This window comes from Gavia stellata, chromosome 37 (assembly GCF_030936135.1).
Source record: "Gavia stellata isolate bGavSte3 chromosome 37, bGavSte3.hap2, whole genome shotgun sequence".
Taxonomy (NCBI): domain Eukaryota; kingdom Metazoa; phylum Chordata; class Aves; order Gaviiformes; family Gaviidae; genus Gavia; species Gavia stellata.
Window position 1 is genome coordinate 520,491 of NC_082630.1, and position 142,929 is coordinate 663,419.

The 142,929-nt window shown below is 49.2% G+C and overlaps 1 protein-coding gene across 1 annotated transcript; it reads left to right on the top strand.

The window, feature by feature from the left end:
- Positions 1 to 32,721: 32,721 nt before the first annotated feature.
- Positions 32,722 to 98,460, top strand: SYNDIG1 (synapse differentiation inducing 1). The gene is made up of 3 exons (XM_059832971.1): positions 32,722 to 33,207; positions 44,611 to 44,748; positions 98,302 to 98,460. The coding sequence occupies exons 1-3, from the start codon at positions 32,728 to 32,730 to the stop codon at positions 98,458 to 98,460; spliced, it is 777 nt and encodes a 258-aa protein (XP_059688954.1). The 5' UTR covers positions 32,722 to 32,727.
- The last annotated feature ends 44,469 nt before the right edge of the window (positions 98,461 to 142,929 follow it).

Here is a 142,929-nt window from a genome sequence, read left to right on the forward strand (position 1 = left end):
GTGGTAATGGGATCGTGCAGGAGGGAGCTTCTCTTGGTCTCCTGGCGACAGTAAGGCAGAACAGACTCATCATCTGCCTCAAATCCTGATACAGCAAGGCTGAAAAGGGGCCCAGAAGCACTCTTTGGCTAGCTGCGCTATTCACGAGAGAGTTGGGGAGTTCACGTCGACATACTTAGATCACGTCCAGTCATCAAGCCTTCCCATTGCAATCACAAGCCACGTCTCAGTATATGCAAGAAGCAGAAGCTCCCATTTTTGTTTCTAGGCAGATTCACTATTCCAGCCTAGCTCATCTTCTCCCCTTTTGTAAGAGATTTGGTGGCATACAGAGCTGAGATTGGTCCCCTTAAGCATGCAGCCGGCAGCAGTGTCAATTACTGAAATGAGCTAATGAGAAAAGTTTAAGAAGCCTCCTTATGTTCCACAGCATCTCCCAAACAGCCAAACCTCTCTCATGAAGAGAAAAGTTGGCCCTTCCTCTTCTCCCTGTAGCTAGTGTCATCAGACTGCAACTCCCCAGTTAGTCTCCCCTTAGAGATAATTACAAATGGGAAGTGTGCCAGGGAACTTCAAACTCCAGCCCTGATACATGGCACAACTTAAAGGCAATCTCACATCACCAGCAGGAAACATTTATTCTTTGAGGTGACCCTCAGCATACAGGCAGACTAATAATGGCAAAAGGTAGACGGGCAGGTCAGCAGCAAAACTTCCTCTGCCTTCAGTAGCTCCAGGCTTCTACCTACCACAAACGTGACCTCCCGGAGATAGAAACATGAAAGGATTGCACAGACAGTGCTGTAGGATGCAGGGGCTGGGGAAGCTGGGGGGGGTTCCTCCTTGCAGCTGTGCAAAGGGGTGAAGCCTGCCAACACCTCTGTCCGGCCAGGGCACTTCTCCTGGTGGGATGCTGAGAAGGGAGAACGTCTGTTCCCCAAGGCCTGACTGACGGACTCTGCCATCCACACTGGCACGCGCTGTTGGGTGTAATGGTTGGTCCTTCACATTTTGAATGGACTGTGAAGAAGTACAATAAAAAGCACATTATTTTCCGGAAGAAATGAGCTCTTCCCATCTCACACAACAAAGCTGCTGTTTGCAACTCAGTCATGTTTGCTATGCCATCCTTTCTCCTTTCTGAGGCTCCTCAGAGGTTGCTTCTGAAAACCTGGCAAGACAACAACCAAGCTCATCGTGGTTATGTAGTTTTATTTCTCTCCTTCCCTTTCCAATTAAAAAAGTATGTGTAACCATTGTAGATAACTACGCCAAATTTACTGCCAGTTGCATGGTATTGACAAGGAATGTTTGTTTTTTCTTCTCCACCTGGACTTTTTTCCCAGCTGAACATCATCTTGAGTACACACAGGTTTGAAACACTCCTCAGCATATGTGAAGATGATTTTGAAGACTCCTGCAACAGTGGGTCTCTTCCATCCCAAGAGGAGTCCGGCGATGCTTTTTCCCACCCAGTCATGGTCCTAGTGGACTAGAGCACCTGACACTTGAAAAGCAAGTGGGCACCAGCTCCCTGAAGTGGGGCAATACCTGAGAAGACATTAAGAGGCCACTAACATAAACACATGTAACATGGATGTCCCTTCCCCATACCTGCCAAGCCAGCCTTGGAGGGGAAGGACGGCATCTGAACAGTTGAGACTTGGCCACTGCGCACCGCGGTCATTTACTGCTGTGGGCAGCGTGCACCACACCGCCGTCCCATCACGGGCCATGGGGATGGAGAGGCAGAGCTGGCGGTGTGTGGGGCAAATGCTGCTGCAGCTCCAGTTTTAAATACAAGCTTGTAAGCCGTTACAGGCGCACAACAGGTTTGCAAGCCACAGTGCCGCATTAGGAAAAATCATCTCTAAGCTTATGTAACAAGTCCTGAGAGGCGTGTTGCCAAGTAAGCACAGTTTAAAAGCAATCAGGCAATAGCATAAAACATTTAGCACTTGGCTGCATGTTTCCACTTGCCCCTGCTCGTCAGCCATCCTGGGACAGACACGGGACCTGTGGGAAGGGCGAGGAAGAGCAAGCCACCGCTTTGACACAGCCTCCCATCCTCAGCCAGGACTGTCCCGACTCCAGGGACCAACTGGACTTTTAACCTCAGCATTCAGCTTGGCTTCGTCCAGCAGTGAGGACAAGTCCATACCCATGCCGAACTGCTGCGACTGCTGTTAAACGTTGTAACCGCTGCTCCTCTGTGTCCCTGTGTGCTTGCTGGGCCCAAATATAGGGTTGCTCAGGAGCTACAGCTCTCAGTGTCTCAGTGGAAACCATCTTTCAGCCTGGAGCAGACTGGTGCCAGCACCCTACAGTCTGCTCAGGCGCCAAATTAATTCCTGGAGTAATACCTTCCCTCCTGTTGTTCATTGTCAGGGTGCAGCAACATCTCAGCTGGACCTGGGGCTCCTGCAAAGCCCACCTGCACACATCAGGTCTGTGTTAGCACTGAGGTGATTTTTATACTTCCTTCCTGAGGAAATACAAAGCTCTGAAGAAATCTCTCCTAAAAGAGGGTAGATTCAGAGTAGATATAAGGAAGAATTTTTTTCCGATGAGGGTGGTGAAACACTGGCACAGGTTGCCCAGAGAGGTGGCAGATGCCCCATCCCTGGAAACACTCCAGGTCAGGTTGGACGGGGCTCTGAGCAACCTGGTCTAGTTGAAGATGCTCCTGCTCATTGCAGGGGGAGGTTGGACTAGATGACCTTTAAAGGTCCCTTCCCACCCAAACCATTCTATGATTCTATGATTCTTTGAAATACTGACTTCAGCCAAGGGCTGGAAAGATTGGAACATACAGTTGTAAATTATCTTACCTCCCTTGATGAAGTTTGCATTAACTTCTGCCCTTTAACCAGTATGATTCACGTTTACCTCCCATGCAGGGGTCCCCATTGTTGCAAACTCCAGTAACACCAGTGGCAAGCTGCAGGCTGAGGAGGCAGCTCGGGGCTGCCATCGCTTCCTTTTGGCTCCACAGCTGAGGTCTGGGGGAAGCACAGAGGGGTCGTGGAAAAGGCAAAATGCCTGGCAAACAGGCAGGGTCGGTGGGATCGGATATTGCCTCTTACTTACACATTTATTCACTGTTGCACTACGTGCCTAGTTCATGTTTTCCTCACAGAGCTGGTGGAAGCACATACAGCTTTTATAACATAACTGAGGCCATGGCTCATCCTGGACAACCCTGCTCTGAGCTGCTACCCAGGAGGTGGAATTTCTGGTCCATGTTTGCCTCGCTGTACAAGCATTGGGCAACAGCTTGAAGAAGGAGCGTCAACTGCACGGAGCATCTGCTCTCCTTCTGCATTTCCTGCACAGGTTTCCTACCACATGTTCCTGGCTCAGAAAGGTAGACGTGCCCTGGTGGAGGTAGTTGCTGAATTACAGCCCGATGGAGAAGGATCATGTGGGACAGTGATCACCAGTGGGACAACAACAAAACTTGTATCTTTCATGTCCTGGCATTTTAAATAGATCTTCTTGAAGCAAACATTGATATAAATTCCTGCTCACCTTGAGGGGTCAGCAGACGTAAGAGCTATCCCATTCAGGGGGTGTGTACTGGCCCTTGTACTTCATGCTGTGACCTTCAAGAATGCAATGCCATGTCCTAATGTTAACTTCTGCAGATGAACTCACGAGGCGCCAAAAGCCCATGAAATAGCTATGGTTGACCATTAGAACAAAAACCCACAATGACAAAGATAGGGCTGAAATCAAGGTCCCACAAAGACTGTAAAGCAAAAGCTAAGTGAAGCACAGAAGTTTTCTACAAAAGGCTGCTTGATAGGATTCATGTTCATCATGTCTTTCAGATGACTTGTAGACAATCGCTACCTCTGTCATTTGTTGGCAGTGGCTCCATATCAGTCCACAGGCCAGATGGTTATCTCCACTCTCGTGTTGAAGTGGCACCTGAAGACGGACTGAGTACATTTTGCACATAACAAATCTCCTTTTCTGCAGAAGTGACTGAGATATATCCACCGGTGGGAAAGGTTGTGTTACAGAACCTTCAGCTTTGTTGAACAATGGAGTGTGACTCTGTTTCAGCAGAGCTACAAGCCTACGCTGTTGAATCAGCCACAGTCACACTTTGTGAGCTGCTTTGGAGAGGCAAGAGATCTGGCAAGACCCCAGCAGAGTGGAAGGGGGGTGCTATGAGATCGCTGCCAAAGGCAGAGGTCTGCCCCCAGACTGCAGCAGCTGTCCTCCAATTGCAGCCGTGTCTGCTCCCGGGAAAGCAATGCCCAGTTTCTCCTGGCCAAAATTCAGCTGCTGCTGACTTGTAAAAACCACTCAGAAAAATCCAGTTTCAATGCTAGTTGATCAGCCATGGGTGCTGTATGTCCTACAGCTACTGGCAGAGAGACACCAGCGACTCAGCTGCCCTTTACATGCTGCCTTCACAGATAGTAAACTTGCTTTTGATTCCACAGGCGGAGAGGCAGTGCACAAGGCAGCAGCAGCTTCAATAACCTGCTGCATGTGATGTATGACCTTCATGTGGATACAACAGCAAGATGGGAAGAAGAATTCCCTTTGGGTTCATCATGACAACAGGAACACCGGCAGGGTGCATCCTTGACTTGGGGATACTCTTAACGGCCGTGGCCTGGGTTTTAGAACAGGTATCAAGTAGCCCAAGAATTGTCAGTGTCAGTATGGTCTCATAAAAGATGCAAATGATGTAGATTTCTCTGGCAGGTTGGTGCAGCATCTGGAATACGCACACAAATGCTTTGTGACCATAGCTGTGTCTCCCTTGGTCTCTTTCTTGAACTCAGACCAAGGTTCAAAAGTTGGTGTACGAGACAAATTCCTGCAGAACTTGCTGAGGTTCCCTTTGGGAAAATACTTGTATTAACCTTGAGCAGTGTTTCCCGGGCAAATGTCTGCCAGACAGGCTCTGAACGATTGCTATGGCCAGACTCCCAGTGAAAGGTATGCAGAGCATACATTGCAGCTGGGCATCACACATGAAGGTCTATCAGATGTTATCCTCCCAGCATGATTATGTGGATCAAAGACTCTGAAATGCCAGAGGAGCAACTGGATTAGGGTGGAGACACACCACGGAAGCTACTAATAGTATTTGCCGGTTATAAAGCAGCATGACTGTACTTAACCCAGATTGCAAACCACACAGCAAGATTTGAGGAGTTTGAAGAGTCGATCAGAGAGCAGCTCACGTTTCTGGATGATGCACATTTATGTGCATCCAGCCCTGCTTTCAAATCTCTCAAGCTCACCAGCAGCACCAGCCCAAAAAGGTGTTCTAACCAGTGGCAGAGGCCTCGTGGTTACCTCTCTCTATCTTGGTTCTATCAGGCAGCCAAAGATTTGTCTCCCCTGATGATTACATTCGGAACAAAACTATACTCAAGGGTTGTTGTGGAGCAAACTGCAGACCCAGGTCCAAGGCAAGCAAAGAAATTAATGATTCTGCTCTACCACTGCCCTCAATGGGAGAAGGACTGTGTCCTTACCAGCAAGAAGTACTAGTGAGTGATTTTTGGAGACTACTCCAGCTGGTACTTGAGACACTTGGAAAATCTGTGTTTGAAGAAGCCAAGGCGTGACATTCTCTAGCAGCAAAGCAGTAGTGGGAGGAGAAAGGCCCTCTCACATACACCAAAGGCACACACTCCATCAAAGTGTGAACGCCTCAGCGTTTTTTAAATTTGCCTTTTCAGTGAACATTTTCCTTGAAGCTCCAGATGTTCACAGGATGAAAGATGAGGATTTCCTCAGGATTTTTGCAAGATGTTTGAGTACCTTCTCATCGCACCTTTTTAACTGGGCCTAAAACCGAGCCAGTTTGGTTTTCAGTGCATCCAGAGAATTATCCCACTGAAATTCCTCAGGTGCCTCCAGAAAGACACAAAGTCATGGTAATGACGGGAGAGGGGGTGTTCAGACAGAGGAGAAAGATGGGCAAAAGATAAACCGCCTGAAATCACAGCCTCTGCAGTCTGCATCCCAGTCTTTTGGCATATGGAACAATGAGAATGTAGTCATACATCTGTTTTCTGTGTAAATGTCAAGCCAATTGTTCTTATGTTTTATGCTTTTTGAAAAGTAGTGTTAGGATAAGGTCACGGGCCATAGGATCCTTAGGGTATTGCCTGATGAAAATCAGTCTAATCTCATCAGCCATGCCAATTGACCCCAGCTGAAGCTGTTCTACATGAAATGCAAATGTCTTCTTCCTTGACTTACCTGTAGGTGTGTTGTAGTTGGAAATCACAATAGCACCAGCACACCCCAGGAAGCTTCGACTGACCAGCTCTGAGGTTAGAGCTGCGGTTGTATATACACCAACGTGGATTCAGTAACTCTGCTTTGTCAACTGCCTTGAGCAGACTGTGCTGATTTCTGCATTTTGTATGCTCAGCATTGTCTGCTATAAGTTTTCCTCTTGCTGATCAGTAGAAAATTTCCCTATGGGACTCTGCTCTGCATTTCCCTGGTGTAAAGGAGATTTTTCAGGCTAAAAAAAAAAAATTTGTATATTATTATGATCCATTATTTATGAAGCAATGACTGCTATAAATCCCAAAGCTTAAACTCTCTCTGCTTCCCTTCTGGTAAGCGTTACACAGAAATATAAGAAAGAGGAGTGGTACTGTCCAGTGATTCCAGTAATTTATAGCACAGGTAGATTACAAGAGGTGGATAAAGCTGGCAGACTAACTGCTTGCAGGCAAAAGGCATTTAATGGAGTTATTTTGTATGTAAGAATCTGCACTAATCAAGCAAAGAAAAATTTACAGGACACCCATAAAAACTGGTATAATGTATAGGTATTTTGTCAGTGGAAGAAGAAAGAGAAAGAAAAAAATCGCCAGTGATCTAGCACCAAAGAGCCAGACTTTTGGAGTTCAAAAGTATTGGGTTATCCATCCAAAGTATCTTTAATTGGTCAGCCCCATGAATGTGGGAAGAAGTTGCTGCTTCGAAGCAGATGCATGTAAGGCAAATCCAGGGCAAATTTTTCCTAGTACATTACAGAGCAATAAGATTAAGAGACTTCTGTTGTTTTATTTAGGCCAAAATGCCTGGGAATGAATTTCAAAGCTGTCTAAGAGATTTGGGCACCAGCGCCACCCAGATCAACAGGAAACCTGGTACAAACATCCAAGGCAGAATCTTTTTTTTTTTTAAATGAGAAAAAAACCTACCTGGAACGCCTCTTTAAATTGAATAAAGCTTTTTTCCATTGGCATCAGTATCTCATTGTACATAATATTCAGAACAGAAGAGCCCTGAAAGATGGGATGGTTCTTCATCAGAAGTTGTGATATTTCTTCCAAAAATATCCCCCAAACCTTGAACACTGCAGTTTTCCATTAATGAAGATGTGAAAAGTTGGAACACCTAAACATTGTGGAGAGGGGTTCAATTTTCCTTTTAAAAGCAAAAGTTCTCCAGGAAAACAAACACCTGCTGAAAAGAAAAAAAAAAAAAAAAAAAAAAGCAAACACAAAAGCCCAAAACCCTCAAACAATTTCTGCTGAAAAGCAATTTTAATGGAAACTTTTACCATTTTTAATTAAGGGCCAGATGGTGCCTGTAAAACTCAGCCTTGACTAAAGAAGGGTATATAACCCTCAGAAAATTCTACATTAGAAATGCAAAAAAGCCCAAAAAAGTAATCTGGAAGAGGTGGCTGTTGAACATGCATACACATTTTTTGCAACCATACAGTAAGATGATGCATGTCTAGTAACTCCAGCAGTTTGGGATTCCACAGAAACTTAAGAACGCTCACCCTGGATCAGACCAAAGGTCTGTCTTTCTTCAACAGTGGCCAAAAGCACGTGCTGAAGGAAAGCTACAAGAACATGGCAAACATGGTGACTCTTCTAAATCCTGTCCTAGCCCCCAGCACTTTGCAGGCTTCAGGCTTTTCCAAACCAGAATCACAGAACCACAGAATCGCTAAGGTTGGAAAAGACCTGTAAGATCATCAAGTCCAACCATCAACTAACACCACCATGCCCATTAAATCATGTCCCACAATGCCTCGTCCACATGTTCCTTGAAAAACCAGATATAATCTTTATCTATTCAATATCCCTCACTGAACCTCTTACAGAACCATAGAATCATTTAGGTTGGAAAAGACCTTTAAGATCATCAAGTCCAACCATAAACCTAACACTGCCCAGTCCACCACTAAACCATATCCCAAAGCATCACATCTATATGTCTTTTAAAGACCTCCAGGGATGGTGACTCAACCACCTCCCTGGGCAGCTCTTCCATAAACCTGTCCCGTGTCCTCCTGCACCCATGTAAGCTGTCCTATCTGCAGTGTCTTTCAGCAAGATGTTTCACAGATCTGCAACCTGTTGTACAGAGAACCCATTCCCTCTGTTTGTTTGGAGCCTTGGCACATCTTACCTTCTTTTGATGTCAGCTATGGTAGTTAGAAATCAGCCTAATTATATGCCAAAACTCACCTTCTGCTCCACTTTTGCCTGGGGAGCTTAATCAGCATGACTCCCCTTTCTTCCATGTGCCCACACAAAGGCATATTTAATTCCCTTAGTATACAAGAAGGGCAGACACAGTCTACATACTAGAAATGTGGTCCTTTTCCCAGTAAACTCCTTTCTTCAGCTTCAGTGGATTTTTCAAACAGGCTTTAGATTGTCCAGCTGAGATTCTGGCTTTCCCCAAATCTCTTCTGCTCTGCAAGGTGCCACCCACTGAATGCGTCTGGCATGAGGACACCCGCAATTCGAAAGGGCCATGCTATCACTGCAGTCATCCACTTGACCGCTTTTCCTGTCCATGGGCCAGACCTGCCCTTTGGGGTGATGATGTGAAAGGTGCTGTGGATGCAGGTGGAGTTGTCCTGCTGTCAGGGAGGTACGAGCACGTTGGGAGCCAGGCTGGGAGGTGGGAAAAAGACAGCTGTGGGTAGAGGGCTTGAAAGGGGTGGGCAAGGTGATGAACTCTACATCAGCTCTTTTCCTGCACACATAATATAGCTTTTCTGTCAAAACAGATCTGTGAATATTTCTGATGAGTTTGGTTATAACAGGAATAGGATATAGCAGCGACTAAGTGTGCCCGTTTGGAAGAAATGACTAGCATGTTATTAAATATTTAACCTCCCAAATGCAATTTGTTAAATCTGCTGGGAGGAGTTTCCAGATTGCTTGCAGTGTGCTTTGGGAGCTGTTCCAGGTCAGCAGGGACTTTAGCCCTGCTTACCCTTACTCTGGGGCAGAAAGAACAACATACAGTGATGATGGTTTTGACTTCATTTTCAGCTTTCCCTTTTTAGAAACAATGGCTCAGCTCCCCAGCCGGTTGTAAATCCAAGTCTCTGCAGTGGAGCTATTCTGATTTACACCAGCTGAAGGCCTGGCCTCTAGTTCAGAAGAAATGGGCTGCCAGTTTAATTACTTCATCCCAGGTATGGCATTAATAATACGGGAATAAATTTAATGCTGCTAAGTAACAGCAAAACAGAGGATTTTGTCACATGCATGACAATTAATGTGTGGTGCACGGTATTTCTGCTTCTCCCGAGTTCCCTTTTAAATGATGCTCCTTGTGATTTGAATTTCAAAGAGTACTTCTCCTAGTATTTCTTATTATTGATGGTGACTGTTCGCAGGAGCAGCTCAGTGCTGCTTTGTTGGCTCATCACTTTTGATTCCATGCCCAGATGCTAAGGACAGAAGCATGCAATTAATTTGGAAGCACAACCCTTCATTGATTTCAGCTGGGAGATTTTCCTTGAACACCAAAGGCCTGATCTGTCCCTGACTACCTTTAATATTGTCTTTATATGGAAAATGTCTTCCTTTTCCACTATAGGTCTCTTTTGAGAGAAAGGCTCTCAAAACTCTGCTTGCCTATAAGAATATACAAAGAGATCAGCAGAGAACCATAAGCTATAGGTGATCCCCTCACTGTCATGGGGAGAGGAAATGGCCTCAAGTTGCGCCAGGGGCGGTTTAGGCTGGATATTAGGAAAAATCTATTTACGGAGAGAGTGGTGAGGCACTGGCACAGGCTGCCCAGTGAGGTGGTGGAGTCACCATCACTGGAGGTGTTCAAGGAACGTGTGGACGTGGCACTGAGGGACATGGTTTAGTGGGCATGGTGGGGTGGGGTTGACGGTTGGACTTGATGATCTTACAGGTCTTTTCCAACCTTAATGATTCTGTGATTCTGTGAAAAAAAGATCTGATTTTGGCAACGCTGATGAGCAAGATGAAAAGGACAAGCAGTTTGGGACTCAGACCTCTTCCCACAGACAGAAAGGACAGGAGACAAAAAGTTGCCCTTTTTTCAAGATCGTGCCTTTTTCCCCTGGAACGAGAAGGGTCTTTGAGGGTCCAGACTTCCTGAGCAGCTTCCTCGTACACATCCCAACCCACCCCCAGATGCTTGGAGCCTGAAAGCACCGGCTAGCTTAGGACAAGCAGAGTATGCCCGCCTCAAAAGCAGCTCCACAGTCAGAGCAGGATGCCACACGAGCCAGGCAGTGAGCTACGGCACTCTGAACACAGCATGAGGATGAGTCCCTCCTAGGCTTCCCGCACCACACGGGGCAAGCAGGGAATTGCTGGAGCACCTCTAGGGTATTTGGTAGGACATTTTCTTTGTGAAAAACCTGTCCCCTCTCTTTAACAGCTGCTCCAGGGGGGAAAAACCCCTCATCATATATAAAAGGCAGGTAAGCACATGGAATTTAATAAGAAAGATAAATGTGTGTTCCCCTCTGCATTTTAAGGTGGCATCAGTTAATTCAATGAGCGTTCCTGGCAACTAGGTATTTATGAGTCGGACGGACTAATTCCTTTAACGAATCTAGTGAAATGTTTGTGGGACCATTCATTAAGGAGTATTCAAGCCATCACTCCTCAGCTACACTACTTACTAACCATAATGTCCTCTCATTGTGCCCTGTCTCCTCAAGTTTGCCCTTCCACAAGTTTTTGTATCAGCGTCGTTCTCCTCCCCACCTGTGAAACCTGATCATTTCTCATGGAGCTATCCATAACTTTCATCAACTTCTCACTCAGTTATTTCTCATGTTCAGCATCTTCTCTCGTCACGTCCAGCAGTTTCCCTGGTCTGTCCCAGTAGCCAAACCTGAGGCCAGGTCCTGTCATCTGCCTGCATGCCTTAACAGGTCTCATCCTCAGCAAGCTCCTGGCAGGCATCCTGGGGAGCAGTGGGACTGCATCCTTGCCACGGCGGAGCTGCAGCAGGAGACTGGAGGTGGGAATGTGAACTTCTCTGTATTTTGATGGCCTGTTGGTGCAGAAAGGAAAAGGCTTTTTCATTTGTTTCTCGCCAGCCCCAAAGCACTTTCCTAATATTACAGAACAGGCACTGACTCGTTTAAATCTGCAGGATGATGGAGAATTTGGAAACCATCATATCCTTAATGCACATCTGCCGTTGAGGATACTAAGCTATGAGGTTTGATCCACACTATGAAGGCTGCAAGCAGCAAGAAAAGGGCCTGTTACTCTCCTTAAAACACAATTGCCAAGGTGGAAATCAGGCCCACAGGGCTCAGCTCAGCTCCCTAACTGTTGGGGCATCCTCCTGCCTCCAGCCACTGCTCCAGAGAGGTACAGCTCTCCCAGATGTCCCACGCTGAGTCCATCAACCTGGCCTGGATGACACAGGGCTTCTCCACAGGCCTGGGCATCTCTCTTTAATGGGCTGAACCAACCCAATGTGACAATCTGCAACTCATTTCATTTAACTTAATGTCTGCCCAGTTAGGCATGCCCGTATAAATTTAGGTCCAACACCTCTGGTGGGTACCCCCACCCCCTACCTGGCCCTTTTCCTGTTACGGTTACTTGAAGTACCAGATCTTTGAGGAAAGGACTTTTTCTTACCATGTTCATACACATGCCACAAAATCATGGTATCATAGAATCATTTAGGTTGGAAAAGACCTTTAAGATCATCAAGTCCAACCGTAAACCTAACCCTGCCAAGTCCACCACTAAACCATGTCCCGAAGCACCTCATCCACAGGTCTTTTAAAGACCTCCAGGGATGGTGACTCCACCACGTCCCTGGGCAGCCTGTTCCAGTGTCTGACAACCCTTTCCATGAAGAATTTTTTCCTAATATCCAATCTAAACCATACCGGGAGGCTGAGCAATACTGTAAGACAAATAATAGGTCAATTTTCATGGCACTCAGCTCCAAAGAAGTGTCAGACTTAAGTAAAGCAGTTATGCTGCTCTTCCACAGTGGATGAAAAGGCATTTAATGTAGGATGCTGAACAACTCAGAACATCCCTAATCATATCCAAGGGGAGCCTTTGTCATCTCAGGTATCTGTCTGACTCTGTTCAAGGTCTGTAGCACCTAAATATTGTCACCAATGACCAGCTCCTTCCCTCATAAGAAATCAAAAGGTGGCCTTGGCATGTTTCCTGCCTGACAGATGGCCACATCTCAATTAGCACTAACCTATGCCTTTCCCAGCTACCTTGGAAGGCCAGCAATGCAAGAAGGCACAGAAATGGAGCAGTCCCCTGGAGCCATCCGCACTGGTCAAGGAGCTGCCTTGTGAATAGGGAAGCGTTGGTGCCAGCGCTTGCCGTAAGGCTTCCTGGAAGAATCCCAAAAAGTTCAAACATGAGAACTGCAGGCAGTGAGATGAGGCACAGATGGCAAAATAAAAGCAATGCGATTTTTTTTCCAAGCTTCTGAGTCTCTCAGCTCCTGGACATATGAGAAACTGGGCCACTTCAGCTGAATTCATGTAACTCATCTAGAGCAAAGGAGATACAGATAACCCCTTCCAGAGACTGGGCTGAGGACTTGTGTGTGTAAAAAGATAGTCCTGTCTCACAGCTCCTTCCAAATTAATTTAGCACCAGATGTAAAGTCCTACACCCTGTTTAATTCATCCTCCTAGTAGATGACAGCTAGCAGCCACACCTTCTTGGTGCAGGTTAGGCAAAGAATGGCAGTGATTGCATTTAGATTCTTCTTCTGTTGCAAGTAAGCATACATATCCAGTGTATAAGAGTAAAGATGAGTTCAAAGCAATGAAACATTTGATTTTGAGCTAAGCTACATGGTTCACTCAGCCAAAAATTTATATATTTTACTTTTCCACTTGCCATAAATACAGAACAAGGAAAAAAATGCTCAGCTTGGGTTAACCCAAGCTTTCATTTTTATTCTGGTTTCAGAACTACCAGCAAACAAATCAACACAAACTTCAGCACCCACACAGCTCAGCCATCTCAGCTAATCCTTTTTTCTTTCTCAGAAAGTTAAAAGCACTCCTGTCTACGCCTTTGGGGTCTGATCCAATTAAATGGAAAGATTCTTCTTGCCTTTGGCAGGCAGAGATTACAGATTTTGGGCTATTTCCCGATTGCTCTGTACCATCACACTGAATTATAATCAGTCAAAAAGTGGTTCAGACCACACCAGTACCTATGGTGCCAGGGTTTTCGACAGACAGAACCCTTATGTGCCAACCTGCAAGCCAAAAGCCCTGCACACTTTGGAGCACAGGGTCCGAGAGTCCAGTTGTGTCCTCTAAATGATGAACAATTCTTGCAGTCTTGTAGACCTGTTTGGTTTTTATTTTTTTCTGGCTCACTGTCACTGTAAATACCAGGTCTCAGCCCTTCTCTCTCAAAACCTTCTCCTTTCCACCCCCTCCATCTCCCTCTGCTAGCTCTGCACCGCAGCAAGATCACTCCACAACTGCACCCTCAAGTTGTTAAGGCAGAGCTCGTCAACAGGGCTACCTCACTGAGGCCAAGAAGCATTGCCACGTTAACTGGGTTCTGTTCCTGTTGAGCTTGAGGTGACCTCAGGGGACAGTCTACCACCCAGCTGTTGCTTTAGAGGCATTAAGTGATGTTTTGTTTCCTCTGCAGTGAAAGGTGCTAGATCACAGACAAATAAGGAGCCATCCACAGAGCCAGCAGGAGCCTTTAGCAGAAAGTTTGCCTGGAAAGATTTAAGCCAGGTTCTTCTGCTGGAAAAAGGAAGTTTCTCTTTGGTCATCTAGAAGGTGTGGGCTCCAATCTTGTACTGGGAACAGAGAAGGAGCAGCACTTTGGCTGTCCTCCCTCCTTCTTCCTTCTCTGGTGGTAGGTGGTGCTGCTGCTCTTCCTAGAGCCCAGGGATGCACTTTGTCTTTTCACTTTCCTACTCAGGGTGTCCTGGGCCTGCGAGAGCATACACCGCACCAGAGACCCTCAGACTTTGTTTGGACAGCTGAGGACCACAGCCTAACATTTCTCCCACCAGCTCCCATGAGCATTTTAGCACCTCAACAGATGTACCAGCTAACGATGCTCCCCAAATCCAAAGACTCGTCCTTCACTTCCTGCAGCACTCAGCATGTGGTTTCCAGACAGGGACTCTCTCCTGCTCCCACACTGTGATGCCTCCCAGGTGGTTTTGGCCAGGAGGCTTTCAGAGCAGCTCTGTCTCCAAGGGCTCTAACAGAGTGACTGCTAATAGTGGTTCAGAGCATCCAGAGGAGCAAAGAGCAGGCAGTCGATCAGGACTGTGTGACTCTCCAGCCAGATGCTGTTATTCAGAGTGCTTCCACTGAATCATAGAATCATAGAACCGTTTAGGTTGGAGAAGACTTTCAAGATCATCAAGTCCAACCGTAAACCTAACCCTGCTAAGTCCACCACTACACCATGTCCTGAAGGGCTTCAACCACAGGTCTTTTAAAGACCTCCAGGGATGGTGACTCCACCACCTCCCTGGGCAGCCCGTTCCAATGCCTGACAACCCTTTCAGTGAAGAAGTTTTTCCTAATATCCAATCTAAACTCCCCTGATGCAACTTGAGGCCATTCCCTCTTGTCCTGTCGCTTGTCACTTGGGAGAAGAGACCAACACCCACCTCACCACAACCCCCTTTCAGGTAGCTGTAGAGAGTGATAAGGTCTCCCCTCAGCCTCCTCTTCTCCAGACTGAACAACCCCAGTTCCCTCAGCTGTTCCTCATCAGACTTGTGCTCCAGACCCCCCACCAGCTCCGTCGCCCTTCTCTGGACATGCTCCAGCACCACTATGTCTTTCTTCTAGTGAGGGGCCCAAAACTGAAGTCAGTGGTCAAATGCATGGTCAGTGTAAGTCCTTGTAACAGCCCTGATCAGAGCAACAAGTGGCGAAATGATTTCCCTGGAGCTGTAAAGATGTATGCCTACCACGTCTCATCCCTTCCTTACCTTCTGCAAAACTCCATGTTGCAGGAAAAGCTGTTTGTACGTCTCTGGTAATTTCTGCTTCCAGGTGGGCTTTCCTCTTTCCATCCTGCCTTGATGGCTCCCAAATCCCTAGCTGCTCACAGGCAGCAGACCACAGGACCCATGGAGGTTCCCAGGGCAGCCTGGGCTGCCCTGCATCCCTCCCACCTCTCCCTCTGCTCTAGGTGGCCTTGCTTCCACTTTTCCTCTTTGCAAGGATTATTCTCGTTCTTATTATTCATCAGGTCTTTGAACGGTAGCTTCTCAGGAGTTCAGGCCACAGCTGAGCCCTGCTGAGAGGCCCTGGGGAGCAATTACTCAGTTCCCTGTTCTCAAAGCAAGACGGGGTCCCCGCTGCTGTGTAGTGTGTCCTAGCAGGTTGCTGGCATAAACTTAGAAGAGCAAGCAGCTGGAGTAAGCCTCCAACAGTCATCAGACCCAAGGGAGGTGGACTTTTCTTCCTCTGCTGCCTTGCCGCTTTCAAACATCTCTTCATGCTGCTCTCTGTCACTACAGTGGTTTGCGCTTCTGTCTACACAGAAGCTTTTCTGCTGCGGTGCAGCTGCATCAGCCCTGGAGGGATGAAAAGTGCCTTTAGAATCAGAAAGAAATGGTTAGTTACCATTGCTAGACACATAGCATGAATCTTTCCAATTCCTTCCCACCCACAGCTCTTACCAAGAAGCCGTGAAATGTGTTGGCACAACATTGTGCATGTCTACCCAGTGTTGAGGGGGACTCTCAGCGATGCTGCCAGACCTGAAGGGAAACCCCCAAATCACAAACCAGTCTGCTGCAATTCACCTGACTATAAACCCCTTTCTATCAGTCTTTGAAAACCCTTCTCCAAAGGTGGCAAGGCCAATGCAAGATGCATTGCCTATCTGCTGCAAAACTCAAGTAAACCAAATTAGGCCCAATTTCCTCATGGACACAAACGCCGTGGGCTTCCCGGACTGAATGAAGAATGTGCTGAGTTTGGTGCAGTGAGAACGGGAAAGGCGGAGGAGCAGTGTTAGAGAAAATGATCACTTCCCTCATGTACCGAACCTCACCTTGATAACAGCATGGAAAACACTTCATGTTGGAAGTGTCAGAAGGAAACAAATGGGATCATAGGATGTGGCTGCCTGGAAGCCAGTAAATTTGATTCCATGACACAGAAATCCCTTCCCCTCTCCATTCTGTATAAACGCCATTTTTTTCTTCCAAGGAAAAATCTAACAAATCCTTTTGGAAATCTTCCCACATTTCCTCCTATTTCGCAAATACCTGTGGTCACTGAGAAACTGTATTTCACCAGGAATTCGCCATCCATCCAAGCCAGCTGATATCTCCAATCAGTAGCAGTAACGCCTGACAATAAGAATTTGCACTGCAGCAGCTAGAAGTCATTTGGTTGCAAGCCAGCCGCTGCCCTACCGTTCTGTTCCTGTACAAGCAGAACAGAAAGAGAGTCTTTTTCCTAAAAGTCTTGCTCGGTAGTGGCGTAATGAGTGTGGTTTACAGGCTTCTATTCCCAAGAAAGAAAAGGTGAAAAGCACTTTGGAGAATCCGGGTCATCATAATTTGGGGCTATTTTTTCTGCTGATTAGATATTTATTCTCTCCCAGTGCCTATTACATTAAGGAAGAAACTGTTTTCTGTAAGATGCAAAACCTCCCTGAAGTCTGGAGCAAGTCAGGAATGAACACGGGACAAGATATTTAGATGGTGAGAAAAATCTTTTGTGAGTACCACTAGGATATACTGAAAACAAAATCAGAGCTTGGAAGAGAACTAAAATGTTGTGAAAGAGGGGAAAATAGGTCCAGAGGGATTTTTCTGCTGAAAATCCCTAAGACAGGCTCAAGTTAGTTACTATGTGTTTTAAACCTCGAACGTTCCCCTTCAGCAAAGATTCGGCGTGGGTTATTTTGGGAGTATGAAAAACAACAAGCAATAAGCAGAGAGAGAAAACAACCTTAACCCAGGGAGGGAGGTGAAGGCAACCAAAATGCACCGGGGCTATAAGGCCTCGTCTCTCTCTCCCTGCAGGGGCAAAGGAAAGCAGTGATCTAAACCGGGCGTGTGATCTTCCAACAGCATTTTGAGCCATAGATGTTGAAGCATCTAGAAAGAAGTGGTGACGGAGAAGCTTTTAGGCAAATGACTTGGCTAGCAGGCCTGCTGGGCATGGGAAGAGGAATGAATGAACCCTGCTTACCCGTATTATGTACAGTTATTAGGAAAGCGGAGAACACCCCCTCAACGCTGCAGCACGCAGCCCGGCGGCGTGCTCGTCGCTACGCTAAAAACCAAACCACACAAATCAAATAAAGTTCTTCAGACCTGCTGGAGCTTCCCCATCGCCTTGGGGAGCTGGGGCGTCAAGCTCCGTGCTCGCAGGTGCCTGTGCGGCTGGGGGAGCAGTACGGGGGTCCCTGTGCGGCAGGGCAAGGTGTGGGGGCAGCCCGGGGGGAGGCGGCGGCGAGAGGAGCCGGTGCCCCGTGGAGGGTCGCTGAGCTCCGGTGGGTGGGGAGCAGCGGAGACCCCCTAGCTGGGACGAAGGCCCAGGGAGGAGGAGGAGGAGATGGGGGCAGAGAGGGGAGGATTTTGCCCTGCCCCCCGCCCCGGGGCGGGGTACAGACCAGGGGATGTGAGGCTGCTCCTGCTGCAGGAGGAAAGTTGGCTGCGCTGCCACGCAGGGCTGGTTCTCCTGCCTCCCTCCCTCCCCCCCCTCCCTCCTCCTCTTCCTCCTCCTCCTCCTCCTCCTCCTCCTCCTCCTCCTCCTCCTCCCCGCGAGTTGAGCGCGCAGTGCAGCCGGGCGGTGCAGGCGGCGCAGCCCCGCCGGCCGCTCGCCCTGCCCGGCCCCCGGCCCCGGTCCCCCGCCGCCCCCCGCCGCCTCCCCCGCCGCCGGGATGCTGCCGGGAGCCGCCCCCGGGCGCTGAGCCGCCGCCGGCCCGGGAGCGCCGCCGCCCCTCCTGCAGCCCCCGGCGGGAGCATCGCGCTGCGGGTCACCTTGCAGGGAGGTGAGTGACCCCCCCCCGTTGCCCCATCCCGTCCCCTCCGGGACGGACGCAGCAAATCCTCCCCCCCGTCCCCATCCTCCGGAGCGGGGCCGCCGGGCACGGAGCCGGGGGGCACCGCGGCTCCCGCAGCCGCCGCGGCGGAGAGTCTCCGGGGGGAGCCCGGGGGAGCGCAGGGACCCGGGGCCGCCCCCGGACCGGGCCGGGCGGGCTCCGGCCCCCGGCGGGCAGCGGGGGGACGCCCGCGGCGGTGCTTCCCCGCTGCCCCGCGGAGAGCCGAAATCAGCATTCCCCGTCTTGCACGGCGCGCCCGGCGGGGGTCAGGGGAGGGAGCAGGCTTTTCCAGTGCCGTGGCAGGGTTTGGATTGGGAGCGCTGGAAGGGAGACTGTGCCTGGGGTCCTCCTTTTCCCCTCCCTTCCCTCCCCCGGGGGGATCCCCTCCCGCTCGCGGTGGCAGAGCATCCTTCCCTCCCCGCAGCCGGCCGCCCTGCCAGTCCGGGGCAGCCGCTGCCCCGGGAGGGGGGAGAGGGCTGTGCGGGGGTGCGCGGCCCCGGGCAGGCTGCGGGGCAGAGCCCGAGCCGGGGGGCAGGCGGCAGGGGGGCCGGGCTCCCTCTCCCCTCCCCACCCTGCTCGAGAGGCGCCGGGTTGAGTTTCTTTTCCTTCCCATCCCTTAGTTTGCGGGCAGCGACAGCTAAGTTGGAGCGAGGGATGGGTAAGGCGAGGAGACAGGAGTGGTCCCTGCTATTCCCTGGCAGAGAGGTGACCTTGGGTAAGTCCCCCGTGCCTGCCCCATCCTTCTGGGTCGGGCATCACTAAAAGCATCCCGCGAGGGATCAAGGAGAACCCTTCCGTAGGAAGAGGCTGGCGAATGCGTTGAGACCTTTCTGGAATTGGCACTGCAGGAGTGTGAGCCTTCCTGGAACAGGACTGGTAGCGCTCGCCGGTCCGGAGCGCGCTGCAGGAGGAGAGGTGCAAGGGACCGGCGGTGGTAGTGGGGTTTGTCCCCCCCGTAAGAACACGGAGCTATATCTAGTGGCAGGAGTTGCTCTGGAGGGCAATCTGTTGAACTGTGTCTTCGAAAGAACCGGAGGGGAGGCTGCAGCCTCGGTGTGTCATGAGAGAGCGAGAAGCCAAAAAAAAAGATCTAAACTTTCCGGGGAGATTAAATATTCAAACCACAAATAATTAGGCATTAATCCCTCATAAACAGGGCATTAACAACAATTAAAAGATGCTTTGATATTCTTAAACCCGAGAAGATGAGTTAACTGGTACTTTCAGGGGGATTATTGTGTATTACAAAATGCAGTCAGAGCAGAGAATGCACTTTTCTACATTAGTATTTAAATGACTTGCTCTTAATTATAGTTAATGAGCTATCATCTCCAAAGTAGCTCCATTTAGATGCTCTCCGTGTTAGTTTCAAATTGCCTCGCTCCAAAGAATAAGCCACTTCTGATTTTACTGGCCAAGGTGACATTTTATTGACAGTTTGGTAACTGCAGGTCATGCCAGGGTGTACGTAGGATAAATGCATTTGTAGGAATTAAATGGAGTTTCCTTTTTATTCAGTGGGCAAGCAGACATCTCACACCACTGGTGCCATACGCTCTGGAATAGATCTCACACGCACAGGAAGGCTCTTCGTTATACAAATGCAGATGTAATGCAGTACTGGTGTATATAGGCACCACCACAACACATTTAACTTGATGAAGGCTGCTTTCTGGATGTACAACGCTTTCGCTTCTGAGGATAGTATTAGAGAAAAGGTGCAACATAGTTGGATAAGGTTTTTTGTCTTTCTCTCTGCTGTAAATTCCTATCTGCAGACAGCTATAAATGCCTCTGCCCAGGAGAGTTTTTAATACTGCCTATGTGGTTAGTAAGATTGCAGATTACATACTGGGACTTCCAAATGTTGTTTTCTTCACATTGAAGACTCGACTTTTTACAGGTTGTTGTTTGTACAGTGCCATGGGGAAAAAATGGCAAAGAATTGTGGAGGTTTAAACAGGAGGAAAATACTCCGCGTGTTCAGTGACTTTGCTTGGACAAACGTGAATAGTGTCTGTCTGTAAGTGCGTGAGCGTCTATCTGCTCATGTCTGAATACACATCCTCTGGCTAGCAAATCAAATGTTTCCGAATACTCTTTCTCTAGTAAAAGTTGGAGACTACTTTGAGCAATGAGACGACTGCAAAATGCTCCTCTTCAGACGCAAATGTCTGTGACCCTGAGGGTTCAGGTGGAGCTGGTCCAACTTGTAGCGCCTAAGAATCGAAAGATTTCGTGCTTTGAATTTGGCATCATACTATCAGAAGAGTGACAACCTCTGGTTATTTTCATTGCACCAGCAAAGACTGCATTTTAAAATAGTGGTGCAGTACATGAGAGGTGTGAGTCCCTGCATGCCTTTAGCACTCCCAGTTTTATACATGGCATCCCTGTAGCTGTGTATCTGTGTATACGTATCTATATAAAACCTCAATGTGTAAAGTTCCCTCATTAACCATCCATCCAAATCCGTGCTGTTAAGTATTTCTATCCTTAAGCTCTGAGACTTTAGTTCACTGAGGCACGGGAAGAATGAACTGACTGTTCACATCAAGTTGGTGTAATTCAAGCAGAGGTTTAATAGGGTTTATGTTCTTTGATTGAGTGCTCAGACCCCTTAAAAATCCCCAGGGAGAACGAAGAGCTCTGAAATGGTGCTTGCAAATGGGTAATCTGCTTGGAAGACAATCAGGGCATAATCAAAGAGTTCGGCTCCTTGAGGGGGGACCTGCCCATCCTAGGTCCCACGAGACATCCAGCCTGGTGTCAGGTCCTGCAGGACAGCTGTGCTCAGCTTGCTCCTTCAGGACATCTCCCACGGCAGCTGCCTGCTACATGCAACGGCTGATCCAGTCCTCTCCCAGTTGCCTGATGTCCCCACGCCACCCACCCACCTTCCAGCTCCTATTCTTGGGCTCTCTGCAACAAAACCATCTCCCTTCTCCCCACTCTGTGTGGCTTGCAAGATCACGGAGGCAACATCGAGTTGATACGCTGCCAGCCAAATGCCTGTGCCTCCCATATAGAAATCTCCTAGGTCCTACATTCCTTCTCCTCCCAGAGGGAAGAGGGTATAGAATTTTTCTGCAGGCTCTGGCAATGCCCTGAGTCTAATGGGCCCCGTTGTTCATTTCAGCTCTGATTTCTCCAGGGAGGGATGAGTATGGGGTTAAGAAAGGTCTGTAAAGGTCAATCTACGACCACTGATGCTGCTTTTCAGTGGTTTCATTTTCATTCATACTTTTCACTGCCTGCCCTATCTGCCTCCAGCTACCAGTCTTGCTATGTCTAAATCACTTATTCTGTAAAGCTCTTGTCCCACAGCGTATCCCTGGCTCTGCAATTCTTCTAGAGCCTGATGAAGCAAAGCTGATTTTATTGCCCCAGCAGTGGCTGCTTAATCTAATCATCCTCGCCCTGATGAACTGGCACTAGCAATTTTACGGTATCACAGAAGCGTTTTTCTAGCAAAGTGACTTACAACCCTGGGGTGCTTTGCTTTGGGGCAGGAGGTACGGAAACCTTCATTTTGCACCAAGTCTGCACCACCAGGCTGTCTTCCTGTTGTGTCCTCTCTGTATTTATCATTCCTGCTGCAGGAATATCTCAAATCCCAGCCTAGGGCATAGCGTTGGTGTGTTACACGCAGAACAAGTGCGAGGCGGGTGTCTTGTCCTGCTTTGCTTCCTGCGTGCAATGTGGAAACAGGAGCAGAGCCAGATGAGCAGGGTGTATGCGAGAACCGGGCTCTGTGGGGGCTTGGCTGCCCATCAGGAATGGAACTTGAGTGAGTTAGTAGGGCCAGTCCTGGAGCCACATCTGGGTGTGATAAAGAGGGATTTTAGGTCAAAGGGAGGCACTGGAGTAAGCCTGCAGGCAGACCAAGAGGGCCAGCTGACGCTGTGATGTTGATATTCCTGGGTGAGCCTCTCGGGGTTCATTTAGGTGCTCTGTTGTGTGTGGCAGGGACTTTGCCTTGCTGCACGTTTCTACAGGGCAGAGCATCAGGTAGCTTCTTCTGTTGCCACACAAAGCATGACTAAAATTAGGCAGAGGGTTTTGGTGGTAACTTAGTTCTTCCCAGACCAGGCTGACTCTCAGAAACTATCCAGACTCAGTGGCATAGGGACCAAGAAGGCTGGGGCATCTCATCTTTTCACCTGAGAACACCTTGTCTATCAAGTAAACACGCAGTGAAACAAGCAGTTCATCTGTGCATAAGTTCTCACTCTGCAAAACATGGGTCACGCTTAAATCCACGAGCCCCAAACTTGGCACGTGTGGGTCTGAGTCAAATTTTCCCCAGAAGCTGGAGCAGCTCTTGGGCAGAGGCTAGAAGTGCTCTCCACTCCATGCAGGAGAGTCGTGGGACTCACTTTGGAAGAAGTTTTTCTCAGTGAGGGCACTCTGAACAATTAAGGATGCAATTATACACCTCAGAGAACAGCTGTATTCACTTGCTTCAAAAGTGAAAGGCAGCACAATTTTCTGCTCTTCGAGTTGGCAAGTAGATCCTTTAGCCTGACCACACTGCTGAAGGCAGTGACCTGAGCTATTTCATTATGTGTCTCTCTATTTATTATGTCATGAAAGGTAGTTTTATTGCACTGGACATAATCAAAGAGTGTTACAGAACAGCTTTTTGGGATGGAGGGAGGGAGAAGAAATGTCAGCTTAGCCTTCTGTTGGGAGAGATAACGTCTTTTAAAGCAAGAATCACTCCTCATGACTCAATCTGCCCGGTTTGAAATGGAGGCGGAGGGCTCAGAGGGGTATGATGAGGCTGGATACATTTGGGGGTGTCAAATGGCCCTGTTCTGCGGTATCGGGGACCTTCTGAACAGCAGTGTTGCAAAGGGCCCGGTGGTACAAGCTGGTGCAAAAGCATCCTCTGCCATGCGTGCTACTGGATAGCCAGGCTCAGATTGGAGGGTACATATTTGCAGCCAGGAGAGAAGGAGAAGGCATGAGAGAAACATGTGTCAGGCATGTGCACAAAAATCTTTGCTCATGTGGTGATGCAGAGTTAGGGCAGGATGCAGGTGTTTTACAGGTTTGCCCTGAGCTCACCAGCCATTTGATCAAGGCTGATTCATAGCATTCATGTGTCCAGATGCAGTTATGTAGCTGATAATAGCTTTCCAACACCGAGCGTTCCTCGATCACGTTGATGAAATGAATTTCTCACTTAAGAAGGCACGGAGCCTGCTTTTTGACTCCTTTCACTTTGCAAAGTAATTGCCATAAGTTGTGCAGATGGCAAGGTGTTTTTATCATAGAATCATAGAATGGTTTGGGTTAGAAGGGACCTTAAAGACCACCTAGTTCCAAACCCCCTGCCATGGGCAGGGACACCTTCCACTAGACCAGGTTGCTCAAAGCCCCGTCCAACCTGGCCTTGAACACTGCCAGGGATGGGGCATCCACAACTTCTCTGGGCAACCTGTTCCAGTGCCTCACCACCCTCATTGTGAAGAATTTCTTCCTTATATCTAATCTAAATCTACGTTCTTTCAGCTTAAAGCCATTACCCCTTCTCCTATCCCTACATGCCCTTGTAGAAAGTCCCTCTCCAGCTTTCTTGTCGGCCCCTTTCAGGTACTGGAAGGCCACAATAAGGTCTCCCCAGAGCCTTCTCTTCTCCAGGCTGAACAACCCCACCTTGCTCAGCCTGGTCACGCTTCTTTTGATGCAGCCTGGGATGCAGTTGGCTTCCTGGGCTATCAGCGCACATTGCCAGGTCATGCTGAGCTTCTCATCAACCAACACCCCCAAGTCCTTCTCCTCAGGGCTGCTCTCAATCCATTCTCCACCCAGCCTGTATTTGTGCTTGGGATTGCCCCAACCCATGTGCAGGACCTTGCACTTGGCCTTGTTGAACTTCATGAGGTTCACATGGGGCCACCTCTCCTTCTCAGCCTCCCTGATGGTACGCAGCCTTCTCACCGCCTCCCACAGCTCAGCACCTGCTGCAGGAGGTCCTCCACCTGGGCACACCTTCTGCAGGCATCTCTGCCTCCTCTCCCTGCCCCAGGAGAAAGGTCTAGGCTCTTTCTGCAGTCGGAGGTCTGCACTGCAGCCTCTCCCTTCAGCAGCTCCGTCTGGGTGAAGGCATCGGCCACCGCTGGGGTAGACGGTGCAGACCCCCCAGCCGGAGCTGCAGCCTTTGCTCTCGGAAGAGTGCCCACCATTCCGCCTTGAGGGTGAGCGCCCTTGACCTGTGCAGATGGTCACAGGATGGTACCCCGTTGCTGGGTCATGTGTACTTCAAGTCTCCCACTCATCCAGTGGAACGCCCCTCCTTCAATGAGGCGCCCTCCCTGCGCGCCCTCCCCTCCCTGCGCGTACTGCCGCCCAAACCACTGCCTTCCACAACGGGCAGGGTTATTTACCCGACAGCCGGGTGCTGTTATTCAGGTCGGTTATTTATTACCTGGGAAGTGCAGTTTTGTCATCAGATGAAAAAAGTTGTGAATTTGGACTGAACTCAACAAAGAGTTGAGGCTGTCAAAATTAGTCGGGAAGGAGGATTGCTAGAAAAGCCTGAACGTGCCATCTTTTTTATTGGAGGCAACTTGCGGCAAATTGAACTAAAAGCCGGTTCGTTCAGTTAAAAATAAATAAATGAAACATTAGCTTTCATTTTGGCTCAGGCAAGATGCGTCCATCTGCACAAAAGGAAATATTTCGTTGCAGGGATAACATTTTATGTTTTAGGTCAACACAAGGTAATTCCTCCTTTCCCCCCCGCCCAGTTCTTTGGTTCAGCTACTGAATCAAGCAATCAATTATTCAGGCAGATCTAATATGCATACGATAATTGTTTCCACATTTAAATATACCTCTGGACAGGCAATCAAGAGACCTGGATTTTATTTCCAGCTCTGCTACTGTGTCTGACATGACCTTGGGCATTTCACTGTACTCTGAGTCCCTCCTTTTCAGGGCAGGACAGGCCCATGTCTCACAGTGGATTTGCTGCATATTGGTAATACCAAAATAGCATGGAGGTCTTTTTACTTCCACTGTCAGCAATTAAACATTTAGCTATCACTAATGCATGCGTTCCTAATTCTCCCAGTATGAGTTAGTTGCATTGCCTTATGAAACTCCCTGTAGTTTACTTAATAGGTCAAAAGGAATTTCAGCTGCTGAAATAGCAGCATTCCCTTAAAACAAAGCCGATTTTAATGAGCCCAGCTAAATCAAAGAAGAAAAATACAAGTGGGAAAGGTTTTTTCCTTCCTTTCCTTAAATATTTCACTTCGTAATCAGCTGTCCAGATCCATGCATTGCCTGTGATTTCTCTCAAGCAAAAGGTCTGTATGTGTTGTTGCAATTTCTAGATATACCTTGAACCATGTTGAAATCTATTGCGTTATGCATTAAAACCTCCCTCATACCTGCAAGCTTGCAAAACTCTCCAAAACTCTCACAATGTGTTTTTTATCAGGCTGCAGCTCTCACCATTTGGCTTGCCTGCTCTTCAAGAAAGTTTTTTCCCCTCTGCTTTCTGTGTGCTGGCAGTGGGGGAACCAGCATCAATCCCAGCGGCACTTTGTTGAATCTGTTAGTTGTGAGGCTGCCTCGGTTTCTGCTGGTGGCACAGCCCTGCAAAGGGTGGTTATTGTCCCTTCTTGCCATGCTAGCGTTACGTTTAGAGTCACTGAGGGGTTGGCAGAAGGATGTGGGAGCAGTGAATGTCTTGTTGGGAGCATGGGAGACAGGTGGGAACCTGTTAGGAACAGAGAGATTTGAATCATAGGGTAACTCAAGTTGAAGGAACCTCAGGAGGTCTCTAGTCCAATCTCATCCTCAAAGCAGGGTCAACTATGGGGTCACACCAGGTTGCTCAGAGCTTCATCCAGTTGGGTCTTAAAAACCTCCAAGGATGGAGACTTCACAACCTCCCTGGGCAACCTTTTCCAATGCGTGACTGTCTTCATGGGGAAAAGATTTCCCCTTGTATCCAAGACCCCCACGCAGAGGCGCATGAGCTCTTTCAGCCCTTTCTCCTGGCTGACGCTCTGCAAGATCCGCAGGGAATGGCAGCGGGTACGGTCATAAGCCTTGAGAGTGGATGGGGACTCTGCCTTCATCCTCACCATGGCTTGACTTCATCTCCAAGTTTTCCTGCCAATAAACCGGGCCTTTGGGCTGGTGATGTCTGGTCCGCCTGGATGAATGTCTTTCTGATCTGTTGTGAGGAAAGGGCTGGGGCTTTTCAGTTGTAGCCTGGTGTTTCAGAGGTAACTGAATTGCTTGTTCACACAGGACTTTTGGTATCTGGCAGGGCTCTGCAGAAGGCTGAAACACCCTGAGGCTGTGCTAGAGCTGTGCAAAGGGGAGAGCCCCACGGAGGCAAGAGGACAACAGCGTCCTGCCGCATCACAGAAGAGTGAAGGAGTTTCGGGATGGTGGGCCATAGCAGGGCTGGCTTCCGCTCCTTGTCTACCAGAGCCTGGGGCACAGCATTTAGCTGTTGTCTCCTTGCCCTCTCTACAGCTTGCGTTCCTCTGTCTCACACCCTTTGCTTAATTAGTTTGTCAGCCACTGTCATCATAGCAGGAGTCTGCAGAACACCCAGCAGAGCGTAGCTCTCATTGCAGCTACCGTAGCTGGGCTCTGCTGTAAGACAAGTGATAGCTTAATAAACCACAGCATTGCAGACTAAATATCTTGGCACTGGTTGCAGCTTCTTATTAAAGTAAGAAAGAGAGAGAAAAAAAGAAATGCAAGAAATTGGAAAGAATGAAGGTTATAATAATTAATGGCTTCACTTTTAATACCAAAGACCTGGGTAAAAATGTCTAATTCTCAAGGTAAAAATTCGATTGAAGTTTGATCTACTATTTGTCAATAGCTTGAACTTGGTTTTCCCTTCTGGTTCCAGCCTCGAGTCTGAAAATGCAGAATTATCTCTGGTCAGTCTGAGTACCAGTGAGTGATTTGTGGGGAGAAATTCAAACTGTGCGAAGACAAATGAAACCTGAATCAAACCAGTTAAATTAACTCTGCATCTTGAAAGAGACTGAACAGCTCTTTTATTTAAAGGGCTCTGACGAGTTTCATTTTCCTGTCAGCATCATTCTGAAGCCTCACTGCGGTCCTAGGTAATGAGAGTGGATCTTTTTTGCTTTGAGTGTTGGCTCCCTGCAGAGAAGACATCCTCCAGTTACCTCAGGTGGTCTATCAGAGGTTATCTGCTCAGTCGTGCTACCATCCAGGATCCATTGGGCTGCAGTTTGGCCTGGAAACTGGGGCAATCTTAATTTTAGGACCTGCCTGTGAGTTGCAGACATGTGAGCCTGGCCTGGGTCAGGTCAGTGAAAGCACTTAATGAAAGGATGGTGGCTGAACCCACCTCCAAGGAGTCCCTGCAGGCAGGATACAGGCTCTGAGTCATTGCAAAAGCATCTGCCACCTTTTCAGAATAACAGAATCACAGAATCGTTAAGGTTGGAAAAGACCTGTAAGATCATCAAGTCCAACCATCAACCCAACACCACCATGCCCACCAAGCATCGCTCCCTAAGCATCACTCGTGGCCATGTGCCACTGTCCGTTGTTCCTCCATCTGAACCTGGGGGACTCATTTCTCCTGCTTCACTCATCTGAAGATTAGTATTAAGCTGAGAGGGTCTCCCCTGTATTTTACCGGGGTATTGTTACTCCAAAGGGAGGCTGAGCCCACCGGTCCTGTGCACCTTGCAGAACTGCAATTAATTTCTCCCAAGAAACATCCTCGGGTGTCTGCAGTAGGTGAAATGAAGTCCAGCCTTTGAGTCTAATTCTCCCACCAACAGGTAGCAGCAGGTTACAAAGGCCTTGGAAATCTGATTTAACTCTCTTCAGCCAGTGGCTGGGAAGAGAAAAGCCCAGGGGAGGGTCTCTTTTATCCATGAGGATGTGAAATTTCATTTGTAGCTGACAACGCTCTTAATCCTGCCTTTTTGTTGATGAAGAATCTCTGGGTACCTCAACTGTTTCTCAGTTTCCCTAGACAGCAATTGACCTTCTTTCAGCTATGCATCAAAATGCGCTGGCAATCAAGGTGCGATTGATTTAAACCTAACGGCCAGCCGCTGAGGAATTTCATCCAGAAAAGAAAAATCAATGCCACATTATTATTATTATTATTATTGTTGTTGTTGTTGTTATTATTATTATTATTATTATTATTATTATTATTCTGTTAAGATATTACAATGAAAAGGCGCAAGAGTCTCGCCAGCTCCTTACCGTTAATCGATAGACTTGCAGGGCCGAGAACATCGGGTCACGCTCTGGTAAGGTAGCCAGCCGGCTACAGATTGAAATGACTCTAGGGTTAAACAATTTTCCTTGATTGCATGCTGCCGTCCGCGTCTCTCTCTGCTGACCTTCCCCGAGGCATGCGAGCTGCGCTGCCATGTGGGACTCGGGAGAGGATGTCTTGAGCAATGCATTAGCCCTATTACTGGAGGAGCTCTGTGTGGGAGGGATGCTCCCTGACTTGTCCTGGCTTCATTTTGGATGTTTTCTTCCCCCCCTCCCCTATCCCAAGGGGAAAGTGTCACTCAGAATCTGCAAGATTAGTTTACAAGACTGGTTTAAATGCACGGCAGGTAAGCACCGGCCAGATAGATATTTAGATCCATGGTAGGACTGAGCAACACCACAGGCTCCCTCCTGTCTAAGTAAGCGAGGCATACCAGGATCCATCCTGTCGCCCATAGGCTGAGTGGTCCAACATGGACTGTGTTGATGCTGCTAAACTCTCTTACCTGCCAAAATAAGGTGGTTTTCCCCTTTGGGCTTCTCAGGAGCATGAATGGCCCTTATTTACTGCAGTGTAGGTATTGTCTGGGAGAGGGCACAGGCTGAAGCCAGGCTGTGGGGTGTGCTAACACTTTGCTGTTATGGGTGCTTAGGGAGGATGCTTGAGCCTGTAACATAGTTGTTCTCAGTTCCTCGGGATGGTAGAGGTATCAGCCATAGAGTACCAAAGCCGTCATGAGCAGTCCTGGTTTAGGTCTTCTGCAGAATCTTATCTGTCAGCACTCCAAACGCTTTGGAGCCACATCACCTTTTGAAATGATGTTGAGTCTTGGCCCTCCTTTTAATCAGCCAAAGGGACTTGGCTCCTGCATCACATAAGCTGAGGAACATTGAGGAGCAAGGGATGGTGTGGGGCAGTCCTGACTCCTGACGACACCGACGTCCCAGTAACGTTCTGAAGTGCTCCTGGGTCTCAGGTCACGTAGGCATACTAAAGCATTTCCCCTGTGGCCTCTGCTTACTTTTCTCCTCTTGATGCTGAGGAGTGTGAGAAGAACTGAAGGATGGTTTTCATTTCCCATGATTTTGGAGTGTCCCCATGCAAATCAACTTCAAAGAGATGGGAGTGACCCTTCCTCATAATCCATCCCTTTCAAGACGACCACCTGAAACTGCACAAGGAATATGTACCGGTCTGCATACCAGCTACCTCTGGTGTCATGGTGCCTGTACAGCCTCGTTTGCACCCATTCAGAGTGAGCATTTACCATGAAGACAGTACCGCTGTCAGAGGAACGCCTGGAGTGAGACCTGCGTTTCCAGAGCCAAGCGTTATCTGGATGATAGGGGAGTGCAGAGACAACGTGAAGGGAATCTGACAGCGCAGCTCGAAGGCATGCAATAAAACTGCCTTAAAATGGCATTTTCTCGAGTGCTGCTCAAGCCAGACAATACCCATTTGTTGGAACGATGTGACCCCATGGAGGTGTGAGGCCTGACCCAAGCTTTGCTGCAGCTGTTGATGCAGTGACCAACTATTGACCTCTTCATCCATCTTTCTGGGAGGGGACCTGTTTGATTTGTGCATCTTCTTCCAATTTCTACTAGATCCGTGGCATATTTCTGCTGACCATTTCAGTTTGCTTGGGCAGGGCTAACGGCAGGGCTAAGAACACTTGTGAGATGGTTTACGGATTTGGGTGAAATCTCTCAGTGGGGTTGATGGTTGGTATCACACGTCAGGGAGCCTTGCATGTTTTTCAAGCCAGCTCAGGGGCAACTGAGCAAAGTCTCCTGACAGCTTACTCTTCAATTACTGAGTTTTTCTCAGCTTCTGCCCATGGTGATGTGTTTGTTTCTTTGGGAGGGCTGGGAGGAAGAAAGGGAAGGTTTGTGGGCAAGCTGTTGGAGGCACAGCAGAATGATCTCCTAAGCAAGTGGTCCCACCCAACCTGGGTAAAGCAGCGGGTGGTTCCCAACTGAGGTTGTGACTGGATCCCACCCAGCCTCTGAAGCCTCCTAAACAGCAAAAATGGGACAGCTTAGCAGCCCACAGGAGGTCTTGCAAGTTGCCAGTGCTCAGTGGGGAGCGGAGGATGGAAGATTGTTGTTCTGCAAGCACCAGTCCTAAGGCAAATGTCAACACATTGGCCTCCCCGCCCACTCTCGCCTGTTGAATTTCGCTTGCTTCCTCCAAAAGCAGCTCCACCTCACACCAATACATCTGTGCTGACACAGGATGATGTTACCCTGCCCAGAGCAGGAAGAGGGCATGGTCCTCTGTTCATTTAGCACAGGCATGGTTGCATATGGAAATGAGTTTTCCTTGGAAAGGCAAGGCACCTGCCCCCAGTCTTATCTCCTGCAAAGGGATTGAGTGCTTTGGGACTAATCCGTTGGTGAAACTGAGTCCAAGCTTCCAAGCTAATCTGCAAATTGTTTTAATTTTGCCAGCAGGTTCCCTGGGTTTGGGGCTGAGAGCCGTGTAGTGTAAATGGGATCCCACCGTGGTGTATTTTCACTTGTGTAGCTTTCCTGACAGTTCACTTAGGGCAAGCACTGAACTATTTGACAACACAATAAAATGGGTTTTCTATGTGTTAAACCAAGTGCCATGAATGCAACATCGCAGCATACTTCGTTAAGCTCTCTTGTATGTTAAACAAGTTTCTTGCTTCATTCGTAGTGTCAGAACAGAAGACCAGCTCTTAGCAATGGTTTAAATATCTTGTGCAAGCCAAAAGGGAGACTGCGGGTGTTTGAAGGCTGGAGTTATTTAGAGGAAATAAAATTAGGCTTTTGCTAGCCATTGTTCTGTTAGAGGATCTCTGATATACAAGGGAAATAGAGAGAAAGCATCAAGTAAAAATAGTATGTATGTATGTGCATTTGTATGTGTAATTCTTGTTTTCCTCCAGGCAGCCCACTGGGGACAGGTAATCCTAGCTTAAGAATTTGGCCTTAGAGGATCTAATACGAAGCTCTTTGAAGCCAGGAGCATTTCTGCGATTTCCATGGTCAGGACCAGAAACAAAACCCTGAGCTCGTTGTTGCTGCGGTGGATACATCCGTATTTCAAAAAGCGTTTTCCTTTGGCTGCACCTGAGCAAAACTGGTGTCCTGGTGAGAAAGTGTTTGGGCTGGAAAAAAAGTACTTTTACCCTTCTGACTGTCCCTTTGGTTTCTCACGCCTTAGTGTAACCCACACAAAACAGAGCCAGGGCGGTGGTCTGGTGAGGCGGAGGACGGCTGTTGTTCCTGTGCAAAAGGAGACAACCAGCTCAAGCGACTGTGCCTCCACGTCTTCCAGGTGAATCTGGACAGGCATGGTCATGCTGACAAGCCCCATCCCAGCCCTTCAGCCTGTCGCCCTGGGGCAGCCTCGGAGGCTTCGGAAGAAGTAGGGCACCCAGAGCAACACAGGGGATTTGAGACCCCGTCCAGAGGAGTTTTAATTCCTCTGGGTCAGATCTGATCTCGCCTTCAGGTGGTGTGTTTTCAGTCGATTTGAAGAGCGCTGCCTGCTTCTTTTCCTTCAGCTGGGTTTTTAAAGGGTAGTAAAGCACTTGCCAAGGGTGAAGTGTGGTGGCAGAGACTGACAGCTGAACGCACCAGCTGCCTGCCCTTCGCAATTGCAGATTTCTGAGAGCTGAAAACGGTTCTTCTATCTTTTATCTTTGGGTTTTTTTCCCATCTCTCTTATCAGAGTGTTTAGAGGAAAGGGATAGTGTCCCCAGAATGACAGTGGCGTACCTGTGGGAGGATGGAAGAGGCATCATAGCCCTTCTCTGAGGGGGCCCACCATTACCAAGACAGCTCAGGAAGTCCTCTCTCACCACACATTGTCACGCACTCCTGTTCACCCCATGGATTTGGGGTGGGGTTTTTTGCCTCTCCAAGTGGGGATATATTTGGAGAGCTGGGGCAGGGTGTGCGCATATGTGGGGCTGTGTTTCCTCATGAGGCGATACCGAAGACAAGCTGATTTAGGTGCCTTGATATGTTATTCATTGCCTTTGTCCTCACCTTGGTATCTGTTTCCTTTCTCCATCAGGAAAATGGGAGCCACTGCCCCAGTGTGACCCGCCTCTAAGGTACGAGAAAACAAAGACCACCCGTCCCACTCCCTCAGACACCTCCCAGTATGGATGGCTTGGTGGAGCAGAACAGCGTGCTAATGCACAATAAGATCACTGAAGCTGGGAAAAGGAATGGTTTAATTAATACAAGGAACTTAGTGGCGGACAGCCGAGATGGTCTGGTCTCTGTGTACCCGACCCCCCAGTACCAGAGCCACCGAGTGGGCAGCGGTTCCTCTCCCAGCCGCCTGGAGAACGGCAGGAATGACCCCGTGCAGCAGCTCCTGGACCCCAACATGCTGCAGCAGACGGTGGAGTCTCACTACCGGCCCAACATCATCCTCTACTCGGAGAATGTGCTGCGCTCGTGGGGCGAGAGCATCGGCTCGGAGTGCTGTGAAACTACCTTCATCGAGGACCGCTCTCCCACCAAAGACAGCCTGGAGTACCCGGACAGCAAGTTCATCGATCTCTCAGCAGATGACATCAAGATTCACACCCTCTCCTATGATGTGGAGGAAGAGGAGGAGTTCCAGGAGCTAGAGGTCAGATGTCGTTTGGGATATGTGGGGAAGGCTGGCGGGAGGAGGGTGTATTTGGGGTTAAGCGTACAGCCTCCAAGAGCTGGTCTGCAGGGGATCAGCTGCTTTGGAAGCGGGTCTGCATGGGATCAGCTGTATCACTCTCTCCTCTGTCCAGGGTAGTGAACAATTGCTCATCTTTATTTCTTGAGTAGAGTCCCAATTCTGTGGACACGGGCAAAATTCCCACTGCCCCTAACAGAGATCAGCAATTCCCTCCTGCCTCCGAATGGGCTGGTCAGAAACTGAAGAAGACCCATGTGCTTAAAAGTAAGGTTGGGGCCAGGAGCATCTGTCCACGTACATGGAGCTTGTCTTACTCAGCAGGCCAACATCATTTCTTACTTTCTCCTGACTTGAGCTGGGCGTAAAGCAGATTGTTTTGCATAGTGGCTCAAACACGAAACATTTCTGTCTGTGAATGAACAGAAAGTCAGAAGTCTTTGGGTTTCAAGCTGCAATGAATCCCCGGTCTCTGAAATAAAAGTTTTTTTTCTGATTGAGTGAAACACTTCATTAGATCCCAAATGCAATGTTTTCTTTTAGGTTCCCGTGCTTCATTGATTGCTCACAGTAAAATAAGATACATTTTGTTCCCCAGATGGGGCAGACTATGGAAATCAACTTCATTCTTTCTTAAATGATGCATTTTTTACTTAAAAAAATCGTTCTGGCTTTGACTGAAACCAGCTGCCCAAGCGCAGCACAGATTTGTGTTTGCCAGTGTGTGGGGGAATGGAGGGTGTGCATAATGCTGCCGATCCCAAAACTTTCCCCAGCCTTGGTCACAGACTCCTGACCAAGCAAAGACCATTTGGATGTCTGGAACAAAGCCATAGCTTCAACTCGAATCTCCAAGTTGAGATCGAGAGACTATTTGCTCGTGTTTCTCTGTTGCGGGGGTTTTCTCCACTGAGACCTAACAAGTCCTAAAACTTCTATTTTCACCTCCTGTAATACCAGTGTCTCACCCTGTGATCAGCACAGGGGCAACCCAACAAGAGCCTGACTTCTCTTTTATTCTTTTTTCTCTCTGTATTGATCAGGTAGGAAGAGAGAGGTGTTTTTCCCAGCACGTGCCAGTAACGCAGTATTCAATGCCTCCGCGGGGAGACAGAAAGTTTCTCTCTGAGGCATGTGAGGGTGTTAGCTCAAATCACACCCTTCTACAGCATTTCAAAATTGGCTGTGGGAAGTCTCGTTTTCTTAATCAAAACAAAATCCCTAGTTGCTGCCTTTTTGCCCTAGTTTCTCTCATGCAGTAGTGATGCAAGAGACTGCAGCAGGCATGTAATTGCCTGATGGTGTTATTGACACATCTGGCCTGACATTTAGGCAGCAAAAAAAAAAATGTCTCCCTCTTGCCAGTCCAAATCCAGCAAGATCTTCTTTAGCCAGCTGTTGGAGAATAGGCTAAAAAAGGCTGGGAAAATAAGCAGGACAAGGAAAAAATGCTTTATACCAAAAATATTTTCCTTTTTCTTGGTGGGGTATTTAAGGTGCCTTTGCAATGTAGGGCCCTTGATCTGGGTGCCTCTTCAAAGTGCTACTGTAGGAGCTTGATCAGCTTTTCACAGAGAACATTTGTTTCTAGAAAACCACCTGTAAAACAAGGTCTGAGGAAAGTGACTTCATCCTTCCCCTCCCCAGATCTCAAGGGGAGAAAGGAGAGAGCCTTTGCAAATTTTGGTACCATGCTGTGGCATTGTGTGCATCATTTTCCCTGTCTCCCCCTTCTTTCTGACCTCTTTCTCTGGACTGTAGCCTCCTGAGATCATACACGTCCCTTCTGAAATGGGTGTACTGCATCTGGCACGACCGATTCCCAGCCTCACTTAACCCTGCGGGATGTTGCTGTGCTAAAAACTAGAGAGGTGTATGGACAGCCATCCTGACCTACACGTGCAAAGTGCTCAGGAGAGGACGACAAAGTACACACCCATGCCTCTTCCTCTCTTCTGTGTCGGGGTTTATCCTCTACCAGGACAATGGAGCAAGGGAGGAGAAAATGAGGCAAAGTCTGGGGAAGGACCTGCCTGACTGGAAACATGTGCGTTGCTAGAATTGCTAGAAGCCTCTGCTTCTAGCCCAGTATCAGTCTTCATCACTCTGCTTATTGGCCAACCCAGTGCAGCGCTGTGATTTTCTCACTTCTCCATGAACCAGACCCGAATAACCAACCTGCTGAGCAGCTGCGCTCAGCACGAGGGGTTTCAGCATGGGGAGTAACTTCCATCCCAGGAAGGTCCAAATTCTGCAGATGCAGCTAGTCATGCAGATAGATGGGGAGGAGAGGAGAGATGCATTTGACAGCACAAGACCAGCAAAAAAGGTGACTGCTGTGTTGTGCTCTTCTGGTTCCTGTGTGGACAGATGCTGTATCTATGTGGCCAGATGCATGGGGGTCTCCTGGGCTTGGCTAGTGCAGAGGTTCATTACAGACCTAGCTTCATGTGTTGAGACTCCAGGAATGGAGGAAACGTATTTGAGCACAGCAGTCACTGAATAGGGGAATGAACCATGCCAGCTTGTTAACTACATAAAAATTTGCCTATCTGTCCAAATGAGAAAAACAGCACCTGAATCACACAGCGTGAGTCTGGCTCACTAGAAAGCTTTTTTTTTTCCCCACCAGTTACTGACAAGAAGCAAACGCTTCTTTTAAATTACTAGTAGACCCAAAGTGGAGTGGAAAGGGTCAGTACCAGGACTGGGAGCAGAAGTTAAAAGGAGAACAATGAGAGATACAGCAGGGGTGCAAGGTTTTGCTTCCCCCCTGTGAGAGCCTTGAGGGATTTCATTCTGCCATCGAGGATGCACAGCGCGTGGCGGAGTATCTTGCCCCATTGACCGTCATGCCACAGCTCATCGAGGGATGGGAGCTGCGTAGTGTAAGTGCAGATCAAGGCTCAGTTCTTGTAAGGGTTTTTTGTTGTAATGTATCTGCTTTGGCACTTCCTTCTGGGAGAAAAACGCTAAAAATAGCCCCTTTTTGCAAACATTAGCAAAGAGGGGAGCTTTGTGCAGGAGAGCTGCTGTCTCTTGAAAACTGAAGGCTACCGCCTGTTCTCCACGTGTCAGGGCAAGGCAAGTAGATTTCCAACTCGGGCATCTCAGTAGCATGCCTTCTGGGAGACAGAACAACCCTGGGGTTGTGAGTCGTTTCTCTTCCCCCACGTCTCCCTGGCACTGCCTGTCTTACTGCAGAGCGCCTGCCTAGGGGATTTCAGGACCGGGTATTTAGTTTCTTAGAAATGGAGAAAAATCTAACTCATCCCTTTGTAGTGACCCCCTCCACACAATACCTGCAGGAGTCCACGGACACATGCAGAAAATAGCTTTACTTTTGGCCAGTGTGTTTCTGCCAGGGTTTTGTTTTTGAAGAGAGCTGGGCTCTTGATAACCGGAAAGGTGGTTGTTCTCTTGCAGAAAATTTCATCGCAGAGAAAGCTTCTGAAAAAACCCAGCTGTTTTGAGTGACAGCCATTTGGTTTTGGTTTGAAGAGCTGACCATTCAGGCTGAGGGGGTTGCTGCTCCGTTACCTGCCATCCGCTTTAGGATGGGTCTGTCCAGCTGAGCAATGTCTCTGAGAAGTTGCCTAGAAGGAGGCATCTTCTTCCCTCCCCAAGCCTGGGGACTCTGAAGAACCTGGGAGATGTAGCAGAGGAGCAGGAGACACCCTAAGCAGGGGTCCTGCGCATTGCTGCAACAACATGGCCATGTTTAACTTACTTATTTCTTTTTTTTTTACTAGCAGTGTTTCTCAGGTTGTGGTGTAATGTTGTTCAGACTGCCTACGAAAATCATAATTATCTGGAGGGAAAAGTATTTCTGAAACAGTCCGCATTAGTATATACAGCCCCACTTTTCTCCAGCAATTACCAGGCATGAAAGCAGAAGGCTACTCATTCTGCCAAAGCTTTAAACTTGTCTCTTCGGTGCCCATCCCTGAAATAAATGATTCCCTATTTAGGTATCTCTGGAACGCTTATAAATATCTTATGAGTTCTTTATGCCACAACTAATAGACAGACAACTTTTCAAATGGGGCGGCAGTGAAATATTACGTGAGTTGCTAGCTGAAATACCCTCCCGTTAGAGTTCGTGTGTAAATGCAGTGCCATCTTTTATCCAGAAACATCATTTGTCATATTACACTCCTGCTAGTTTTCCTCGTAACCCCTAGATAGATGGCTTATTTAGAGAAACACAAGATATTGATGGCAGCAAATTGAATTATTCATATGTGTCGCATAAAAGAATACATCTGAGCTCTCTCTTAAAACCCTTTTTCTTTTTCCCAGCAACGTCTGAAACAGTCTCTGAAAATGAAATAAATCGAATGTTCTGAGGAGTGAAAGAAGAAAGGAAATGTAGTGCTTTCGAGCTAAACCTTCCTTCTTTTTTTCCCCTACAAATTGCTGGATGCTGCTGTGAAACTCATCCCTTAGACATGACCGTGAAAGTGTAGAGAGAGAAGGTGGATCCTAAGCCGTGTCCTCTTCCATCTAACCCCTCTTCTCAACATTCCCAAGCACCTCCTGGCCGCGTCTCTTCTGCAACGTGAAGAGAAGGCCCTGGAGGGGGCCTTCTCCTCGAGCCCCGCGGCGTGCGTGCTTTCTCTCGATGCTTCTAGCTTGCACAGGCTTGGGCGGTCCTGCGTTGCGCTGATAAGACCTGAGCGGCTGTGTCCTCAGCCTCCCCTGGGAGCAGGTATCCAGAAAGCGTGTTTGGACACTCCCTGGGGAGCTGAGCATGGTGGGGTTCCCCTTCCAGGGAGCTCTGCGGCATGGGCGAAGAGGCAGTCTAGTGCGAACATGGGAGGCTGTAGCACAGATGACATCGGAGGCAGGTCTTGCATGCTTTGGGTGCCTGCTTGTATGGCCACTTCCCTTCAGGGTCTTGCACGTTGTTTTCACTAATGAATTCATGTGTCATCGCAGCGCTCTTGTGAGGTGGGAAAACAGTATTTTCTCCATTCTGCACCTGGGGAACTGAAGAAAATGGTGCAATAAATCTCTTGCCCAAGCTCACCTAGGGATGCGTTGTGGATCTGGGAATGTCATTTTTGGTTTCTTTTGTCCTGTGGCACATGCTCAGAAGAACACAGAGACATGGGATAAGGTCAGAGGGAAATATGGAGGCATTTGGGCTCTTAGACCCGTCCAAGTTTGTGGATTTTGTTAGTTTCTTCTGGGTACTCAAGTGGCATGCCAGTGGAGAAGAACTCTGGAAGGACTGCACAAAACAGACTGGCAAAATGGTGGCAGATGTGTTTCAATGTAAATAAATGGAAACTAATACATTTATAGAAAAATAATCTAAGCCACATGAACTCAAGGCTGAGCTTGTAACTGTGAGCTGCAACTCAGGAAAGAGATTGTGGAGAAATCATTGTCAGCGCTGTGAAGTCCCACAGAACAGTGTGCAGGGCAAGCCACTAAGTCAACAAAATGTTGGGTATCTTAAAGAGCGGTGTTGAGAACAAGACAGAGCACCGGCAGCATTTTGCCACTGTATTAAAGCTTGGTGCAATCCGCTTTCTTAAGTGGGGTGAGCGATTGCAGTCCCCACTTTTTAAGAACATTGTGGTGATAGAAAAGGGCAAAGAAAATGATCAAGTGGAAGTAGCAGCCTCCTTACAAGGAGTGGTGAAGAAGGTTGGGACTCTCCATTTTGTAGAGAAGGTGGCCAAGGGGTGTATGAGCCGGTTGCACAACATCATGAAGATGAAGGATGAGGTGAATGCAGACCCACCATTCCCCAAACCTGCAATGTTAGAAGCAGGGGACACTTGAGGGAGCTAGTAAGAGATTGGCTTAACATAGATAACAGAAAATCATTGTTCACACACGGGGTAGTGAACACTTGGTGACTTGCTGCCACAAGAGGTTATGGCGGATCAGCAAGTTCAAAAGGATTAATGGATGAGGAATCCATAAACAGATATTAAAAGGAATCGGCAAAGCTTTTCTTTCTAATACCTCTTACACAACAGTTGTAGGTGCTGAGGGAGCACAAGGGATGGACTGCAAAGTGTCCAGGTTTACGTCACGTCCTGCTGCTGCTGTCAGAGGCAGAGCATGGGGCTTGATGGGCCGTTGGTCTGACCCCATAGGACACACTTTATGTCCCCAGATTCCTTCGCAGGCATGTTATTAACAGGTTACAAGAGTGATTACACTTCATTTGCATGTGATTTATTTTTCTCCCGTAAAGGAGAAGCCACTGGAGTCTGGAGATGCTGAGCGCTGCCAAGGGATATTAACCTTTATTAGCCAGCCCTAGGTGAAGGGAGCATGGCTGGGAAGTCACCTTCAGCAGTGTCCAAGTGCCCTCCTATGAATCTTGTTAATAGGAGCCAGGGCCCAGGGCGATTCCCTTTCTCATCATCCCCGAGTTTTCAGACTGACGCTATGCAGTGAGGTCCCTGGGCTCCAGCCTGTACGCGGCAGGAGCTCTGGATAAGCTGCATGCTGTCATTTGCAGAAGGTGGGTATGGGGCACACTTCTTTGAGGACTGCACCACGAAGGAAGCAGTGTCAGGTCTGAAGCAAAAAGAGGGCAATCGTGAAGGGCCACCCCACCTGCCCCAGCTCGAGCAGAGTACTGCTACTCTTCCTGCTGAAGTGGCTTGGTGAAGAGGGGTATCTCCCTCATCTTCCTCAACAGGCAGCGTTGAGACCATCTGCTCCACAGGGGCCACCTGCTCTGCACCTCCTGGCAGGAACCTCTGTGTCTGCAGATTGTGGAGGTCTTCCTTCCAGTGGGAGCCCTAACGTGATGCCCCGTGCCATGAAGAATAACACTGATGAATTGCATTGCATTCACCGCAGCTTCACCCTTCTCAACAGCATAAGCTGCTGAGAGCCACTTCTTTGTGGTGGCTGCTGGTCCACCTGCAAAGGCATGAGTGTGCTGCGAGACACACGTGCCTTCCACATTTACTTTATGGCTGTGATTACTGCTCTCCCAGAGAAAGAGCGTGATTTAGGAGACTGTGGCAGCTGGCCTGTTTTACTATGGGTCTGTTTATTGCTGTCTGCAGTAATCCCTTTCCAGTGGCAATGTGCTGAACGCAAGTTCCTGATGAGCTATAGGCAGACTGGCTATGGGTGTCTAGAAAACATCACAAGGGAGGTGATCAAAATCCAGGGGTACAGGAGGAAGGACGGGCTTGGACAGCTGCATCCAGGGGTTTTTTTCCCCTGATACATTTTGGTTTTGCAAGGTTACGTATGAAAAGCCTTCTGAGCAAGGAGAGACCTCTGTGAGCCCATTCTGCAAGGCTGGCTGCTCGACAGAAAGGCAATTTAGACTGGCAGTCGGGGAAACAAGAGGAGCTGGACCAGGTCGGTGTTAGTGGATTATGGATCATTTAAATACCTTTAAAATTGAAGGAGAGCAACTGCGAAACTCAAAATGGTAAAAAGAAATAAACAAACAGGCAAAATAAAATAAATGAATAATACATTAGCAGGACAAAGAATCCATGATGGCAACAGGTTTTAGAGACATCACCTCTTGAGTAAGCATCAGCCAGATGCTGCTCAGTGATGAGTAAGTGGATTGAGGCAGAGCAGTGATAAACTACAGCCCTTGGTGGGAGAGCTACCATCCAGCATGCTGCCTTCAACGTCTGCTGCATTTAGGTGAATTCAGGCTGCTTGCAGAAGAGCAAAGGGATGCAAAGTGCTGGTCAGAACAGGGCATCATGTTTAACTGCATTACTGAAACAGGCATTGAGTGGAGGGAAACAGAGCACATATTATAGTTGCATCATGTGTTCGTCTTTGTCAAAAAACAGACCACTGGACCATCTGGATTTGAAGCAGATCCCAGAGGGCCATACCAGAAATTAGTTTTCTATGCAGTGTGTGCATGTTGCTGAATTGGTTGCTTTGAAGGAAAAATGAGTAATACCAAAAAGGCTGTTTCCTGAATATCCATCAAAGGTTGCTGGCAGCTGTGGTTCACAGCAGATCTTGTTGTCTGACTTCTCCAGTGTGCCTAGCATTTTAATACTGGAAGGGACTATGTGACCATCAAGTCCAGCCTCCAGTATGTCGCAGGCAGCCCACGGCAGGCAGTCTGCAGAGCCGCTGTTCACTCATAATGTCTCGGTTGATGTAAACCGCATAGCTTTTAGGGATAGCTACCCTCGATTTAAGAAAGGGCTTCATGTAATAGAAAATCCATTAGAACTGCAGAAAAGAGTTCATCACCATCTCTGTTAAAAATCTGCACCTTGTGTCTGCTCCTCATCTGTTCTGCTTTCAGTCGCTGGGGTTTCTTCTGCTTTTCCGCCAAATGAAAGAGCTGTCTGATCAGAAATTATCTACTCAAGCAGGCACTTACAGACTGTGATAAAATTGCATCTTAAATTTATCTTACAAGTGAAGTTGGCTTCTCTGCTTCCTGTGTAGATGATTTTCTGCGGCGTGACGCATGTACCTGCCTTCTGATTCCTGATTTCTCCAGCATACTTGGGAAATGGAACTGGACCCAGAACTGGACCCATTATGTACGTGTCTATAGTACTGTACCTTTCCTTCCCTCTCCATGGATCACATTCATTCCTTCTGTGGTGCATCACAGAGGAGGTTTATTTTCAGCTTGCTCTTGACTGAACACTCTGGTCTAGTGGTCCTTCTTGGGGTCACTGCCTCATGAAACCCAGTCCAAAGTGCACATCCCTCATTCAGCTCTGTGTACAGACAGCCTTGCTCTGCATTGGGTGACTCCTGCTCCCAAGCCATGGTCCTTTCAGCTGTCAATGTGATTCAGTATCCCATCTTAAATATCCTCTTCTCTCTCCCCTCCCTTCTGCACTCATTTGCTGAGGAAGCATTACTGTCAACTGAAGCAGCTAGTTGAATTTCAGGGACTAAAATTCATCCATGTTTCAGCTTCATCCTATCAGTCTCCAGGGTGGCCACGTTTGTGGTTATGTTCAAGGCGGACTTCTTGTGCAGGTCATTTAGGAAGTGCCAGAAGCAGTCCCCTTGAATACAGAGGTCAAGGTTTCCTGTTGGATTGTCTAGCACCCAAAATTCAGCTGCTGCAAAATCCCATGCACTCCGTGTCTGGGAAGTAGACACCTCCCTTAACCCAACAAAGCTCATTTCTCCTCTTCATCCTTCGTCACATCCACAGTTTCTGCAGAGCCTGTAAGTGACTTAATCTTCCCCAGTAAGGGTTTTTATATTAGCATAACTAAGAAAACCTCTGCAATTATCCTCCGGCAATCTAACAGCCACCTCTCCAGTCTGCATGGAAGCTCTCTGAGATGTTGTGATGCCACTACCCTGAGAAGGGTTGGTCCCTTTGGAAAGCAGCATAACTGATAATTTTCTGGTTCAGTACTTGATCAAAGTTGTCTAGAATCTTTGCCCTGTTTCATTTTCATCTGTAAGAAAAGGCAATTTGAAATAACGGATAGGTAGTCTCCACGGATACCATGCCAGCACAGTATGCAGCCCAGAACTGGGAAATCTAAAGCGTTTTTGTTTTTTGTTTTTGTATCTTAGCTATCAGGAAGTTCAGGGAAGGGCACTGTTTCAAGAGATTGTTTCAGCAATGTTGTGGATCTCTTCCCTCCCCCTCTCTTCTCTTCTTCTTGAAAGGAAAGATTATTGGTATTAAAAATTACTTACATGGCCTGTTCTGAAAACTAAAGCACAAAGGGAAGTCACCAAGCTCAAACACTGTACACCAGCATCAGCAGATGACCCTTCAGAAATGGGATTTTATTGAGTTTGTGCCAAAATGGCACAAACTTTGTCACTTCTGCTGAGGCATCTAGACTCCCAACACAGACTGGGGTGCTCTACATGCTGGTGTTCACCTGCACCACACAATCTCAGTGCATGGGACTTGTCTGGTCCCCCCACATCTCCCTCCCAGGCCACTCTGGTCTGTGGCAGGTGCTTGGCAGCAGTATCTGTCAAAGCAGACTCTCCATGTTAGCAAGCGATGGGTCATGTCACCTGGTGGGTTCCCCAAATGGGTCAGTTTGGGAGGCAATCCCTTTGCCCAGTGCCAAGTCTTTCAAATATCATTAGGTTGCCAGCATTTCCTAGGTTCTTCTGGGTCGTGGCTCACTAGTGGCATGTTTAGAAACTTAACCTTCTTGTGCATGGGTTCATTTTCCTGTCTTGCATACCTAGCAGCCCATTCAAGATTTTCTCACTTAGAGCTCACTGGTAGAGCAATGCCACTTTAGCAGTTCACAGAACCACAGAATCACAGAATCATTAAGGTTGGAAAAGACCTGTAAGATCGTCAAGCCCAACCGTCAACCCAACCCTACCATGCCCACTAAACCATGTCCCGCAGTGCCACGTCCACACGTTCCTTGAACACCTCCAGGGATGGTGACTGAGCAGTGACTTTCCCGAAGACTGGCATTTGAGTTGGGAGATGCAGAGCACCCAATGCCTATAGCTCCTTCTGGATTAGATACGTGACGTTACATTTCTGAAGTGCCAACCCACCCAGGTTCGTGCTGGTTCGTCTGGCTAGAGAGTCACTTCCTTTCATTCGTGAAAGACGAGCGTGTAAAATGGGCCCTTTTCAGCTCCCTGCGGTGATTTCCAAACACTGTTGTCATTTCTCTTTTCTTGCTTTCAAGTTCATGCAATAGCGGTGGAGGCTGTGACATAGTCGGGGAATGGAGATTCCCCTGGTATTCATAGGGAGGACACCTGCTACCAGTGCTGTGCACGCAGGAGGAGAGAAACAAAGGGCTGACTTTGTGACGCTGGCTGGGGTGGCTTCCCCAAGCATTGGTGCTGACAGGGCAGCTGCAGTCCCAACCTGCATCTTGCAGAGATAAGCCTGCCTCTGAGCTGTGCTCCCACTTCTGTTCGATTTTGGTGCAGACGTAAGTGTTCGGGTCTCTCAGCCTCCTTTTGGGGTGTGGCTAAAACAGGGGGTGAGTGCCCTGGTGAGCCTTTCAGAAGGGCGGGGAGGGAGATGTGCCACGTCCGCAGTCCCAATCCTGAAGCCCTTCTGAAGGACACTGCAGGAGGGCAGGCTAACTCCTGTGGTCCTGTCACTGTGGAGCCACAGCAGAGCAGAATGGGTGCATGGGTGCTGATGAATAGGGTGCAAGTGCCCCCAGAGCTGGCCCTGTCTAGAGACCCCTGCATGGTAGAGACCCCTGCGTGGTAGAGACCCCAGGGTGGGTCACCAGAAGCCTTCTACCATGAGTGCTGGAGGCCTGTCTTGATGTTGAGGAATTGCCCTGGTGTGACTGGGGAGAGTTTTATGGGCAGATGATCACAGCCTTGGCCCACGACAGAGGAGAAATAATGATATCATTAACCAGCACCTCTACATTTCTCTCTCCCTTGCTATTCCAGAGCGATTACTCAAGTGACACCGAAAGCGAAGACAATTTCCTGATGATGCCACCAAGAGATCATCTTGGCCTCACTGTGTTCTCCATGCTCTGCTGCTTCTGGCCATTGGGAATCGCTGCCTTTTACCTGTCTCATGAGGTAATGTTAAAACGTCTCCTGCTAATTCAGAGTTTTGCATCCATGGAGCAGCCATCACCCCACACCAGCAAGGAAAGTTCACCAAGACTCAAATGTGGGCAAGACATTCTCCGGGGTACTGGGAGGTGATTAAACAGGGTAGTGTGTTCCCCGCCTTGATATGTCTCTGTGATAGTGGTGGTTGTCTTGTGAGGTATTTTACTGAGGGAGGAGTCTACAAAATATTTTAGGTTTTAGTTGACAATGGTCAGGTTCCATGTCAGGTTCTACAATGTCCAGCTAAGGATTGTCTGCGGACATGACTTTTGAGTGGAAAACACCCTTGCTATCTCAAACACTTGGATTTCCCATTGGAAAAACTGACCTATTGGTTCCCAAGGTGATCATTTGGAAAAGAAAACCAGGTAATATCCTTCCAGGAGCAGAAAAATAATTTCTGTTCTGCAGAAGCAAATTTTCTTTCCATGAACCATTTCCTTTCCCCCTGAAAAATTGCTCAGCCTGTTCTTCTTGTCCAATTTTAATATGGAAATATCTTTTACCAGAGAAGTGACAGTGTTCTGGTTTGTTTCCTTCATAGAATCACAGAATTGTTTAGGTTGGAAAAGATCTTTAAGATCACCAAGTCCAACCGTAAACCTACCACTGCCAAGTCCACCACTAAACCATGTCCCGAAGAGCCTCATCTACAAGTCTTAAATACCTCCAGGGATGGTGACTCCACCACCTCCCTGGGCAGCATGTTCCAATACCTGACAACCCTTTTGGTGGAGAAATTTTTCCTAATATCCAGTCTAAACCACTCCTGATGCAACTTGAGGCCATTCCCTCTTGTCCTATCACTTGTCACGTGGGAGAAGAGACCAACACCCAACTCACCACAACCCCCTTTCAGGTAGTTGTAGAGAGCGATGAGGTCTCCCCTCAGCCTCCTCTTCTCCAGACTGAACAATCCCAGCTCCCTCAGCCGCTCCTCATCAGACTTGTGCTCCAGACCCCTCACCAACTTCATCGCCCTTCTCTGGACACGCTCCAGCACCTCTATGTCCTTCTTGTAGTCAGGGGCCCAAAACTGAACACAGCATTCCTGGTGCATCATGAGACGGGCTTGCTGGTTTCCAGCCTGTATCTAACCATCACCTCATGCCACATCATTTGTTTTGACAAGTATGTCTTCATAAGTGCCTGCAGAGTAATTATTGAGTTTCCCAGCATGGCAGATAATGTAATGTGACAGAAAAGGAGTCACACTGGAAGTCTCATCAGTGACTGCAAGAAAACGTTCGCTTGTATTTCTATCTGCTGGTCGTAGCAATGCCTGTTGCAAACTACACTCTGTACTCCACAGCACCAAAATCATTCACCCTCTCGCCTGCCTTTCTAATCTGCCTGCTCTAAACATCTACCAGTGCTGGGTGTTTGTCAAGCCAGAGCAGGCACTTCAGATCTGAAGAATCGTAGTCTTCGATATGAATGAAAGAGATACAGCACGACTATTATTTGCTTTAAATGAAGTGTCTGTCTTTGGACTTGGAAGCCTCTGAGAAAATTAAAGTTTGTCCAGTGGAAAATAACAAGTTTCCTTGTTTGCGTACTATTGATTTCTCAAGATTGGGTCAAGGGATTCGCCAGATGATGACGACAGCAAAAAGTAAATCATTGGGTGGGATCCGCACGGTTTTTACTATCCTGCCATTTGGTCCTTCAGGCAGAGCTAGTAGTCAGCAGTTTCAGTGGCCACATCTCTTCACATGCATGGCCTAGGCAGGATTTTTCACCAGTGCTGCAGCCAAGGAAGCATTGAGAGTTTGTCTCTATTAGCAGTCTGTTTGCTGTGTGCTGGGCAAAATAGCGCATACATTAATTTCCTGCGGTAGCATTCCTTCAGGAGGCCTGGGGGATTGCTAGCTAGTTTTATCTAAGCAATGAAAGCACATCACAGTCCAATAAATGCAGAATAAACAACACAATGAAGTACTAAAAAGCAGTAATGCTGAGAAGCTAAATGTGCTGAGAGCCAGTGTACGAAGGACAGGGCATCCACAATAGGTCTGAACTGATCCCAGGGGCCAGAATGAATCTGTAAGACCACCTCGGTAGGAGCATAAGGAAGGTGGAAAAGTTGACACAAAGGCAGCAAAAGGTGACGATATTGTGCTGAAGGATTTAGGCCCTGGAAAGTGGAAACTTGGGTGTTGGTTTGGTTTATCATAACGATGGGGAACTGCTGAATGTGACTGCCTAAAACTAGGAGATGTCAGCAAAAAAGGTCAGGCAGGTGCCTTGCTTTTATTAGGTTGAGAGGCAGTAAATTAATCTTTGTTAATTGACCCCTTGGATTCACTAAGGCAAGCTGTGGCTAAATCCATCCAGAGGAAGGACTGTGTTTCTGAGGAATTTGACTTCTGCTTTTTGTTTTTGCATTGGAAGTAGACATTTTTTCTTCTCTCCCCACTAAAAAATGGTAATAATAATAACACCACCCCTGCGTGCTCCTTTCCTCCCATCTCTCCTCTTAGCTCTCCAACAGGTGAATCAGCTGAGAGCTCCTTTCCCAAATCTCTTGCAGAAACATATTGAAGTTCCTGCTCATCCCAGTCCAGCACAGGCACGTCAGTCTGTCCACTCCCTGAGTTCCCAAGCAGGTACCGTCGCTGCCTGCCTTCCCCTCCAGCAGGTCCGTCATGGCCCTGAGAAACCACCGGCCTTCACTGAAACTGGCACTTTTGCAAAACCCCACATCCAACAAATTGACATTTTCCAGTGGAAAAATTAAGCTCCAATTAAGGCCAAAACCTTCTCTGGCTGAGAGCTGGCTAAAATAGCTGGTATAAACCACCAACATCCTGCACCTAGCTAAGCTTATACCAACAGTGGCATCGAGTCATACTTTGGAGCGTAAACCATTCAGAATGATGTTTTATATGTGAGGTAGTAAAATATTACATCCTATTAGCATGTGATTTCTATTTATATAGGTCTTTTAACTCAAACTCCTGAATAACATTTGAGAACTCTTGTTCATACAAAAGGGTAGTCTAACATTCCTCGTCCTGTATCAAAACAAAGCTGGTGAGGGGTCTGGAGCACAAGTCTGATGAGAAGCGGCTGAGGGAGCTGGGGTTGTTCAGTCTGGAGAAGAGGAGGCTGAGGGGAGACCTCATCGCTCTCTACAGCTACCTGAAAGGGGGTTGTGGTGAGGTGGGTGTTGGTCTCTTCTCCCACGTGACAAGTGACAGGACAAGAGGGAATGGCCTCAAGTTGCATCAGGAGTGGTTTAGACTGGATATTAGGAAAAATTTCTTTACTGAGAGAGTGGTGAAGCATTGGAAGAGGCTGCCCAGGGAGGTGGTGGAGTCACCATCCCTGGAGGTGTTCAAGGAATGTGTGGATGTGGCACTTTAGGACATGGTTTAGTGGGCATGGTGGTGTTGGGTTGATGGTTGGACTTGATGATCTTACAGTGATCATTAGTGATTCTGTGATTCTGTGTGATTCTGTGAAAAGTCAGAACTATAACTGAAGATCAAAACTTGGCAATTGCATTGAAACCTTTTTTTGCAGTTACTTGAGCTCTTGAAGATTTCATGTTTTCAAAGGTCTCTTGGGTAGTTCTACTAAAAAGGCCCAGTCTGGGAGAAAATTGTAGCACGTAGAAACTTCAGAGGTGGTGAATGGATTCTTTGTGCCAGAATTTAGCACTTGTGGCAAACTTTGTTAATAAAAACTGGTCTCCTTTAGGTGTGCAATGCATTTACAGATGAAGGCCTGATTTGCAGAAGATGTATTTGCAGTGCAGCTCAGTCCAAATTGACAGGTGCTCTCAGGTTATTCCTGCAGCACCTGGCAGTACATTTACGCTGTATATGTCTATGGCGTGGTGCAAAAGAATTATACAAGGATCAGTGCTGTAAGGTTTCAGAGGTGCTTTTTACAAATAGAAAGATTATTTTTCCCTGTGCTCCGTAAAAGCAATGTGCTTCCTTGCAGGGACTATTTCTGCTCTGTGAGGGAGCACCAAGGTTCTTGCCAATGTGTTGCTGACTTAGGGCTTCTCGGAGGGTATCTAACAATACAGCTGTGCAGGGTCTGCCTGCATGGTGGAAGCGAAGACGTGCATCAGGTTTAGCTGAGCCAGCAGGGAGGAGCGCTGGATTCAGAAATGCACTCTGTGGAAGCAAAGTCAGTTCCTTTCCATTGGGACAGACAGTTTTCACAAGTAGGGAATCGCCTGCTGATCTTCCTATCCCAAGCAACGCTGCGAGTCGCTGCTTTTCATCTTCCCCAGTAAAAGAGAGAGCCTGAGGCCATCACTGTGTTGTATACTTGCTCATTTACTCGCTTCTTTTTGGATCTGTGTTTTCCTTCCTTACACCCACTGCTTGTGGCTGCCCAGTCCTGCTCCTCTGGTGAGACACTGGAATAAGCTGCCCATGGTGGTGGTGGAGTCACCATCCCTGGAGGTGTTCAAGGAACGTGTGGACGTGGCACTGCGGGACATGGTTTAGTGGGCACGGTGGTGTTGGGCTGATGGTTGGACTTGATGATGTTACAGGTCTTTTCCAACCTTAGTGATTCTGTGATTCTGTGGTTCTGTGATTCTCTCTCTCAGCTACCAGTAAATCGCCGTCAGGACCAGGCCATTTTCTTCCCACATATCCCATCTTCCATCATGCTTGCTCCTTCGGACCACGAGATCGGGATGTGACTCCCATTGCCTCACAGGCACAAGGTGTCCTCCTGGTCACACTGGCGTCACGCTAAGCGGTGTCCAGGTCCCCCTCTCGCCTGAGCCATCACAGCTAAAATACGGGGGCTTTGCACACATCAGCCATTCAGGTGTCCTGTCCAGAGGCCACTGCTTTCAGGTAACCTCTCAGGAGGGATCATGTCTGATTTTTAACAGTAGACAGTGTTTATTGGCTAATTTTCCACTGTTCTACAAATGGGACATATGAGTTTTTAGGCTTGCAATTTTTTGGATTAGCTGCTTTCCTCACAGCTTATAGCTGAGCCTGAAGGGCTCAGTCAGAGGAGGTTTTGTGCTGTTTGCAGGGAAGCCTTTGCAGAGGAAAATGTAAATGTCATATGCCTTTCACCATAAATCTCTCCTCCACAGTGTCTGACCAAAAAAAAAAATCATTATGTCTATTTTTTCTTAAATCTCCACCCTCTGGAGTCATGCAGATACCTCAGTTTTCATTTTCACTGAAGTTTTTAGCTTTGTAGATTGTAGGCAAGTCTGAAGCTTCATAAGTCAGAGAAGGGAGTTAAAAAAAAATCTCTTTGTCTTGTCAAGTTTAAAGCTATCAGACGAATTATCGGGGCCTGTCAGGATTTCTGCTTGGTGGGGGTTCATAATCCTGCAATTCTTTTTGTCTGAATCCTCTTTTTCTCCCTGCGCTTGTTTTTAGGAAAGGGAGCAATACCATGGCACGCATTTCTTTCCCTCCTGTAAAAAGAAATTTATTCTCAAACCTAAGTCTGTGCTAGTGTGAATGAGCTTCACTTTGTACCTGCTCTTTTGTGGGACGTGGGTGGTCACGTGGAGCCCTTCACCCCCGGTAAGTGCCCACCAAAGCGTCCGAGAGGTGCCAGCCGGGCCAGACGTAAACTAGAGTATGTACAACACCTCTACCCAGCTTCCGTGCAGCCTCCGTGGAGCTGTGCCAGGCTGGCATGGACATACACCTGAAAAACCCCACTGGACACTTCTCGGCATGCTTAGGTGCACAAATAGCCTCCAAACCCGCTTCCCTCCCCGGCGGCACGTGAGACCTGCCAGGCAGCAACCTGCAATCCAAGCACACCAGAGCGATCGCTTCCCGTCTGCTGCGCTTACTCCGTGCCGTAATTACCTCCCTCACACGGTGATCGAGGGATGCACGGCTCTGTAATTATTTCCCCAGCCCATGGATTGCTTGAGTGGGCACAACTCCAAATACCATCGCTCAGATTGTCTTTAAAGAGAAGTAGGGACTGCCCACTGGGTAAAAGGGTTTTCTCTGGTTTTCATACAGACACGAGGCATACGTGATCAGGCAAAGGAGCAGCTTGTCTGTCTTCACGATAACTTCTGAACCATTCCGTTACTTTCTCTCCAGTTTTCAGAGATAGAGGCTTTGAAAAACTGTATTTTGTCACGTTTCGGTGGTCACTGGGGAGAAGAGAGAGATAATGTTTCTGTCCCCAATGGGAGGGAGAAGACAGCATGAACTTAACCTTTATCAGAGACCAGAGATGAGGTGCCCAGCGCCCGTGAATGTATTTCACTTTCTTTGCTTTTCTGCATCAGATTTTGACACCTAGTCACCGCTGAAAAGGACAGGGAAATAACAGCCAGGTTTGTTGTTTATTCATTAGAAATGTGACTCATAGTCCCCATCTCAACTGGGAAAAGCATGAGACGGGACAGCGGTGCGACATGCCACACTCCACCAAACTGGCTGGTGGTGCCATTAAGACCTTTCCATGCTCTACCAGCCCACCCTGTTTCTTTTTTTTTTTTTTCCCCTCTCTGCCCCACTTTTCTCCATCAGAAAACAGAATATAACAGATTATAAAGAAGTTGAGGTGCACAGCCATGAGCGTATGTTTGTACTGTTGATTCTGCATCCCCTTGTGTCTGAGATGGAAAGGCACAGGCAAAAACTAAAACCTGGAGTATTTTTCTTTACTTGTTATATGTGCAGTGACAGGCCAAGCTGTGTACTTGCAGGATATGCTGGTCAGCATTGCTGAAGCAATGCTAGCAAAGCAGACAGGGGGCTTTTGCATTTTCAAGAGAGGTTGTTGAATTTTCAGCACTGCATCGTTTCTTGGACTGAGTAGCAACACTTTTAGAAAAGAGCTGACTGTCAAAAGAAGATAAGCTTTAACCTCCTTAAATATAATATGATAAAGTCCTTTTTTTGGTGTCTTGGACCAGGATACCAAATCACACAATCCCTGAGTTGAAGCTGGGCTGTCGCTTCAGGTCACACAGCTTGGATGTGGGGTACAGGGTGGGTTCTGGGGCTACCCAGCCCCATCTCTGCTGTCAGTCAGGCAAGGCTTTGAGATGTCTGTGCTGACCACTCGAAAAGCAAATCTCCGCATTCTTCGTCTGATCTGTGTGTGCATGTGACTGCAGGCACATGCAGACACCCTTCTGATGAAGCTTTGTGGTCTTTGAGCTGTAAAAGGTTATGAATAAAACCTTGGGACAGCTAAACCTTCTTGTTTGACTCTTGAATGAGTCAAAATAAGTCAAAATGAGTTCCTCCTCACATGGAGCTGCTAAGGAGTTTTGTGGCAGAAATATTCCCAGCAGAGCTCTGTGCCAGTGTCTTGCCAAGGTGGCCAAGGGCCAACAGTATGGCCATCGTCCTTGTGTGAAAGCCCTGGCCCAGGGAGGTCCACTTCTCACCGGGCTGCGTCCCATCTGCAAGGTAGATGGCAGACACCATGATCTATGGGTTCCGCTGAGCCCATTTCAGTCTTAATAGCTGATGAAAAAAGATTCTGTTCAGTTAATATTTGTTATTTCTCGCACACACCAACCCTTCAGCTGGTGGAAATCACCCCCTCTCCACTCACTTCTGTGCGGAAGATCTGGCTTTGCCAACTCTGTCTTGCCGAGGAGGGGACTAGGGCAGGGACTTACACAGAGGGTCTGGTCCCCCAACTGATGCTGGGGCAGTCCATGCTTACATGACCTCTAGGTGCCTATGGCTCTCAGACCCTCGTGTCACGGGGCTCAGCTTCTTGCTGAGACGAGCAGTATGCTCTGGGGCTTTTCCCCAGTGATCGCCTTAGGAAAGAAAGAGCTGAGTTCTTCCAGCCACATTCGTAACCCAGAACTAGTTGTGAAGGACTGGCATGGTAGATAGATTTCAGGCCTGAAGTTTGCCAGAGTTTGAAACCATTGAAAACAAGGTTTTATATGAGGAAACGTGGGGTGAACATTGCTTGCAAACTGCTCATACAACTCTGCTTGCAGACTGTCTCTGTATGAGTGCATATGTGTGCACTCCTGTTAAAACACAGTGCTTGCAAGGATAAGCACTTCAAGATCATCGAATGACACCATAATTTTAGCTACCACAAGACAGCTGTCTTGTACTTGCATATGGCTTTTCAGACATGCATATCTTGTGCTTTGACTTGCATCTATACTCGAGCCTAGGTCTGAGGAGCATGGCCTATGCTGATCACTTTTAGCTGATGCCTTTCACCCTTTGTCTAGCTTGTCTACTCAGGGGGTTGGGGCAGGGGCTGCCTGCATGTGACCCAGGCATCCTACCCTTGGCAGGTCTGTAGACATGACTGATACTAACCTGGAGATGGGTCTACGCCCAGGGGAGGGAGCAGTGCTGTGCACGCTCGTCTCCCTGGGCTGAGCAGCACGAATCGGTCCGTGAGCAACAGACACAAGCCCAGTAAACTGCTGACCATGCATGTTCATTAGACACAGAGGTAGAACCTGTTAGAGGAAAATACGTCATGCCAGATCCAGCAGCCTGAGAGAGGTGAAGCTGCTGCCGCTCCATGCCCGCAGGTCCAACCGGCAGCGAGGCTGAAGATGTGCTCCCGGCAGGCGCACGCACACAGAGCACACATATACACCATGTACACCAAAGGGCATCAAGGAAGAGGAAATATGCTGTGTTGGATGGAAAAACTGAGAGTGGGAGAGAGGCTGTGATGACCAGAGTTAATTTAGGAGCATGGCATGGGATGCGATAGCTTGGGGAGGGCCAGCTTACTCCTCCAGGTAGGTCTTGCTTGAAGAAAGGCGGGTTAGAGATTTCCCCTGTTAAGAAGGATTAAATGTAAGTTTGCATGAATACTGCAAGGGGCTTTCTCTGCCGCTGTGGCTCACAGGTGGGCACGTTCATGAGGCAGGTGGTTGCAGCTATGGGCACTGAATAGGTTGGTACGACAATCTCTGTCTGAACTAGGACAGCTTTGTGTAGGGCTGGAGCTCTCCCTCGGCACCGGGCATCTCTGCGCAGGCTCAGAGTGCCAGGCAGATGCTCGGAGGGTAACCCCCAGGCAGCAGAGCCACGGGGCGTGCAGAGCACGTGGTCATCAGGGCACGGGCAAGGCTGTGTTCACCAGGGCTGGTCTGCAGAAGGTCACTGCTGGCTGCCTGTCCACACTCCTCCCCTTGCTCCCATCGGGCAGATGGCAGGTTTTCTGGGCAGGGGATGGTAGTGAATACTGAACAGCACAGTCTGTGCCAGCATCAAATAACACGGCTGCTGTTCTCAGCCGTGATACGGAGAGAAACTACCTGCTGAGATAGCCAGGAACATATGTCGCTGTGTGAGAGTGCCGGGTCTCCTGTGCTTGGAAGAGCAGCTCTGAAATGGAGGTCCCCGGCCCCTGATTAGGGACATTTGGGTCACATCCCTTGGCTTTACAAAAAGCTCGTCGCATGGTTCAGTACGTTCAAGGTTTGCGACTTCTGCTCCTTTCAGAGGAGGGGAAAAGCCTAGTCCTGGGCGGAGCGGCAGAGGATGTCTCATGGCCCTTTGGTTCCCCAGGGTCTGCCCCAGATGGTGATAGCTGCTCTGAAGTGGGGTTTATTAATTACCAGAACCTCTAATTCTCTGCTTTCCAGGCGGGAGCTGGCTCCCAGCCATAGGTTTGAGTGTGGGTAGGCTTTGCTCGTGCCGACTTTTCCCTTCGGGGTAGACGTCTCCTGTGAAGAGAGATGTTTGCGCACACAAGAAAATGGGCATTTAGAGTGCGTTGTGTGTCAGCAGCTGCTGATTTCAGCGCGCTGTGGGTGAGGTCTTGGTCCAGGGAACTTCATAAGTGTCTTGTATAATTTCCTTTTCATTCCTCTTTGTCCTTTCGATCTTGCGGTCACATTTCCAAGTCACGAACTACAGCTACAAAAAGGGATTAGATTAATGAACGGCCTGATTGCTTTAGCCCTTAAGCTGATTTTAAATAATTGGAAAGGTAGCTCGCAAATAACATTCCCTGGAGAGTTTAATTCGTTATGCAGGTGTTTAATTACAAGGAAGTTTTGGGACAGAAAAGAGACCAACTCGAAATGTTTGAGGAGATGAGAGGTCTTTTTTATTAGCAAGAACATCCTGCACAATGGCAAACTCTGTGCACGAAGCGTTCCGTGCAGACATCTATGCCTTGCACCTTATGTTGAGCCAGCCAGAGCCCAGAGATGTATCAATATAGTCATCCTCCAAGGGTATAAAACGTTATTCCCCTGGCATCCTCTTTTCATCCTGCTGTTACTTTTTTTGCTCATCTATTGGCTCATTATTTCACAGGCTTACGAGACAGCGAGGATTGTTCCAATGCAGAATAATGCACCTTCAACGGGTTACTTGCACGCCTGCCATGAAGCTTGGTGTGTCTGTAGTATTCACAAAATCATTCAGAGGCCTGTCCAGTATAGGCGTCTGTAGACTAGGGTAATAAATCTTCCATAGCAATTGATCAGGGGGTTCAGGCCCCCTGACATGTACACGATTCTCACTGAGTTTAAACAACTTATTAGTCTTAGGCAGTGGGTTTTTTGGTGTTTTTTAGCTTAGACAGCAAGGATGCATTTTATTAGCAGGGACATGGAGTTAGAATTGTTAGCAGGGATGTTAGTAACCCTCACATGTCCCAGCCAAATACTTGATTTTTCCATCTGCAAAGGTAGAGCGTCCAGGATGGATTATACTCCAGGAGAGGACACAGAAGGAGCATGTTCCCAGTCCAAGGGCAAAAACAGGGCACATGATTTTGCACCTCCCTGGTAGGTCACCCTGCTGAAAGAGGCATGAGAAAAGAAGAGACCCATTGCAGATCTGGGAATGGAACGTGTTGCCCCCCTGTTCTGACCATCCCGATGTCTGCTTCAGCGGTCAGAAAAGCCCAAAAGCTTTGGATGCTGCTTCAGAAGCCTGGTTACGTGAATGAAGCTCCTCACATCCAAGGTGGTAAATGATCTCCCTTGAATTCTCCTGTGGCAAGGAGAGCAGAGTGTGCATCTAGAGTAGTTATTTGGGTGCTGTTTATATAATAGACCTTTCGTCTCGCGCTGTGACAGCACCCTCTTCCAAAACAAAAACAAATGAAAGGAGGCACGCACATCTGAAGTTTAATGTATGCAGCAGTAAATGAATGGATGTTTTCAACAGCAAAGACTTAAGGTTAACCTTTTATCTGCAGAATACTCAGGTATTTTTTTTCCTTCTTCTCAGAGATCAATGTCATGTACCAGAGACCCAGGGCTATATTCTAATCTTGAATATACATCTTGCTATCTCTCAGCAGCTGTTCTGGTGAGGGCTACTGAATTACTACTTTGTTTGGATGCACAGCAAAGTGAATTGATCACTTCTGATTACAATCTACGTCTCTCTTTCAAATGGGCTGCAGAAAAACACTTGGAAGTGAAGACTTGAGTCTAGTGATCTAGGCACCCAAAGGTGCCTGCCAGACAATGTAACTCCTCATTGAATTAACTGACTTCCCAGCAGCAGAAAAGAAATAAAGGTTTCATATATTTATTTGGGGATGAACTACAAGAACCAGCTGAAAAGGAAGGGACTAGGACCTACCTGCAGCTGTGCAGTTTGTATCTAAAACTAGGCGCTGCATTTTCACAAGTCGTGACTATGCTCTTCAGCCTAAAATAAATACTGGCTTATCCGTTGTATCAAAATAGATGAGTCTCAGGACCCACTGCAAAGCAGAACCTTGGAAAGGAACGCAGCTGTTGTTTAAACTGACGCAATATCTGCGATAGGAAGGGAGAAGACTCTCCCTTCTCAGCTGCTGTGCCTCAGCAGTGTGCACCTCCCCAGTGGTTACGCGCTGAGGTTTTTCTCCAGGGCAATTGGTTGCTGTGGCTGTCCCAGCAGTGAGCCTACAGACTTTCCCAGTGAATGCAGGGGTTTCTTCGAGTGACAGCTAAAACATATAAAGAAGTCATATCATGGGATCCTGGAAGGCAGCGTAGTAAAAGACAGATTTCTGTTGCTAGTGGCAGTGTCCAGAGGGAACTCTGCAAAGTTAAGCTCTGTTCCAGCCAAAAAGCTCAAGAGCCAAGACCAACAAGAAATAAACCTGTCCCATTAAAGTAAATGGAGAGATTGCACTTTGTTCCCATGACTCTGGACAAAACACCGAGCCCAGCAGGAACAGCTTCCCTGAGGCAGCCACTAGACATTCGGGCTGCCGGGGGCATACAGATATGCAGGTACTCTCCTCCTTCAATAGCTCTGGCCTTGATCTGTAACAGCCTTGACCCTATCTCTTACAAGCTTCTGCGGTAGCCTGTTTCCAGCCCTTGTTCCATTTGTGCCTAAAATGGTTGAACTCTCTCTAAGAAGTGAAAGATTAGTTAATTATCTAATATTAGTGCATTGTTCCCAAACACTGTTTCCTAATCTAAACAACAGCATTTGCTGGATGCTTTGCCTCCAGCTGTATCCGCAGAGGTAGGCAGGGCATTAAAATGCACCTATCGAGACACATGATTTTAACATACTGCTGGTAATGAAACTAATGTAGTATTTCATGTGCTTGGGGGGAAAAGCCACCAACTTTTTCATATTATGAAAATATTTCTTCTCCCTTCCCCCGTGCCAGTTTATTATTAAAATACAGTTATTATGGGGCACAATAAGCAATGAGTTATGAACGACATTTCCACATCTTGGCATTTCTTATATTATTTCCAAGAAGTGTGAAAGAGTCATGGTTGCTTGCGTGAATGCAAGTCCATGCATGTTCACACAGGGACTCAGCTTCCTCCAAGAGGGTGAGGGAGGCCAGGGATAAAAGAAGAGAGGTCACAGCATTGAGCAGGAGAGATGGAATTGGCAATCCCCGCTCGACCACGTTCCTCATCCTGCCTTCCTTGGGGTGAGTACTTTGCCATCATGAAGTCCAGGAGAAAGGATGCAATTCAAACCAGCTGTTACCCAAAATTCCGAGGCCCCAGTCCCAAAGATGGCCAATAGATGTTAGTGTCCATCCCAGCATCATGAGGTGTATCGCCATGAGGGACCTCTCCTTACTGTCTCTAGCAAGAGGTGGAGGAATGTGATGGTAGGAACAGGAAAGACCACATCTTTCCTTCCCAGGTCTGTTCAGGGAGCGACCTCTGGCTGGGATTTGGACTTTTTGTTGCTCAGTCATCTGATGGGGGATCTCTGGAAGGAATCATGTCTTCTCTTCACAATGGGGACCAAGGACCAAAACTTGGTGGAGAATTCCCTGCCCACGGTTCAGAGCCTGATAGCTGCTCCCAGCACTTCCCTTTGCAATGGCAAGGACATGCTACAAAAGCTGAAGGTGGTCCTTGGTCTGATAATGGCAGAGAGAGTAACTTCCAAATCCTCCCAGGTGTGATAACCCAGGAAATGGGATCTGGTGTCCAGAGACATGTGGGCCTTTGAACTAATTTAAATAGTAATTGGGCCAGCCTGGGATTTCTGGATTTCGTTCAAGACACCACACTCAGTAATTGTGCTGCATGTGTCCTCATTCCTTGACCTTGTCGCACAGATGGTGTTGTTCTAAGCAGGTTTCTACAGACTGCAACTAATTAAGCAATTAATTAGGAGCTTGCACTTACACCAAAGCTACTGTAAAGCAATAACTTCAGTGACCTTATGGGACCTTGCCACAGCATTGTTCCAAAAACTGTCCAAATTGTCTTTGCTAAAGTTTCAGTGCACCCGCCTAGTCTCTGTTCGAACTACAGCTGTGACAGGTTGGCTCAGCTTAAGCTGGGCTCACCCTGAGCATCATCTCGGCCTTTCCTGATGTGTCTTCAGGATGTCTCGCTTATATTTGAAAGCTTTACTTCCTTCCTGGTGAAGACCACCTTGTCCCATGACATTCAATAGCTATTCCTAAATTGTGGTGAACACAAATTTCTTCTTTCCCAGGGCTTTCATTATTCCCATAAGATAATGAATATTTAAATTACGTGGGCATTGGCTCTTATTGTTCCCTATCTCACTTTGTTCTGTCAACACTTCAGCATTTTTCCCCCTGTCAGCCTGGTTTCAAGCCTTCAGATATTCTGATTCTAATTGTGTCATAGAAGTGATGCAATATGACTCCCTCCCCCATTTCTAATAACTTCTGTGTTGTATAATAACAACAAAACCACAAAACACACTTTATATACCTGCTGATTGGAAAACAGATCATCACACAAGTTTCCAGCACATGCACGCACTCTGGCTGGAAAAGCAATGAGCAGCATTAGTTCCCCTTCATTTCTTTATTAACAGCAACAAATCTCAAAGTATTTCAGGGTGTTGGATTCAGCCTGGGGAATTGGTAACATTATTTGCCTATTTTTTGCTCGTGAACTGCAAGTGGAAATTTATGTTCTGCATACACTTCTTAAAGTTACTTAGCAGAAATGTGGAACACAGAGAAGAATGAAGTAGCATTTAAGCAAAATTCCAGCTAAGCTCAAGAGGCAACTTTTCATTGTGGCGTGGGATGAGTGTCTCAGTTCCTGTATTCCTGTGTGAACATGAGACCCAACTCAGCCCTTGCTCCATACACGCTATGTCTAAATGGGGCTTAACAGTGGCTCCCCTTCGTTGAGGGAACTGGGGTCTCAGGAGCAGAAAGACCTTCATTGTGGAAAGGTTATAAGAGCATTCCTGCATCTCCTGGTGATGCAGGATGATGCCTTCCTGTAGGATCCCTCACATCCATAACCGCTGGGTACTCGGGACACCCCATGCTTGGGCAGATGACCACTTCCAGTATTCAAGAAAAGGGAGCTGAGTAAAACCAGTGAATTTCTGCAATCTTCATTATTACTGGAGGTTCCTTACCTCTTCAAGCAGTTTTGCTAATACGCTGAGAGGGGATGTTGCTCCTCCTGGTAGCAGGAACAAGCTGTGGTAGGAATACTGCAATAACAGCACTCGCTCGCTCTTGGAAGTACCTGTGCTCGCCTGAATTTATATGGCGGTTCGACCTCTAATGCATTTAATAATGGCACAGGTTGCGTTTCTTTTATCTGTCAGTACATAAAGCAGCAGTAAGTACATTTGAAGGCTGCCTGTGCCTCTGCTAGATTTGGCATGGAGGTGGCTTGTGGTACAGCTTTGCCTCAAAAAGGGTTGAGCCTGAGTCTTGCTTCCTCTTCATTCGCAGAGGACGAAAGAGGGGCACCTACAGGATGACTTCGGAAGGGGACCATGACTAAGACACCGCTTTCCCTGTGTTGCTATCCTTGCAGTCAGGCTCTGAACGCTTTGCTGCTGCTCCCTCCGCCCCTTGGGTCCAGCGCTCCTTGAATTGGAAATTTCCCATTTACTGTGGCCCAGGATAAATGAACGATCCATCTTCAAAACCCATTAGGGATTAATTACAAGCAGAAGTTATACTGTTTTAATTAAAGCAGCATACTTCAGGCAGCCCATCCCTGTAATGCAAGCTAGTATCAATGTCCTTTATACTGGAAAAGATCTTCCCAAATGTAAGAGAACGTGTAGAAGGGAGTAATCTGTCCTGCAGGAAGCACAAATATACTGGCATGCTCTGCTACAATTAGCTTGAAAGAGAAAACAGTGTCCTGCTGGGTGCAGTTATACCACTGCCAGTCTGTAGGTTGAACTGACTTTCCTCTTGTGCCATCCCAAATGCTGCTGGGGTGATGGGTGAGAACCATATAAACGACAGTGCTGGAAGAGCTGGAATGGGGATACCGGAGCGTGGCTGTGTCAGAGGGGAAATAAATCTGCCTTTCGTGATGTGTTGCAGACAGGAAGACGTTTTTCTCAGGGGGAACGAGCAGAGCAGTCCCGTGGAGCTGAGGAGCCCTGTGAGGAGCAGGCATGGCAGGGCACGTCAGTGGAAGTGTGCCGCTCGCGGTGCCGAGACCAACGCCTGCCGTTTGGTGCCAGGGACCTTCCTGCTTATCTTTAAACCCCAGTGAAGCAGAGGAACACGGATCGCATTGAAAGCCAGTGGGATTCAAGCTGCTGAGTTATTCATCAGCATTGAAAAAGCCATCTCGTATTCATTAGCCACTTCACAGGCAAAAAGTGTCAGAAGCAAATGCACTGAAGATGAGAGGTGTTTGTTCTCTCTGGTCACCTGGCACATCAGAGAGGGCCCCCCAGAAAAGAGGGAGGAAAGAGTCAGTCGGTGGTGCGGTGTTTAGTAGGGATTCAGGAAGGTTTCTGCACAGCAAAGGCAATCAAGGCATTCAAATGGGTCCTTCGTCGGAGTGCAGCAACCAAAGTCCAAGCTAGTTCTTAACAAAGCCAAGGGGGTGAACAGTGGGAAGGAAGGAGAAACAGCCGTCTCCTCTGTACAGCCCAGGCTTGCCGATGCAGGCATCAGAGTCATATCTGAGGTTTCTAGCTTTAGATGTTAAAGATGCCATGCATCAAGCCTATAAATTCAGAATGTCTTTAGGAAAAAAAGGGTGAGGCAGTGGGAATCTGAACTTCTCTCAGCGTTGCAGCTCAGACTTGCAGCTCCAGTTGGAGCTGGGGAGGGGGGGGTGTGTGTTCTGTTTTGCTTTTGAAATAGCATATGTGTGAAGATTATGTTGACTTGCTGTTTGCCATAACTTGATTTGGGGGAAATAGCTGCTTCCACTCATTTTGGGAAGTCAGCCAGACCTGAACAATCCCAGAGTGAGCAATGTCACAGTAAAACCTGGAGCAGAGAGTCCTGTTTCCCTGCATTCACCGTTTCATTACAGAGACCTGCTATTTTCACAAAAACTCTTTTTTCCCCCTCTGTAACAGCTCCCTTGCGGATTTGAGGCTGTAATGTTTTTGTGACCACAAAGGAAAGAGCATGTTCGAAAATGATTTGATAAGGCCAAAATAATTTACCTCCTACCAAGTGTGACATATTTCGGCAATTGCTAATTAAGCTGAGAGATTGCTGTCATAGCTCTGCGCAAAGGAAAATCACAACCTCTGTGAAATCTCTTTGGCAGAATGTGCATCATCTGCTATCTCCAGTATGAGCACAGGGTGGTGACAGTATTGTCGGCATTAAATCACCCTTCCAGTATGTTCAGCTTCTCTTTTAATCTACCAGCCCATACCTCACCAACCTGGAGTCTTCACCGTATGTGCTTGCATCTGTTAGCAAAGCGGGTAAGATCATTCTTCCTAGCAACTGCTATGTTGAGGAGCAAGGGTAAAATGCAGAAACACCAACATCTGCAAACCCTGGCAAAGAGGTGAGCCGCTTATCCTATTAGGTGTCCAGTCTGGGGATGTTTGTTGTAACAGTCAGGAGGATGTGTGCTTTCCCTGCTCCTGCAGGGACGTGGCTCGGTACCGCTGCAACCGCTTCTGCACCGCGTGACTGGGTGATTAATCAGGAGAGAATTGGGAGATTGAAGGCAGTGGTGCTACTACAAGTGGTGACAACTAGACTACCCTGCCTGGTATTTCTTTTGCTGAACGGAGATGGAAATGTTGTCTAGTTCAGGTCTTTCTCAGACATCCAGGTTAGGGATCCCAGAGCTTCCATTTTAGGTTGACCGGGCAGAGTAGGGAATTATACTAACCTCAACACTGAGAATAACCTCAAATCAATGCCACAAGCATAGGTAAATCTGAGGGTAAAACGTTGGTAAGCTATATAATACCTTTTTTCCACTCAAATTTCTATTCATCCCATGAAAATAGTTTCTCAGTGATCTCCCTTGCTCAGAGGCATCAGGGATCAGCAAGATCAGGGCCACCCCACGAGGGAAGAGGAACAGGGGTGACAGTAAGGCAGGGCAGTGTCCTCGTCATCACAGGGAGCCGTCCCACAGCACCCGACTGTAGAGCCCATTGCTGCACTCAAAGCCCTGACAACAGGTACCTACCCTTCTACCTTTGCAGAGACTGGAGAAATGATATTTGGAGCATGAGGTCTCCTGGAGACATGGATCACTGATTTGGGAAGGCATTCCTGTGTGTAGGGAGTACAGATAAGGTGAGTTGTAATGTCTGGACTTCTACGAGATGACACATATCATGAGACCTGAAGCCAACTTGGACATGAACAGTTCAGAAGAGTTACTCAGCAGCAGGAGCAAAGGGCCATCCACTCCTTTAAATGAGAGACCTACTTGCTGTATTGCCATTTTGGCATGTCCTCATACTTGGTCACAGAGGTAGATGAAGATGATGCCTTGCAGAGTTTGGTGTCTGGTGTCTGCTTTTTACCTTCAGCCTGTGCTTGTGAACACCTGAAAACAAATTGCTTTTTTAGCTTGAGTGGGAGAGTTTGTGGTAGAAAACCTGGGGGAGATGAGGTGAGGCTGTGCAACAACTCATGGATGAGGGACAGCGCTGGAAGGGCGTGAAGGGCGTTGGTGTGAGTGGTGCAAAGCAGCAAGGACAAAGGGAGCCTTCTCTAAGGAGATAAAGGAAAATCTGGCCATGTGTGGGGAAAGGATTTCTGTCCATTTTGATTAGGAAGCTCTGGCAATGTAGGGAAGACAAGAAGCCCAGGTAAGATGTAATGTTTAGGCATGACATCTCTGGGGATGGTTTTGCAGCCCTGCAGCTACAGAAGCAAATACTGTGTTATGTATAGTAACTATTTTTATTTATTCTCTGCACCACGTGCATAGCAGAACCATGGAGTCTGTTCCAGGAGACAAACAGAGAAGAAAAATCAAAGCAGCAACCTTGACATGAGCTGGGAAGTTCTTTCCTCATTGCCAGCATTTTAATCACTATAAAAGAGGCAAGTCAACTAACACAGCCTGTGCTTGTGTTGGGAGGATCTATCTCCTCTCTCCTCACGTAAAGTCTCAAGGGTCACTGAGCTGTCAGAAGTGAAGGGGTAGTCTTTCAAGAGGAGGTGAATTGCACTCCAATATCCCTGTACTGTCACAGCAAGCATTTACAGATGAAACCGCAGCTCATAGCTGGTTGCCATCGTCTGCTGCTGTGTCTTTGTCTCAAAGCCCTTCTTGTAACCAGGCAGTGCTTCAACCGGCGTCGGAGCATGGGAATGGCAGAAGGTGGGCAGTGCTCCTCCTTCCGTCACTCTTGGCAGGTTGTGATCCTCCTTTTCTGCGGCAAAGACCTGGAGCAGGGCTGGGGTTAGGAGGTGCCAGGAGGGAGGAGGCTGTGCTGAGAGGAAGGGCTCCTGTGCTCCAAGGCAGTGGAGAAAGGAGAGGCACGTGCTGGGAGGGAGGTGAGGCCCTCTCTGTGTAATGCTCGTGAATGATACGGAGTCCTTGAACCAGCTCAGGCCCCTTTGCGGGTGAGCACCACTTCACGTGAAATTATGCGTCACTGAGAGTTTCACTGCCATAAAGTCTGCTGAGGAAAATCCTGACTTCTCACCTTAAAATGAAATAATCTAGGCAAAGCAGTACTCTGAAAGGCATAAACAGCCATGCCAAGAGGGACTTTTAGCCAGCCTAGCAGGACAGGATGTTCAACTAAGCAGCCAGAACAAAAAGTGCTGCTAAAGGCTGCGGTTAAGTATTTCAGTTGCTGTTGGGATGTACGTATGGCTGCGACACTGCTGATTTTTTTGTGATGCCTGAAATTCTATTACTTGCTCAAAGACCAAATTGTTCTGCTTTGCGTATACAAGAGAAAGCCTCTTGCTTTTCTCTGGTGAATTGATTTAGGAGAGAGGGGAAACATATTTTGGAGAAAGCAAGTTAAAGATTTTTTGTTAATGATAAGTGGCTGAGCATAATTCAGTTTATTACTAATTCCAAAGGAAGGAAACAGAACCATGATGTCATGTCTTTTTAACTCCATTCAAATGTTCCATCTCCTCTTTTTCTGACTGAAATGACTCATAAAATCATAGACATTAGGCATGGCAAAGACCTTTAAGTTCATCTTGCCCATCTGTCTGCCACCACTGGGTTGTTATTTAGAATGGTAAACAAGAAAACCACGTTAGAGACAGACACAATGTTCTCTTAAAGAATGGGAGCACTAAGATATTCTTCAGTCATTTGTGTATATCACCCTGGGTCTGAGACCAGGGACCATGAAGTCAATGCGAATGAAGTCAACGCCACGTGGCGTCAAATGAGGCTGAAACAGGTCTCACCTTTCTGGGCTGAAAGCATCTTGCCACAGGGAAAGAACTTGTTTCCACCCCTACCCGTTCCTCCCCCCGTGTCTTCTTGCTTACATCACTTCCCACAAGTGCTTTGTCATGTATCACTTTTGGTGACTTCCTTTAGATCTAGTGCTTTAATTTTCAGAGCTACTGGTTTTCATGAACCAGTGGTTGAACTCACTGGGAACAATAAAGCCCCAGAGCATCCCTGGTGGGGGGGGGCATCTGTGACTGGAAACGCCTCAGGTTGAGTAGTCAAAAATAATGGCTGCTAGAAAGAAAGGCGATCTGCTGGAAATCCAGAGTTATGACAGGCAGGCCTTGAAACAAAAGCTGGTGGAGGGGAAAGGGTCTGTTATCGCACCTCTGTACAGAACCTGGCATACCTGGACCCTGATGCCCCTGCAAGAAGGCTGCGGGATGCGTGTCAAATCCCCGCACACCGCTGCCTTTCTGTGGGGCCGGAACCATCCGTCAGGGCTACAGGGTTGTGGCATACCAACTCACATCTGGGGCTCCTAAGTGCAGCCAGGCGAGTGGTGTATTTATTCAGCAGGGGTATTGCACCAGTACCTCTCGGTTAGGAGCTGAATCACACACAAGGCAGTCATGCTCCCTGCCTCTCCTCCTTACTCATTCATTACTGCTGTTCTGACATCTCTGCTGTCGCTACTGACTGCGAGCCTAGGTCCTCTGGCTGCTCTCCTGAGAGCATTTTTGCCGGAGTTAGCAATACAGCTTTGCATCAGCAAACGCCAGCACGTCCATTTGTACAGTTACCTTTTCAACTTGCTCGTTTTCTGGCCACGTGTATTCTCTAACGTCATGAGAACCCCCTGGAAATCGTTATCCACAGGACAACACGTGAAGACCTAATACATCTCTGATGATGTGCATCTATTCTGCTCTCAGGGCGCTTGATGAGTTCACTCCTCAGCTCCCAGGATCACTTTTGCTGTGGCCTCAGCAGCATGTGGGCATGGGCTAAGCCTTCCCGCTGTAGCAGGAGTGACTGGGACAGCCACCCTCCCACTGAGCCTCCCCCACGGGGATGCCCTGACTTCGCTGATTAGCTGTCTGTGGCAGGGATCTCTGTGAGAGCTCACTGCCTTTGAGCCCCTGCGAGGAAGGATCATTAACATGCAGCTTGCCTGCCTTTGGAAAATGATATCTGTATACCTAGCAGCGAAAGATAACCAAATCAACGCCCAGTCGGACTCCATTAACATGGCCCTCAGGAGGCAAATGCCTCTTAATATGAAATTATGTGCCACTGCCCATTTCAGTGCCCAGGGCTCCTGATGGGTTCACAAGCCAGTTTTCCTCTAGTGAAACTGCTTCAAACAGCATCTTTCACAGCAAGTGAATCTGCTTCCTCAGAGGTGAGCATGAAACCAAGAGTTGTCTGTGGGTAGTTTCCCTGCAGGTGCTGCAAGAGGCGCAAACATCTCCAACGTCGGAAAAACGCCACCTGCGTCCTGGATTGCAAGCATTCCCATGCAATGGTATATGTACCTCTGTTTTGCCTCCTCCACACCTCCTTTCAAGCTGCAGGTGTGAATATGGGCAGGAAATGGGCTGAAGGCCAGTTTAGGGTCCCCTCAAAACTCAAGACTGGGTTATGATGACCCAAGACCTCAGAGGGGAAGCCAATGGTGCAGCGACAAACTCCACCAGCTGCTGCTCCGTGGTGGTGGTGACACAGCAGCACTGGGCAGTTTGTGTACAGGTTAGGAGCAGGGAACTCATTTCTGGTGCAAAACCCCAGCTAGGAATAAAGGCAAGTCTTCTGGGATCGTTAAACCCATTTTGTCATGGCTTCATTCTCCCTCAAGTCAAGGATGACACTTGTCTTGGCACTTCCGTTGTTCATCTTCTAAAATTTCTTGAGTAAGACTCCTGATAGTGGGAATGCCTGTGCCCAGAGATACCCTTGGTCCCTTCCACTAGCTGTGTCCCATCCTCAGAAAATCCCTTTCACTGAATCCCTTTCAGTTTCTCCTGACCACAAGAAAATTTCCAAGCAGTAACTACTGGCTAGCCATTATGCAAGCATTTGGGGTTCCCACTCAAGCATTTGGGGTTTCCACTCTCCAGGGCTTAGCTCAGCCTCCAGCTCCCAGGTACCTCCAGCAGGAGACAAGAAAGGAACTTTTTGCGATGACTTCGCAGGGCTTTGTTTACACACTGTGGGTCAGCTTTCATGCCAGCATCTCCACAGCAAAATGAGCTGCTGGTCCCTTGGCCAGCAGTGGCTGTATGGGCCACTTGGGTTGGGGGGGTGCAACACAAGCAAAGGAGAAGTCCTTTCTGTTACCTCTGCTAGCGAAGATGTGCCAGCGAAGGCAAAAATGGGTCCCCCTTGGCTTTGATAGTGCTGATGATGCTGATGTTGGATCACCGTGAGGGAACATTACATGGCTTTATATTTGTGATTTACATAGATTGCATTGTAGAGGTTTACAGTCTAATATATGCATTTGCTGCTCTGTTGGGAGCTGTAAAGAAGAAAATCACGTAATAAAGAGCCTTCTGGTCCTGACATAAAATTCAGCATAATACATACTATTATCTCTGCCTGTGCCATCCCTTCCTTCTTGCTGTTGCCTGCATTTTCAGTGTGTGGCAGTGTTACCAGCTCCTGACCACCAGCTAAGGCTCCTTGCTGCCGTAGGTCAGAGCAGACAAAACATCTGGAGAATAGGTGGACAGGGAGAAATGCAGGAATGCTTTCCAGGTATGTGAAAGGCGGGTGCAAACAAGGAGGGAATAAACTCTTCTCCACATCCACTCCAGGATGGCTAAAAACCCTCAGTCCTAGATTGCAGTGAGGTGGGTCTGGGTTCGGCTTTAGAAAAAGCTTTCTACAGGTAAAGAGGGGGAAATGCAATATCACTTTATCTGGGCAGAGGATGTAGAACAGTTTAGATGAACAGTCAAGAATGGGTTTGCAGCGTTTGTAGGCAGAGCTTAAGATTTCTACAAGCTTATCACTGGTTTTGCTAAAATCCTCTCTGATGCTGGTTTGATATACCCTGGAAGTGCTTTATTAACATGCCTCTGCTTTGTGCTCTGTAACTAATTTCAGTGAAAAAAAAGGATAATAATGTTTAATTTTACACAGCAGCAATCTCTCTCAGTCTTGAATTAGTTTACTGGCTACTTGATAACTGGTGTGTTTGCAGCCTTTTCTGAACTAGCCTATTTACAAATCCTGGAGTGGGCTACTACTCCTGTCAAGATTGCCACTCAACTTTGCTGGAAAGCATAATGCCAGCACTCTTTCAAGGCCCAGAGGCAGGTGGATGGGACTGAAAAGTAGCTCATTTCTTCAAGGACCAGGGTAGAGTTTGCAGTAGAGACCTGGTGCCTGCCTCCTCCCACCAGCAGTTTCTCCATCAACTGGAGCAAAAAAATAATTTTCCATCCTGAGAGGTCTTTCCAGACTTCAGAAATTTGCCTTAGGATGAAATTCCAATCCTGAACTGTCAATGCTTTTCATGAAGAGATGAGAAAGAGGTGGGTCTGATGATTAAAAATCAATTTGCAGATCTGGAGACCCTGTCTTACCGGGTGACACTTCTCCATTTGCCATAAAAAAGTGCACTTAAGACTCTACGGGTTAGTTTTCAACTTAAGTTCTATACTCTGTTTCTGAGTAATGGGACAGATCAGGACTCTGGGCTAGTTCCTTCCGAATTATTCTTGTTATCTGTGAGCTGCTCTTGGTGCTGTCTACACAGTCAGACTTTGATTTGCTTTTGATTGTAGTGTTCATCTTCGCATGGTACTCTACGTTTCCCTTCTTCCTGCAGGTTTTGTGTCCTTTGATGGGTGAAGGTAATGCCACCGAATTGACAGGAGAGCTCTGTCACAGTTGTAACTTGCTCGGATTTGCTTGGTCTGATGTCATGTGGAAACTGTATATAATGTACTATTTTGGCGACTTTCCTAGATGGTGAGCTAACTGCTTTTGCAGGCTTGCTGAGTTCAAGACTGTGTATTTTTTGAGTAACATTTACTTGTTTGGTGCTTTATTATATTAACCCCCTATTCTCTGAATATAAAAGGTAGTTTCCTCCAGCAGGAGGAAAACTGTTTGTCATATGGGTTTCTTAATATTGGGTAAACCCATACTGAACGACTAAGAATAGTTATCAATTCATAGCAGCAGGCTGCGTTGATATATTTATGACTATCAAAAAGGGTTTGACAGCTCATCCAAAAGCAGAGTTTTTTCTTTTCTTTTAGCTTCCTGCAAAAACGAGTTCAACAACAGGAAAAAAAGGCTTTGGTGAGAATGAACTAGGCAAAGTGAAACAAAAGAATACCCAAGTTTGCAGCTAAAAAGCGACATGCCTCCGTACAGAATTACTATCCTGCTTTATATTCGTGTTCTTGAGTGTTGACAGGACTCCCCGCAGGAGCATCCTGAGGCTTCCTGGCCATGGTGCATCATGGTGGGGAGGCAGTCCCAGTGGGGACACTGGTCCTCAGATGAGAGGGAGGCATTTGGCAGGCAAACTGCAGCTGCCTTGGAGCAACACTGCAGCAGAGTATTGGAACTGGAGTGTTTTCCTTTTCTTGGCACTTTTTTGCACATCCCCAGGAAAATCTTCACAGAGAGCAGTTATGTTCTGTCAAATTCCATATACAGGCACACAAACATAAAACGCATCGAGAGAAAATTCCCAGCCAGGCTCTGCTGTTTGCTTCTGTAAATCTAAGCTTCTGCCTTGCCAGTTTACTGGTGAAGAAAGGGCTTTGACAAATTCCCCCTCGGGGGTCTGTATTTCTGGGCTGTTGGGGCTATATATCTATGCTAGCTGACAGCTATTTCCTCCATTGCAACTTATCCACTTACAACCAGAGCACTTTTAGTGTATGCTCCACCAGCATTCACAGCTATTTTCATCACCCTCTTTTGCAAATTCTGTATTCTGCACATCCCCCTTTTGACATGCACGTCCTCTTCAACCAGACCATGCAAGCAAACAGCTGCTTTCGCAGCACCCCTATCTGGAACATTGCTTCAAATTTCAGAAGGCAGATATGTTTATTAATATTTAAGATCTGTCAGTAGTCACTGAGCCAGGCTGCTGGTTCTGCTGAGATCTTCACTGCAAAAAAAATGAACAAAGGAACAAAACGAACAAAGGGATCCGAGATCTCTAAATCACTCCTGTTCCATGGCAACCTTCTTTGAAGACCAGATGACTGTTCAGGGGAAACAGCGTGATGTCCTTGCCCTGCCCCTTTAATACTTCCCAGGGCATCAGTTGTTTCCCACTGCTGAAGACCAGGTAGAGGCGAGCCTTGCCTCACTTGTCGTGTCTGTTCTTTCATGTTAAGCAAGCTCTTAGTTTTTCCCGGTTCAGACTTGCTGAGGGACAGCAGTACTTCTAATGGAGTAAGCAGAGATCTCCAGCTTTTTTCCTTTCTCAAAGAGTGGTCTCTCCTCCAAGCCTGGCAGTGTTAGAGATGAGATTTCCAAGGATTCAGATCGACACGTATGAAATGAGAGCACTAGATTAAATCCTCACCTGGATTCTTGGGTACCAAAAAAGCAGCCTGAACACCATTTGGGCTTTGTTTCATAAGATGAAACCACAGACTCAAACTTGCCTGGAGGTGTCCTGTCCTTGGGCCACCTCAGGTCTGCCCCACAGATGGCACATCACTGTTGTACCACTGGGGAAACTGGGGGAGCACTGGCAGAGGTCTCCGGGAGATTGCTGCTTGGGAGAGGCAGGCACTCCACCAGCTGTGCAGACTGGGTGAGGGGATGCCAGCGGAGAGCCTGGGGAAAGAGCGAGGTTTGTCATGGCTGGTTGTCATGGCTGGCTCTTCCCCAAGCCTCTTGTAGGTTTTCTGTTATCCCACAAGGACTCATCTGTTGCTTTCCCTTAGCAGGGACCATGTGGCTGCCAGTGTTGCTTAAGCTCATAGGGGATCCTAGTTTTTTTGAGTCACGCTTTGCCAGACCTCTTGAAAGACTTGATGCACACTGGCCCTCCATCTCCCTTCGCCTCCCGCAGAAGCCTGTCCTGACCTGCGTGTGCATGGAAGGAACTTGAGAAACCCTCCACGTGCCTCTACAGCACGCAGAGGTAGCATTGCGCACCGAAGGCATGGACAAACTCCAGTGCAGTTTAGGCTGGTGCTTTACCACATTTGTATCCTCTCCTAGCTGCAGCTGTGCCTCATCACCAAGTATCCTTGCTCTGAGGAGCTGCCATTTCCACCCATTTATGCTCAAACACCAACCAGAGCAAGAGCAGGCCACCCCAGCTCAAGGCTGGGATGAAGGGACTGTTCTTGGTTCTGCTGTGTGACCTGAGATTTTACTTTCCCGTCCCTCCGTGCACTGCACTCTGAGATGACTGACGCAAAGGATAGGTCCTCTTCATTGAGGCAAGACCCCTGACAAGGCGCCTTAGCGTCCTTGCGGTTGTCTAAGGGAAGGTTTTGGGAAGAGCTGGTGCCGGCACCAAGAGGTGTCTCAGATCAGGCTGCTGCTGCCCGTGTGGCTTCCCAACAGAAGTGTGTTGCTAAGTTCCCCAAACAGCCCTGAGAGTGTGTCATTTGCTGTGTGGGTGGGTGTAAAAAAACTGTTTCAGAAAGTTTCAAAGGAAGCTTAACAACAGCGAGAAGAGCTGCAGCTCCATGCAAAATAGCCCAGGCCCATTTGCAAAACACGAATGCCACCCCCGCTCGGCACAGAGATCAGCTGACAATGGCAGGAAAGCTGTAATTTCTTCCCTAAAAACAGGAATGATCCTCACTCAAAACTTGATCCAAAGGGTTTTGAACTCTTTTCAACACTGGCATCTGATTTACAGTGATTTTATTTACATCAGATATTATATATATACACCTATATGTGTGTGTGTCCAAGTGCGCATAGCTTTGTATGCACCCAACATGTCCCCTTGCAATTAATTCAGGCAAGGGTTGGATGCGTCCCCTGGCACAGCCTCAAGAGTCAAGTTCAGGAAGAGCTGAAGGGAGTTACACTTAAAACTGTGACGCGGTTGCTGGAACCTGCTGTGCAAGCCATGTCCTGGGTCTCCCAGATCACTCTGCCCACAAGACCAGTGATGACCAAACTGTTGAGTCTGGCGTGGCACTTTCCCAGAAACTCTGAGGGTGGGTGGTGGTCCATGATCCAGTGCAGTGAGAACCAGTGGATTAGACCACACTGACTACATCCTTGCTGATAAATTTAATGTGCCTGGGGCTGTTCTTTGGTGCTGAAGTCTGTGGGCAGGAGTGGTCTATGCCCATTCTGCTCTCTTACCTTCCGTCAGGGTCATCGCATCAAAGATGAACATAGGGAGTGGTCCTGCTATGCTCCAACTCCTTCACCATGCAGAGGCATTGTCTGGGACACTGGTATCTGGCACAACCAAAACCACACCAAGGACATTGCTAACTATCTCAAAGTGTGAACAGTCAAGTTCCAGTGCCAGAACATTAACAAGGACTTTCTAATACTATTACAGGTGCAAACCATTGGGTTTCTGACTGCTGTTGCCCTTGTTTGATGGTGCTTGAGTCTCTTGCTTGTCAGGGGGTAGTTCTTAGAGCAGTTCATCATCTCCATGTGTTCCCTCTGCTTTCCTGTGTGTTCTTATCCAGTTGCACATATGACGCTGCTTTTCCTTCCTCTGCCTTCACCTGGATCACTGAAGCAGGAGCGAGGCAAGGGGAGGATAACACCCCTGCCACTGGCCACTGGTGCTGGTGAGACAGACTCAGTGCTGGCATTCCCATGGGTTTGAGAAGGTTGCTATAGGGCAGGGTAGAAGTCAGAGTTGACCAAGTGCTCAGTGCTTTTCTGGATCAAAGTCCACTGTGTGATGTGAAGACCTTCCCATTCTATTGAACTTGCCGGTAGGAGATTTTTGGATATAACACACAAAGGACAAGAAATTTCAAATTCCAGAGACGTTAAGGGACACCAAAGTGAGCTGCTTGTGTTCTCTTGCTCTTTATTCTGGGCCCTTAATTGCATCAGGACTTTTTATTTTTTTCAGTCTCTTGCAATTACAGAGTACTTCCCCAATGCTACGGTTCGTAAACTGATTTCTCTCTCTCTCTCACTCCCCTTCCCTTTCACTTTCTCTCTCCTTCGCTAAAATCTTGACTGGCATAAGCAATTAGCCACCTCTGTCCTCTGCATTTGACAGTGTTCAACTCCCAGATAAGCAGCTACATGTAAAATGAAAATATCAATGCTATCCTGACCATCTGCATGTGAAGGGGAAGTAACATTGACCTCCTGAATGATTGGTATAAATGCAGGCTTGGTCTTCAGGGAACATCCTTGACTTCTCTTGCTTGGTGGCTCTTCTCCTCGCAGAGACTTAGCTCCAGTCCCTGTTTGTCCCAGAAGAGTGGAGTAAACAGCACGAGGCAACCAACAAGTTAGTGGGATATCACAGAATCATAGAATCGTTTAGGTTAGAAAAGACCTTCAAGATCATCAAGTCCAACCGTAAACCTCACCCTGCCAAGTCCACCACTAAACCACGTCCAGAAGAGCCTCATCCACAGGTCTTTTAAATACCTCCAGGGATGGTGACCCAACCACCTCCCTGGGCAGCCTGTTCCAATGTTTGACAACTCTTTCAGTGAAGAAGTTTTTCCTAATATCCAACGTAAATGTCCCCCGGTGCTGTCGGCAAGATTCCCAACCTCTCCTTTCCACTCTTTACTTCCAAGGAGTGATATCCAGGTTTGGTACATGGAGACAGATAAACCCACATCCACTCAGGGAAGAGATCTCAGTCTGACAAATTTTCCACACTGTCATGATTTGGCTGCTCTTCAGTCACCCACCTTTCTACTTTAGAGCTAGACAGGGATCCCTATGCAACAGAAAAAGCTTCACATGCCTGTAAGGCAACAGGTTTTAAACACCTTTGGGCTCAAGCCCATTATTCAATGCAGTAACAGCCACCCATTCACCATATTAACTCGTCCATCTGATTTCAGAAGTAGAACTTCTGGTGATAGAAAAAGACTCTGCTTTTCCACATCAGGATATCAGCCTTGATTTCTAGCCTATGCATCCCTGAATTTCCTTGGAGGACCTTCATGTGATTTTGGTTTGCAGACATATGTCCTGGATGCTCAGGCTGGCTCCACATGGGTAGGCTGTGTTGCTGAAGCATGACTTTGTAGCCATCATAAAGCCCTGTTCTCAGAAGCTGATGAAAAGCCTGACTTGGTGAGAGAGGAGGAGGGCATGCATCTTCCAAAAATGCCATTTACTTTCTATTCCTCAGCAATCTTGTGGCACCTGGCATGCAAAAATAATGTTATTACTGGGGTAATTTAGCATTATTTTTAATAGCAGAAACCTTGAAAGCTGGCAGATTGTGTATCCTCAGACCCTGGGGAACCCTTCCAAGAGCTTTCTTGCTTGCTCACCTGTGATCCTGTAGCATATACAAAAAAGTACAGGTTATGCTCTGGCCCTTTATAAGCTAGAAAAAAGCTTGCCTGGAATTAGTAAGTCAATTAGAATAATGATAAAAATTAACAGCAGTTGCAACTGAAATTCCATCCACTCACCATAATTTGAATCATGATCTCTCTTCTCTTCTTAAAAAACGCTGCTTTTAAAACTGGTGTTTCTAGGCAGTGATCAGTCTGTATGTCAAAACTGCAGAAATGGTCTTAACTTTCAGCCAGCCACAGAATGCTGGTAACAGTCAGTTAATAAAACACATAAACAAATCCTGATTTTGTGAATATTCGGCTTAGCTGCTGGCTGGGGTTAAACCACAACATGTATTTAAATATTGCCAGGTATTAGTGGCCATATTATGGCTGTTCAGTAAGTTTCAATAAACTATTGTGCAGCTGCTTTTTCCAAGTCCATCCTCATCCTCCAACATGTGGAAAATTATGTTTTGCCACTCAGCTTTAGGACAGCAGCAGTGAGAGGGTAGCTTCTTTTCTTAGAGGAGAAGTTTTCCCTGTTTAACTTAAATCCCATTATAAGCACATAGACTAGCACTGACACAGAATGTGAATATGGATGTTTTATGCAAGGTCAAGAGTGGCACATTTCAGTTCACATTGTTTGAAAATTAGCTTCTATAATTATCTCACTAAACCTGGTTCACCTTTCATCTGCCATTAGGCTGTGTTTGGTGCACTAGTGGTCTCCTCATTTGCATCCCAAAGAAAAGCAGCTTTGCATCAGATCTGGATAAGCCCAAGCCCTTCTTCCAAATGTGAAATGGCTCCCACCCTTGGAAGTTCAGGCATGAACTCCTTCCAGGCTTTCTTGCAGCAAAATTAAACTGGTGGCTGTTGATAGGGAGTGCTCCAAGGAGAGAGAATCTCTCTGCTCTGCAGAGTACCTAGTGCAAGAGGGACAGGGATACCAGTGGAGGGGACCCTGGGTCATAAAGGTCACTACTGTTACCTACCTCTTTTGGGTTTACACACATCTTCATACCCTTGTTTGCTTGGATTTCAATAATTTCAGCAATGCCTGCGTCCAATTCTTTATAGTTATTACATTCTCTTTTAAACATGTATTTGTTTTCTAAGTGCTAACAGGACCTTGTGGCACATAGTCTCATGAGATGCATTTCAGCTTTGCTGTAGGCATTACTCCACCTTGCTTCCCACCCTTGGCAATACCACGTACATGTCCTACCTCATCTGCCCATACACTACAGAAAAAAGTGCTCGCTGGGGCTCAGTAAGAGACTTCCTTGTGAATGGACACTTCCAGCCCCATGGAAATGTTCATGAAAATGTGTCAGGTCCCCCCTTCCTAGCCCCCCATATTGTCCAAAACATCTCTGTTCTTTTGACGAGGCATTGAAAACGTCAGAATTTTTATTGGAAATTGCAAGCACAACAATAAATAACAGTAAAATGTTAACAGAAGAAAAAGAAAGAAGTTGGGCATGAGAAATGCTATCCCTAGGTGAATATCCTTATGACATGAAGAGGTTAATATCCTGTTGGAATAACCTTTCCAGCAAGGCTCAATTATGGATAAGCTTCACATTGCCCTTGCTACTATGAAAGGCAAGCACTTCTTTAGTAGAAAGGGGAAAATTGAGCACTACTCTTGTCTGTAATTGGCTTAGTCAGTCTGCCTTTGCAGTTGCTGAAGTAGGAAATCCAGTGTTAGAAAGGAGCAGCTGAACTGAAGAAGGAAGAAATTAGCATTAGAGCTGAAGACCAAAGGCATTCTCATCAACATATAATCCTAGATTGTAAGAAGTCACACATGGACAGCTTCAAGAGGATTATAATTTCCTATGTACACTCAGCCAGCTCCTCTCTGTCACCTGAGCCAGATTAAACAGTGATTTTCCAGACTGAAGCTGGGAGATATCAAAAGAGCTGGCCCCAAAATGGGCAGAAAACCTACAAAGCAATTCAGGTCTAAAGGGCTTCTGTAAGGAACCAGATTTAAAGGGCTTCTCTAAGGAACCTGTTCAGAGTTTCTCAAGACACTGGGAAGTGTCCCATCCATTTCACCTAGCTTCAGATCACAGAATCACACAGAATCATTAAGGTTGGAAAAGACCTTTAAGATCATCAAGTCCAACCATCAACCCAACACCACCATGCCCACTAAACCATGTCCCAAAGTGCCATGTCTACATGTTTTTTGAACACTTCCAGGGATGGTGACTCCACCACCTCCCTGGGCAGCCTGTTTCAGTGTTTCACCACTCTCTCCATAAAGAAACTTCCTAATATCCAGCCTGAACCTCCCCTGGTGCAACTTGAGGCCATTTCCTCTCCTTTTATCACTAGTGAACAGGACATCTTGGGGAAAGGGCCTGAGCTCAGGACCCCACTTGGAGCCAGTCAGTAGACCTCACAAGCCCTATGGCTGCCAAGTACTGAAAAGCAACCATCCCTCAAAGGCTGTGAGACTGGTGATTTAAATTCACACTCCTCCATCCAACTTGTGTGCAAGGGCCACAATGTCATAGGGGTGTCAGATGCTGCTGCATGAAAGGCAGGGAGGCAACACAAAGATGGATGTAAATGAGCCTTGTTCCACTCAAATAAGCACAGCTCCTTTGCTACACCCTCCCAAAGGCATGTCTGCAAAATTGAAACTTTTAGGGACCAAAGAGAGAGGGAGAAACAAAGCAAAGAACTGTCTGACAAGATATGCCCTTGCACTAGCACTCCAGTGTTTCAGAAAGCCAGTGTTTCCCTGTGGAAATAATTTAAGGATCTCCAAAAGCACTGTGAATCTGAAGCAGAGAGTAAAGTAGCCTCAAATTGCTGGAGACATCCCTTTCATTACTTTCCTTACTGTGGGCAAGGGCCAGAACCTTAGTTCTCTCTCACATGAAGTTAAAGAGAAAGCAAGATGATTTTTAAAGAGCACTGAAGTGACTCAGCCTAATTGCTCCAAAAGCAGCGATGGCAACCGAAACACACTCGAGATTGCTGTCGTGACCTGGTGCTTTGCTCCAAGCCACATGCTTCCAAATAATAAAACCACTCTTTCTCCCTAGTGAAGGGCTCATTTGAAAGGGGACTCGTTCCAGCCTGGTGACACAGTTTCTTCTATTTTCAGTATTGATGTTTTCCTTTCTGTGGAGCCATGTCACTGCCTTGTCTCAGTTGGTTCACAGTTTACACGCTGTCCAGCCCAAAAGTGGTGATGGCCAGAGAAGTGCCCACCTAGATGTGCCAGAAAGCAGCTCCCCTGCTTTGGTTCATATGTGGGGTTAAAGGTGCCCTGTTCATCACTCATCACCCCGTGAAGAGCTTAGCAATGTACCTTTGCTGCCTGGCTGATGCACAAAATCACTCATTCCCCATGAAGATCCTGCACGTCCAATATCCCATCCAGTTTTTCACCCAGCAGAAGATGTTACTGGATGAACCTTGATCACTCATGCCCGTCACTACATCCCTGGCCTTGTCTCAGGCTGAGTCTCCTGTCTGCATTCCCAGGAGCCTGGAGAGCACTTCCTCCAGTCCTTCGTGCTCCACTAAGGTCAACCTCCAGGTGTGTCTTTCCCACCAGGGGAACATATTGATCCCCTGGGCCTTCTCAGGAGAAGAAACAATAGCATTATTGTTTCTAGCAGCCTCCTGTGGATAGTTCGGCAGCTCCAGCAGCTAGCCTGAGTTAAAAGCACCACAGAACTTGAGTGAGGAGTTTTGGTGGGGCTGAGTCAGGACACAGCGCTGGGAGAGACCAAGTTGCGTTCCTTGTAAAGATGTGCCCCAAAGCACGATGCTGTGCTCCTTTACCCAGCTCCTTCTGCACTGTGCGGGGAAACCACATTCGCAGACACGTACCTCCCTCCTCAGGGGTGAGCAGGGCAGCCCCTGCTTGACTGCGATTGTTCATTTCCCATCAAATGAACTGGTGGCCTCTCATCATCCTTGTGTACCGGGGCCAAGTATGGGTACATGAAAGTCATCTGCTGGCAGTAGGGACCTGACCTCACTGATATGTCACTGCTGGGATTAGGACCCCCTTATGTTAGGCACTGGAGGGACAGCTCTACAGAATATTTTTTTTCTGCAGGTTGCTGTCACTAATCTCCGCAACATCCCCTTTCCCCTGCCCAGGGCTCTTTGCCATGTTACCTAACACTGAGCTACAGAAGGGAAATTTCAATCTGTGGTCCTGCCCAAGTAGAGAGGCGGCACAGTGGAGAGGTAGGGGCCACATCCAGCGTACTCTGGAGTCCAACACAGACCCGGGCATCTCTAGTGGTATGCACACCGCTCGCAATCTGTCCCGCTGCCTTGTGGTTGTTCCACACCACCTTCCAGAGATGTCAGGAAGCCTTCTGGCTTCAAAACCTCCTGGTGCTCCAGTCCTTCCCCATCATCCCAGATACCTCTAGACATTTGAAGTCCCTCTTTCTGCCCAGTACCAGCCTGTGGGATGTATTTACTCACATCCCCTGAAAGGGTTCCTTCAAGTGGATACTTCTCTCAACTGCTGTTCACCCTCTAGCATGCAGACACCACAGAGCACGTCTTAAATCTGTCTCAGTTGGAGGTTTGAAATATCACAGAGACATTTGCTGAGGGAGTCAAGAGCAAAGTCATGCAGCACCCACTCCCATGGGGAGGGTTGGAGCTGTGCCCTGTGGGAGTCGTTTCTCATCTCTGAAATTTTTGCATATGGTGCTGCTGTTTGCACGAGGAAGCACAAGGTAACTCCACTGAGCGGGAATAGCTCTGCCTATAATTGTACTAGAAAGAAATACTTCCTCCATCAGCAGACAGCTTTTCTGCAGTGGGAGGCAGAAATGCAAGCAGAAGTGCAACATATCTTACCTGATACTCAGTGTTTTTGCAGTTAGCATCCGTGCTACTGTGAGAACCTCATCTCTGAATTGAAAGGGAACAAAGGCTTGGAGAGCACCCTGTAACAACGTTTGTATCCTGTTCCAAAAAAGGTTAGAACCTGGCCTTGTGCTGTTTTCTGGTGGAGGAGAAAAGCGTGGACAATTAACGTAGTGTCGCTAGGATGCTCTTGATAACAGCAGTATCTTTTTAACTGCCACCGGCACTTGTCCAGGACAAGGATCCCTATTGTGCTAGGTGCTCTGCAAATCAAAGCTAACACCTTGGAAATGGTAAGAAAAATGCATGAGCCCTTACCCAAGGGCTTACAGCTTAGAAGAAGTGAGAGAGACAGAGAGTGAGCAAAAGGAGACAGTGGGGGAGCACCGGTCACCACAGCAGTTGCTTTAGACCTCTGGCTGCATAGCTATCATGCAGTCATTTAGCACTGAGCAAATAATGAAAACAGTTGTTCATGAATATTTTAGTGGAATATTTTCAGAAAGGATGTATTTCAATCATGAAGCATGTATTAGCCCAGTGGGGCAGAGAGATGAAAGAGAGAGAGAGAAGGAGGAGGAGGAGAGGAAAGCGGGCAAGCTCTGAAATAATTATCAAACCCCTCCCCATGTGGATAACCTCCTGCTGAAATCTTCTGATGGACAAATGCAACAGCGCTATCACACCAGGATAGGCTTTGTGCCTCACTAGCACAGCCCTCCTTTTGTAGCTCCACTGTCGCAGTGTGGAAGATGTTTAAGCATCCAGCCGGTTTGTATCCGCATCCAGACTTTCACCCTGTTCACTTGCCACCACCTCTGGAGGTGGCCCATCCTCTCCCGTATCCCTTTCTGTAAAACTGCTGCTGCGTGAATGAGATGGGTCCGTTTCTCCTTGTCTCCTCTCTCCACATGGCTGAAATCGCTCTGAGCGAGTTCTGAAGACTTGGTCCCCGCGGGCAGACTAGATCTTTTTCACCGCTCTGCTCTTACTCAGGGACCCGCCTAGGAGGCAGGTTTTAACAACAGCCTGGCATTGCCCGCACCCTCCCTCTATCCCCAGCTGGCTGAGCTCTTGGGAAAACTCTCGTGTGAGTAAATTCGAGATACGTGGCCCGTGAGCTGTCAGATCCCAAGACACACCGGTTCCTAGCCTGCCCCAGGTGAGGTGAGGCCCATCAGCTCAGCCTGCGACGTGGGCTGTTGTCCCCGTGCACTCGTTATGGCAAACTGGGACAGGCGGAGGGCACTGACCCGTATACTGTCAGCAGCTCAGCTGATGGACGGCAATGCCTGCTGTAGTAGCATGGCATGCTGAGCCCTACCACGGAAGGTGGCATCCTGTATTTAACAGGCACGGAGGGTTTTCAAGTGGGTTTTGCAGGAAAAGCAAAGGCAGGCTTATAGCATTCCTCTGTCTGCCTGTATGTGATGGAGTAGTCCTGGACACGAGATGGCCAAGTCTCTTCTCCGATGTAACTAGCGATAGAACGAGAGGAAGTGGCCTCAAGTTGCGCCAGGGGAGGTTTAGGCTGGATATTAGGAAAAATGTCTTTACGGAGAGAGTGGTGAAGCACTGGAACAGGCTGCCCAGGGAGGTGGTGGAGTCACCATCCCTGGAGGTGTTCAAAAAGCATGTAGATGTGGCACTTTGGGAGATGGTTTAGTGAGCATGGTGGGGTTGGGTTGATGGTTGGACTTGATCTTACAGGTCTTTTCCAACCTTAATGATTCAGTGAAAGGGATTTTCTTCGTAGCGGCTGTTCTCCTGCCAGATGCCCAGGACAGCACACTCTGCTCCCGGTACCTTAAAGGGAAGGGATTGGAGAGCAAGAAGCAAAGTCCTTTCAAATCAAAGGGCGCCTGCTCTGACTCCTCAGGTGTGCGTTTCACAGAACGAGTCCTCTGTTCAACCAGGGCGTCCTGCTGAGGCTTTTAGCCCCCTTCACAGAAAGAGTGTGGCATATTGGTCGCGTCCTCCTGCAGTGAATGTGTTTGTGCATTTCCTGCCTCTCCGCAGCGTTCCCGCTCGGCACAGGACGTGCAGACAGGGACACGCACACAAATACACCGCTCTCCTGCTGACAGGGACCTGGCGTCTGCAGCAGCCGCTCTTCGGGCTTGACCTGTCTGCTGCTAGACAAGCCAACTGGCTAGAGAGGGGGGCTTTTGGTTTTGATTTTTCATTACTTTTGGCAGACACAGCAATGCCAATTAAATCTGGCAGGGTGAGATATTTGCTGTATGTATGCAACAGAATGAAGGAGAGGGGAAAAAGAAGCAGACTTCTTGTTCTTGTTTGTACACTCTGGAATAATTTGGTATTAAAAAACTTGGCCAGGTTGTTGATGACCCCTCAGAGCCACTAAGAAGGATCCTTATTAGCAATCTGTGCTCTCCCTGTTGGACAATCAGGACTTATGTTTGTGTGCTAATGGGTTTCCACTGAGGAAGAGCCCTACCCCTGTGGAGCAGTTTGTTAAAGGGAGAAGAGACCTTCGGGATGGCCTCTTCCTTCCACCAGTTACCATCAAAGCAGCAAATATTCTGACTGGGGGCCCCATGGATCAAAATTAAAATGGTCCCAGCACACCAATGTAAGAATTGCTGCAGCTCTGCTCCACCCTGCTCCTTTCTCTTAGTACAGCAATGGGAGATTCAGGGAGCAAGCCTGCAGCAAGAAAACAGTATTGTAAGGTGGTTATTGCAGTAAGATGCTGGATGAAGAGAGAGGACCAAAGCTAGAGAATCCTTGGGGATACATGTCTCAAGGCTGTTTGCTTTCTTCCTGTGGGCAGAGTAAGAGCTGACTCGGGCACGATGAAGGCACATTAGCAGGATGTTCTTGCCATCACCCAGGTGAAACCAGCAGCTCTTGTGCTGCAAGACCTGCAGGGGCCCCTCACTTACTCTTTTGCTTAAGGCACTGCAGGTGTGGGGGCTCGCCGGTCTTTCTGTCACGCCGGCAGACAAACTGGGTTGGGAGAGGCTGTTGTCAGTGCTCGGGCAGGTGACTCACTCCTCGGCAGCAGCTTTTCTGGAGAGCACCCCTGAGCTCTCTGCCCGGCTCACCACGCAGCAGAAGGATGAGCAAAGCTTTTCCAGCTCACTCCGGCTGCTGCTGGGCTCCTTCCAGCTGCCCACCCCTGGGAAGGCAGTGCTGCTTCCTGTGCGTCTTCTACACACCCGCGCTCCAGCTCTGCAGAGAGCTCTTTTCCTGCTGAAACACTCAGCGTAAGAATGCAACACACCACGCCGTCCACCCTTCAGACAGCCTGCACCCTTTTAAAGGATGGAGATAATGTCCATAAAACACAAAGGCAGGGTTGCTGTTTGGATGGAAGAAAGAGAGGGTGAACTAGGAGCAGGGAACAAGAGGAGCAGAAATGAGTTACAGGAGATCAAAGGGGAAGAAGTCTAGAAGAGCAAGGGCTGAGATAAAGCCCTTTCATAAGCTCCACACACATGCGAGCCCTGCACTGTTGCAACGCAGGACCGTCTGCCTGGGAGTGCTGTGGTTGCAGGAGAGAGGGCTTTTGTGCACAAGAGATTAGGGGCTGGTATCTGCTGGCATGACAACACTTGAGATGTGTTACTGCTGGAGAACATGGAGTTCTTCTCTTGGAGACGCTGAGTCATAGGAAAGACAGAGCAGTCATTTCAGGGTGTTGACAGCTTAATAGAAGGTTAGACCTTTCATTTCCATGCCAACAGCAATGGTGACAAATACAAATGAATTGTTCCAGGTCAGCTGATGAACTTTCCCTGTAGTGAAAAATGAGATCTTGAGTCCTTCTCTACTGAGTATGGAGTTGAGTCAAGAGATGAGCATGCCCTCCAGTTTCTTCAGCCTGTGCAGAGGTGTTGCTGGCATTAGTAGATGCTGGTGGGTGTCTGGGTAGGATGCCTGTCTTACAGCACATTTTTTTCTCCTTATTCATTTTTTTCCCATCCAAGGATGGTTTTGGGAGCTAGGCACGAAGGATGGAGAATATCTTCTTTGTACTGCAGTGATCACATCACCTACCAACTGCAGTTTCCAGGTCTCTCTCACAATACAAGCAGCCTAGCCAGGAATAATTTCCTTAGTATCCCCCTTTTAGGTGTTTTCCGAGGTAGCTTCAGGTCTACATCCAGCAGCAGGCGCAAAATGCCCCACAGGTCCAGACCATCTCTTCTCAGGAGGGTCACTGCTCCACAGGTGTTTGTTCACTTGAGGCCATCCCAGCCCCGACAAGAGGAGCAGCTTCCCCAGAACGGGTCACATTTATGAAGAAGCAACATGCATTGTTCACTGAAAAGCAATTAAAAATTGAAGGCATATTGACCGATATTGGAGCCAAATGAGAATTTATGCACCAAAGTTTTGTTGATCTGATTTTGTTTGATTGTGTGTGCATACATATCTATATGGTATGCATTTCAGAAAAGAGTTGTTTTGAGAAATTTCTTGTCTCAAAAGGTTTTAAAAAACATTTTGAAAAGGTTGGGGCATCCCATATCCATACATTTTCAAGCAGAACAAAACAAACCCCTTTTTTCAATTGGAAAGAAAGTTTTCATCTGAAAGGTTTGGTTAATGTATATATACAGAAAAAAACCCAAAGAAAATCTCAAAAGTAACGTGAAATATTATAAAACTGTCTATATAAAGTGCTTAAATTAATTTCCATGATTTAAAAAAAATTCTGATAGCACACATTTGTGTTCAACACATTTTTTGACACTGTTTTCTGCCCTTGGTCAGAAAGAAATGTCACTTTTTGTGCTCAGTCCCTTGCCCGTATCTCTCTTTAATCTTGAATGCAGTTTGAGTTGTTTTAAAATTATTATAAGATCTCTTCCTTCTTCTTTTCATCTCTCTAGAGCTTTTAAAACCTTCTTCCTGAGTTTTTATCTTCCGGAATGTCACAGCTGTATTTTCCATGGGACTTTGGTCAATATTTTTTTGCCATGTAAATATAGAACCTATTGTAAAAGCATTTAAAAAAATGGAGGAGAGAAGAGAAAGAGAGAAAATTAATTAAATTTTATTTTAAAAGAAGTATGTCTATCAGAAAGGCAAAAATCCACTGCCTTATTCCCATACTTGTTGCCAGCTCAGAAGTTTCTGGTAAAAGTGGGAACAGAAATCTGAGCAGAAAGCTTGAGGGAGCCAGTAGTTCACAGTGCTTTTTGTGTACTTCAATCAAGAATGAACAGATTTTTTTCATCAAAATGTGGTGACTTTAGCTCTTACATTAAATAGGTGCAATTTTTATGTCAGCAAAATCAACAGTCGTTTGTTAAATAAATAGAGGAATAGCACATTAGCATAGTGGATTAACTCAGCGTATCCCCCTACATTATAAACCAACAATGCCGAACCCTCCTAAGAACAGATGAAAATTCTAGGTCAGACCAGGGGTCCATCCAGTCTATTAACCTGTCTCCGGTGGTGCCATAGGCAGAGAGGAAGAGAGGGTTTTAAGAACAGAGCAAAAATATACGCCTGTTATACTTTCATGATGTTGTTCCAAATAATATCCACGGTATGTACATTGGTAAAATTTCAATGATGAATTCAGAAGTACAGCTTCTAATAGAATTTCCTCTTTGAGACAGTCCCTTGAAAGAAAAGACTTTGCTGCTGAGTTTGAAAGGTAAAAAAAAATACAGTTTTACATCTCTGGTGTCAGAGGTAGCAGTATATGGAGAGGACAGAGTCCTTTATGCTCCTCTTCAACATTTTTCAGGGAATCAAGCATCAAAAAAAGAAAAGAAAGAATAGTATATGCAATTAAGTGAAATGCTTTACCTGACCAAACCAAGACATTTCAGTTTTTGTAGGGAGGAGACGTTAATAATTTTAATCAGAAGAGAAGGGTAACACAGCAAATTTTTAAAATCAAAGCAAGACACCTAAGTTTCTGCCAGAAAGAGTTAATTTTGCCCAGGGCCATTCTCTGTCACTGCTCATAGGGGATCCCAGAGCTTTGAGACACCTGAAACAAGACTTTCATGACACCCCGCTGGGTTTGCTGCTGTCATCTGGGCTTGGAGCCAAAGTCAGGAGGCAGGGAAGTGCTGGCTATGAGAGTGGGGAGCTGCTGCTGGTGTCGGGGAGCGGTGGTGGGCGGAAAGAGAAGGGACTGAAGTTTGGGTCCTGCTTTTCTTCCCCTGGGCTCTGTAGGGCCATTCCTGGCACTTCCTACGTGTCCTTGGGAAAGCAGACCGTCAGCGATTTGCAGGAATTGAATTTACGGCTCGCTGCTATTTAGCTATCTTGCAGCTCCATCATCTGCGAGGGCATTCCTGATGCAATCAATAGCAAATCAAGGCTAGGCATTTCCTTGCTGGTACCATAGAAGCATAACCCATACCCTAGGGAAATTTACATCTTGTATTAAATTTTTGTGGCCTTTGTAATTGTCTGTCTGCCTGTCCCTCTGTCCATCAGCGCTCACTGATAACTTTTCAATCCATTGCCCAATTTTGCTCATCAGGTAAGCAGAACAGTTGGGCCCCTGTAGATGATGAAGTCCATTTGTTGTCCAGATAAGCAGGGGGGAAGGCGAGGGATGCTCAGCCCATCCCATTCTTCATGCTGGGCAGCTCTCCCTCACCACCCAAGCTGCATGGACACACAAGCTATCTACAAGGAGCGGGGGGTCCCTTCGGGGTTTCCCACTCTGTCAGGTGCACCCTTGTAACAGCAGACCCCAAATTAGTTCAGAGTCACTTTCCTCTGGGGGCTCCTAAACAGAGCTTTTTGCCTCTTTTCAAAAACTAAGTCTTCACAGGGAAGAACAGCCTCGTCCATACCCTGGAAGTTAACTTACTGCAGAGCTGGCTTATAGAAAAAGCTTTGCAAGTGTAAACGATTTGCCTCTTAAAGCAATACAATTAAACCAGCAAATATTCTGTGTAGACACTCTCTGAAGCATTTGCGATTTAGTTAGATTTCTTTCTGATTGATGTTAAAATAAAAAAGTTTGGTGGCATCGGGATACCTTTCAAAAGCCTGAGTTTGCTGCAGCTTCTGCCTTTCCTTGCAGAATCACCCCACTTCTCCCTCCCTGCCTCCATTTCCCTATCTTTACATGAAGCTGGTTTGGCTGATTTAAAAATCGGAATAAAAACTGTGCGTTATTCTCTAATTTAAAACAAACCAAGGGACCAGAGTGAAGAATGGAGGGGTTGGAGAGACACTGGTTAATGCCAGCGAGTGATCCAGGCTCCGTGCAGCAGTATGCTCTGTCTCTGCTCATCTGGAGCATTCCCCAGCACAAACAAGGCTAGACTTCCAAGTCTCCTTGATATCAAGCCTAACCATCTACCTACTGAGATGCAAATCCTCACCCACCACAGGTCACAGCAGCCCTACTGAGCTGATCTTGATGGGCATTTGGTCCTAGGGATAAAATAGCATTTTCCAAAGAGAAGTATGTAAAAGACACAGATGTCTCTCCAGAGGATCTTGCAAGTTCAGAAATTGAATTTTGAGCCCTGTTCTGTAGCCACATCAGATCAACATGAATCCTTCCAGTGTCTCCAAAGGACTGAGAACCTGGCTTATTGGCGTTGGCAGGGAACTTGCTTTCAGTTTGGCCTCATTCCTGTCCACATGGAAATTAAAGGCAAACTCCTGATGCTCTATTCAGACTGGACTGTAAGAGTCCACACCCCCACTAAAGTTATTCTTGCAAGAGTGCTGCAGGTTCACCAGGCTCTTAGTTACTTGCTGTTGTCTCCAGTTATAAAGCAAATCCACTAAACTTTCTGATATATGGAAGAGATGGTGTGTTAAAACACACACAGCCTGTGACCCTCATTGCCCCCAGGATTTTTTCTGTTGGATTAAATGTGCTGGGAACCCAAGAAGAGCTTTCTCCCAGCAGGTGCTTTTCAGATGTTTTCCTCATATCCCAGTCAACACAATCCGTGGAGCGCCTCAGAGCAGCAGGGTTCTTGCTCCATACTAATTACCCCTCTGGTCGCGTGGTCCCTTGTGTCTGTCTGCTGAAGCCAGTTGCATCACTTCTGTTGCCTCCCCAGGAGAAGGGGAGAAGAGAGCATTAAGGTTTAAAGAGAACAAAAAAGTGATACAAGAAAAAATACATTTTTCGGGTTTTATTCCCAATACTGTGTTTCTTGTGGGCTTCAAGGAAGTAGAAGGAATAGAAAGGGGAGAAATGGTCTTGTCACATGAAAGAGGTAGTCTCCATAATTTGATCTCTGGTGACTTTATGGACCTGCCTGAAGTACCCTATCAAAAAGTTGTGTTCATTCAAGGTAGATGTGCTCCATGAATAACGAGGAGTAGGTTACCTCACATTCACTGTCAGATGCTGCAGAGTCCACAGTGCCTGATAACTTCTTACCCTACTAGTTAACATACCGAATGACAAAATGTTTCTCAGAAATAGCTTGGGTTAGGTCTCCTACCTAGAAAGATGCCACCACAGGATTGGTGGGGATCAGAGGATTGCAGAGTTTGCAGGCTGGTCTGGCAAATTGTACCCCAAGGAACAATCCTGGGGACACACTTACATATGTAACTGATGTGGTACCCACCCCATGTGCTGGGAGAAAAACCTGCCCTAAGGAAACCAGGCTCTGCCAACAACAGATCAGAAAGAGCTACTCTGAATGTCCTCAATACCTGAAATTTGGTGTAGATAAAGAACAGTGTAACACAGATTACATACAGAGAAATCATGGGTGATTGTGACACAAAGCTGAGAAAGCTACTGATGCCAACAAGCAAGGGTGAATCTTACCTCAAGAGTTCTTAATCTTACCTCAAAAAGTCATTAATGACCTATTAGATAGGAGATTGTATAATTCACTTTAAAACCCAGAGATTAAGTTTCAACTCAAACAGGGGCACCTGCAGGTGAGAAAATTGAGAGTTCAGAACTGATGGAACTAATTTTCTGCTTAAATCTGTCCTGGCAGGAGGAGAAACCACCCCAGAGACACTTTCAAACCTGCAGTGTCTCTAACTCTGTTTCCCCATCCTTGTCCTCTCCCAAGCGTGGCTCAGGGTGCCCAAGGCAGAAACCCCCATCACATCCCTCTCCCACCACCCATTTCTTGTCTGTTCCCAGGGCAGGAGGTGGGGGTCCAGGGCTGACATCCTCTCTGGCAGGACTGGGCAGCATCTTCTACTCTTTCCTCTGCTGTGTGACTCGTGTTGGAGGGAAGAGAAATGAGGGCCACTGCAGTGAATGTAACTGACATGGTCTTCCTCCCATCACAAATAAGGAAGAGGACCGGAGGCAAATAGAAGGAACCAGAGCAAAACAAAGACAGGTCATGCCAAATGGCACAGAGCTGGTGCCTCACCGTGTTCCTCTCGCTCACTACTGAGGACGTTTTGAATTGCAATGATACCACATAATGGCTTGCTCATCTACCCCAGGGATAGCAAATTGGGCCAAAATGATGAGCCCCCAACTTGGAGCTGAGGACTGATTCCACCGCTCTATGCGAGACACATACCCACATGGCTTGATGTGGGGTCATGTGGCCATCCTCGTGGATAGAAAAGGTCCCAACAGTGAGGTCTAAGATCCACAACGACGCAGGTTGGGACCACACACTTGATGCAAATGGAGTTGGAGGGTCATGGAGCAGTAGGGTTGGATGTGGACAGAGGGAATTCACTCCCTACACCAACCTTATACAACAAGATAGAGGTAGAAAGATACGAATGTAGCTTTTTCCAAAACCTATCTCCAGCAGGGCCTTCAGCAGAGCCCTAACAAAGTCATCACAGGGCTTTAAAAGCCCTGCTCTTGCCTGTGAAACAGAGAGAGGAATTTCTCCAGGCATATTTGTGTATAAAGAAATTGACAGTTGAATAATACCTTGCACAACTTTGTACAACTGTCAAGTCTTCACAAAATTACAGAATCACAGAATGGTTGAGGTTGGAAGTGACCTCTGGAGGTCATCTAGACCATCCTCTCTGCTCAAGCAGTGTCAGGTAAGAGCAGGTTGCTCAGGACCATGTCCAGTGGGGTTTTGAATATCTCCAAGAATTGAGACTCCACAGCCTCTTGGTGAACTCTTGCTGACCACACACCAGATGCAATATCAAAGAGACTCTGACAGTCCTGAAATGCAGACTGATCTGTGGCACTGTCCAATCAGTCCCAATCCAGATCCTGCGACAGGGGTAGGGGCACCGCAGGCAAAAAGTACCTTGTGATAAGTACCTTGTGAAAAGTACCTAAGCTGAGGGCAACTTCTTGCCACTCACAAAATGGAATCTGAAAACTAGGAATCACTTCCAGATTTCCCTTCCTGAGTAATGCTCACATTTTAAACTCCGTGTCTTCAAACAAAGAAGAAGCAAACAGCCATCTAAATGGGAAAAATAAAGGAGCCCCTTGGGACTGAATTGGTCACTAATAATTGGTTGACAAACTTAAGTGGTACCCAGGTAGTTGCATCCAACCTCTAGGCAGATCGTCTATAAGTCTATGTGGGGCACAAACCCATGTCAGCGGTGTGTAAGTCTGCGTGGGCACATGTCTGTGTGTGTGTAAGCTAGGCTTCGTCACATGTCACATTTCCCAAGTTTTCTTCATCTTCTTCATCACAAAATGGCAACTTCTGCTTGAGGGTGAGAAGCAAAGCGGAGGGGCGAAATCATCTTCTTTACCATAAACATCCAAATTCCTGTATATGCCAGGAAAGCAGAATTGTCCTCGTATCGCAGGCTGAGGTCTCATTCTCTCAAGTGCAATCAAATGAACTGCTGTTGCTGTGGAGCTTGTCTAAAAACATCTCTCTGCATTCCTCTCATTCAGGCCTTTCACGCCTGCTGTTCTCATTATTATGCTCTTGTTTTTCCGAGTGCCGAAATCTCACTCGGACATTTATAGTTTTATCTGCACTTGAATACACAATCAAACGCCACAGGCAGCACCAGTCGGGGGCTGAATCACATCCTTGTCTACGTCATATTTTCAAATTCCAGCAGAAATCGTTGATATCAAAATGATCCGATGGCTCAAACCCAGATGTTATGAAAGTTGATCATGCAGAAGAGGCAGACTCATGCTGGTCTCCATTTACACTCTCTTCTCCCCATTCACACTCTCTTCTCCTGAGCCTTTCATGGGTTTCCAGGAATAAATATTGTTCCCAGTACATCTCCTTCCACCAACACTGCACGATTTAATTTGGCGGCAGCAGAAATCCCTTTACGCAGGCCACTTGTTTTCATCCGCCCCATCACCGTTCAGGAGCTTGGTGGGATTGTGGCCAGGCTGGACGTTCCTATGCTGTTGCAAAGCAAAGAAGGTGATTCTCACAAAGAAGGAAGTGCCACTTGAAGGGCTTGCTGGAGTAACATTTGGTTAAACTACACTTGTTCTTGGAGTGCAGTACAAGAGACTGCTCCAGACACAGGGTGGCCACCAGCCTGTCCCTTCCACTGCCCGCACACGGGAGGCTGTTCCTGCCTCCCCTGTGATGAGGCTGTTGTTCGTTTCATTGCCTTGCTGAACAGTCATGGTAAGGAAGGGGGGGAGGCAGGTCAGAGGGGCTGCTGATGGGAAGCAGCAAGTGTCCGCTGTAACGCACGCACATTGCACAGTGCTATGCCCCAGCCACTGAGGGCACAAGCCTGTTTACTAGAATGAGGATTCATTGTTGAAAGAAATCCTTCAGGGGTAAGTTTTGACACTGGATTTTGTTTTGTCACTCTGAGGTGCAGCAGAGCACTTAGGACATTTGGCAAAGCCTCGAGCAAAGCAGCAGCTGCATATGCCAGTTTATCCCCTCTCTGTGTGTTGTTGAAACTCTGATGATGTCCCTGTGTCATCCTTTTGTCACTGCTATCCAAGTACTCATAGTATCTCAGCATTGCCCCAGGGGAAGTTCCATGTGGGCTAGGCCTTTACTGTCTCAAGGTCCTTATCAGCCATCCCAACTGGATCTCAGTGCTGCCAGACAGTGAGAGAGCAGGTTATGGTCAAGATCTTATGCTTTTTATCTTCTAAATGCTCAGGGTGGGGTTGATCCCTCACTGAAGAGAAGACATCAATCCCAAGCAAATTATCTAGTCTCTGCCTATCAACACTGGAGTGGGGATGAGAATACCCTGAAGATGATCCAGCGATTGGTTTTGGACACTGCAGTCTGAAGGCTAGATTAGACTAGGCTGGATGCCTTCCTTTGAAGAGGAAAAGAAACTTAAGCATCAGTAGAGATGCAGCATTGAGAAGTCCAGCATTGAGTCTAGGAGGTTTGTGTATCTGTTTAGAAGTGCCTGCATTTCAGGTGACACCTGCTCCCCACTGTTGGCACAGTACGTTCCAGACAGGGAACGGATGCTTGAGACTCATGTCCATTTCCTGGGCCAACTTCCCATCAGAAATGATGGAAACCTCCAGAAGAGCTCTTTGGTACCTGAAAGGCAAGTTGCCACAGGCTGAAGTTTCTATTGTGTTAGGGGCATAATGGAATTTGCAAGTGCCTGACAGAGAGAAGAACCATTTGTCATTTATTTAGATCACCATTTCTGCCTGTGGAGCTGTTTGAGGGGACTCCATAGTCCCTTTGATGCTCTCCTCAGGACTGAAAACTCTCTTGCTACCTCCCAACCCCTACGCCGGGTGTCTGCCAACCCCATGCTTTCCCCCGCTGTCTGCACCTCCCTGCTGTCATTCATGGTTCGAAGGCAAAGCCTGACTTCACCCTTTTCCTATCTGTATCCTTAGCAAAGACTGTGGAGTCTTTTACTCATCGCCAGTGAAAATAAGTGGTGTAAGACTGAAAGTGGAAGATATTGCCCAGAAATCTGAGGTCAGCAGAAGAGCAAGTTGGGCAAGTTAAAAGAGTAGCCAGAGCTTTTTGACCAGAAGAGAGATAGGAGAAGATACGGGGGCAGAAACATTTTCTGCATCAGTTACTGCTCATTCTGTGGCATTTTTTTGCATGCCACTTGAAGAAGTAAGACTCGGGGTCTGGCCAGTGGCTACATGGAGGCTGTGCATCCCTCCTCCCTGCTGGCCATTTCTTCCGATGAAGTGAAAAGAAATCTTCCCATCACCTGACCAAAGGGGTCAGGATACCTTCTTCTCCTCCTACATAGAGCCATTCCTGCTCTCCAGGAGGCAGGACTAATAATTGTGATCAATGTGTTTCTTGTTTCCAGATACAGCGTACCAGAAGGTATTTTGTGAGTATGATAGATGAGTCACTGTGGGATGCAGCAGAATTTTTTGGCCTTGCAGCTGTGGAGGTACAGTATTCATCTTCTCTCAGCCTATAAAACATGCAGCCCAGAGACATGATGAATATGTTTTGCAGGAGCTCAAGTGGAAACTCCAGGGAAGTCCCTTGAAAGTGTTTCTAAACAACAAGGCATTCATTTTGTTAGTTAAACAAAATAAGATAAACCTTCCAGATCTCCTTAACCCTTCTTCCCCCACCCCTCCTCACTTTCTGGACTTACTTCCAAAGCCTCTAAAGAGAGGATCGATTTGGGGCTGGTATTTGCTCAAGCCCCTGTTTGGAGTACCCAGCCTTCATCACAACCTGTGCCAGCAGCTGGCAAGTTGACGGTCCTATCTGAGCATCCAGAGGACACAGACCAAGGGAAAACCAGGAGGCAGGGGTAGTCCAGTGATACAAACCCTTTGCAAGAAAAGTATCTCATCATCTGGCTGTGCAGTGAGGGAACTTGCCTGGTGCTATGTGATGAATTATCCCCCACTCATAATTCATCCCCTGTCTTGCACTCATCCCCTGCTCTGTTTATCAAACCTGTTGGTCCTGCTGCTGCCCAAAGACTGTATTAAATTGGTTCCATCAATCATCTGGCTGCCAGCCACAGTCTTGCCAGGGAAGGCAAGAAGTGAACGGATAGAAGTACTGTAAAACTCCACAGATAGTATAATGCTGATTAGGAAAGGTGCTTATTTCTGCAGCCACTTTTAAGCCCATTAGAAGAGCTGTTTGTATTCCTTACTACTTAAATTAAGGCACTTAGCTTGAAGAGGCTGTAGTGAATCAAGCCCTTTGTTAGTAGGGCATTTGGGTCTTCATTCTTGCACCCGTCCTGGCGGCGTTACCCTCAGAATCAAGCATGATGGACCAATTAATACCAGCTAAGTATTCAGCACAGTAATATTCATAGCTGGGGCTTTGCTTTTCAGAGGAAAGAAGTAACAAAAGCAAATATTGCTTTAGCGAGGCCGGAGCTGAGTCTGCCAAGAGGAGCTCACAGAAATCCATTTCCAGGCTGGGTATGAAGGGCTTTGCACCATCTGGCATGTCAGCCCCAGGGGCTTGGCGAGGGTCCTGGTGGTGCATGTTACCCTGTCCCCACCTTTAATTGAGCAGAAATGCCTGGATGGACGCAGGGCTTTGTCATTTCAAACCAGGCTTATGAGTAGACTGGGGCGCCTGTGGCACCCAGGGGTGCACAGAGCATGTCCATCACAGGCGCTGCGGGCATCCAGCATGGCTGTTTAGTGAGAGTGGAGACAGCATGAGTCTAACACATCCTGCCTTGCACTAGTTTGCAGACTAGCACGCCATAAATGTGACCTCATTTTTAAGCAAAATTTGGTTGGGTCTTTTCCTTACTCAAGATTTTTATCTGAAATACTTTTTTTAAAAAAATTTCCTAAAATGGATTTTTTTTTCTTTTTCTGAGCAATTTTAACCACAGTGGCATTGTGAAAACATTTATTGTTTGACCCAAAAGCATGTGTTGGAAAGGAAGGCTGAGTTTGTTTTGATGCCTGAGGTCCCAGTGTTGTGGCTGGCAGCAATTACCAAGAAGGGTCAGCAACAGATATCGCTCTCTGTACTTGCACCTATTTTGGCTCTGGAGACTTGAATCGCTGCATCTGCTTCTCTGTCTGTGGTGTTTGATCATGGGCTTAGGTAGCCAGTCCAAGTAGAGGACTGGACTTGTCTAAGTAGACAAGATTTGTTTTTCAGCTAGCAGTGCCCAAGATGCAGACACCGTGAAGACAAGTTGTCGTAGTTTAGTCCCAGCCGGCAACTAAGCACCACACAGCTGCTCACTTACTCCCCCTAGGTGGGATGGGGGAGAGAATAGGAAAAGTAAAAGCAAGAAAGCTCATGGGTTGATATAAGAACAGTTTAATAAGTGGAATGAAATAAAATAAAATAATAATGATAATAATAATAAAAATTTTAATGAAAAGGAAAATAACAACAACAACAAACAAGAAAGGCAAGTGACGCAAATGAAAACAATTGCTCACGACCCTCGGACCGATGCCCAGCCCAAGCAGTGGTCCCCTGGCCAGCTTTCCCCCTAGTTTATATACTGAGCATGACATCATATGGTATGGAATATCCCTTTGGTCAGTCGGGGTCAGCTGTCCCGGCTGTGTCCCCTCCCAACTTCTTGTGCACCCCCAGCCCACTCGCTGGTGGGGTGGTGTGAGAAGCAGAAAAGACCTTCACTCTATAAGCACTGCTCAGCACTAACTAAAAGATCCCTGTGTATCAACGCTGTTTCCAGCACAAATCCAAAACACAGCCCCATACTGGCTACTATGAAGAAAATTAACTCTACCCCAGCCAAAACTGGCACACAAGTGAACAGCCTGACCCCTGTCTGCATTTAGATGTCTTGGTTTCTTTTTAGGTTTAATGACCATTTTTTTCACCTTTTCCACCACAGTAAGGAAAATCTGGTGAGACTGGGTCTGACTGGGCTCTCTGATCTACACAATACATTTCTTGTTTCCCACATGGAGTTTGCTAGAGCACAGGCATCCCTGGCACGGAAACCCCCAGAGCTTCACTTCTCTGTGTCAGGCATCAAAGGGTCTAGGTCGTAAGCTGTTGGATGGGTACCAAAACCAAGGGAGTTCCTCAAAATGCACAGAGATACCAAAGATCTGATCCATGTTTTAAAAAAAGTTGAAGAAAAGATGCTTACTAGTTGCCAGATGCTAACCTATTAAAATTGGCCGCAACTGCATTTTGTGTAATAACTGTTTTCCAGATCTGTTTAGCTTAAACCTGCAGAAATGCTGTAATTTCCATATAGTGACATCAGGGAGTAATGGGATTGTTTTGCTAATTAGGAAATAGCAACAAAGAATTTTCTTAGCGATAAGCAAATCCTTTCAGACTAGTCTTACACCCGTGGAGGATGGTTTCTGTGTTGGTGATTTCTCCATCTCAATGGAAACCTTTCTGAATGGATTAAAGGAGGAATATAAAATTGTCCTTCCCTTGTGCCTTTACCTATGCACTCTACACTCAGAATTTGATATAGGAGGGATTTTATTTTGCCAAGTCACAAAGTATGCATTAGGTTAAAAAAACAAAACCCACTCGGATTAGGTAATTTATTGGAAACTAGAACTTCTGTGAAAGTGCAAGCAAAATCAAGCTATATCGTAATGACAGGAGCTGCAAAATTCAGCATGTGACTAATACAAGACATCTGGTTTTGGCTGGGCTGAAAATTTTAATGGGAAGTTGGATTTTCACCGTAGGTCCAATCCTTTCATAAAGGTCAGGGCTGTCGTCAAAGAGCTCATCAAGAAAAAAAGCTGTTCTTTGTGAGCAGGTTTGTCGCTAGGTTGACGATCCTACTGGAAAAAAGGCTATTAGTGCTTGACAAATCAGCCTTCTGAATCCCTTTGGGTCGCTTAACACATCGTTTTGGGTAGATCCGACTTCTTTTATTGAATCCAATCAAGATATGCTGTCAGGTTTTCAGATTATTTGACATTTTGGTTAATGGTTTCTTTTCCCTTTGAGTTTCTATCTATTTTTAAGTGAAAAAATACGGTTTTGAAACTATACAAAGTTTTGTTTAAAAGAGGTCAGCCCAAAATGTTGCAGAATTTTCTGTAACGTAATGTGACATTTCAGAAATGTCAAACTGAAATGTTTCAGCATTTTCAAACTTTCCCTCCGTTTTGAGGGTTGAAACTGTTTACCTCAGTTTATCCAAAGGCTCAAATAGCTTCAGTGCTGTGCATTTACCTTCGCCTGACAAATCTGACCTAAATTCTGTGAATAGGAGCCTCTCTGTTCAAGCCTTTTATTAATGCTGTGATGGGTAGCAGATGCTTGAAGAAAATCTTTGAGGAGAGCTGAATGACCAACTCTTTCTAAATCTTTTTCTGCTTTCCTTGCCAAGACTTTTAAGTGACCCTAAGAAATATTTCCATGATCCCCAAAGCCCCTGACGTTTTTCCAGATAAGGCTTTTCTTTTTAGTGTTTGGAGGTTCCCAGACAAGAAGCTCATGAAATCTTTGGTCACCCTGCTGAGACACCTGGCCAGACATCCTTTGCAAAGTGAGTAGGATGCCTTCCCCATCTAAACCAAAGGACGCAACACTAGGTGTAAACCTGGGAGTTGTTTATAAGTTGCTGTTTTGAAATGATCATTTTCCTCCTGCCTGCAGCCTAGTCTCTCTCTCTTTTCAGATGTATCGTTTGACATTGTTTCTGCCTGAAACATTTATAAGGCATCATGCTTAAAAAATTAGGTTGATGAATGAGAAGAGACAGTTCTCCTAATAAAGTCATTGACAGAAAGGCCAGAAGCCTTTTTTTCAGTGTGGAAGCTTGTCATTTGGCTGCTGTAAATTGCTCTGAGTAGCAAGATAGTAAAAAAAGGCAAAAATAGAGCAATAGAAGCAGAAAGCATCCCAGCAAATCGAGCATTTGTAGAGAAATACAATTAAAGCATTATGAATTCCTCACTCATTGTAACAAGGGAACAATGGTTGTCTCAGAACTTACGGAGCTCATATGCTTCTACAAGACCTTTCTTTTAGCTGACAGATCTGTTACTGGCTGCCGGGTGACCTTGCTGATACCACACCATGGTCTACAAAAATAACGCCCCCCTTTCATCACGCTGCAAGACTGAGACCCATTGATACAGTATTAGGTGGTCTTGTCAATGGGTAGATCAGTCCTGTCCAATTTTAGCTTTCCCTTGCCTGTTTTGAGCAGGGATTTTGCTTTGTCTTGGCTCCTGGGCTCAAAGGTGCCTGGAAAGTGTGTTAGAAGAACCAATATTTGAATACTTCTTAAACTCCAGATGTAGATTTTTGCAGTGGCCGTCCCGTTGATGTCAGTGTAACTGTGGGATCATCACAGGAGACCATCCCCACTCAGCTGCGATTCTGCTTTCTGTGTTCATTATTGACAGCTTTGTACTATAGCTTTGGGAACTCCGGCTGATCAGGTTGAATTCAAGGGACCTGCTTGGGTACTCAAAGCTACATAGAAGATGTGTTACAATTACCAGAGCTTTGGATTAGTCTTCTGAGCTACTGGGAACCATAGCAAGAGACACAAAAGCCATTTTAACACCATCAAAATGGAAACTCCTCCTCCAGCTGACACATCCAGCTGAATGCACCACCCCCAAGAGAGAAGACCATGGTTCAAATACCAATGGCCCCATTAAGCATGTGCGTCATCCCTCTAATAATCAAGGGAACTGCCCTGCTTTTATGCAGAAGTGATCTTGATCTGAATCAAGGTTGAAGGAGCATCTACTAGCTCTGGTTTCCTAGGTGTTTGTCCTGCACTGAAGCTCAGACCTAAGGTGGATGCAAGGTAACTGGTGGTGTCTGGCCTCTCTGTGGTGGTCAACTCAGGCCAGTCGTTCCACCTAGTCAGTATGGTCAAAAGCACTGCACTGGAAGGGAAAATTCAGCCCCTCTTGTCCTTGTCCAGGTAAGAACAGATCAACCATTTCAGCTGACTTCAGAATGTTTTTGTGCAAGTGGTACGTTTAAAGGGCTTTTTCCTTTGTTACCTTTCCCAGCCAGGCTGGAATCCAGCCGCCTCGCAGAAGCAGGATTGTAGCTGTGCCTGGAGGGGACATGGCAGACTCTTGGCTCACAGCCCCTTTGTCCACGTTCTCAGAGGTGGCTGAGCCATCTCAGGAGTCATCGTGATGCATAGTATTAAATCCTAGGATATGTTTAAGCTTAAAGGCACTTAAAAGTCCCACTTGAGATGCCATTGGTTCCATCATCATCCTAATTGTGCAAATAACCTAATTCGGCTAAAAACATATTTGATTTGCAACCACTTTACTGTTATATCCCAGGATCACGTTTCATCCAAGAAATGAGCATCACATCTTCATTTCCAGATGAAACAAGTAAATATATTGCATTGTTGTTGTTGTGTATCTTGCAGACAAACAAAGCAGTAGCCAAGGGGGACTTCCACCATGCAAGCTCCAGCTCCCGGCGAGCACTCTTCCTGGCTGTTCTGTCCATCACAATCGGAACTGGCATCTACGTTGGGGTGGCCGTGGCTCTTATTGCCTATCTGTCCAAAAACAATCACTTATGAGCCTCAGGAAAGGGGAAGAACCAGCCACCCGGTGCCTGCACTGCAGAACTCCCCAGCAGATCAGACTGCATGATTTTCCAAAAAGATCAAGAGACAAACAAACACCTTCTGGGGGCAGGTACAGGATAAGATGGGCTTGTGCGTTATTGTAGGGTGGGAAGCTGGCTGGGGTGGGGATAGTTCCATCATTTGTGATGCACAAGTCTTGCTTCTCTTCATGAACCCCCATACAAGAAAGAAAAAAAGAAAGAAAGAAAGAGTGAAAGAGAAAGAAAAAGAAAAGAGAGAGAGAGAAAGGAAAAAAAACAGAAGGCAGGCAGTTGGGGGAGGTGTGGAGAGGGGTGTTTTGCCTTTGCCTTCTTTGCAATAAGGTGTTTACAAGAAGTTGGCAAGCTGAGCTGTTCTCTTAATACCTTCTTGGTCACCTGAACTTTGCAGCCAGCATGAGGTTGTGCTTAGTTCGCTTGTTAAGCACAGCACTGAGATCTGGGAAAGCGTGGACAGTGGCTGGTTCTCTGAAAGAGCAATATAACAACAGGAGGAAGAATATATTGTCTTTTTTTTGAATGCAGGACTCATTTGCCTAAGAGTGAAGCAGAGACCTCAGCCTAGAATGGTATTGCTTACTCTTCTTTTGTGGGTAGGTTTCCATGGAAGGAGAAAAGGAAATAAAAAAATATTTTTTCTTTCCTATCCTTGTTTTTGGATTAAGATGTGACCCACAGGCCCACCCAATGCAGAACAGCTGAGGTTACTGCATGACTTGGCTCAGCGGACTGAGTGGGAGGTCGAAGTAGCATGGGATCCGTTGTAAAATGAATTCCTTCATCCAGTCACATCGTGATAACGGCACATTCCTGTGGCATATTGCTCGTCTGGGTTGCTCCGCCTTACCGTGGAGACCTGCATAGCAGTCAATGCAAGAAACCTGGGGGGGGGGAAATGCAAACTGAAAGACTAATCAATTTTAAATTAAAAATTGTGGTAAAGCATGGGAATTAACCAGGGGAAGGAATGCTTCATACATTTCTGAGGTACTGCTCATACACAGAGCAGTGAAGGAGATCACTCAGATTACAAGGTCACAGCTCATCCGTGGACCAGGGACAGCCATAGCCATGGAGAGACAAGCATGTCCCTCAATAAGCAGTGGAATGGGACATTGTAAGGGAATTGAGCATTGTCCTTACTTCACTGACTGAAATGATACATTTATTTTCTTCTTTACTCCTTCCCCACAGTCACCCTTTTATTTTTTTTGTCTTACAGATGTACCATTTCATCCCACCAAGGGTGTATCAGCATAGATATATGTGTATCTACGTATATATGTATACAGAGAGGGAGAGAAACTGATCAAAACAATAAGCATTTTAATATTCACTACCTTGTGTTTTACAAACATAATTTCTTTACCCAAGAATGTCATCAAAGACCTTTTTTTCCAACTCTGTATTGTGTGTCAGCTTTGCTCTGGGACAATTTTTTTCTTCTGTTTTGGGGTTGGCGCTATTTTGGTTTTAACTTGAGTTTTTTTATTTTAGGGGGGAGGAGGACAAACACATCCAAAACTATTTTTCTGCTAGTTACACAGTTTATTAAAACACATGGTATACAGCTGCTGATGCTCTGTGTGACACTTTCTTTGGACAGATGTGAAGCATTAAACTGAGTGAAAATTGCCCCAGGACCCTGATTTCAGCTACCTGGAGAAGTACCCATATGGGCCATCCCATACTGTACCGGGAGCCAAAAGCCTATTGCAATCACTGTCAATTCTTCTTTTGCATTGATTTGTTGGGCTTCAAACTAAGCCTGGAGACTAGCAATGTACTCATAGTCATCTTCATCAGTTCTCAGCCACCGCTAAAGCTGAGGGCCCAGTAAATGCAGGTCTTTGGCCAGGTTGCCTTATTAAGGGAAAGTCAGTTCTGTGCTTCTTCCCCTTCAGCTTTTTTTCCTAACAACTGCCATGGAGGCCCCTTCCCTTTGAAGCAAGGCGGTAGTGAGTGAGCAAGTTTGAGTCCCCACTCTGTGTTTGCCCCAATGGGCAGTACCTGGGTTTGGGTAGGTGAGGGACAAGGGCACAATTTGCTGCCTCCTTATTCTTCCAGGAGGATGCACAGGGTTTCCAGCTATGGTGCTTACAGCAGGCTCTCCAAAGCAGTGTGTCATGGCTTTAAAAACCAACCTGGGATGTGTGTTGCAGTCCTTGCCTCACTTCCCCCTGGAAATCAGGTGGCTGTGACCGCTTTGGTTCACATTTGCCCCATTTCAAACTATTCTTCCCATTCAGGAAGAGGGGGAAGTTTCTTTCTTAGTTGTTTTTAAGGGTGGAGTGAAGTATTGCTAGACTTGGATAACAACAAGGTCATGTACGCTAAGTCCGGACTTATGTCAAACATGTATCTCAGTCCAGATCTTATTTTGCCTCAGTTCATAATGTAGTAATGCCTTGTCTGAGAGAAAACCTTGTCTCAGGCTAGGAAAGCCCTTATCTGAGGCTAGGAAAGCCCTTATCTAACAAGCAAAGACAAGGACTGGAAATACTGATTATTTATTTAACTTAAGTGAAGAGATTTCCATCCTTTTCGCATTTGTTTTTAATCTAAAATAAGCATGAAGACTGGGGGGGAAAGGAGGTGGAGCAGTATAGGGCACATCATCCCCAGCTGCACTCCGAGCAGTATGGCCACAGCTGTCTCATCTGAGATGGGGCACAGGAGCCCTTCGGGGTCCCGCGTGCTTCAGCAGAGCTGGCTGGTCCCGTGCATTCAGGCGTGGGTATCTCCCTCTGCCTCACGCTCCTCAGCAGCCAGGCCAAGGTCTGGCACCGTTACGGGGCAGGGATGCAGCCCTTCCACGTGGTGACTCCTGTGCTCATCAGCTGGGTAGGCGATGTGCATGGCTGGAGGTCCTTGGGAGCGGCATATCAGTAGGAGGGATCCACTCGCAGCAAAAGCCCCATGCTTTGCCAGCAGAACTCTCATCTCACTCAGCCCACGAGTGACATCCAGGCCAGGGAGCATGGGCTCCTGTCCATCTATCACCGCCTTGGGAGTCTTTGGGGGCCATATAAGACCCATCCAAGACGTCAAAGCTGAGCACCACACCTCAACAACTAATCTGTTTGCTAAATAACTCAGATTTAAGCGTGTTTGGGTGTGGTTCATTGCAAGAAAGGAGAATGACGATTGGGGTTCAAGCTAGCACTCCCAGGGCACCACCCTACCCCTGTGCAAAGGCCCTAAATGCCGCAGCGCGTGAGATATGCAGTGAGACCTGCAAGCATACACGTTCGCTTTTGCAACACGCAGGTGCCCAGTGAGCTTGAATTTGGGCAAGGTAACACATTTCAGTTAGCATTTGGCTTTCACCACTGGCTCCTGCGCTTTGCCCCTGACACACAGATTAGCCTGAAGAACCATGCAGCCAAGGAAGTGGATTGCTGTGTGTAACGTGCTCTTTCCTTATGTCAGCATGATTTGTGGGGGATTAGCTCTTTCTCTCAAAGTCTGAACTTTGGGGCACATGGTATTGAAGAAGAAACTCAGATTTTTCATTTAAAAAAGAAAGGAACTAGTATTTCTTAGCCCAAATCTGAATTTAACCTGGAGTTCAAACAATTAGAAAGCAAATACAGAGACTGCAAGGTCATTATACTTGCCCCAAAATAATAATAATGTCATTTTAAAACCAATCTTGTGGTTGAGGGATATGCCTTATGACGGTTGTACAGGCTGAATGCTGACCTGAGAAGCAAAAGCCAGCTCTGGAGCTAGAAGAAACCTTCCCAGATGGGCAGTCTGAAAAATGCCTCAGAAGCCTTTGCACCTAGCCTTAAAAATAGCATCCCAAACTGGGAAGTGTAGGCTTGCATGTCTCCAGGAACCCCCAAGGGATGGTAAACGGGAGCAGCACTGTGGGAAAGACCTGCCTAGCAAGAGCAGTCCTGAGAGCATCACCTGGCTGAAAGTTGAGGATGCGCCTCTGTGCTGCACGTGCCGGAGCAACCCACCATGCGACACGGGGCTGGTACTCGGCATGGCAGTCCCGGGGGGGTGAGCAGGGAACCTAAAGGCAGCTTGCACCCCGGGGAGGTAGACCCGGGCCTCACTGCAGCCCAAAGTGGGGATAAAGCTCCTGTTGACAACTTTCATGCCTTAGTTTGATGAATATCTGCAGCAGGGGTATTTACCCAGGGCTGTGGGTCAGCCAGGAGCTGAACAGGGACCTGTGTCTTCTTAAGGTAAGTGATGTTGGCATGGCCCGCCGCAGTGTCTCTGGCCAGCAGAACAGATATAATCCTCTAAAGAAAAATCTGTGGCATTAAGACCAGAAAGTGCCCCTGACACCAGTGCTACAGTCTGAGCTTCTGCTGAGCAAGGACCTCTGAAGCTGGGTGGGACAAGTTTCCTCCTCCATGTCAGGAAGGTTCTGATGAAGGAAGGACAACTCTGAAGGAAGTGCTGCAGAGGTAGCATTTCACAGAATCACAGAATCACTAAGGTTGGAAAAGATCATCAAGTCCAACCATCAACCCAACCCCACCATGCCCACTAAACCATGTCCCAAAATGTCACGTCCACATGTTCCTTGAACACCTCCAGTGATGGTGACTCCACCACCTCCCTGGGCAGCCTCTGCCAGTGCTTCACCACTCTCTCAGGAAAGACATTTTTCCTAATGTTCAGTGTAAACCTCCCCTGGCACAACTTGAGGCTGTTTCCTCTTGTCCTGTCGCTTGTCACTTGGGAGAAGAGACCAGCACCCACCTCACCACAACCCCCTTTCAGGTAGCTGTAGAGAGAAATTTGACGGGTTTCCTCAGCTCAGGCTTTGGGGTTGCCACATGCTGTGATGTGGCTGAAGCAGAGGAACCGCTGCTGAGCCGGGGCAGCTGGTGGAAGAGCAAGAAGGACCATGTGGGAAGGATCACATGGGGTGCGCTGGTGCTGTCTGACAGCTTGCAGGAGGATGCATTTGGTCGGAGAATTCTCTTCCTGGAAGAGTATCTTCTTCTGCTCAGTCTGCAGTGAGCTGTGAGGAGCTGATACCGCATTTCAGCTGCTGCCTTTCTAAACGTTGTTTCTCAAAACACTGTCCACATCACCTCACCGCACCGGTCTCAGGAGGCAGCTATAAGCTACCACCCATCTGAGACACTGAAGCAGCCTGTCGCAGAGACAGACTTTAGGATCTATCTTTGCTTTCCCTGTGCACCTGAAACAAACTTCCTTGTAGGTTTGTGGTGGTCCTGGGCCAGCAGCCTCGGGCCAGCACACCGGTGAGGCCATCCTGACGGAGAGGGGATTGACCCTCACAGAGCTGGAGGAGCAGAGCGGGTGACTGGGGTGACCTTGCAAAGACGTATGGTTTCACAAGAAGTCAGTTCACATTCACACACCCACAGGGAACATCAAACGCTTTCAGGTTTGCGTGCATACATGGCCTCTCTGAAGAAAGAGGGGCTCACCCTGATTTTGGATGTGCTATATATCTCACTATCTACACTGATGCCAGCTGTGGAAATAAATTTTTCTATTGCATACCAATACCTCTTTCTGCATCAACTTGAGAGATGTGTAAAGTCCTGCCGTCCTGATGGGCCCAGCTAGACAGAGCTGAGAGAAACGTGGTTTGGGCTCTCATAAGATATCCGAGAGCAAGAGGAATAGCAAGAACCAAAGGTAAAAGTGCTGCCTTGGGCTGCCTTTGACGTTGTTTGATGTTGATGAAAAGCTTAGGCTGGCAAAGTCAGGAAAGAGTTTTGCAAACACATGTGGGGGGATTTCTAGCCTTTTTCAGCAGCAGAAGGGAGGAGAGTCTGTGTGCAAATGAAATCACAAGTCCCTGTTGCTTAAGCTGGAAACATGGCTCTGAGACTGGGTGGCCACATGAGATTCACATCCTTTTATTCACGGACAACAGCCTGTGTGACCCACACTGCAACTGAAACCACGCCACCAGCTTTTGCTTTCTGAGTACCAGCTCCAAACTGCTACAGGCCATGGGTTGGCAAGTGCTCCAATGGTTTGTATGTATTAAAAAATAAGCTGTTGTGTTATCTTTCCACATACAAGCTCTGTGTCAGAGCAGGTCCCACCTGTCTTCCCCCAGCCAGAATAAATCTGGCACGAACTTCCTATTGCGTGCTCAGGCAAATTTGGCAGAAAGACCAGTATGTGCATCTGCTTTACGCAGATGACGTTGGTATTTCCAAGTGATGCCACAGTGTACAAACCTGTATGAATTGGGAAATCACAGTCAGAGAGAGGAATATCAATAAATTGCTATAGCAATTACTCCTGCTGTTTAGAGCCACGCCATTCAAGACTGGCTATGAAATGTTGTCAGCAAGTGTTGAAATAAGAAAGCCCTCTGCAGACAATCATTATTCATTGTTGGCTGCTTGTGGCTGATGGTTATTCTCTGTTCATAACCCCTCCTTTGGGAAAGGAAGGGTTGTGTGACCAGGGAGGAGAGACAGGGGTCCTACACCTGCTCTGAATGATGAATTGGAAGAAGTCAGGAGAAAGTACTGACAGGAAAAGAGAGACCCTTGAAAGCTTATTATGTATAGAAGGACACCAAGAAAATTACTCTGGGTGCTTTTCTTTTTCAAAGCAGCTTTTTGAAACTGAGTTAATGTACCTGTCATTCAGTTCAGCTTGAACTTGTCCCTTAAACTTACCTGTTATTCAGAAGCCATTGCTCCTTTTATGCTTTCTCCAGGCTTAAAGGCAACTTTATTTTTAATAAACATCACTTTTGGGGTAGCAGAGTGCTCTGCTCTCCTGTATTCGGACATGGGGAGATCCTGTTTAGTTCACGAAAGAGCTCTGCCATCCCAGAGAGAGATGAGAGAAGCCAGTCTCCCAAAGACTACAGCTGCCTCATTGCTTCCCTCCCTTTCTGAAGTGAGATCTTCGTCCCATATTGGCTCAATCAGGAGGTGTCAAAGAAGTGGCACTGGTATCTTTACCAGATGACAAGCTGTAGTGATAGCTAAGATCTACTACAAGGAAAAATATCAAGCTGTAAAGTCCAGGGTTGGAAGGCTCCAACTTAATCGTATAATGTAGGATGTCATCGTGGATTAACCTCAAAAGATGCATGGGGAGTGCTGGATACTCACTGAGAGGGAAGAAAAAAATCCTCTTTGTGAAAGTCTCAGCTCAAGGGAACAGAGAAACTCTCAGCAAATAATGTGCTGGATCAGAGACTAATTACACATTACATCTGCCATCTGACGGGATTTCATAACCCCCTGATACCTACATTGATTCTCGGTGCCTTCATTTGGGAATCTTGCTAGCCTTGAGCATTTTTTATTGCTCCGTCAGTCTGAAATGAATTTCTCCCATCTTCCACCAACACCCCCCATATGGTTAGCTTGCAAGAGCTCCCCGCTGAGGCAAGAAGAGGGCATAGCAAGGCTGCTTGGGAGCAACACTGTACACTGAGGCTGGAGCAGATGGGGGGCAGACACCAGCCTGCCTGTCCATGGCAGTGGCAAACACCTTCTCTGGGCTGGCTGCCACGGACCCATCACAGCTTGGGAAATGCCACCTGGTGAGCTGCAAAGGAAATTCACAGGCAGTCAACAACCAGTGGGTCCTCTGTAATCTCCCCTTAATTTCTTCCTGCATCAGTGCATACAGTGATGACAGGCCAGAGGATGTTTCTAACCTGAGGGACCTGTGGGCTTCGTGACTTTTTTAGTAACTGTTTTCAATGGAACTTGACAGAGGGTGTGGACATCTTTAATACAATTAAGTGCAAATCAAAGCCAAAAGACAAAAAGCACATGGGCTGACCACCATTTTTGCAGGTGCTCTTTCAGAAGAAGTTACAACTCTTCTCTGAATTTCCCCCAAACTGAAGGACAACTGGAGCATCCAGGGGATTATGACTGACTCACATTTAGAACCAGGGCCACATTCCTTCATTCTGTCCTACAATTGGTTTATCCATTATATTTTAAGAACACCTACTATAGTCTTGGCATATTCATTATTTTCTACTCATTTGAGACATACCCAAGAGGCGAGACTGATCACAATGAATAAATAAATGCTCAAATGAGCCAATATGCAGGCTAAGTAATATAGATTTTATCTCAAAAGGAGATTCATGAAGCAACAGCTTGTATTATTACTAAAGTGCTTTGGTTATGAGCAACTTACCAGCCGTGACAGAATAACAGCCTCATCAAGGAAGTGAGACATCCTGGAGACCAGAAAGGACATAGGTACAACTGCTACACTGACATAAAGGAAGTAGCATGTATGCAAAAATGCTGCTGGACAGTCAGCAAGCAACCCGGTCTCAAAGCAGCTCTCTCAGAGGTCTCTAAAGCATGGATATGGTCACACAGCATTGTGCTCAACCACCTCCTTGGGCCACAAGAAGCAGGTTTGGGGGTGTTCCCAGCTGTGACTAGCAGAGGTGGATAGTCAAACACATAAATGTCACATGAGACATTAAAATAAAATGGGCTGTAGAAAAATCACCCCCATTCCCAATGTCTAGGTAGGGCAGGACCTTCCTCTTCCTCTTGGCCTCCATCCAACAGCTTTCTGTGTTGCAGCAAGGTCTGTGCAGTCCCGTGGTGTTGGTCAAAAATTCTCCTCTTGTCTCCCACAGTGAAGGTCTGGCTCTGCACATCCTTCCCTCCTTCTTTATCTGCATCCTCATTTGGTTTGGCTGCAGACCGCGGGTTGTTCCCCAGCTGTGCAATGCTCTGTTGCTCTCATGGAGGTTGTAAATTCCTCAGTCCATGACACAGTAAAAAGGGCATTTCCCTCCTGCTCCCAAGACTTTTTGAGGAACAGTGAATATCATCAGCTACAGATGCTAACCTGCCAATCTGGGTGTGATGAGAAGCATCCTAGAGCCAGTGTCCTGTCACCTGGGTCACCCATAGCCAAACACCATGGCACGTCTCTGGGACCCCACCAGCTGCTGTGTGTCCCGCTCCATCCTCTGGGTGACAGATACAACCCTTGTGTAGATTAGGGATGGGAGCAAAACTTTCATTCCAGTGCTTGGTGGTCCCTCCCAAGTCCCAGTTCCCTGTGCCCCTGAGGAGTGGTCCCAGGGATGATGGGCTGCAGTAACCCCAAGAAACTCCTGTGCCACAGGTATGTAAGGGACAAGTGTTGGTAGCCAATGGCAACCCACAAAACTGAATCATGAAATAAGTAACCCAAAACGTCTCATGAAGGCTGAACACTTGCTTGCATGCAAGAGGAAAAGAACTTTTAAGATGTCACCTAACAGTGGTACTTCTGGAAACAGTCAGTTAACTAGAAGCTGCAGAAAAAGTCGCATCTGAAAGTAATTAGGCAACCTGAGGCTTGAGAACAATGATTGGCATTGAATCTGGTAGCAGACTGGGGTACTGCAAATTCTTGTTACGCCAACTTCCCTCATCCCATCAAAGCTGTGGAGACCCTCTCTAACCAAGGAAGGAGACAGACATGAAAAAGCAGGCAGTCCTCGGTTCAGCAAATTGCTCAATAAACCTTTACATGTTCAGGTAGAGCAATGCACATATATGCATTGTTGAAGGCTCCTTTCAATTCTGGAGTGTCAGCAAACAACTCGATAAACCACTGATTGTCATGATATATGGGCCTGTAGAGCATTGCTCCCACCCTAAATGCTACACACAAATATATCTCTTTCTCCCATTTCTTCGTAGTTTTGTAGGATTCTGGAAAGGAACTGAAATGAATCTACCCATTACGACCTGGCCTCACCTTCCTTTACTATTTCATTTGATTAATTAGTTCATTTGACCATTTCTGGAGCCTTGCCTGTGAATTCTTACCAGTAACTTTTGAGCAGCCAGTGACTTGTTGAATCATCAAATAAAAAAAAGCCCAGGCAACCTCCCTTTTCCTGCTGCCCTCCAAGAAAGGACCTGTTGGCATACCCTTGGCACACAGCAGCAATTAGAGCTGGTCGCATTTTCTAATCATTTTATGTTTGCTTAGAACATTTTCCATCAGGAAATGCCGTTTAATCAAAAGGAAAGCTTGGCTGCAGTAAAATGTCGGTTTCAAGGACATTTTATGATTGAGAAAATAAAAAGCAAAAACCTTTCACAATGGCAGAATATTTCACACTGACCTTTTTGAGCTGGAACACAGGCTATTTTCTTTTGAAATTATTTGTCTCTAAAATATTTGATACTGAACAAACTGCAGTCCAGCTGGCAAGAGCACATCTTGAATTTTCGTTTAATTGAAACTTTGACGACCCAAATTGATATTGTTAAAATTATTTTGTTTGTTTACTTTTTTTTTTTAGGGGCACTGCCAAAATGCAGTATTTTGCTCTGTTTCGAGCCAGAACCAGATGTTCAGATTGTAGTATTACCTATCACATAGGAAGTCCCATTCCCAGATCTTTTATACTTCATTGGTCTGAAGAGAAATTCTCCCTGGCCCCATGAAGAATAGCTGTCCTAAGCCCTCTGCATTGAGTAATATATCCTTGGAAGCACATACTCCTTTTTCTGCAGTGAAGATCATGACCCTGGAGCTGAAGGGTTAGACAGTCTAGCAGACTGATGCACAGGTGCCCTCCTGATATAGTCAGGCAGAAAGAGGACAGGTAAAACATGTTGAACCAACACAGACATGGTTGCACCAAGAAGAAGGCAGAGAATGTTCCGAGTCATCTATGTCAGATGCCGGGTGTGCCGTGTGCCCCTGTTCAGCAGGGACGTGGAGCTGGGTTTCTGCTATGGCCAGAAGGCAGACCTGGCTGCTTCTACCCTCCTTGTGCCACCGTGGTGCGGTCTCCTAACACCTTGTGTTGTGTATTAAACTGTGAAAGGGAAGCAAAGACAGCACGGCTGGCAGTGGGGCCAAGCCACATTGCCTGGGCTCAGCCTGCACCTGGTGGAGAGACAGGCAAGGACTTGGGAGGGAAAGAAAGAGCAATGGGATGAGCTCCTTGGTCAATGGAAGATGTAAAGGGGGAATCAGGCTACTTCCAACCCAAAACACATCCTGAGGTATCATCAGCTGACCCATTCAGCAAAAGTGTGAGGGAAGCACTGAAAAGGCTCCCCGTACCAGGATTTGGCCTCTGCTACCTATGTCTTCCAGGAGTATTTACTTCTGCCTGGGAAAGACTCCCCAGTGTGTGCAATGGCAGAGCCTCTTTGCTTGCTACCATATACCTTCCAAAAATTTCCCCTACCTTAAAGACTCCCCAAGTTTGAAGAGGGGGACCTAGCCCTGCTAGCAGGGACCTGAGAGCGATCTGTATGGAGAAAAGGCTCTAAGCTGAATCCTTTGGTTATGTTCTTCTCCTCATCTACTCTTCTCATTCCCTGGTTTCCTCTCACAGAGGCTGCTCCCACACATCTGGAGTGAAAACAAAAGCTCAGAGAAACAAGACCTCAGTGCTGGTCGATGGGGCTTGCGCTGGAGAGAGCTGGGGCCTCATGGCACCGAGGATACAGCGGAGCGGCTCCACACTGGTGTTCTCAGAAAAGAAGCTGCAGGCACCAAGACACACACTCCCTCTGTGCAGCCTACACTGCCCAAGCCCCTGGCTCCCATCCAGTCCTGATGTCAATCTTATTCTGAAGGTTAGACGCGATGCCCTCGGCTGATCTGTCTCTGCATAGTCAACAGGCAGCAGCGTTTTTCCTGCCTTTGGGATCTTGCCAGACCCTGAACTCCAAACACTTGCAACTATTAGCTAAGCTCTCATGTTGCTCAGGAGCTAGTTCAGCATTCTTAGAACTGAGATGAAGATCATGCCTATATTTCTGGGGCCTGTACTGCAGCAGAACATTGAACTCCCGTTGGGACTTACTCAGAGAAAGGGATTCCTGACAGCCAGCTTCAGCCTAGGAGGGCTAGTCTCTGCTGACTCCTGAAGTAGATAATAGAGAGAAATCAGTGCCTCCTGAGGGCAATTCAGAGCAAGAGATTAATGCTCTGAATTCCGTGTTGGAGGGCTGTGATTCTCTGCTGGCTAGAGAGGAAGCCTTGGGAAACATACGCTAGTGTGCTCAAGTTGGGCTCTGTGCATCTGCAGCACCATCAAGATAGTTACTCTCATTTCCTATGACCTGCACTGTAGTCCTTCCTGAGTTCAATGCCCAGGTGTGTTTTCAGACTGCCTTTCCCACCACATATGCCTGGACCTTCCTATTCCAGCCATTTCCGCAGCTCAAAGTTGCCTCTGCAGCACTGCAGTTATCTGGAGATTAGTGGGAGCAACTGGTTAGGAACCCATTCCCAAATTCCCATGCCAAGGTGCCACTGGCACACTGAGGAAGGCACTGAAGTGCCATCGTCACTTGTCATCATCAAGGGATTGTCAGCTGGGAGGCAACTTGAGAAGGTCCCTTTCGCTGAAGGTACTCTGTGCATGCTGTTGTACTGGCACTTCATTTGCTTCAGCACCAAGGCATGGTAAGAGGCGTAAGCATTTGGGAGGGACTCAGGGCAGGGTGTGACAGGTCAAAGTTGAGTATCTTCCAAGAACTGAGCTGTAGGGTGATGACTATTGCCTAAAGGATCTTTTAAGATTGCATTCTTGTTTTCTGTGGCAGGGGAGTTTTCTTGAGAATGAATTTCCTGTTATTTTCACTTCTTCCCTTATCCATCAGCACAAATTAGTTTTTCTTCATTCTTCCTTGGCTTTCCTCACCACACACACTGTTGGCCAGCTTATTCATCTGGAATCTGCCATTTGCTAACTGATCTGATTAGAGTTAATTACTAATTATTTGTATTACTACAACCCTGATGTTATACGCACCATGGGAATATAATTTAATTACAGCACAATATCAATCAGATGCATAAATTAAAATGTTCAGGTTTTAATATGAGCACTTTTTCTATTTACAGTTGTATAAGCTGCCAAGCTTGGAGGAGAAAAAAGCTGTTGCTCCAGGCTGTTGCAAAGTGAGAGATGGGCAGTTCTCCCATATCAGGTGGAGGAACGGGGCTCACAGCTCCCAGGTGTTGTTACCTTTAAGAAAAATTCTTTCTGGGAGGATTTTTAACAAGAAAAGCTGTGATTGTACAACATTTAAGTTCTACAGGGTCTAGCAGCAAATAGTTTAACTATACGGTCTATGAAGAACCACCTCTTTGTGTTCACTCTGACCTAGACGACAGCTGGGCCTTTGCTGGAAGTAGAAACATAAGCCAGTCCCTTTAAGGCCTCTCCTTCCCATTCATCATTCTTCACATCCCTGGCATGTCTTCCCTTAGCCATTTTTTCCCAGCTGAAGAGACCTAGGCCAGTAAGCTTATTCTTTGAGCACAAGCTGGTCTGTAGCTTTGTTTCCCTTTCTGAGCCATTTCTAGAGAGGAGAGCAGCACCACAGGCACTATGTAAGATGGTGGACACACCACCAACACAATACATTACACAAAAGACAACAAGCCTAAAGGAAGCCCAATTTTCCCCGGTGCTCTTAAGCTAGCACGCTTCAACTGGGAGAATAGAAACCCTGCGGGGGTGAGAGGCGTTATGTGTCTGACCTACATATATACATATATATACACAGACACCTGCTGGGAGGGAAAGAAGATGAGGGAGCCAGGCTCTTCTCAAGAGTGCTCACCGAGAGCACCATACTTAATGCACAAATTAAAACACATGATATTGCAGCTGCACATGAGAAAAAAAAAACTGTACTGTCAGGGGAGTTGTCAAATGCTGTCAGAGAACAAGACAGGGAGATTGTGGAGTCTCTGTCCTGGAGATACTCAAAAGCAAAGGGGACATGGTCCTGGGCAACCTGCTCTAGGGGAGCCTGCTTGAGTACATGTTGGACCACATCAGCTCCACAGGTGCCTTCCAACCTCAACCCTCCTGTGGGACCCTGTGCTTTGGTTTCACTCCTAAAGCACCTGCACTCAGCCCTGATGCCCGCTGGAAAGGATGCTGGGACAAGGGATGCTCCCAAACTCCTCCCCAAGGATTCCACACCAAACAACAACTCCCCACTCCACAACAGCCCATGGCAGACACAGTCGGAAGAGAGACAAGACGCTTTTATTGGTGTCGTCAACTGCGCGGGGGGGCCCAGGAGTCGCAGCGCTTCAGCCTCTGAAAACGAATCAGCACCTGCAAGGACAGAGTCAGAAAGCTCTGATAAACCCAGAGAAGCAGGACTGGGCATGCCTTGGTTCCCCTTTCCTTGGTGAACACCATTTGCAGGAAGTGTTTCTGGCCCAGAAGAGAGAGCTCTTGCTGGCACTGGCATGGGGCTGGCTCTGGCGCCTCGTCCCCATGGGCAATGCCCTCAGAGAGCTGTGCCTGTGCAGAGATGCACAGTGCCCCTGTGCCACGCAGCAGGGCTCGACGGGGAGCCCCTGGGGAGCTGCCACGGAGTTCTTTCCAAACCCTGCGCAGCACCATCCCTCGCCGTCCCTTGCCAGCGAGTTGGACGGACTTCGAGCAGTCCTGAGAGCTGGGGAAGATGGGCAGCAGAGCCTGCTACACACCTGGCCGCCTTCACCTCCTGCCCCTTCTTGCTTTTCTTCGGTTGCCGCCTTCTCTCTTCCTCCTCTTATTCTCTCCTTTGTACTCCCTTGGCTCTGCCCAGGTCTCTTGCCTCTTTCTTTTTCTTTGGTTTTCAGTTTCCTGGGGACGGCCTGCAAACCTTTCCATCCCACCGTGCTATTAGATAGGGAAAGCCGTGATCTGCTGGAGTCAGTTCTGATTTGAAGCAAAGCTGACTCCTTTTACCTTCTTTCCTCGGGAAGGCTCGCCAGCTCTTTGGGGCAGCCCAGGGAGTCTGCCGCGCTCTCGGGGGTGCTTGGAGGCGAAGCCGCAGGTGCCTACAACAGAAATGTCAGCGTTAGCAGGGGGCAGGGGACAGCCTGGGGCAGTAAGGGCCTCTTTGCCAGTTCGCTACCTTAGCTCTCCAGAGGAGATCCCTCTGGCTGCTTTGCATCAGCCACATTTCACACAGTCCCCCCGCCCGCCCAAAATAGACTTGACGAAGCTCTGACGAAGTAGGACCTCAGCGAAACCCCTCTGACGTGGACAGCTACTCCCCTCTGTCTTTTTGGAGGGATTTTGGAGGCATTTGCTTTGCTTAAGCACATGCCTAGTGCATTTGAGGAAGAGCCTTGCCCCTTTTCCTTACTCTGGATCATCCCGGCGGGTGGAGCAATAACCCAGACGCACACCAGCTCTACTGCCAGGAGGAGGCACAGCAGCGACTTGGCCTCACCAGAAACTCCCCTCCTGGGACTTGACATACCTCTCCCCTTTCAGCTTCCACCACCACCATCTCTCCCCCAGCTTCTCTGAGGACACCAAGCAGAGCGGGGGGTGCATGCAGCAAGGCTTCTGCTCGATGCTCGGTGTCTGCCGGGACACTTGGCTCTTCCCAACGCCGCTCTAGAAAGCAAAAGCATGTCAAGCAAAGCGACTGCTGGCAAGTAAAAAACAGCTCAAGCAGAACCCACCCAAAGCCCTACACCACGTCTCTTTGCAGCCCTCTGAGGCCCTGTCTGCAGGCTTGAGCTCCTCTTGCAGAGCAAAGCGTTCTTGCCCCGAGAGGCAGTGGCCAAGGAGAGGTCAGGGGGCCAGCGGGGCTGAGAGGACAACACTCGATGCCCAGCCCTGCCAGAAACAACGCTGAGCTTTGTGGTGTCCCAAGCCCCAGCCTGTGACAACCCTCCCTCCCGCCTCTTACCTCGGGATCTCGGTGGGGGGGCTGGCAGCTCCTTGGCTGCTGGACAGGAGAGGTCACTTGTCCCCTCCGCAAAGAGTTCCCTGTAGTTGTCAATCAGGAACTCCACCAGCACCTTCACCTGCACACAGCAAAGCCTTGCTCTCAAGCCAGCTGCCGGAAAAGGTATCAGGCAGCCTCTCCCACTGCCCCTCCTTCCAGGCAGCCACCCCACCAGCATTTGCTCAGGACAGGAGGCAGCCAGGGACCTCTCCACAGCCAAGCTCCGAGGGTTCGGGAAGGCTGCAGCCGCCTGCTCACTCCAGCCTACCTTCTGAGTCACCTCCAGCATGGCCTCCAGCGGCAGCAGGTCCTCGTTTGGTGGGCTCAGGAGGTTCGGCCCAAGGCAGATGGCCAGGTTGCTGGGGGTCATTCTGCTGGTGGACGCGTTGTGGCCGATGTCCTGGAGCAGTGCGAGCAGCCGCTTGAGGAGGAGGAGGTTGGCTGCAGGCAACTTCTCGGCCACCCTGAGGGATCAGCCAGACCAGGTTAATAAAGCAGCTGTTGTCCCCAGCCGTCCCCAAAGCTTGCCCCAGGCAGGCGCGCGCCAGAGGCTGTGCTGCGCAGCCTTCCAGGTGCTGTCAGCTGGGGGTCAGGGCTCCTGCTCAACAGGCAGGCTGCTGCCCACACTTACGCTTTCAGCTCTCCCATCTTCTCCTCCTTGCTGGACTTCTGCATCGCTGCCAGCCAGTCCTCGTAGAGCTCTGTCACAAGGAGCCTGGCGGGGATGCTTCGGAGGAAGTCCTGCAATGCCAAGGGCTCCAGGTGAGCCCCTGAACACTCCAGGCCAGCCAGGGGCTCTTCCAGCTGCAGGTCAGAAGCGCTCACCTTCAAGACGACGGCCAGCAGCACCGCAGGCTGCCTTCCCAGGTCGATGTCCGCGCCGTGGTCCAGGGCCTTCCGCAGATCCCAAAACTCTGCCCCGCTGGGAGCTTTGCGGAATATCCCCTCTGTTGTCGGTCCTTCCCGCTGCAGGACAGCCAGCAGCTCCTGCACAAGAGGCAGGAGGACAGTTGCGTGCCTGAGGAGCTGGCTTCCAAGAGCGGTGGCCAGAGCACTGCCCCAGATGCGGCTCCTGGCCCTCAAAAGGGGCTGGCACCAGAAGCGTGAGGCATGGGTGAAGAGCCCAATCCCCCACGCCCGCAGCCCCTGGGAACACCCACCGCCTCTGCGGAACAGGCGGAGAGAGGGCAGGGCACCCCCTCTCCAGGCTGGCTTACCTGGATGGGCTGGGGCAGCGTGCCGTCCTCCCCGCAGAGGGCTGCCAGGGGCTGGCCAAAGAGCGCCCTGCCGCAGCCGGAGCCCGCCTGCCCTGGCACCTGGGCAGCGGCCAGGCTCCGACGCAGAGCAAAGGGCCAGGGCAGCCCCCTCCTCCTCCTCCTGCTGCTGCTCTCTTCTGTTGCAAAGGAAAAGAGAGCAAGAGACCCTCAATGGAGACCGCCAGCCCAGCGCTCCCGGGGACTGCCCTGCCCTGCCCTGCCCTGCCTGCAGCGCGGTGCTAAGCAGAGCGGCAGGATGGGCAGGGAGCTGTCAGCTGGAAGCACGGCTCCGGCTCAGCGGCTCCAGCTCGGAGGATCCTGAGGGCCGGCATGCCAGCGGGACAGCCTGTGGCGGGACAGCCTGTGGCAGCCCTCGCCCTGCCCTCCTCCAAGCTGTGGGCAGCAGTACAGGCTCCGTGTCCCTGCAGAACCACGTCCAGCAGCCGCTGCCCAGCGGGTGTCCTTGCTCCTCCAGGTGAAGTCCTCCCTTGGGGTGCCACACCTGCATGGCGACACTCAAGGGACAAGTGAGCACAGCTCAACCGCTGGCAGGAGGTTGCCTTTCTTTCCAGAACTCACCTGCTGAGCGGCAAACTCCTCCTCCGTTGCCGGAAGACGCCAGCGGTGGCCCTTGCTTGGGATCAGCCTGCAAGAACCAGGCTGCGCTTAGAGAGCGGCCCCGCAGCACAAAGTGCCACGGGCGAGGTGCCACCCGGCATTAGCGGCCTGAGCGTGGCACAGCTGGGACCCTCTGCCCTCCCGGGCTCTCTGCCCCACGCAGCACGATTCTTCCCAGTGCCACTTGGGAGGACGTGCCGCCGGTCCTGGTGGCTCCCCAACCCTCTCCGCTCCCCGAGTGGCACTCTCCCTCCCTCCCGCACAAGCTCACCCCACATCCCTGGCACCTGGGCACAGCCGGAGGCGGCTGAAAGGCAGCCATTCTCACCTCTGCCTGGGCCTCCATCAGCCTCTCCAGGCTCCTGGTGCTCCTGCTGCTCTCCAGGAGCTTGATGGATGGGAGACGGGTCACCGGGGCTCTCTTTGCTCCTTCCGGGGTCCTGTGCACCGCCAAGGGACAGGGAGAGAGCTGGCTGAGCCCCAAGCTGCCCCTTCTCTCTTGTCGCGCAGCGCTTGCCGAGAGCTGCCCGCAGCCGCGGGGGCACCTCTCCCCAGCTGGGGAGCTGTGTTCCCCCATCCCGCTGCGCCTGCAGCGTCCCCGCGCCTTACCCCAGCAGCGTGCCCTCCCACAGCTCCTTCAGCGCCCGGGAGCTGCAGAAAGAGAGGAGAAACAGCGTCAGGCCGTGCTGCCCGCAGCCCGTAGCCCTCTGCCCTGCCAGAGCAGCTGCTTTTGCCCTTGCCTTCTGGGGACCACAAGGTGACCGGGGGCTGCAGGAGGTGGGAATGCCCCCCCATCCCTCCCTGCCGGCGTGCTGCCCGCTCCCTGCCCAGGCTCTGCACACAGGGCAGAGGCCCTTCCCAGGATGGCCGCCTGGCCGTGCTTGGGCACCTCTCCTGCCCTGCCATGGGACGTGGCACCACGCCTCACCCGAAATCGACAACGCAGGAGCCGCTGGGCCAGATGAGGATGAAGGAGGTGCTGTCCTCATCGCCGCCTTCCTCCTCCTCCTCCCCTGCTCCCACCTTCCGGCTGCTCAGCACCCACAGCTGGTCGAGGGGCAGGCGGAGCTGTGGGCGCAGGGTGCTGCCACGTCTGCAGAGAGGAGAGGCAGGCCGTGAGCTGGAGGTGGGCTCCTTGGGGTCCCCCCGGGCAGAGCCCTGTCCCCCACCTGCCCTTGGGACGGACATGGGTGCCTCCAGCACCAAGGTCCTGGGGCCTGGGGCGGGGGCCAGGCTGTCCCTGCCCTGGTGCCAGGGCCAGGGCTGGGGCAAAGGCAGCTGGGCTCGGAGCGTCTTACTGCAACTTGGCGATGAGCAGTTCCTCCTGGAGGAGGAGAAGGCGCCTCTCGCTCCTCTTGCGGCCCCGGGTCAGCCGCACGTCCGCGCTCAGCACCGACTCGGCGTCGGTGAGAGCCTCCCTGCAGAGCAGAGCGCGGCGGGCATGAGAAAGGCTGCTGCAGCTGCGGGGCCTGGCCGTGCCCGTGTGAGCCCCAGCCGAGCGGGGAGCCTACCTGGAGCCACAGCAGCAGTTGGCCTGGCCCATCCTGCCCGGGACAGGAGGACCCTCGCCGTGCACCGAGGATGTGGCTCAGCCGGCACAGCGAGGCTGGCAAGCGGGGTACCGGTGCCGGGGCAGCGCTGTTCGGCCAGAGCCTGCCTCTCGCAGCGCTGCGCCGTGCCAGCACAGCTCCGTCCCGCTCTCTCTGGTGGCCGTTGGCTCCAACGGACCAACATTCTGAGCCCAACGGAAAGTGGGGGGGGCGGAACTCTGCGGGGCTGGGGGTTCTCTCCAGTATGGCCACCTCTGTCTTGCACTGGGGAGCCCAGAGCAGGACACGGCAGAGGGGCAGGACCTCCAACTAGCCTTGGTGCCACTGCTCAGCGCCCTCGGGGCCCGGCCGCTCAGCCACTTTTCCCTCCAGTGCACTGCTCATCAGCCCCGGGGGGGTTTGCTTTCTTGCAGCCTTCAGGCCCATCGGCCTTTGGGAGGGGCCTCTCAAGCCCATCTGCCAGCTCCCTCAGCGCTTGAGGGTGCAGCCCATGGGGGCCCCCCAGGGACTTGTGCATCTCCACCTTGCTGCAGTCTTCTCCTGTCTCCCCCTCTGCCCCCTGAGCATCTCACCGGCTCCTCTTGCACGAAGGGCACCTCTCCTTTGCTCCAGCCTTTCCCCAGCTCTCCAGGCCTGGCCCGTCTGAAGGCTGCTCTTGCCAGGACCACCATGCTTTTCTAGCTAGGAGGTGTGTTTCTTGGTATTAAAATAAATTTATAATGAGTTATAAAGTTAACTCTAGGGCACTATTTTGGCGGTCTGTTCTATTCTGCTACGATTCGTCCTTGTGCTAATCCTCATTGCTAGTTAGCAGAGAGTCAGTGCAGACAGTCTTTATCTCCAATATGTCTCAGTGCGGTGCAGTTGTTACAAAGTATCCTCTTTGCTACAAAGTATTATACAAAGTTGTTACAAAGTGTCCATTCTTCTTTCCCACTTTTAACCCTTGTTTCTCAAGATGCCCTGTAACATTCCCCCCTTTTCTTTCCCCTAAGCAAATTCTTTTGCTTTTAAAAGTGGTTCGTTATGTTTCATCATTATTTTTACTGTCCAGACTTGCCCACTAATTTCCTTTAGTTTACACCAAAGGATAAGATTTACTGTTGTTAATGTTGTCGTGGCTATTAGTAACACCAGTATTGGGTGGGTCATTATGTTTAACATTTTGGTAGCTGACGGGGATTAACCCCTAAACACATCCCACCAATTGTGCTCTCCCTCTGACTTCACTCGTTCCACTACTTGGTGATTTCCTCTGCATCATGATGGACAGTAAAGTGTTTCTTCCACTTTCTAGAACTTGCTTTAACAACCTTTTTAAATTTTCATGATGCAATAGTTTTCTTATTAGAGTGAGATTCATTCCAATAGGGGTGGGCTGTATATCCTGAATCAAAGTATGATTAAATTGTAGCAATTGATAAGTAGTAACAGGAGCCGTGTAGTTAAAATCACAGCCTGTAAGACTAACAAAGTTACAAATGCAAATATTTGAATGGTTGCTCGTGTCCACCAGTTGATCATCTACTTGTACAAAATCACACTGAGATCTCAGGCAAACACATCCCATACCCCTGTAAATTATGATGCCTCTAAGGGTCTCATTGGGATGCACCTCAAAGTGACAAACATTTTGTTCAGTGTCAAGACAAGTATCTTGCCCTTTGGTGGTGTTTCCTTCACAAATAAATCCTTGTCAGTCTCATACGACACAGGACTTGACATCAATAGTTTGCCACTTATTCCTGTTTTTCGTAGCCCATACCCTATGTCCTAGGGGATAAAGTACAGTTCCGTGGTTGTTTAATCCTAGTGCAACAATCGGGTATATGCTATACACTAAAGCTTTATATATTGTTAGTACAAAAGCTGTAGCTGTGTTGTTAGTAGGGTCAAAGGTAAAATTAACCAAATGCCACCACGACTGGAATCTCCTTTCAAATTCCGTTGCGTTATTCCAAACCACCATTTCTTTTGGTAGGATTCCGTCTTCACCTTCCCTAATGATTGCAGCTGCTATTGTCTGTGACCATAATTGAGCTTGGATACAACTGAGTGCTATAGAAACAGTAGTCTGAGCCACTTCTGATGCATTTATAAGCAGTTCATTGTCCTTTTCATTAAGCTTTTCCCACTGTTGTAACATATTTGCTGAAAGCCATTGGCTGGTTCCTAAAGTTAGGAGGGAAGATCTTAAAGGGTTCTGTATTTTGTTTAGATCACTGGTCACAGTTGCGAGTTTGTTCCTTATTATCTCAGTATCTATACTATTTAAAACTCCCAGTCCTGTTCCTACTGCACCAATCACATCTCTCCTTTTTCTCATTCGGGAAGGAGGGGTCTTCTTATGTAAGCATGACGTCCACCCTATGTGTAAGGGTCTTATAAATGACGAACAGGCTGGTTGAACGGTGGAAATATCATTCTGTATTAATAATTCCACTCGTTTAATAGACCATATTGGATTAGACATTACCTGTTGCTGACCGACATATTTAATTACGTATGGTCCTGTCGGATACACATATGGTAGTACCCTGAGTCGAGGTAGTGTAGGCAGGGGGAGTAGTGGTTTCCTCTGGTGTCTGCAACCAAAAATCTAAAAGTTAGAGCTTGGGCCCCCTCTTGAGTTGCCCCCAGACATACTATGGTCACCGTTTGAGTTATATGGAAGGGATACCAACAAACCTCCTTTCTTTTACATATTGTGCTGCCTGTTCTATTGGCAGAATCCCAGACCACACCGTTCTTGACAGTAATTTGGGTCTGGAGAGGAGGCAGGTTACTTGCATTAAGGAGTCTAGAACCTATCCGAACCTCCTTTCCTTTCTCAGTTGTCCCTGTATAGACCGAATCTATTCTTTCCCATTCAGTTGGTCGCAGTGTCATGTTATTATTATATATTGCCACAGTTGCCAAATTCAACCCGTTTAAATTCTTTCCCGAGCTTCCCGTATACCCAAAATAAGCATTTTTCCAAGGCCACTCCCAACAGTGGTTACAGTTCGGCAGAGTCATAAGAATCCATACCATCGCTTTCGAATGCGAAGCTTCCACGGTCCCATAGGTGTCGATTCCCATCGTGGCTTAGGGCTTTCTTCACTCTGGTATGATGCACCCACTTCACATACACATAATCACCAGGCTTAATATTATGCACCGGCCCATCAAGACCTCGGGCTCTGGTTCCTAAGTTGTTTTTGCAGGCTTATCATATAATCAGATAACGTTTCGTCTCCAATCGGAGTTGATATTCCCGCCTGTACAATATAGGGCCTCCCGTACAGTATTTCAAAAGGGCTCAACCCCTCTTAGTTCTGGGTTTAGTTCTAATCCTCAGGAGTGCCAAAGAGAATGATTGTGGCCAAGGCAATCCAGCCTCCTCCTGCCCTATTTTACAATCTGTCACTTAATTAAGGGGTTCATCTTTTCCACTTGACCACTTGCTTGTGGCCTATATGAGGTATGTAACTGCCAATCTATTCCCAAGAGTTTACTAACTTGTTGAACAATTTTTTGCAATGAAATGTCATCCTCTATCCGAGGAGATTGTTGCAGGAATTCCGAATCTCGGTATTATTTCTTGTAGTAGTGCTTTAGTTACTTCCCTAGCCTTATTAGTTCGGCAAGGGAATGCTTCTGGCCAGCCTGAGAAGGTGTCTGTTAGAACCAGCAGATATCGAAACCTCCCTTTTCTGGGAAGTTCTGAGAAATCAATTTGCCACTGCTGCCCTGGATAGTTTCCTTTCCCTATCTGTCCAAGTTGGCCTCTAGGGCCTACCTTAGGATTATTTTGCAAACATATTTCACACTGCTGTGTCACTTGTTTAACAGTGGTGTAGAGGTTCGGGGCAACTATACGCTGACTCAAATGTTTATGCAATGCCACAGCTCCCCAGTGGGATTTCCTGTGTTCTGCTATAACCATGGCCCACAATAACGCAAATGGGATTATTATTTTGCCCTGCAGAGTCTTTACCCACTTACCTTTCTCTATTTCTCCACCTACGTCTTCAACTAATTTCCCATCTTCTTTGGAATACCTGGGTTCACAATCAATTTGTATTTTGCCATCTGGGACCAAAGACTGCACCTCTAACTCACCTTTCTCAGCTGCTCTTTTGACTTCTTGATCTGCCATAGCATTGCCCAACCCTTGAGCGGTATCTCCTTTCTGATGAGCCTTGCAATGCATGATAGCCACTTTTTCGGGTTGCTGCACTGCTTCCAGGAGCCTAAGAATTTCTTCAGCACGTTTTATGTGTTTCCCTTGGGTGGATAGGAGTCCCTTTTCTTTCCATGTGGCTCCATGGGCATGGACTGCCCCAAAAGCGTATTTGGAGTCCGTCCAGATATTAATCTTTTTGTCTTTGGCTAGCTCCAACGTTCGGGTTAAAGCAATTATTTCTGCTTTTTGTGCCAAAGTATTTGGGGCAAGGACTGCGGATTCTATGACCTTATTCACGGTGGTTATTGCATACCCTGCTCTGCGGACGCCTTGTCAAACAAAGTTACTTCCATCTGTGTACCAGGAATCCTCAGCGTCTTCCAGTGGCTCCTCCTTTAGATCTGGTCGGCTGGAATAGACCGCTTCCATCGTTTCCAGGCAGTCATGTGATACCGGTTCTCCGTGGTTCCACTGAGGAGAGTTGCTGGATTGACAATGTGAGTGACCATTATTTCCACATCATCCTGTTCCACCAGAACAGCCTGATACTTAAGGGATCTCTGTGGTGAGAGCCAATGCCCCCCCTTTTACCTCTAATCCTGTGGATACAGTATGAGATGTCAGCACTGTAATCTTTTGGCCCAATGTAAATTTACGTGCTTCTTGAATATTTAGCACCAATGCTGCTACCGCCCTGAAGCAGCTAGGCCAACCTTTACTTACTTCATCAAGTTGTTTGGAGAAATACGCCGCTGCTCTTCTATACGGTCCCAAGTTTTGGGCTAGGATTCCCAGGGCCATTCCCTGTTTCTCATGGGAGAACAACCAGAATGTCTTAGTAATATCTGGTAACCCCAAAGTAGGGGTTTCCATTAATTTCCTTTTCAGTTGCTGGAATGCTCTTTCTGCTTCCCCATTCCAGGTGAGGTCTTTTGGATTAGATTTCAACAGTTTATAGAGCGGCCTTACCAAGAGTCCGGAGTTATAGAGCCATAGACGACACCATCCCATCATCCCTAAAAACGTACGGAGTTCTTTAGCTGTCTGTGGTCGAGGAGTTTGGCAGATGGCCTCCTTTCTTGCTGTTCCTAGGGTCCTTTAGCCTGCAGTTATCTCTTAGCCGAGGTAAGTTTCCTGTGCTGAGCTATTCGGGCTTTCTGTGGAGAGACTTGATAGCCATTAAGTCCAAGGAAATTCAGCAGACTGACTGTCCATAGTATACAGAGTTCTTTTGTTTTAGTGGCTATCAATAGATCATCTACATATTGTAACATTATTCCATCTCCATGTGGTCGCTCCCACTGTTCCAAGTCTTTGGCTAGTTGGTTCCCAAAAAGAGTGGCGCTATTTTTAAACCCCTGTGGTAACACAGTCCATGTTAGTTGTGTCTTTCTCCCAGAGTCCGGGTTTTCCCACTCAAATGCAAACTGCAACTGGCTCTCTCGACTCAAAGGTAGGCAAAAGAAGGCGTCTTTCAGGTCCGATACGGTAAACCAGGCCAATTCAAGTGCCAATTTAGTTAATAATGTATATGGGTTTGCCACCACAGGATGCAGATCCTCAACAATTTTATTAATGGCTCTGAGGTCCTGTACTATTCCATAATTACCATCCATTACCATTCCATAATTACCATGACAGGTAGAACGGGAGTGTTATATTCTGATTCACATTCTGTTAGTAGCCCATATTTGATCAATCGGTTGATTATTGGTTGGATTCCTTCCCTATCCTCAGTTCTGAGGGGATATTGCTTAATTCTTACAGGCTGCGCCCCTAATTAGAGCCTGACCATTACTGGGGAGGCATTTTTTGCTTTTCCTGGTATTTCTGAGGCCCATACCCCTGGATATACATGGTTCTGGATTTCCTCAGGTACTTCTGAGCTAACAGGAGTATCTATGAGGGCCAGACTCAGAAGTTCAATGCGCTGGTCATCCCCCACACGAAGCTCTATTCTTCCTTTCTCAAATTTTATTTCCACTTTTAGTTGTTCCAATAAGTCTCGCCCCACGAGAGGTTTTGGTGAGTTAGGCATATATAAGAATTTGTGTATTCCCAATTGTTTTCCCAATCTAAATTTAAGAGGTTTTAAAAGTACGCCTTTTCACTTTGGCCAGTAGCTCCCTTTACCCTTACAAAATCATCCTCCGTAGGTGTTAAAGCTTGGTTAATAGCTTTCATCTTGAGAAAATAAAATCAAGGACAGTGTCTGCCCTTTCTCTGTGATTCTGAGCAGCGGGGCTTCTGCCTCCGAGAAGCACCTTTGCAGTGGGAGGGGCCCCCCTGGGCACACACCACGCAGCACCGCGCTCGGGCCTCGTCACACTGGTTTTACTGGGCTCCAGCTCCCTCCCCAGCCGGGGGAGGCCACGGGGCCATTTCCCTGCTTCCACCCCATCTGGGAAATGCGGTACCGGCTCCCCCTCAAAAACAACATCAATTGCAACAAGGTGTTGTAATTCAAGGTTCCATTAAAGGGCCATTTCTTCTCATCATCCAATTTATACAAAGGCCACCATTGATGACAATATTTTATTAAAAACTTTCTGCTCACGCTTCCTCCTGGCAGCTCTCCTATCTCCTTCCAGTGAGCTAAAATACAGCCTAGAAGGCTCCTTTTCAATATTCCCCCACTTTGTTTACCTCCCATAATGAAGACCCTGCCCGCAGGGGCTTATTCCTCAGCCTGAGAATACAACCTGATTGAATTGACAACAATAATACCTTGTCCAAGGCAAAAGATGCAAGGGCGTACTTGCCCCACAGTGAATGCACTCAATTCAAGACAATTGTCTAAAAGTAAATAATGTCTTATGACAATCCAAACACTTAGCACGAACAAACAAGCAACACCAATGGCAAATCAGACAGCGCTCCACGCCAAATAAACCCGTCACTATTCTGTTCTATATTTCCCCCCCCACATACCAGCGACATTCTTACTGATTCCTTATACCTTTTATATTTCCACAAAGCACCTGCTTCCTTGACACTCACTATGCCAAAAATCATCTCGTCCCCAAACCGTACTCAAACGTTCTCTTTACAACCAAAACGTTCAAAAACATTTATTGGGTTGCATGAAAAATCCTGATATTTGTGTATAGCACAATAAGGGTTAACAATCGGTTCGATTAACGAAGTCTCACACGCTTCGTCCCTCAGAGACGAAGGGCAGAGAGGGTCCCACCTGGGCTGCCAAAATTGACACGCGGAAACACACTTCACAACTCACACAGAGTTATAAAGCAGGCATGTTTATTGCGGCGCCGGGTGCAAGGGGATTTCTCCTCCTAACATGCACACCGGCTTAAAATCATGACAGGGATTTAAAGCAGTTAACAAAGTTAGTTACGCCTCCTGGTCCTACCCCTTAATTAACTCTTGGTTAATACTTTTCTTACTTCATCTGAAAGTTACAGTTCTCTTTTAATTCACCACGCATGCTCAGAGAGTAGGGGGATTCATTGGGTTGGGGCTTCTCTAGCTGGGAGGTGTGTTTCTTGGTATTATAATGAGATTATAATGAGACAAGTTAACGCTAGGGCACTATTTTGGCAGTCTGTTCTATTCTGCTACGATTCATCCTTGTGCTAATCCTCATTGCTAGTTAGCAGAGAGTCAGTGCAGACAGTCTTTATCTCCAATATGTCTCAGTGCGGTGCAGTTCTTACAAAGTATCTTCTCTACATCCCTCTTTCCCACTTTTAACCCTTGTTTCTCAAGATGCCCTGTAACAGCGAGTATTTCACAGGGCTCGAGGGGATTTTTTAAGAAGTATACCTTCATATACACATCTCTTTCTATGAATAGATGTATTTCTATATATCTCTCTGTGTGTGCGAATCAATTTATGGACACAACAGCACATATAATACTATCATTCCAAATCTGTAATCTAGCCACTGTTGTGAGTGTAGTAAATCCTACCAACTCACTTTGCAAATGTAAAAGTCATATTAAGTGCTGCTAAGATTTTATCCTTTACCTTAAACTGGGAATGAACCTTAGATTGCTACTAAATAGATAGAATCCTTCAGATAGAAACCGGTGACCAAGTCTGAGACGAAGTCTGCATTCAGCCGCACCTAAACTCCTCTCTGAGAAGGAGCTCAGAAAGCAAGGGGCTCCATTCTGAACCTTGTGACTCAACGGGCGGGTCCCTTTAGTCTCTCTGGTCTCTCTGCAGAAATCCTTCTGATGTGATTCTGAGTTGATCTTCCTTTGTAAGTTTTAGTAAGTAATAGAGTGAATCTTGCCATGGAGTTCTATCCAGTCACATTTTTGTAAACTTCTATTACAATCGCTTTTGCCAACAGCCTTGCTTCTTTTGGCATCTCCTGGTTTTCTGAGGCTTTGCTTTCTTCTCTCTCTCTTGTTTCTTGGGTTTCTTTTTCTTACCCTTCTTTTCAAATTGTGAAACTGTCTTTACGAGAACCCGTGAGCTTTCTCCCTCTTACCCTTCCTATTCTCTCCCCCCATGCCCCTGGGGGGAGCGAGCGAGCGGCTGTGTGGTGCTCAGCTGCCGGCCAGGGTTAAACTACAGCAACCTCTGGGCAAAAGAGTTACCTACCGATGGTGAGAGTGCTCCTCCTTCCTCCTCCGTCAGGTGCAGGCGTCCCCTCTATCACAGCGGGACGCACGAAAGCCTCAGCAGTCTGGCTGCTGTTGGAGCCGCCTCAGAAGCTTGTTGGGTGAGCTGACGCGTTTCTACCTCCCAGAGTGGAAGTTAATCTCTCCCATTGCCATGAGTGAGGGGGGACCGAAGAAACTGCCCGACAAGCAGTGTGCAAGGAGGATGGCTGCAGGGGACAGCGAGCCGCAGGTGACGGTGGCTGCAGAAGGACCCTCAGCCCTTCCTGGCCACAGCACCCTGCCCACGTCTTGCCCTCGCTCTGGCCTGGTGGCGCTGCGCCTGGGAGATAGCCAAAACCCACCAGGACATGGTCCTGGGCAACCTGCTCTAGGGGAGCCTGCTTGAGCACATGTTGGACCACATCAGCTCCACAGGTGCCTTCCAACCTCAACCCTCCTGTGGGACCCTGTGCTTTGGTTTCACTCCTAAAGCACCTGCACTCAGCCCTGATGCCCGCTGGAAAGGATGCTGGGACAAGGGACGCTCCCAAACTCCTCCCCAAGGATTCCACACCAAACAACAACTCCCCACTCCACAACAGCCCATGGCAGACACAGTCGGAAGAGAGACAAGACGCTTTTATTGTTGACGTCAACTGCGCGGGGGGGCCCAGGAGTCGCAGCGCTTCAGCCTCTGAAAACGAATCAGCACCTGCAAGGACAGAGTCAGAAAGCTCTGATAAACCCAGAGAAGCAGGACTGGGCATGCCTTGGTTCCCCTTTCCTTGGTGAACACCATTTGCAGGAAGTGTTTCTGGCCCAGAAGAGAGAGCTCTTGCTGGCACTGGCATGGGGCTGGCTCTGGCGCCTCGTCCCCATGGGCAATGCCCTCAGAGAGCTGTGCCTGTGCAGAGATGCACAGTGCCCCTGTGCCACGCAGCAGGGCTCGACGGGGAGCCCCTGGGGAGCTGCCACGGAGTTCTTTCCAAACCCTGCGCAGCACCATCCCTCGCCGTCCCTTGCCAGCGAGTTGGACGGACTTCGAGCAGTCCTGAGAGCTGGGGAAGATGGGCAGCAGAGCCTGCTACACACCTGGCCGCCTTCACCTCCTGCCCCTTCTTGCTTTTCTTCGGTTGCCGCCTTCTCTCTTCCTCCTCTTATTCTCTCCTTTGTACTCCCTTGGCTCTGCCCAGGTCTCTTGCCTCTTTCTTTTTCTTTGGTTTTCAGCTTCCTGGGGACGGCCTGCAAACCTTTCCATCCCACCGTGCTATTAGATAGGGAAAGCCATGATCTGCTGGAGTCAGTTCTGATTTGAAGCAAAGCTGACTCCTTTTACCTTCTTTCCTCGGGAAGGCTCGCCAGCTCTTTGGGGCAGCCCAGGGAGTCTGCCGCGCTCTCGGGGGTGCTTGGAGGCGAAGCCGCAGGTGCCTACAACAGAAATGTCAGCGTTAGCAGGGGGCAGGGGACAGCCTGGGGCAGTAAGGGCCTCTTTGCCAGTTCGCTACCTTAGCTCTCCAGAGGAGATCCCTCTGGCTGCTTTGCATCAGCCACATTTCACACAGTCCCCCCGCCCGCCCAAAATAGACTTGACGAAGCTCTGACGAAGTAGGACCTCAGTGAAACCCCTCTGACGTGGACAGCTACTCCCCTCTGTCTTTTTGGAGGGATTTTGGAGGCATTTGCTTTGCTTAAGCACATGCCTAGTGCATTTGAGGAAGAGCCTTGCCCCTTTTCCTTACTCTGGATCATCCCGGCGGGTGGAGCAATAACCCAGACGCACACCAGCTCTACTGCCAGGAGGAGGCACAGCAGCGACTTGGCCTCACCAGAAACTCCCCTCCTGGGACTTGACATACCTCTCCCCTTTCAGCTTCCACCACCACCATCTCTCCCCCAGCTTCTCTGAGGACGCCGAGCAGAGCGGGGGGTGCATGCAGCAAGGCTTCTGCTCGATGCTCGGTGTCTGCCGGGACACTTGGCTCTTCCCAACGCCGCTCTAGAAAGCAAAAGCATGTCAAGCAAAGCGACTGCTGGCAAGTAAAAAACAGCTCAAGCAGAACCCACCCAAAGCCCTACACCACGTCTCTTTGCAGCCCTCTGAGGCCCTGTCTGCAGGCTTGAGCTCCTCTTGCAGAGCAAAGCGTTCTTGCCCCGAGAGGCAGTGGCCAAGGAGAGGTCAGGGGGCCAGCGGGGCTGAGAGGACAACACTCGATGCCCAGCCCTGCCAGAAACAACGCTGAGCTTTGTGGTGTCCCAAGCCCCAGCCTGTGACAACCCTCCCTCCCGCCTCTTACCTCGGGATCTCGGCAGGGGGGCTGGCAGCTCCTTGGCTGCTGGACAGGAGAGGTCACTTGTCCCCTCCGCAAAGAGTTCCCTGTAGTTGTCAATCAGGAACTCCACCAGCACCTTCACCTGCACACAGCAAAGCCTTGCTCTCAAGCCAGCTGCCGGAAAAGGTATCAGGCAGCCTCTCCCACTCCCCCTCCTTCCAGGCAGCCACCCCACCAGCATTTGCTCAGGACAGGAGGCAGCCAGGGACCTCTCCACAGCCAAGCTCCGAGGGTTCGGGAAGGCTGCAGCCGCCTGCTCACTCCAGCCTACCTTCTGAGTCACCTCCAGCATGGCCTCCAGCGGCAGCAGGTCCTCGTTTGGTGGGCTCAGGAGGTTCGGCCCAAGGCAGATGGCCAGGTTGCTGGGGGTCATTCTGCTGGTGGACGCGTTGTGGCCGATGTCCTGGAGCAGTGCGAGCAGCCGCTTGAGGAGGAGGAGGTTGGCTGCAGGCAACTTCTCGGCCACCCTGAGGGATCAGCCAGACCAGGTTAATAAAGCAGCTGTTGTCCCCAGCCGTCCCCAAAGCTTGCCCCAGGCAGGCGGGCGCCAGAGGCTGTGCTGCGCAGCCTTCCAGGTGCTGTCAGCTGGGGGTCAGGGCTAATGCTCAACAGGCAGGCTGCTGCCCACACTTACGCTTTCAGCTCTCCCATCTTCTCCTCCTTGCTGGACTTCTGCATCGCTGCCAGCCAGTCCTCGTAGAGCTCTGTCACAAGGAGCCTGGCGGGGATGCTTCGGAGGAAGTCCTGCAATGCCAAGGGCTCCAGGTGAGCCCCTGAACACTCCAGGCCAGCCAGGGGCTCTTCCAGCTGCAGGTCAGAAGCGCTCACCTTCAAGACGACGGCCAGCAGCACCGCAGGCTGCCTTCCCAGGTCGATGTCCACGCCGTGGTCCAGGGCCTTCCGCAGATCCCAAAACTCTGCCCCGCTGGGAGCTTTGCGGAATATCCCCTCTGTTGTCGGTCCTTCCCGCTGCAGGACAGCCAGCAGCTCCTGCACAAGAGGCAGGAGGACAGTTGCGTGCCTGAGGAGCTGGCTTCCAAGAGCGGTGGCCAGAGCACTGCCCCAGATGCGGCTCCTGGCCCTCAAAAGGGGCTGGCACCAGAAGCGTGAGGCATGGGTGAAGAGCCCAATCCCCCACGCCCGCAGCCCCTGGGAACACCCACCGCCTCTGCGGAACAGGCGGAGAGAGGGCAGGGCACCCCCTCTCCAGGCTGGCTTACCTGGATGGGCTGGGGCAGCGTGCCGTCCTCCCCGCAGAGGGCTGCCAGGGGCTGGCCAAAGAGCGCCCTGCCGCAGCCGGAGCCCGCCTGCCCTGGCACCTGGGCAGCGGCCAGGCTCCGACGCAGAGCAAAGGGCCAGGGCAGCCCCCTCCTCCTCCTCCTGCTGCTGCTGCTGCTGCTGCTCTCTTCTGTTGCAAAGGAAAAGAGAGCAGGAGACCCTCAATGGAGACCGCCAGCCCAGCGCTCCCGGGGACTGCTCTGCCCTGCCCTGCCCTGCCTGCAGCGCGGTGCTAAGCAGAGCGGCAGGATGGGCAGGGAGCCGTCAGCTGGAAGCACGGCTCCGGCTCAGCGGCTCCAGCTCGGAGGATCCTGAGGGCCGGCATGCCAGCGGGACAGCCTGTGGCAGCCCTCGCCCTGCCCTCCTCCAAGCTGTGGGCAGCAGTACAGGCTCCGTGTCCCTGCAGAACCACGTCCAGCGGCCGCTGCCCAGCGGGTGTCCTTGCTCCTCCAGGTGAAGTCCTCCCTTGGGGTGCCACACCTGCATGGCGACACTCAAGGGACAAGTGAGCACAGCTCAGCCGCTGGCAGGAGGTTGCCTTTCTTTCCAGAACTCACCTGCTGAGCGGCAAACTCCTCCTCCGTTGCCGGAAGACGCCAGCGGTGGCCCTTGCTTGGGATCAGCCTGCAAGAACCAGGCTGCGCTTAGAGAGCGGCCCCGCAGCACAAAGTGCCACGGGCGAGGTGCCACCCGGCATTAGCGGCCTGAGCGTGGCACAGCTGGGACCCTCTGCCCTCCCGGGCTCTCTGCCCCACGCAGCACGATTCTTCCCAGTGCCACTTGGGAGGACGTGCCGCCGGTCCTGGTGGCTCCCCAACCCTCTCCGCTCCCCGAGTGGCACTCTCCCTCCCTCCCGCACAAGCTCACCCCACATCCCTGGCACCTGGGCACAGCCGGAGGCGGCTGAAAGGCAGCCATTCTCACCTCTGCCTGGGCCTCCATCAGCCTCTCCAGGCTCCTGGTGCTCCTGCTGCTCTCCAGGAGCTTGATGGATGGGAGACGGGTCACCGGGGCTCTCTTTGCTCCTTCCGGGGTCCTGTGCACCGCCAAGGGACAGGGAGAGAGCTGGCTGAGCCCCAAGCTGCCCCTTCTCTCTTGTCGCGCAGCGCTTGCCGAGAGCTGCCCGCAGCCGCAGGGGCACCTCTCCCCAGCTGGGGAGCTGTGTTCCCCCATCCCGCTGCGCCTGCAGCGTCCCCGCGCCTTACCCCAGCAGCGTGCCCTCCCACAGCTCCTTCAGCGCCCGGGAGCTGCAGAAAGAGAGGAGAAACAGCGTCAGGCCGTGCTGCCCGCAGCCCGTATCCCTCTGCCCTGCCAGAGCAGCTGCTTTTGCCCTTGCCTTCTGGGGACCACAAGGTGACCGGGGGCTGCAGGAGGTGGGAATGCCCCCCCATCCCTCCCTGCCGGCGTGCTGCCCGCTCCCTGCCCAGGCTCTGCACACAGGGCAGAGGCCCTTCCCAGGATGGCCGCCTGGCCGTGCTTGGGCACCTCTCCTGCCCTGCCATGGGACGTGGCACCACGCCTCACCCGAAATCGACAACACAGGAGCCGCTGGGCCAGATGAGGATGAAGGAGGTGCTGTCCTCATCGCCGCCTTCCTCCTCCTCCTCCCCTGCTCCCACCTTCCGGCTGCTCAGCACCCACAGCTGGTCGAGGGGCAGGCGGAGCTGTGGGCGCAGGGTGCTGCCACGTCTGCAGAGAGGAGAGGCAGGCCGTGAGCTGGAGGTGGGCTCCTCGGGGTCCCCCCGGGCAGAGCCCTGTCCCCCACCTGCCCTTGGGACGGACATGGGTGCCTCCAGCACCAAGGTCCCGGGGCCTGGGGCGGGGGCCAGGCTGTCCCTGCCCTGGTGCCAGGGCCAGGGCTGGGGCAAAGGCAGCTGGGCTCTGAGCGTCTTACTGCAACTTGGCGATGAGCAGTTCCTCCTGGAGGAGGAGAAGGCGCCTCTCGCTCCTCTTGCGGCCCCGGGTCAGCCGCACGTCCGCGCTCAGCACCGACTCGGCGTCGGTGAGAGCCTCCCTGCAGAGCAGAGCGCGGCGGGCATGAGAAAGGCTGCTGCAGCTGCGGGGCCTGGCCGTGCCCGCGTGAGCCCCAGCCGAGCGGGGAGCCTACCTGGAGCCACAGCAGCAGTTGGCCTGGCCCATCCTGCCCGGGACAGGAGGACCCTCGCCGTGCACGGAGAATGCGGCTCAGCCGGCACAGCGAGGCTGGCAAGCGGGGTACCGGTGCCGGGGCAGCGCTGTTCGGCCAGAGCCTGCCTCTCGCAGCGCTGCGCCGTGCCAGCACAGCTCCGTCCCGCTCTCTCTGGTGGCCGTTGGCTCCAACGGACCAACATTCTGAGCCCAACGGAAAGTGGGGGGGGCGGAACTCTGCGGGGCTGGGGGTTCTCTCCAGTATGGCCACCTCTGTCTTGCACTGGGGAGCCCAGAGCAGGACACGGCAGAGGGGCAGGACCTCCAACTAGCCTTGGTGCCACTGCTCAGCGCCCTCGGGGCCCGGCCGCTCAGCCACTTTTCCCTCCAGTGCACTGCTCATCAGCCCCGGGGGGGTTTGCTTTCTTGCAGCCTTCAGGCCCATCGGCCTTTGGGAGGGGCCTCTCAAGCCCATCTGCCAGCTCCCTCAGCGCTTGAGGGTGCAGCCCATGGGGGCCCCCCAGGGACTTGTGCATCTCCACCTTGCTGCAGTCTTCTCCTGTCTCCCCCTCTGCCCCCTGAGCATCTCACCGGCTCCTCTTGCACGAAGGGCACCTCTCCTTTGCTCCAGCCTTTCCCCAGCTCTCCAGGCCTGGCCCGTCTGAAGGCTGCTCTTGCCAGGACCACCATGCTTTTCTAGCTAGGAGGTGTGTTTCTTGGTATTAAAATAAATTTATAATGAGTTATAAAGTTAACTCTAGGGCACTATTTTGGCGGTCTGTTCTATTCTGCTACGATTCGCCCTTGTGCTAATCCTCATTGCTAGTTAGCAGAGAGTCAGTGCAGACAGTCTTTATCTCCAATATGTCTCAGTGCGGTGCAGTTCTTACAAAGTATCTTCTCTACGTCCCTCTTTCCCACTTTTAACCCTTGTTTCTCAAGATGCCCTGTAACAGTGAGTATTTCACAGGGCTCGAGGGGATTTTTTAAGAAGTATACCTTCATATACACATCTCTTTCTATGAATAGATGTATTTCTATATATCTCTCTGTGTGTGCAAATCAATTTATGGACACAACAGCACATATAATACTATCATTCCAAATCTGTAATCTAGCCACTGTTGTGAGTGTAGTAAATCCTACCAACACACTTTGCAAATGTAAAAGTCATTAAGTGCTGCTAAGATTTTATCCTTTACCTTAAACTGGGAATGAACCTTAGATTGCTACTAAATAGATAGAATCCTTCAGATAGAAACCGGTGACCAAGTCTGAGACGAAGTCTGCATTCAGCCGCACCTAAACTCCTCTCTGAGAAGGAGTTCAGAAAGCAAGGGGCTCCATTCTGAACCTTGTGACTCAACGGGCGGGTCCCTTTAGTCTCTCTGGTCTCTCTGCAGAAATCCTTCTGATGCGATTCTGAGTTGATCTTCCTTTGTAAGTTTTAGTAAGTAATAGAGTGAATCTTGCCATGGAGTTCTATCAAGTCACATTTTTGTAAACTTCTATTACAATGGCTTTTGCCAACAGCCTTGCTTCTTTTGGCATCTCCTGGTTTTCTGAGGCTTTGCTTTCTTCTCTCTCTCTTGTTTCTTGGGTTTCTTTTTCTTACCCTTGTTTTCAAATTGTGAAACTGTCTTTACGAGAACCCGTGAGCTTTCTCCCTCTTACCCTTCCTATTCTCTCCCCCCATGCCCCTGGGGGGAGCGAGCGAGCGGCTGTGTGGTGCTCAGCTGCCGGCCAGGGTTAAACCACAGCAACCTCTGGGCAAAAGAGTTACCTACCGATGGTGAGAGTGCTCCTCCTTCCTCCTCCGTCAGGTGCAGGCGTCCCCTCTATCACAGCGGGACGCACGAAAGCCTCAGCAGTCCGGCTGCTGTTGGAGCCGCCTCAGAAGCTTGTTGGGTGAGCTGACGCGTTTCTACCTCCCAGAGTGGAAGTTAATCTCTCCCATTGCCATGAGTGAGGGGGGACCGAAGAAACTGCCCAACAAGCAGTGTGCAAGGAGGATGGCTGCAGGGGACAGCGAGCCGCAGGTGACGGTGGCTGCAGAAGGACCCTCAGCCCTTCCTGGCCACAGCACCCTGCCCACGTCTTGCCCTCACTCTGGCCTGGTGGCGCTGCGCCTGGGAGATAGCCAAAACCCACCAGGACATGGTCCTGGGCAACCTGCTCTAGGGGAGCCTGCTTGAGCACATGTTGGACCACATCAGCTCCACAGGTGCCTTCCAACCTCAACCCTCCTGTGGGACCCTGTGCTTTGGTTTCACTCCTAAAGCACCTGCACTCAGCCCTGATGCCCGCTGGAAAGGATGCTGGGACAAGGGATGCTCCCAAACTCCTCCCCAAGGATTCCACACCAAACAACAACTCCCCACTCCACAACAGCCCATGGCAGACACAGTCGGAAGAGAGACAAGACGCTTTTATTGTTGACGTCAACTGCGCGGGGGGGCCCAGGAGTCGCAGCGCTTCAGCCTCTGAAAACAAATCAGCACCTGCAAGGACAGAGTCAGAAAGCTCTGATAAACCCAGAGAAGCAGGACTGGGCATGCCTTGGTTCCCCTTTCCTTGGTGAACACCATTTGCAGGAAGTGTTTCTGGCCCAGAAGAGAGAGCTCTTGCTGGCACTGGCATGGGGCTGGCTCTGGCGCCTCGTCCCCATGGGCAATGCCCTCAGAGAGCTGTGCCTGTGCAGAGATGCACAGTGCCCCTGTGCCACGCAGCAGGGCTCGACGGGGAGCCCCTGGGGAGCTGCCACGGAGTTCTTTCCAAACCCTGCGCAGCACCATCCCTCGCCGTCCCTTGCCAGCGAGTTGGACGGACTTCGAGCAGTCCTGAGAGCTGGGGAAGATGGGCAGCAGAGCCTGCTACACACCTGGCCGCCTTCACCTCCTGCCCCTTCTTGCTTTTCTTCGGTTGCCGCCTTCTCTCTTCCTCCTCTTATTCTCTCCTTTGTACTCCCTTGGCTCTGCCCAGGTCTCTTGCCTCTTTCTTTTTCTTTGGTTTTCAGTTTCCTGGGGACGGCCTGCAAACCTTTCCATCCGTGCTATTAGATAGGGAAAGCCGTGATCTGCTGGAGTCAGTTCTGATTTGAAGCAAAGCTGACTCCTTTTACCTTCTTTCCTCGGAAAGGTCTGTCAGTTGTTCCGGGCGTATGAGGGACTCTGCTGCACTCTCGGGGATGGCTGCAGGCAAAGCTGGAGGTGCCTAAACCAGAAATTTTGGAGTTCGCAGGTGGCAAGAGACGGCCTGGAGTAGTAAGCGACTGATTGCCAAATTGCCACCTTAGCTCTCCAGAGGAGATGCTGCTTTGCATCAGCCACATTTCACACGGTCCACCCATGCCCCCAAAGTAGACTTGATGAAGCTGTGCTGAAGTAGGATCGTAGCAAAAGCCCTCTCCAGTGTACTGCTGCACCCCTCTGTCTTTTTGGAGGGATTTTGTAGGTATTTTGGCTGATGAAGCACATGCCTAATGCATCTGAGAAACAACCTTTACACTTTTCCCTACAATGTATCACTGCGGGGGGAGGAGGAACCCCACACACAGGGGAGATGGATGCCAGGAGGAGGCACAGCAGTGACTTGGCCTCATCAGAAACCACCCTCCTGCCCGAGACACGTTGTCACAGTGTTTGTGGAGCTGCCATACCTCTGCCGTTTCAGACTCCACCGCTGTGTCTCCGCCAGCTTCTTCGAGGAGGTCCAGCAGAGCGGAGGATGCTTCCAGACGGGCTTTTGCCTGATGCTCCTCTTCTGCTCTGCCTGCAGGGCCACTTGGCACTTCCAAGTGCAGGGCTAGAAAGCCAGAGCATGTGAGCGAGGTGACTTCTTGCGAGTAAAGAACACCTAAAGCAAAGCCCTCTCAAAGCCCTACACCAGTTGTCTTCTTGACGTTGAGGTTTCTGGTATGCCAAGCCCCACCCTGTGACAACCCTGCGTTCCTCCTCGTACCTGTGGATGTGTCCACGGGTGCCGGCGACTCCGCGGCTGCTGAACAGGAGAGGCCATCCATCTCCTCCCCAAAGATGGCACCACAGTTTGCAATCATAAACTCCACCAGCACCTTCACCTGCACACAGCAAAGCCTTGCTCTCAAGCCAGCTGCCGGAAAAGGTATCAGGCAGCCTCTCCCACTCCCCCTCCTTCCAGGCAGCCACCCCACCAGCATTTGCTCAGGACAGGAGGCAGCCAGGGACCTCTCCACAGCCAAGCTCCGAGGGTTCGGGAAGGCTGCAGCCGCCTGCTCACTCCAGCCTACCTTCTGAGTCACCTCCAGCATGGCCTCCAGCGGCAGCAGGTCCTCGTTTGGTGGGCTCAGGAGGTTCGGCCCAAGGCAGATGGCCAGGTTGCTGGGGGTCATTCTGCTGGTGGACGCGTTGTGGCCGATGTCCTGGAGCAGTGCGAGCAGCCGCTTGAGGAGGAGGAGGTTGGCTGCAGGCAACTTCTCGGCCACCCTGAGGGATCAGCCAGACCAGGTTAATAAAGCAGCTGTTGTCCCCAGCCGTCCCCAAAGCTTGCCCCAGGCAGGCGCGCGCCAGAGGCTGTGCTGCGCAGCCTTCCAGGTGCTGTCAGCTGGGGGTCAGGGCTCCTGCTCAACAGGCAGGCTGCTGCCCACACTTACGCTTTCAGCTCTCCCATCTTCTCCTCCTTGCTGGACTTCTGCATCGCTGCCAGCCAGTCCTCGTAGAGCTCTGTCACAAGGAGCCTGGCGGGGATGCTTCGGAGGAAGTCCTGCAATGCCAAGGGCTCCAGGTGAGCCCCTGAACACTCCAGGCCAGCCAGGGGCTCTTCCAGCTGCAGGTCAGAAGCGCTCACCTTCAAGACGACGGCCAGCAGCACCGCAGGCTGCCTTCCCAGGTCGATGTCCACGCCGTGGTCCAGGGCCTTCCGCAGATCCCAAAACTCTGCCCCGCTGGGAGCTTTGCGGAATATCCCCTCTGTTGTCGGTCCTTCCCGCTGCAGGACAGCCAGCAGCTCCTGCACAAGAGGCAGGAGGACAGTTGCGTGCCTGAGGAGCTGGCTTCCAAGAACGGTGGCCAGAGCACTGCCCCAGATGCGGCTCCTGGCCCTCAAAAGGGGCTGGCACCAGAAGCGTGAGGCATGGGTGAAGAGCCCAATCCCCCACGCCCGCAGCCCCTGGGAACACCCACCGCCTCTGCGGAACAGGCGGAGAGAGGGCAGGGCACCCCCTCTCCAGGCTGGCTTACCTGGATGGGCTGGGGCAGCGTGCCGTCCTCCCCGCAGAGGGCTGCCAGGGGCTGGCCAAAGAGCGCCCTGCCGCAGCCGGAGCCCGCCTGCCCTGGCACCTGGGCAGCGGCCAGGCTCCGACGCAGAGCAAAGGGCCAGGGCAGCCCCCTCCTCCTCCTGCTGCTGCTGCTGCTCTCTTCTATTGCAAAGGAAAAGAGAGCAAGAGACCCTCAATGGAGACCGCCAGCCCAGCGCTCCCGGGGACTGCCCTGCCCTGCCCTGCCCTGCCTGCAGCGCGGTGCTAAGCAGAGCGGCAGGATGGGCAGGGAGCCGTCAGCTGGAAGCACGGCTCCGGCTCAGCGGCTCCAGCTCGGAGGATCCTGAGGGCCGGCATGCCAGCGGGACAGCCTGTGGCAGCCCTCGCCCTGCCCTCCTCCAAGCTGTGGGCAGCAGTACAGGCTCCGTGTCCCTGCAGAACCACGTCCAGCAGCCGCTGCCCAGCGGGTGTCCTTGCTCCTCCAGGTGAAGTCCTCCCTTGGGGTGCCACACCTGCATGGCGACACTCAAGGGACAAGTGAGCACAGCTCAACCGCTGGCAGGAGGTTGCCTTTCTTTCCAGAACTCACCTGCTGAGCGGCAAACTCCTCCTCCGTTGCCGGAAGACGCCAGCGGTGGCCCTTGCTTGGGATCAGCCTGCAAGAACCAGGCTGCGCTTAGAGAGCGGCCCCGCAGCACAAAGTGCCACGGGCGAGGTGCCACCCGGCATTAGCGGCCTGAGCGTGGCACAGCTGGGACCCTCTGCCCTCCCGGGCTCTCTGCCCCACGCAGCACGATTCTTCCCAGTGCCACTTGGGAGGACGTGCCGCCGGTCCTGGTGGCTCCCCAACCCTCTCCGCTCCCCGAGTGGCACTCTCCCTCCCTCCCGCACAAGCTCACCCCACATCCCTGGCACCTGGGCACAGCCGGAGGCGGCTGAAAGGCAGCCATTCTCACCTCTGCCTGGGCCTCCATCAGCCTCTCCAGGCTCCTGGTGCTCCTGCTGCTCTCCAGGAGCTTGATGGATGGGAGACGGGTCACCGGGGCTCTCTTTGCTCCTTCCGGGGTCCTGTGCACCGCCAAGGGACAGGGAGAGAGCTGGCTGAGCCCCAAGCTGCCCCTTCTCTCTTGTCGCGCAGCGCTTGCCGAGAGCTGCCCGCAGCCGCGGGGGCACCTCTCCCCAGCTGGGGAGCTGTGTTCCCCCATCCCGCTGCGCCTGCAGCGTCCCCGCGCCTTACCCCAGCAGCGTGCCCTCCCACAGCTCCTTCAGCGCCCGGGAGCTGCAGAAAGAGAGGAGAAACAGCGTCAGGCCGTGCTGCCCGCAGCCCGTAGCCCTCTGCCCTGCCAGAGCAGCTGCTTTTGCCCTTGCCTTCTGGGGACCACAAGGTGACCGGGGGCTGCAGGAGGTGGGAATGCCCCCCCATCCCTCCCTGCCGGCGTGCTGCCCGCTCCCTGCCCAGGCTCTGCACACAGGGCAGAGGCCCTTCCCAGGATGGCCGCCTGGCCGTGCTTGGGCACCTCTCCTGCCCTGCCATGGGACGTGGCACCACGCCTCACCCGAAATCGACAACGCAGGAGCCGCTGGGCCAGATGAGGATGAAGGAGGTGCTGTCCTCATCGCCGCCTTCCTCCTCCTCCTCCCCTGCTCCCACCTTCCGGCTGCTCAGCACCCACAGCTGGTCGAGGGGCAGGCGGAGCTGTGGGCGCAGGGTGCTGCCACGTCTGCAGAGAGGAGAGGCAGGCCGTGAGCTGGAGGTGGGCTCCTCGGGGTCCCCCCGGGCAGAGCCCTGTCCCCCACCTGCCCTTGGGACGGACATGGGTGCCTCCAGCACCAAGGTCCCGGGGCCTGGGGCGGGGGCCAGGCTGTCCCTGCCCTGGTGCCAGGGCCAGGGCTGGGGCAAAGGCAGCTGGGCTCGGAGGGTCTTACTGCAACTTGGCGATGAGCAGTTCCTCCTGGAGGAGGAGAAGGCGCCTCTCGCTCCTCTTGCGGCCCCGGGTCAGCCGCACGTCCGCGCTCAGCACCGACTCGGCGTCGGTGAGAGCCTCCCTGCAGAGCAGAGCGCGGCGGGCATGAGAAAGGCTGCTGCAGCTGCGGGGCCTGGCCGTGCCCGCGTGAGCCCCAGCCCAGCGGGGAGCCTACCTGGAGCCACAGCAGCAGTTGGCCTGGCCCATCCTGCCCGGGACAGGAGGACCCTCGCCGTGCACGGAGAATGCGGCTCAGCCGGCACAGCGAGGCTGGCAAGCGGGGTACCGGTGCCGGGGCAGCGCTGTTCGGCCAGAGCCTGCCTCTCGCAGCGCTGCGCCGTGCCAGCACAGCTCCGTCCCGCTCTCTCTGGTGGCCGTTGGCTCCAACGGACCAACATTCTGAGCCCAACGGAAAGTGGGGGGGGCGGAACTCTGCGGGGCTGGGGGTTCTCTCCAGTATGGCCACCTCTGTCTTGCACTGGGGAGCCCAGAGCAGGACACGGCAGAGGGGCAGGACCTCCAACTAGCCTTGGTGCCACTGCTCAGCGCCCTCGGGGCCCGGCCGCTCAGCCACTTTTCCCTCCAGTGCACTGCTCATCAGCCCCGGGGGGGTTTGCTTTCTTGCAGCCTTCAGGCCCATCGGCCTTTGGGAGGGGCCTCTCAAGCCCATCTGCCAGCTCCCTCAGCGCTTGAGGGTGCAGCCCATGGGGGCCCCCCAGGGACTTGTGCATCTCCACCTTGCTGCAGTCTTCTCCTGTCTCCCCCTCTGCCCCCTGAGCATCTCACCGGCTCCTCTTGCACGAAGGGCACCTCTCCTTTGCTCCAGCCTTTCCCCAGCTCTCCAGGCCTGGCCCGTCTGAAGGCTGCTCTTGCCAGGACCACCATGCTTTTCTAGCTAGGAGGTGTGTTTCTTACTATTAAAATAAATTTATAATGAGTTATAAAGTTAACTCTAGGGCACTATTTTGGCGGTCTGTTCTATTCTGCTACGATTCGCCCTTGTGCTAATCCTCATTGCGAGTTAGCAGAGAGTCAGTGCAGACAGTCTTTATCTCCAATATGTCTCAGTGCGGTGCAGTTCTTACAAAGTATCTTCTCTACGTCCCTCTTTCCCACTTTTAACCCTTGTTTCTCAAGATGCCCTGTAACAGTGAGTATTTCACAGGGCTCGAGGGGATTTTTTAAGAAGTATACCTTCATATACACATCTCTTTCTATGAATAGATGTATTTCTATATATCTCTCTGTGTGTGCGAATCAATTTATGGACACAACAGCACATATAATACTATCATTCCAAATCTGTAATCTAGCCACTGTTGTGAGTGTAGTAAATCCTACCAACTCACTTTGCAAATGTAAAAGTCATATTAAGTGCTGCTAAGATTTTATCCTTTACCTTAAACTGGGAATGAACCTTAGATTGCTACTAAATAGATAGAATCCTTCAGATAGAAACCGGTGACCAAGTCTGAGACGAAGTCTGCATTCAGCCACACCTAAACTCCTCTCTGAGAAGGAGCTCAGAAAGCAAGGGGCTCCATTCTGAACCTTGTGACTCAACGGGCGGGTCCCTTTAGTCTCTCTGGTCTCTCTGCAGAAATCCTTCTGATGCGATTCTGAGTTGATCTTCCTTTGTAAGTTTTAGTAAGTAATAGAGTGAATCTTGCCATGGAGTTCTATCAAGTCACATTTTTGTAAACTTCTATTACAATGGCTTTTGCCAACAGCCTTGCTTCTTTTGGCATCTCCTGGTTTTCTGAGGCTTTGCTTTCTTCTCTCTCTCTTGTTTCTTGGGTTTCTTTTTCTTACCCTTGTTTTCAAATTGTGAAACTGTCTTTACGAGAACCCGTGAGCTTTCTCCCTCTTACCCTTCCTATTCTCTCCCCCCATGCCCCTGGGGGGAGCGAGCGAGCGGCTGTGTGGTGCTCAGCTGCCGGCCAGGGTTAAACCACAGCAACCTCTGGGCAAAAGAGTTACCTACCGATGGTGAGAGTGCTCCTCCTTCCTCCTCCGTCAGGTGCAGGCGTCCCCTCTATCACAGCGGGACGCACGAAAGCCTCAGCAGTCCGGCTGCTGTTGGAGCCGCCTCAGAAGCTTGTTGGGTGAGCTGACGCGTTTCTACCTCCCAGAGTGGAAGTTAATCTCTCCCATTGCCATGAGTGAGGGGGGACCGAAGAAACTGCCCGACAAGCAGTGTGCAAGGAGGATGGCTGCAGGGGACAGCGAGCCGCAGGTGACGGTGGCTGCAGAAGGACCCTCAGCCCTTCCTGGCCACAGCACCCTGCCCACGTCTTGCCCTCACTCTGGCCTGGTGGCGCTGCGCCTGGGAGATAGCCAAAACCCACCAGGACATGGTCCTGGGCAACCTGCTCTAGGGGAGCCTGCTTGAGCACATGTTGGACCACATCAGCTCCACAGGTGCCTTCCAACCTCAACCCTCCTGTGGGACCCTGTGCTTTGGTTTCACTCCTAAAGCACCTGCACTCAGCCCTGATGCCCGCTGGAAAGGATGCTGGGACAAGGGATGCTCCCAAACTCCTCCCCAAGGATTCCACACCAAACAACAACTCCCCACTCCACAACAGCCCATGGCAGACACAGTCGGAAGAGAGACAAGACGCTTTTATTGTTGACGTCAACTGCGCGGGGGGGCCCAGGAGTCGCAGCGCTTCAGCCTCTGAAAACGAATCAGCACCTGCAAGGACAGAGTCAGAAAGCTCTGATAAACCCAGAGAAGCAGGACTGGGCATGCCTTGGTTCCCCTTTCCTTGGTGAACACCATTTGCAGGAAGTGTTTCTGGCCCAGAAGAGAGAGCTCTTGCTGGCACTGGCATGGGGCTGGCTCTGGCGCCTCGTCCCCATGGGCAATGCCCTCAGAGAGCTGTGCCTGTGCAGAGATGCACAGTGCCCCTGTGCCACGCAGCAGGGCTCGACGGGGAGCCCCTGGGGAGCTGCCACGGAGTTCTTTCCAAACCCTGCGCAGCACCATCCCTCGCCGTCCCTTGCCAGCGAGTTGGACGGACTTCGAGCAGTCCTGAGAGCTGGGGAAGATGGGCAGCAGAGCCTGCTACACACCTGGCCGCCTTCACCTCCTGCCCCTTCTTGCTTTTCTTCGGTTGCCGCCTTCTCTCTTCCTCCTCTTATTCTCTCGTTCGTACCCCCTTGGCTCTGCCCAGGTCTCTTGCCTCTTTCTTTTTCTTTGGTTTTCAGTTTCCTGGGGACGGCCTGCAAACCTTTCCATCCCACCGTGCTGTTAGATAGGGAAAGCCGTGATCTGCTGGAGTCAGTTCTGATTTGAAGCAAAGCTGACTCCTTTTACCTTCTTTCCTCGGAAAGGTCTGTCAGTTGTTCCGGGCGTATGAGGGACTCTGCTGCACTCTCGGGGATGGCTGCAGGCAAAGCTGGAGGTGCCTAAACCAGAAATTTTGGAGTTCGCAGGTGGCAAGAGACGGCCTGGAGTAGTAAGCGACTGATTGCCAAATTGCCACCTTAGCTCTCCAGAGGAGATGCTGCTTTGCATCAGCCACATTTCACACGGTCCACCCATGCCCCCAAAGTAGACTTGATGAAGCTGTGCTGAAGTAGGATCGTAGCAAAAGCCCTCTCCAGTGTACTGCTGCAC

Excerpts from the sequence above, each read along its gene's own strand:
- SYNDIG1 (XM_059832971.1), top strand. The coding sequence starts at position 32,728 with ATGGATGGCTTGGTGGAGCAGAACAGCGTGCTAATGCACAATAAGATC. Across the intron at positions 33,208-44,610 it reads AGGAGTTCCAGGAGCTAGAG|AGCGATTACTCAAGTGACAC; the intron begins GTCAGATGTCGT and ends TTGCTATTCCAG. Across the intron at positions 44,749-98,301 it reads CCTTTTACCTGTCTCATGAG|ACAAACAAAGCAGTAGCCAA; the intron begins GTAATGTTAAAA and ends TGTATCTTGCAG.